Source organism: Pyrus communis, chromosome 11 (assembly GCF_963583255.1).
Source record: "Pyrus communis chromosome 11, drPyrComm1.1, whole genome shotgun sequence".
Taxonomy (NCBI): Eukaryota; Viridiplantae; Streptophyta; class Magnoliopsida; order Rosales; family Rosaceae; genus Pyrus; species Pyrus communis.
The window spans coordinates 26,254,056-26,372,975 of NC_084813.1; the positions used below are offsets into that span (position 1 = coordinate 26,254,056).

General features: G+C 38.0%; 18 protein-coding genes, 2 non-coding genes and 2 pseudogenes across 22 annotated transcripts; 16 read left to right on the forward strand and 6 right to left on the reverse strand.

Moving 5' to 3' along the window:
* The first annotated feature begins 928 nt into the window (after nt 1–928).
* On the forward strand, nt 929–4,044 carry LOC137749247 (uncharacterized protein At3g27210-like). The gene is made up of 3 exons (XM_068489350.1): nt 929–1,242; nt 3,028–3,108; nt 3,313–4,044. Exons 1-3 carry the CDS (start codon nt 1,029–1,031, stop codon nt 3,732–3,734), a joined length of 717 nt encoding a protein of 238 aa, XP_068345451.1. The 5' UTR covers nt 929–1,028; the 3' UTR covers nt 3,735–4,044.
* Nucleotides 4,045–7,568: 3,524 nt separating this feature from the next.
* Nucleotides 7,569–13,208, forward strand: LOC137708721 (triacylglycerol lipase 2-like). Its single transcript, XM_068447854.1, has 9 exons — nt 7,569–7,790; nt 7,879–7,995; nt 10,618–10,758; nt 10,852–10,962; nt 11,491–11,634; nt 11,746–11,786; nt 12,264–12,343; nt 12,457–12,552; nt 12,782–13,208. Exons 1-9 carry the CDS (start codon nt 7,602–7,604, stop codon nt 13,102–13,104), a joined length of 1,242 nt encoding a protein of 413 aa, XP_068303955.1. The 5' UTR covers nt 7,569–7,601; the 3' UTR covers nt 13,105–13,208.
* A 1,311-nt stretch (nt 13,209–14,519) lies between these two features.
* LOC137749480 (mavicyanin-like) lies at nt 14,520–15,590 on the forward strand. The gene is made up of 2 exons (XM_068489576.1): nt 14,520–14,685; nt 15,223–15,590. Exons 1-2 carry the CDS (start codon nt 14,520–14,522, stop codon nt 15,588–15,590), a joined length of 534 nt encoding a protein of 177 aa, XP_068345677.1.
* Nucleotides 15,591–17,234: 1,644 nt separating this feature from the next.
* LOC137707868 (uridine/cytidine kinase UKL1, chloroplastic) lies at nt 17,235–21,932 on the forward strand. The gene is made up of 14 exons (XM_068446799.1): nt 17,235–17,551; nt 17,669–17,760; nt 17,886–17,955; nt 18,155–18,273; nt 18,515–18,611; nt 18,919–18,998; nt 19,169–19,363; nt 19,798–19,881; nt 19,968–20,028; nt 20,299–20,359; nt 20,453–20,546; nt 20,646–20,718; nt 21,393–21,475; nt 21,571–21,932. The coding sequence occupies exons 1-14, from the start codon at nt 17,380–17,382 to the stop codon at nt 21,715–21,717; spliced, it is 1,428 nt and encodes a 475-aa protein (XP_068302900.1). The 5' UTR covers nt 17,235–17,379; the 3' UTR covers nt 21,718–21,932.
* Nucleotides 21,933–25,078: 3,146 nt separating this feature from the next.
* Nucleotides 25,079–28,149, forward strand: LOC137709479 (receptor-like protein EIX2). The gene has a single exon (XM_068448574.1). It carries the CDS (start codon nt 25,097–25,099, stop codon nt 28,067–28,069), a length of 2,973 nt encoding a protein of 990 aa, XP_068304675.1. The 5' UTR covers nt 25,079–25,096; the 3' UTR covers nt 28,070–28,149.
* A 527-nt stretch (nt 28,150–28,676) lies between these two features.
* LOC137709306 (receptor-like protein EIX2) lies at nt 28,677–33,767 on the forward strand. The gene is made up of 4 exons (XM_068448391.1): nt 28,677–28,870; nt 28,947–29,062; nt 29,312–29,410; nt 30,649–33,767. Exons 1-4 carry the CDS (start codon nt 28,677–28,679, stop codon nt 33,669–33,671), a joined length of 3,432 nt encoding a protein of 1,143 aa, XP_068304492.1. The 3' UTR covers nt 33,672–33,767.
* Nucleotides 33,768–34,943: 1,176 nt separating this feature from the next.
* LOC137708511 (chloride channel protein CLC-b-like) lies at nt 34,944–38,868 on the reverse strand. The gene is made up of 6 exons (XM_068447606.1): nt 38,561–38,868; nt 38,257–38,457; nt 37,950–38,127; nt 37,307–37,839; nt 36,071–37,220; nt 34,944–35,895 (listed from the first exon to the last, which is right to left on the reverse strand). Exons 1-6 carry the CDS (start codon nt 38,749–38,751, stop codon nt 35,788–35,790), a joined length of 2,361 nt encoding a protein of 786 aa, XP_068303707.1. The 5' UTR covers nt 38,752–38,868; the 3' UTR covers nt 34,944–35,787.
* A 1,463-nt stretch (nt 38,869–40,331) lies between these two features.
* On the forward strand, nt 40,332–40,403 carry TRNAH-GUG (transfer RNA histidin (anticodon GUG)). The gene has a single exon. It is a non-coding gene; the product is annotated as a tRNA-His (tRNA).
* A 4,165-nt stretch (nt 40,404–44,568) lies between these two features.
* Nucleotides 44,569–45,444, forward strand: LOC137709307 (uncharacterized protein At4g15970). The gene is made up of 2 exons (XM_068448392.1): nt 44,569–44,877; nt 44,965–45,444. The coding sequence occupies exons 1-2, from the start codon at nt 44,569–44,571 to the stop codon at nt 45,442–45,444; spliced, it is 789 nt and encodes a 262-aa protein (XP_068304493.1).
* Nucleotides 45,445–45,866: 422 nt separating this feature from the next.
* LOC137707835 (small ribosomal subunit protein bS21c-like) lies at nt 45,867–47,429 on the reverse strand. Its single transcript, XM_068446759.1, has 2 exons — nt 46,993–47,429; nt 45,867–46,195 (listed from the first exon to the last, which is right to left on the reverse strand). Exons 1-2 carry the CDS (start codon nt 47,397–47,399, stop codon nt 46,084–46,086), a joined length of 519 nt encoding a protein of 172 aa, XP_068302860.1. The 5' UTR covers nt 47,400–47,429; the 3' UTR covers nt 45,867–46,083.
* Nucleotides 47,430–52,254: 4,825 nt separating this feature from the next.
* Nucleotides 52,255–55,582, forward strand: LOC137707465 (F-box/kelch-repeat protein At3g27150-like). Its single transcript, XM_068446341.1, has 2 exons — nt 52,255–52,451; nt 53,089–55,582. The coding sequence occupies exon 2, from the start codon at nt 53,140–53,142 to the stop codon at nt 54,430–54,432; it is 1,293 nt and encodes a 430-aa protein (XP_068302442.1). The 5' UTR covers nt 52,255–52,451; nt 53,089–53,139; the 3' UTR covers nt 54,433–55,582.
* On the reverse strand, nt 55,306–57,516 carry LOC137707466 (large ribosomal subunit protein uL22y-like). The gene is made up of 7 exons (XM_068446342.1): nt 57,434–57,516; nt 57,307–57,343; nt 57,156–57,196; nt 56,726–56,956; nt 56,525–56,627; nt 56,331–56,398; nt 55,306–55,653 (listed from the first exon to the last, which is right to left on the reverse strand). The coding sequence occupies exons 1-7, from the start codon at nt 57,434–57,436 to the stop codon at nt 55,585–55,587; spliced, it is 552 nt and encodes a 183-aa protein (XP_068302443.1). The 5' UTR covers nt 57,437–57,516; the 3' UTR covers nt 55,306–55,584.
* Nucleotides 57,517–57,637: 121 nt separating this feature from the next.
* On the forward strand, nt 57,638–60,584 carry LOC137707448 (SWI/SNF complex component SNF12 homolog). Of its 2 annotated transcripts, XM_068446320.1 has the most exons (3): nt 57,638–57,775; nt 57,999–59,849; nt 60,154–60,584. In XM_068446320.1, exons 2-3 carry the CDS (start codon nt 58,291–58,293, stop codon nt 60,227–60,229), a joined length of 1,635 nt encoding a protein of 544 aa, XP_068302421.1. In that variant the 5' UTR covers nt 57,638–57,775; nt 57,999–58,290; the 3' UTR covers nt 60,230–60,584. The 2 variants fall into 2 exon arrangements, with proteins under 2 accessions (XP_068302421.1, XP_068302422.1); XM_068446321.1 differs by having other exon boundaries at nt 57,648–59,849.
* A 1,018-nt stretch (nt 60,585–61,602) lies between these two features.
* LOC137749198 (ATPase family AAA domain-containing protein FIGL1-like) lies at nt 61,603–65,768 on the forward strand. The gene is made up of 13 exons (XM_068489312.1): nt 61,603–61,904; nt 62,248–62,389; nt 62,486–62,872; nt 63,070–63,314; nt 63,391–63,518; nt 63,615–63,733; nt 63,848–63,940; nt 64,177–64,278; nt 64,472–64,574; nt 64,729–64,812; nt 64,894–64,989; nt 65,076–65,203; nt 65,489–65,768. Exons 1-13 carry the CDS (start codon nt 61,609–61,611, stop codon nt 65,588–65,590), a joined length of 2,025 nt encoding a protein of 674 aa, XP_068345413.1. The 5' UTR covers nt 61,603–61,608; the 3' UTR covers nt 65,591–65,768.
* A 1,872-nt stretch (nt 65,769–67,640) lies between these two features.
* LOC137749212 (cytochrome P450 94B3-like) lies at nt 67,641–69,304 on the reverse strand. The gene has a single exon (XM_068489324.1). It carries the CDS (start codon nt 69,297–69,299, stop codon nt 67,770–67,772), a length of 1,530 nt encoding a protein of 509 aa, XP_068345425.1. The 5' UTR covers nt 69,300–69,304; the 3' UTR covers nt 67,641–67,769.
* An 11,483-nt stretch (nt 69,305–80,787) lies between these two features.
* LOC137707831 (transcription and mRNA export factor ENY2-like) lies at nt 80,788–89,038 on the forward strand. The gene is made up of 5 exons (XM_068446755.1): nt 80,788–80,900; nt 81,122–81,209; nt 81,344–81,438; nt 82,142–82,218; nt 88,631–89,038. Coding segments are annotated over exons 1-5 (336 nt in total). The 5' UTR covers nt 80,788–80,898; the 3' UTR covers nt 88,705–89,038.
* Nucleotides 89,039–89,571: 533 nt separating this feature from the next.
* On the reverse strand, nt 89,572–92,717 carry LOC137707829 (B2 protein-like). Of its 2 annotated transcripts, none has more exons than XM_068446753.1 (6): nt 92,678–92,717; nt 90,983–91,549; nt 90,462–90,562; nt 90,232–90,315; nt 90,020–90,130; nt 89,572–89,917 (listed from the first exon to the last, which is right to left on the reverse strand). In XM_068446753.1, the coding sequence occupies exons 2-6, from the start codon at nt 91,518–91,520 to the stop codon at nt 89,870–89,872; spliced, it is 882 nt and encodes a 293-aa protein (XP_068302854.1). In that variant the 5' UTR covers nt 91,521–91,549; nt 92,678–92,717; the 3' UTR covers nt 89,572–89,869. The 2 variants fall into 2 exon arrangements, with proteins under 2 accessions (XP_068302854.1, XP_068302855.1); XM_068446754.1 differs by lacking the exon at nt 92,678–92,717 and adding an exon at nt 92,541–92,640.
* Nucleotides 92,718–95,358: 2,641 nt separating this feature from the next.
* LOC137749295 (mitochondrial import receptor subunit TOM20-like) lies at nt 95,359–98,864 on the forward strand (annotated as a pseudogene).
* A 6,272-nt stretch (nt 98,865–105,136) lies between these two features.
* Nucleotides 105,137–106,433, forward strand: LOC137708727 (ribonucleoside-diphosphate reductase small chain-like). Its single transcript, XM_068447871.1, has one exon. The coding sequence runs from the start codon at nt 105,308–105,310 to the stop codon at nt 106,295–106,297; it is 990 nt and encodes a 329-aa protein (XP_068303972.1). The 5' UTR covers nt 105,137–105,307; the 3' UTR covers nt 106,298–106,433.
* A 1,774-nt stretch (nt 106,434–108,207) lies between these two features.
* TRNAQ-CUG (transfer RNA glutamine (anticodon CUG)) lies at nt 108,208–108,279 on the reverse strand. Its single transcript has one exon. It is a non-coding gene; the product is annotated as a tRNA-Gln (tRNA).
* Nucleotides 108,280–111,666: 3,387 nt separating this feature from the next.
* Nucleotides 111,667–113,529, forward strand: LOC137749411 (desmethyl-deoxy-podophyllotoxin synthase-like). Its single transcript, XM_068489506.1, has 2 exons — nt 111,667–112,653; nt 112,885–113,529. The coding sequence occupies exons 1-2, from the start codon at nt 111,667–111,669 to the stop codon at nt 113,527–113,529; spliced, it is 1,632 nt and encodes a 543-aa protein (XP_068345607.1).
* Nucleotides 113,530–118,366: 4,837 nt separating this feature from the next.
* Nucleotides 118,367–118,920, forward strand: part of LOC137749214 (desmethyl-deoxy-podophyllotoxin synthase-like) — an 11,998-nt pseudogene continuing 11,444 nt past the window's right edge.

Sequence of the window (118,920 nt, forward strand, 5' to 3'; positions counted from 1 at the left end):
CGATTGACAGTGTTTTTACTATCCTTGCCTTGAGATGAGTTTGGTATGCATGTATATTTATTTGTATTTGCACATACAATAATTAATTTAAACGTGATTATTGTAGTAATCACATTTAATTGTGCATTTTCATGCTCGTAGTTGAAGTCAGGTTTTGACCAGTGGCCTGCCTTATTAAGCTTCATTTTTACTATGGCAATTAAAGTCCTTTTTCAATCAACAATTTTATAAGAACATTGACTTTATAATAAAAAGAAAGAAGAGTGACACAAAAGTTAAGAAAAATTAAAGCACGATTCAAGGACTTAATAGTGATTTTATGCCCTCAAATTTCTGTTCAGGATTTTAAATAAAAAATAATTTAATCACTTTCAACATTTCATCTTCATTTAAAAAAAAAACCGATGTAACAGCGATTTTCATCACACGTATATACAATTTTCTGAAAAATTAGCACTATCACATACCATAACCAAACACTATCTCATATTAGTAAATTAATCAAATGACAGTGCGATGGATTTTAAGTTAACTACAATAGCGTCTCAGTTAGAGGTAAGTTTTTCGATATTAAAAAAGTTTTCAACCCTAGAACAAGAGTTCAGAGACTCCCCAGTCAGCTTTGAGTTTTAGAGAATCAGCAGGAGCCACAAATTTCCCCCAATAGAAAAGAGAGGAAAAGCTCAACAGCCCCAGTGGGGCACGACAACCCTATAAACCCACATTTCCACACAAACAGTAGAAAACTAACACCATCTCGTAGCGTTACCTTTCAATTCCTTCCTCTCTCTCATCTCTATGTGCGCGAGAAAGGCATTTGGGCACTCAGTAGTCCCAAGCATAACGCCAAAAAACGCCCTCTCTCCTCTGCCTCTTCCTCCTTATACTTTACTCTCTCTCCTCTCCTCTCCTCTCTCTCTCCCCAAAAAAGCGTGGTGTTGGGAGTGGCACTGAGAAAATTATTGGGTTTCTAGAGAAATATATAGAAACAGAGATACATATATATACATATATATAAATATAGGCAGATGGGTTCATGTGTTTCGGTTCATAAGGACGCAGATTCCGTCTTGAAGCTCCGACTTTCATTCGGGTCCAAAACCGACAACAAGCTCGTCATCTCACCATTCCCAGTCAAGGATGATAAACTCTCTTCCAATGGTGACTGTCCAATCGCCGATCTTCCTCTTAAATCTCAATGGTCGCCCTCTCTCGCCACCGCCACCACCTTCCGGGATTGCGGTAAAAAACCACACTTTTTACAAAAAGACTTCGTTTTTTGGTCTTCTCTGGTCAAACTAATCAAATGTGCCTTTTGTATTTCTCATATTTTCACGCTAACTTAGGTAAAACTTATTGAAAATATCAAAACATGTGCTTATGCTTGGTTTTTGATCTTTTGGATTCTAAGATGTTAAAGGGTTTATGCATTGAGTGGGAAGTGATTTTCGCACGCACTCTCTCTGCGTATACATGAGAATCAAATGACAGAAATAATCAAAGATGCGTGCAACTAGAAAAAGGATATTTGAATATCATTTTACTTTTAGCTTATCATTTTGTTGTTAACTACTTTTTATTTAACTTTTTTGGGTTTAAGTCAGTGTAAATTTGGGTTTCTCCTCGTTACTTGTAGAAGCTGTTAGAAATTGCTTTCACGTTTATAACACCGTCTATTTAGTTGCCTTTTTAAGTATGATGCTATTGCTTTCAAGAAGGGAAGGCAATAGCCCTTACATTCCTGTAGGTGGATGTGGATTTAATTGGTGATGTGATTTCTTTAAAGATTTCTATTTTTGACGAATGTCACAATTTAATCCGTCACGAATTCGGATGCCAGAATAAATGAGAGAGCTTTTTAATCCGTCACGTATTTTTACAAATTCGACTAGAAGTATGCCTAAACTTTTCGATCATGCCCTTGTGTTTTGCAGGGGAAAAAAAAAACCAAGCTTGAATTTCAATTTTTTTGTGTCACTTCCTGGATGTAGAAAAATGTGAACTTTTAGGACCCTTGGTTTGCCCAGATTACACAAGAGATTGGTAGAAGTCAATGTCTTCCAATGAGACGTTCAGTAGGTGTGCGTTTGTTGCTACAACTAGGGTTAGGTTGTTTTTAGAGAAATTCTAAGCGGATTCTCTTAAAAGTGGAACTTTTTATGGATTCTTTGTCACCTCATGTTTTTTACTTAATATTTTTTTAATCTTAGCACAAAAATTAAAATTAAACTGTGAATAGCAGACAATCCATGAAAAGTCTAGACAGACTCCTTAAAATTTCTCTTTTGGAGAATGATAGATAACTTATTGAGATTGTGGTCCCTCTGCATTCCCTTCATTTCAAAGGGATGAATATCGATGAAATTATTGACTAGGACCAGTTTTAGCGTGAAGTATCTTGTGAATCTCTAAGCGATGGATGGACCGTGTGTGGGAATGTGTAGTGTTTAGAGACCAACTAGCGTCTGGTATAGTGGTAGGTGAAATGTCCGCACACTTCTCCTTTTTACTACATGCTCATGTTTATTGGCGACCCTTGTTTCTTCCTTCATTTATTTAATTTAAAGGGGGTAAATAATAATGGTGTGTCGACGATGTAAATGGGTATGCGGATCACTTCCCCGATGGTAGTTGACTCTACTTGGTTGGAGCATATCTCTAATTTGACTCATGCGGAAATGAAGATTATGTATATTTGTGATGAGTTTGAATTGTTTAATACCTAGACGTCGCTAGTGCATTGAGATGGTGTAACTTTGCGTCTTTCGTATCTCATTGAGTCATCCATGGTTTTGAATCGACTCATGTTGTTACTAAAAGTAGTGAAAGTCGCATGGTGTACCTAATTGCTTCTGTTCCAACTTAGTTGTATCTAATTAACTTGTGTTTGGTTTTCTATTTGTTTGCTGGTGTTGGTCAGATGGATGTTTTAGGCAAAGCATTTGGAAGCTTGTTAATAAATGGCTATAGCAGTACCCTAATTTTGTTTCAGCCTAGAATTTTGAAGTTCCCTTTGTTCTTGAGCAGGTAGTAGAGAGGATTCCTATTTTGATACCCGGCCGTGGTTGGACTCGGATTGTGAAGATGATTTTTACAGTGTGAATGGGGGTAAGAATTTAGTCGAATGCTTCGAGCCATTTTTTCTTGCCACATTACGATTTTCTTTACGTTTTTTCGCTTCGATGAGCTGAAAGTAAAAGTTCATGAGAAAATGGATAGTTGGTTTTGCTTGTGCCACAAGAAACATAAAATGCAGGATTGTTGTTCGCTTTCGTTTTGAACTTTTTGCGACTTTGATGGCCTCCCGTGCAGATTTTACTCCATCTCGCGGCAACACTCCTGTCCATCAGAACTTACCCGCTGGTTCCTCTCTAATCGACAAAACTCCTTTTGAGAACAGAATTCCTGTTTCCATTCCTGGTCCAACTCCAACACCAACAGAAAAGAAGAAGAAACTACATGAACTTTTTTTTCAGGAGAGCTTCAAAGATGATGAAGACGCGGACAATGAAGTAAAACCGCCAACTGCAGTCAAGCTCCCTCCAAAGTTTGTCAAAGGAACGGATTCCGTGTGTAGTAGCGAGAGGACAATAAGTGGAGACGTTCTAACTGAGATTGAGACGAAGAAGCCATTTAGGACCTCGCAGTGCTGCCTTCCGAGCTTAGTTTCTTGCCGCAGCTCGAGTCAGAAGAAGAAGACGAGCCTTACCATTGCTGTAGGTGATAAAGCTTGATACTTTTTCCTGAAATCGTAATAGTGTAAATTTGAGAAGTTAAGAACCCGCTCGAGTTGCTAAACTACGAACCTCAATATCTTGTAAAGTACTAGAGATCCTTGCTGCTGCTGTTGAAATTAAGAATTTTGAGGATGGAGGGCATGTAAAGAGTAAGGATGAAAATGTCCTATGCTGTGAGTATTTAACAACACCACTGAAATCTTAGCAGGAAGGTTGTTACTGCATATTTAATTAAAGAGAAAGAGAAAGCCACGTTTATTTTGTCCGTTCATTTTATTTTGAATTTTCAATCTACAATAAAAAAATAATTAAGGTTTTCGAGAATCACTTTCCTGTAGTAAACTAGCCAGAGAAGCGTACATAAGGACGATTTTTCCAAACGTTTAATTTCGGGCCTTGGGGCTTTACTTGAAAATCAAGGGAGATGACTGAGTACTCATTCTGGACTGAGTACATTTTAGGTTGAATTGTTTCGTTAAGCCTTCCGGTGTCTGTTTTGGTTCATTTCATTTTTCTAGATGCAACAAACAAGAAAAACTTACACGGAGCAACTTCATTACATGCAAGCCCTTTCGCTCGTAGATGTCAAGTGGTGAGGGAAATCGAGAAAAAGATTACATGAACATGTGATAGACAAAGCTTTTCTAGATGCAATTACCGAGAAAAACTTACACGAACCAATTATATTTTATGTAAGCCTTTTATTTTCGTAAATATCAATTAAGATCGAGAGATGGATTTACGTGAACGTGTGATAGACAAGTTTTTGGTTTTCAAGCCAGTGTGAAAAGTTATATTCTGATTCCTTGGTGGGAGTCTTGAAGATATTTTTGCCCCTCGACAAAAAGAAAGTGGAACCTGAAGAAAGTGGTTTAATTACCGGCGTTGATTCTTCTTCACCAATATTGTCAATGTGAAAGCAAGAATTGTGTACCAAAAAAAGCCAACACTCCACAATGATGAAGGCACTAGCTCATTCCTTTTTGCTCATAATTCGCAACTGTCTGCAATTATTCAATTCTTTTTTCAGATGATAGGTTTGTGTTGCTGTTGGAGTTTTGCTGAGGCAATGAGGCATGGGCTCATCGAGGGTGGGGTGTTGGAATGCTCACTGCTCAACATGGTACATTCAACGATGAAAAATATTTATATGACACGTTACACGAATATAATGTTATTATTACTTGACGTCTTATTGGGCAATGTAAGTTACTATTTTCAATTAAAGAGAAAGTCTTGGATTAGACTGCCTCATGCAGCAACTCACTCACAAAGATGTGGGATATATGGGGTAGCTACTAGTATCAAAATTTGTTATTAAGATGCATGTGAGATTTATATTCATTAGCAACTACTGGATCCTCAACAATAAAAATGAGTTCACAAATGATATAATTGTGAGTTAAACAAGATAATATTTGAGCTTGAGATATTAGTCCGCAGTCAAGTTGGGTGCTACTCTCTCTCTCTCTTGCCCAAAGCAAAAAATAAATCAATAAATAAATAAAAATAAAAAAATAAAAAAACCTAACACCCCCTTGTCGCGGACTCCTACTTTTGAGTGGGGTGGGTGGCAACGCCTCTTACTTGCCAAACCCAGCTACTTCTTTCTCATCTCCTTTGCCTCCCTGCATTTCTATTTCATTTTGGCCCTTAATTTCTAGTATTCTTTGAGCTTTTGTCTCCACCTTCCTGAGTTTGTCTCAAATCTAACTTTTATGCCTCTCTCTTCCTTAGATGTTCCTTCCCGTTGGCAGTCTCTACCACCAACCTCTGCTACTTGGTCCATCAGGTGTCTCTTTTCGGTCGCGTACTTTGGTGTTGGGTGGTTGTTAAATGCTATTAGCTTTATTTGGTAGAATTATGACAACACTTTTGCATTGGTGGATTGCTCACCCTCATTTTATTTATCTAGTTTGTTCATGGGTTCTTCTTTTTGGTGGTGGTGGTGGCGGACTTGGAATGGTGGCACATTTGATGTGATAGAGCATGGAGGCAATAGTCTTCTAAATCTAGTGTTTTATTGTTGTGGGTTTACTCTTATTTTTTTTTAGCTATGCTTGTATTCAAATTGTTTTTGAGTTAATCTTATACTAATTTTTTTAATTAATAAAAGTTATCTAGTTTAAAAAAAAAAAAAAAATCAGAACGAAGATAATATTTGATTGCAATTATTGTGATCAAATTATCTTGTTCTATTTTTTTTTTTTTTTAAAAAGAAATCCTTGCTAATAAGATATAGTATAGAGAATGTATAGCCAACAGCCTTACCCCATGGAATGTGCTGAAAACATATAAAATGTTACACAACCTAGACAGCAACAAACAGCTTGGTGCTTCGGGGAATCTCCCATTTCTTTGACATACGATAACCTAATTAACCTAAGTTGGTCAACTCCAATGCGAACTCGTACTTAATCTTGGATTGGAGTCGATTCTAAAGTTGCCCAAGCCACATGCACTCACATGAATTCCACGATGAGAACTTTGGTTTGAGTTGCATAACGACAACTCAAATGTATAAATTAGACAATACGTTGGTACTTATCATGTTTCAAGACGCACGATTTGATTGGACCTCCTTGAGATTACAGACAAATTAATCTTCCGGACAATTGCCATCAGCGTCGGCTTCGTCTTGGGAAAATTTTGATAGGATAGAGGCCGTATGACAACTCTCACAAATAAATAAGACTATTTACATGATGAGAGATTTTTTTAGTTTATTTATAATAAAAATACATGTCATACATCATTATACAAATAAAATAATTACTCCATTTGATCTCATGTTTGTCCTATACTTTTGAGAGATGGCGGTTATACATGATGTAGTTATTAGACTTCACTTGATTTTAACCAAAAGACCGAGAAACATAAATGTAAGTCTTAGACTTCCCTAGCATGATCAACCGACATATTGTGAAATTGTGAAGGTAAGTATAATCAGTGTTACCTCTTTTATCCATTTATGTTGGAGAAAATTATCAGTAGAGTAGCCTAATCATGTCATATGTACGTCAGCTTTACTTAACTCTATAGTTTCATGCAACTCTATATCATCTTGCATTTTACGACTTAAGAAAACGACGATACAGATGACGTGACCAAGTTGTCCCACCAAAGACTTTCCTTTAGTCTTAAAATTTGCAGTTTTGGATGGGTCTAGTTAGGTACTCACATGGTCGTAAAGTGGAGCCCACATACTGTGTTTTCCAAAGAAAAAAAAGAAGAAATTAATGAAAATGATTTGAAAACTTTGACTTTTAACGATAAGGGCAAAATAAATAGTATCATGATTAATTTTTTTAGTGTAAAAATATGATTTTTCGTTAAAGTGAATAATATCAAGATCTTTTCGTTAAAGTTCCAAGAAAAAAAAATCCTCCATCCTAATCTCCAGTTCAGAGCTCTCAGGTCTTGAAATAGCAACTGCGACATTCCAGCTAAAAATTCTTTATTTGCTTGCAGGGGTGGCCAATCTCAAATGTTATCTCTAAAGCTCAAGATCAAGTTATCTGAACCTTTGAAATTTGATTCAACGATTAAAAACAGAGAAGTTAGTAAAAACTTTTAAAAATTATAATAATATTTTACCGTTGGATTAAATTTCAAAAGCCTGAATCAGTTGATGTATAGGTTTTCGAGAGAGATTCGGGGAGAGGATATCTTTTCCGAAAAAGTCAGGTCGAGAAGGGATCCACAATGCCACATCACTGAAAAGATCGTGAAAAGCCCCTCACTTCAAGCCAACAAAATATCTCACTCGTTTTCCCACTCGGTTCTGCATCCCTTTTTCTTCAGCCATATAATGCCCTGAAAGCAGGCAACCAGAGGTGAAACGAAAGCGGTTTTATTTGAATTATGGCAGCAGTCTGGGCGAGCTTTTGCCTCCCAATATTGCTTGCAGCACTTGCACTTTCACCTCATCGAGCGTACGGCTCCGCTTGGGATTCACTATTTGGCCGCAAACAAGATGCTGCGGCCGCCCCTACCGTTGGTATATGCGCGTCGTCGGTGGTTGTGTACGGCTACCCATGCCAGGAGTTTAAAGTAAGACTTGAACTAATTAATTAAGCCAATATTGCAGATAATTAGTGACTTAACTTTAGTTAAATAAAATGGCTGCATTTTTGTTCAGGTGACAACTGAAGATGGCTACATACTGAGTCTGCAAAGGATTCCGGAAGGTCGTGGGAATGGCAGCGGCGGCGGGATTAAGAAGCCACCGGTCTTAATTCAGCATGGTGTCCTTGTGGTAAGTTTTCTCAATACATCCTCATTAATTACACATGATTTTGTCCGGTTTATGGGGATTTTATTTGCTTTAGTTTATGCCAAGAAAGTTTTATTTCAGCCTCAAACGTTTTATTGTTTTTATTCTGCTTATTTCACGTTAAGCCAGCCTAGTTTAATAAACTAGTCAAGTCAAAAATAATTTAATACAACAAACACATTCTTACGGTACAATCTCTGGCTAATATCTTTTGCCATCACGTATTTACGACCCAAATTTTGCTCCTGTTTACGTTTGTCTATGCTCTCTGCGTCTTTGATAAAGAATCATTATGGCTTAAAGTTCGCCTCTTCGTTCCACCTTCACAATTTCACATTATGAGAAATGGAATTGGATCCCATCCGGATCTTAAGATCCTCACTTCTTAATTATTTATCGTGTATCGCACAGTTAAAAATTATTTGATGTTTTTTATTTAAAATTAAACATGAATAGCATTCGATGAAAATTAACCATACGATATACGATGAATGATTATGATATGAAATCTTTAAGCTTCTTACAAAATGGATCCGGAAAGGATTCGTTTCCATGCGAAATGTACCAAAAGTTACTTTAGATCGCTTACGGCCAAAAGTCAAAAAGGGCAATTAAGGGAAAATGAAAGAGTGGTTAAGGTGTCATGTTATACAGGTAGACTTAGGGAAATTGGAAATTTTTTTATTGTGATGGAAATTTGGATGATACATCACGTGTTTTAATGTAAGTGATAAAAAATTTTACCTTTTAAGTTGTTAACGTTTTAACACATAAATTTCATCATTTATATAGTAATATGTAATGTACAACCTTATGTGACGATCACATTGAAATTTTTTTCGTAGACTTGACTTAAGTCAGATGGTTAGAAATTTCTGCCAGTCCTTTACTTACGTTTCCGATAGTTCTTTTTGTCAAACATTTTTGATAATTTAAAGTCGTTTAAAATATTGTTTTATCATAAGAAAAAAACATGTGCGATGTATTGGCACGGTATGTACATGTCGCTTATTAACTAGGACGTTTTGGTTGAATGAAGCCCTAAGTTATGCTAAATCTCCGGCTAAAAAAAAAGCCAACAAGGCATTCTCACAAAGGTAGATAGTAGCAGAATGCTAGATTTACGCTCCTGGAAATGGCTCTTTCGTAACCAGTCTTAATTACTATCTTTAAGTACGTTTTTAATTAAAAAATAACAATTAACAATAATATAAATATATTAATCTTTCAACAAACACTAAGATAATTAATCACTTGCTAATACGTTCTTTAAAAGAGTGGATGAGATTATTTTCAGTTTTCTGCTTACGAACTTGAAAATTCAGACCATTTAATTCAAAATTTTCTATTCTCGGTAACTTATTTCACTGGTCGCTTTAAACGCAAACTTACGCCTCTTCTCTTTCAGTTGAATGGTCTAGATAATCGGATCGCTCTGCTCTGAAAGCAGAGATGGATCTCATTCCAAAACAGTGAAAGCAGAGCAGACTAGAGTGGGTTAAAAGGAAAAGGATCCTTGCCGGATCCTTTTACTGAGGATCCTAGGGATCTTGTGATTGTGATCGTTTGTCGTACATAGTGCGATCAGTTTTCGTTAAGTATTATTTATATTTAATTTTATTGTACATCGTACGGTTAGTTTTCGTTGAAACTATGGCGATACACTCATCGTCAATGGAGTGAGTCAATGACCATAAAATCAAATTTAAACTTAAGAAGGCTCTGAATTCTGATTATCAGATTCTTGACGAGAGAAGAGGATCCTCTCTGGATTCATTTTGTGGAGATTTTAAAGATTTCCACATCTTAGTCGTTTATCATACATTATACAGTTAATTTTTACATTTTAGTCGTTTATCATACATCATGCAGTTAGTTTTCATCAGATATTATTTTTATTTAATTTTAAATAAAAAAAATTAAATTATTTTTAACTATACAATACACGATGAATGGTTAAGATATGAAAATTTTTAAAATCCCCACAAAATAAATCTAGATGGGATCCTATTCCCTTATCAAGAGGCACAAGGGACCATCATCAGAAGAGAAGCTGTACAAAAAATCATGCACCGCCTCACGCATAATTCCAATGGTGCATATTTCAAGATTCAATCATTGTTTCTCTCAATATTGACCCTCAACGTCGAGGTTAGGGTGTATCGTATGCACACGTAAAGTTAGACCGATTTTTATTGAACAGTAATTATGCGAGTTTTAGTACTATAAAAATGTTGTTCTTTTAACGGATACGAGTTGTAAAAACAGCTTATTTGTAAAACAAAGATAAAGCCGTGTACAATGGTCTTTTTCTTTTTTTTCTTCTTCCGATACTCGCAAGACGGGAAACCTTATTGATTTAGAGTCATCTGTTTGAATTAACTCAAAAACTGTTTGGTATTATACTAAGATCTTTTGAGATAAAATATCAATATTTATTGTCCTAAGTTGAGATAAAAAATCAATGGCAGATTCCGATCTGGAGAATTCAGGAGCCAGGTGACTCCATCCTAAGATCTTCTAAGATAGTTTACAATACAATATCGTCTTTATAAAATATAGATTTCTTATTGGTAGGTTTCTATATCGTGTATGTGAATGTAGGATGGAGTCACCTGGCTCCTGAATTCTCCAGACAGGAATCTGCCATTGATTCTGGCAGACAACGGTTTCGACGTGTGGATTGCTAACACAAGAGGGACCAGGTTCAGCCGGCGACATACTTCCATGGATCCCGGCGATCCGGTTCGATCTTATATGCACTTTCTTTTTGAATTCAGGATGAAATATCAAGTTTTTTCTGGATTTTAATGAATTTGTGATTTGTGACAATGGCAGAAATTTTGGAATTGGTCTTGGGATGAATTGGTGGCTTTTGACCTACCAGCAGTGTTTGATTTCGTGTATGGCAAGGCAGGACAGAAGATCAATTATGTTGGCCATTCCCAGGTGAGAATCAATATATTTGTTCTGTATATGCACTTTTGGAGGGCGAACCTTAGAACAGCAAAAATGTTGCTCTTTTATGATCGAAAGATCATGAGTTCGAGTCCTAAAAATAGCCTCTTTATTATGTAGATCATTCCTCAACCCTCACAAAATAAGAAGCCTTGTTAGCTTAAGGTCGCCCATATATATGCACCTTTGAGCCAAAAAAAAAAAAAAAACTTTTGTAAAGACTACTATAACAGTATTTCAAGTTGATCACTCATCATCCATGAGTATGTTGGACCTCATGATAATGTGTGATTGAATGATATTTTCGTCCCAATGGCATCCTAATAAGTTTGAATTGATTTTCGCAAACTCATCTTCTACCGGTGCACATTTCTGCTTATTTTTTGATATTAAATAGTTTAATACAAAATTGAATGTGCAGAAATCACTTTCTTTCCATAAATTTACTCATCTTTTTATTTTCAAGACATTCCAACATTTTTTTATAAGAAGAAAAGCTTATGTTCATTTATTTGGCAGGGAACTTTAATTGTATTGGCATCGCTATCAGAAGGGAAACTGGTGGACCAGATGAAATCAGCAGCCTTGCTAAGCCCCATTGCTTATTTGAGCCACATGAACACTGCACTTGGTGTGGCTGCTGCCAAATCCTTTGTTGGTGAGGTACTTCAGTCGTTAATAATTGAGTCAATGATTTCCCATATTAATTCGCTAATACAATGTTTATGTCTAAATACATGTCACTAATTACTTAACTCTTGATTTCCCCAACAGATCACTACGCTTTTCGGTCTTGCGGAGTTCGATCCGAAAGGGTAAGAATGAGAAATTAACCATTCATTTACGTGTTACATTATGGGCGTATGTATTATTCTATACCTTAAGTGCATGGCCGTCATTCATTTATATTAAGCTTTTTAGCCTAAAAGATTCATGAGATTATCATAATTTCTCATTTTAGTCTCTGACATTAAAAATTGATAAAAATTCACGTTCAATTGTCACGTGAATAGTTGACCAACTTTTAAGAGTAATTTTTGTTAAACCAACCCCTTCACTTAACGAGGATATTGATATGTGTTTTACGGAATGACCAAAGTGATTTATGGTGGACAAATTCAAGGATCACTTCTATCGATTTTCATTATTAGGAACAAAGCGAGAAATAAGGCTAAACTTAAGAATTATTTTAGCTAAAAGACCTTTATATTATACTCGTTAACTGATTGTATCAAGTGACGGTATTCGAGTACTATTGATTTGATATAATTTGAGGTTTGTCCTAATTGCAGGGACCCAGTGGCTCAATTTCTGCAAGTTCTGTGTGCTGATCCAGGGGTTGACTGCTATGACTTATTGCAAGCAGTTACTGGTATAATTAGTCTTTTCTCATTATCTCTATAATTATTATTGTTCCAACCTTTGCTGCTAGCAGAACTATAACACAATTATGCTAATCACCATCCTAAATTGATCTGATTTAAGGCAAAAACTGCTGTCTCAATTCTTCCACCGTCGATCTCTTCTTGGAGAATGAGCCTCAGTCAACATCCACCAAGAACATGGTGCACTTGGCTCAAAGTAAGTTGTTTTACCCATCAAAAACTACTGTCTCAATTCTCAAGCGTCACAAGTTGTGTAGATACATGATTGTATACAATCGACGATAAAACATTCTAAATAGTTAAGATTTGTGACATAAATTAAGCGAGATTTTCTAACATCATAAGTTGTGTAGATATGTAATTGTATCCAATCGACAATAAGATATTTTAAGTAGTTATGACTTGTGACGTAAATTAACTTGCAGCTGTACGAGATGGAAAGTTGGCGAAGTACAACTACGGGATACCAGACTACAACTTGATGCATTATGGCGAATTTAACCCTCCAGTTTACAACCTCTCCAACATCCCCCATGACCTTCCTCTATTCCTCAGCTACGGCGGCCAAGACGCGCTCTCTGATCCTCGCGACGTGGCGCGCTTGCTGGATAGTCTGAAACTTCATGATGTGGGGAAGCTCACTGTACAGTACATAGAGAATTATGCACATGCAGATTTCATCATGGGGTTGAATGCCAAGGACATTGTGTATAATCAAGTCACTGCGTTTTTCAATCAGCAACATTGATATTTCCACTATGATTGAGGCCCAAAGGTTAACCAATGTACGTGGGTCATGAGCTTAAGTAAAACGTATCCAGAAATTTTGAATAAATTTAGTGCATATTTAGCGGAATTTACCTTGACAACCGTTAATATTAGTAAGAAACACTTATAGAATCAAACTAAAAACAAATTCTCGCCAAACAATTGTTAATGCCAAAGGCAAAAATAATTAGGTGAGATAGCAGTTGAGTTCATGAGTTTTGTTTCTTCTGAACGGTGCCGCAAGTGAGTTTGAATATTTGTCCAATATTGCTTCTAGAGAGGCTAAAATTGTTCTCTGATAGATGCGTTTGGTGTCATAGAAACGTTCTATAGATAGATCCTGTCAATTAACTCGATTCGGCAACTATTCAGGGTCCAGCACCGACATCAGTAGCATTACCATGAGTTGACTAAGCAAACGTTGTACTAGTAAACCAGATTGCCGCTCCTTAAAAAAAAAAAGGTGAATTAATTATGGTTGGCAAGGAATCCAGGATGAGAGGTTAAAAGCGGAAAGACAGTATAGAAATCACATGTTACTTGGTCTTCTTGAAGCACTTCCAAATGTTTTCTCAAGAAACGATTGGATTTTTAATAAAAAATTTGACGCATTTCCAATAAAAACGCTTACAAACGAAAGTGGTTTTAATAGAAACCATTTCAAACGAGCCAGGTCATTACTCATGATGACCGTCACAAGCTAGGGAATAGACTTTCTTTCATTTTGTATCTGTCAGCTTTTGACATTTGCGTATAAAAATTTGAGTTCTGACGGTCATGCCTTCTAGTGAATATGATCACCAACATATCTTTGTTTCAACTCCAAGCTTCCTCTATATCGACCGACTAGTTTTGCTTTGCGGACAAACCAAACTCTCTGAACTTGTTTCAGCCCTTTTATGTCTGCAGAATTACACGAATACCTTATCTAGATTGCAGAACTACCTCCTGATTCCTGAGGCAATTTGGTAAATTGCTCTGCCCTCAATCAAATGTCCATCTTATGAAACTCATTAAACGTTACAAATAAACCACAATAGAGAGGTTAAGTGGTTAGGGACGAATTCCAGACTCATTCTACACGACACGTCTTGGGTTTGATTCATAGCATTTGTGAATCACACGATGGTGGTCAGAGAAGGCTAAAATGCCATTGTGAGTCGTTCAGAATTCCGAAGGGGTGGACGTGGCCAAACCACCAGGTGATCCTCTTTTTTAAGAGAGGAAAAAAAAAAAAATCAAACGTTACAAATAAATATTGGTTTATAACATATATTAAATAATTAATAATAAACAAATTTTTTCATTGAGTGTATATATAGTTCCTTAGGCATCGGAAAGCTCAGATGTGGAAGGAGCTAAGAGCAAATTAAGACTACAAAACATTGGAAGAGGATGGGGCGTACGAACACGGTTTTGTTGGCGTTGGTTTTTGCAGCTTTGCTCACAAAGGAAACCTTGGCATCACAACATGTTGTTGGGGACAGCCAAGGCTGGGAGCAATCCACAGACTTGAACTCATGGGCGTCCGGCCAGAAATTCAAGGTCGGTGACCAACTTGGTAAGTTACTTGTTACTTCGTCTTTAGACAAGACATCTGTTATATCGTAATAATAAATTCTCAATAAAGTATGGTCAAGTCATCGATATCATTTGTCGATTAATAATATTGTCAACCGTACGTATCGACGTGTTATCGATACAAAATCCGCTCTTTAACAACAGACAAACGTCATGCACAAAGTGTTAATATGTTTCTTATAGTACCTCTTCGTCTAACACTGCTTCTATTACAAATACTTTTGCTCATAAACACTTTTATTATAGAAGTACTTTTTTTATAAAAAAAAATCACGTTGAAATATCATGAGAAATCCAAGTGCTTTTTTAACAAGAGATATTTGGAAGTGCTAACGGATACATGTAAAGTGTTTCTCGAAAAAAACACTTATATAACCCAAAAGCACTTTCACCTAAGCATAGAAAAACTCTTTTGGTCGTTAGAAAATGCTTTTTTAATCCTTCCAACATGAAATTCTAATTACATTATGCTCAGTGTTATACTGTGATAACCAATATAATTGATCTTTCCTGGCAGTTTTTAAGTACACCTCGGGGCTGCACAGTGTGGTGGAGCTACCAAACGAGAGCGCCTACAAGAGCTGCGACGCCGGCAGTGCCCTGGACACCAAGTCTAGCGGCAATGATGTGGTGAAACTGACCAAGGCCGGCACACGATATTTTGCTTGCGGTACTTCAGGCCACTGCGACCAAGGCATGAAGATGAAGATCACTACTGTCGACGGAAACGCACCTTCTTCACCGTCATCACCATCGTCATCGTCTTCCGACGCTTCTCCTCCTGCTTCGGCTTCTGCAGCAGCTTCTTCTTCTTTCCTGCATTCTGCCCCTTCATTGTTCGTGATTGCTGCATTATCTGCCACCCTTCTGCTTTCCGTGTTTTAAAACTTTGTTTCGGAGTATCTTGGTCCTATTGGGCCTGCTTATTACTACGATGGACGTATGATTTCATCTTGCATTTTGGAGATAAATTACGGTCAGTGACGGATTTGTTTGTAATTACAGCAAATATTTTATGGTTTTATTTTTCGGTTGATTGAAATTTTAAAGAAGAGCATAATAAAGTGGCTGCGATGGGTTTTATTTTTGGAATCCATATGTACGTAGACATATTTAACCTTCAACTCTACTACAATTTACAACAAGGTTAGTCACAATTAGATATCGAACTTGTCGTTCATGCAAGTTAAATTCAAGTCAATCTCTAATAAATAAAAATAAATACCACTAAACAAAAGACTAATTGCTAGTTTTAAGTTTTCACTTTCAAGTTTTCGTCATGTTTTAGTTTTTACAAATGATACGCATTCAATTATATCTAACAAAATAAACTAAAAAAAAAAATTTATAACAGATTTCAAACGTGCCCTTAATCTATAGTTTGTGACAAAAAATACAAAAAGAAATGAAAAACCAATACCTCCCTTCACCTATATTAAAGAATGTAGCTGTTACCAATATTAGTTAAAGAAATCCTAGCAACCTTTGCATTTAAATTTTCATGATACGTGTCATTTTAATATATAAAAAATAAGACCTTTTAAGTCCTTTTAAATTATCAACGTCTAATAGGTCTTCAGGTTAATTTAAAAATGCTTGGAGTGTAAGTAAGGTTAGAGTTCAATAATTGCTTTTGTCGAACCCTAAGTCTAATATTCGGGTACTTAGGGAGTAAGGGCTCTTTATATATATATATATATATATATATATATATATATATATATATATATTTTTTTTTACCAAACGATAGATTTTATTAAATTAATCATTGATATAATTCAAATATATACAATCATGCACGAGTTTAACTATTTTTTACCATTGTAGTGAAATGTCACTTACAATTCTTTATATTTTTTTTTAGGTGTGAGATTTGGTGGATCAAAATTAATGGCTGACAAAAACTCTAACGACGTCACGGTGGAAAGATTCACTAGGGTCAAGACTATATAAATAAACGGCCAGGATCCCTGCTCACACAACGCAAAACTTCAGATGAACGCTTCAAACGAGGGGCCAATGCCATAAGACTTTTGACTACTTAGGGATGTCTACAAAAGCTTGATAATTTAAACTTGATACCTAATTTGTCGGAGAAAAGGAATTTTATCCCCAATAAAAGGGCAACCACGTGCCTATCCAAGACCAGAAAAATAAAAATAATAATTTTCGCAATATCAGAAAAATTAAATAATATTTTCATTTAATTACAGGAATTGATTCAATGGTAAATTCAGACTACGGCTATCCAATAAACAAAAATACAAGAGATCCCTTAAGCTGGTGCGGCTCTTGAATAAACAAAAAATGTGAGAGAGATCCCATGAGTTGGTGAGTCTTCTTAACTGTGGCCATAGATATGATGAAATTTCCTCATAGATTTTTCGGGTTTGAAAAAGATTCATAAATGTAGCTTGCCATCGGTTGTCTTTTTTTTTTTTAAATATAAAAAACAATATTTTCATTTATAAAAAATAATCATAAAAATGAAAATGAAAGCGCGAATCTTGTGCGCCCGGACAAATCGTGACGAAACGGCAGTCTCCTCTATCCAGCTGAAACTCTAAACATAATTTTTAACTTAAACTGCAGTGTCGTGTCGTGTCGTTCTTTACCAAAATTCACTCCGAAACCCGAAACCAGAGATCGAGAGCGAGAGAGGGAGTGGAAAACCATGCCGGAGGACGCGACGGCGATTGACTATGTGATGGAGAAAGCCTCTGGTCCCCACTTCTCGGGGCTCCGGCTCGACGGCATCCTCTCCTCTCCGTCGCCTTCCTCGTCTCCGGCCGCCGCCTCCAACCTCGCAGCCGACCCCAACGCCCCCAAGCAGCCATTCGTCATCGGTACTCTTACCCCCTCGCTCTTCGTTTTAATTTCAATTTGCATTTCGTTGATCCGCTGCGATTCAGTCTCCGCTGCAACTGCATTTCAATTTCGTTGGCGTTACGGTGATTGATTAGGTGTTTCGGGAGGTACGGCTTCCGGTAAGACGACGGTGTGCGACATGATCATCCAGCAGCTTCACGATCATCGTGTCGTACTTGTGAATCAGGTTAGGGCTTGGTGAAGCTCCTTCTCTTTGCTTACTTTCTCTGCATACACGATTTTCTGTTGTTAGTTGATTAAGCTATATAATTAGTATAATTCTTTGATTAGTTTGATTTGGACATTTTGTAGGATTCATTTTATCGAGGTTTGACACCCGAGGAATCGGAACGAGTGCATGAGTATAATTTTGATCACCCTGGTAATCAATTTACTGTTGAAATTCAAATTCACTTTCGTGTTGTTGATTTTAGCTAAGGAACTAGGTTGTGTGCTATGCTATACTGTGCATATCTGACAGTTATGTGGAGACAGATCATGTTTTGTTTGGGTTCTTTTCTATATCTATAGGAACATTACACACATAGTTTACTGATTATCTATTGGTTTTGTTTTTTCAGACGCTTTTGACACCGAACAACTCTTGGATTGCGTTCAAAAGCTAAAGAACGGGCAATCTGTCCAAGTTCCGATTTATGATTTTAAGATACATAGACGAAGTTCTGATAGTTTCCGGCAGGTACTGAAATCATTTAGGTGTTTTCCTGCCTTTTCTTCCTTACGAGTATATGGCTATTTTTGCATGTAATAGCTTACTTGATTACGCTATACTATTTATTGTTTATTATTAATATTCTTCTTCTTATGTTACTTCTATTAGGGTTTTTATTGCTACTGTTATTGCTCTTCTCAAGGACAATTTTGATTCGTAATTGTCGTTTCTCTTCCCTTTTTGGGCATTTGGTTTACTGTTTTGTCAGGTGAATGCTTCTGATGTAATAATCCTGGAAGGAATTCTGGTGTTCCATGACCAACGTGTCCGCAATCTAATGAACATTAAGATTTTTGTCGATACAGGTCTGATCTCTTTTGTGTAATTCTTGTCGTTTTCATATTATTTATTGTCCAATAACGGTTCTTTATGGTCATCACATCTTTTAGATTTCCTTAGTTTTGTTTTGCATGGCATGTTAGTTTGAGTGTTACTTGCGGACTTGATTTGGAAATTTGAGCGTTTCTTGCGGTCTTGATATGGAGTTTTCCTCTTATTGGCCAGTCTCTGTATGTGTGTGAGGAGGAGGTCTTAACCTTTTTTTGGTTATGCTGTCTCTCTCTCTCTCTCTCTCTTTCAATATTTATCGTACTTTTTACCATATGTTAATAGATGCTGATGTGAGGCTTGCTCGTAGAATAAGACGAGACACAGTTGAGAGGGGCAGAGACATTAACTCTGTTCTTGAAATGGTAAGACCCAATTTGAGCTTGGCTTATTTTTCTTTTCACAGGACTTGGGATAATTTTTTTGTAGAGCTGGGTAAGACGAGAGTGGCTTTTTTATAGTTTCTTTAGTAACTCTGCTGAGATTGTATCATTTCCATTCCTAAAATCACACTGAAGCATTATGTATTGTGCAGTATGCCAAGTTCGTCAAACCTGCTTTTGATGATTTTATTCACCCATCAAAGAAGTATGCTGATGTGATCATTCCCCGTGGGGGTGATAATCATGTTGCCATTGATTTGATTGTGCAACATATTCGCACAAAGCTTGGTCAGCATGATCTCTGCAAAATATATCCTAATGTGTACGTTATTCAGTCAACATTTCAGGTATGCAATATGTGTTCGTGTGAATTTGTTTTCATATGGACATATTGTTTGCCTTCTGTCTTTTGCGGGAATTAGGAATTTGGCATTTGGCTTTGATTGTTGATTCCACAACTCATCAGTACAAATGATTTGCCAAATTCAGTTATGTGACTCTTGTTTTTAGTTTAGTTGAGTATGGGTCTTGTTTTTATAACTCAGAAACTTTCTAAACCGCATTTTCTGAGCACGTTCTGTGTTCTTCTTAAGTATTTTAATTTTCAGCTCTGAAAAGCATTACAAATCAGATTTCTTGGTTGACTGACCCAAGTAGTTTGAGCATACAATTTGCATTATGATGGATTTGTAACCTTAAAGCTTTTCCCAACAGTCAGCACTTAGATGACTATTTGCTCACTTTCTTCTCTTTAGTCTTTAATCTAGTTCTCATTTTTCAGATTAGAGGTATGCATACACTGATTCGAGACCGAGAAATATCGAAGCATGATTTTGTGTTTTATTCAGATCGGCTAATACGTCTGGTAATTTATATTCCATGCCTAATTTAAATTTCATATATCTACAAGAGTTGTGCTTATATTTTCTTATACGCTGATGTGGCCTCCAGGTTGTGGAGCATGGCCTTGGCCATTTGCCATTCACAGAGAAGCAAGTAGTAACTCCAACAGGTGTGCTGATTACACGTCTACAATTTTATCTTTCCTTACCCATACTCGTTTCATAACTTGATTGTGACATGTTCAGTTCGGCATGGGGATAATATTGGATTTCCTTTAGGGGGTAGGGTGCATTTTGAATTTTTTATATATGCTATTTTGAGTAAATGGATAAATCTCGCACAAACATGGATTCATATTTAATTTGCATCATCGGAACTATAGCCTGAAAATGAGGAATATTTTGCATGTCTTTGAAATTTTGCTTTTATTATATACCAGCATCAGTATATACCGGGGTGGATTTCTGCAAGAAACTGTGTGGGGTTTCAATTGTTCGAAGGTGAGCTTTAAATCAGGTATTGAATTTTAGAAGTTATATTTATCTGGCAGTCCTTTGTCTATGCCGACAACCTTTCCTTGTATATTATGTCAGTGGTGAGAGCATGGAAAATGCATTACGCGCATGCTGCAAAGGAATAAAGATTGGAAAGATTCTGATTCACCGTGATGGAGACAATGGAAAGCAGGTACCTTGTTTTTAAAGGAGAAAATTTGACCAATAGCTATCTCCTTCCTCTCAAACCTTATAAAAGTTGTGTATAACCGAGCTATTCCAACTTAAACAGCTTATTTACGAGAAACTTCCAACGGATATTTCAGAACGTCATGTCCTGCTTCTAGATCCAGTCCTTGCTACAGGTAATCCCATTTATCTCTCATAAGCTTGGTTGTCCTTCTTTGGTACCTGCATATACGCAGGAAATGCAGTTGGTAGTGTTGCAAGAAAAATTTCGTGTCTAGTTTTTTATTCTCATTGTTGTACACAGCAGTGGTAGAAAGATATCATTTGTGTATGTCTAATGCCATTCCCATTGAAAGAGCATGTTGTGAGACTGTTCTGTCTGAATATTCAGTTGGTGTGGCATGTTAGCTTCTGCTAGCTTAAAACTGTAGTCGGGTTTTTGTTTATTTTTTAATTTTTGGGGCATGGGAGTCTTTGTTATGTGGTACGCTGAAGAATGTGTGTATATAATGAGGCTCAATCAGTCTATTGCTCTTGAAAGTATGGTCAAATCTCACATTGCTCCCGAAGTCATGACGCCCCACTTTTCCCCTTGTCCGATGGTTTGTGTCTCACTTTGACACAGAACAATAGTGACAGGAGCAAGGCAGTTTATTGTGACTTCTGGGGCCCAATGCGGGATTTGCCCATACTTTTAGGGGCCACTACTCTAAACATTTCAAATTACAAGCAACAGTAAATAGGCATCCATAATTTATCAAATTTATGAGCCATTCTGCTAGAGGGCATTCTTCAAATTTTTGAACGTGCTGGTGACTGAGTAGTAACGATCAACCTTAATGGCTTGTAGGTAACTCTGCCAACCAGGCGATTGAACTACTCATACAGAAAGGAGTTCCTGAAGCCCATATTATTTTCTTAAACCTTATCTCTGTGAGTTTTTTCTTGATGCTGGTTGATTACGCGTATTTGTGTACAAATAACAACACACATTGACTTAAATACCCTACTATTTTCATCTGTCTTAGGCCCCTGAAGGAATCCATTGTGTTTCCAAACGGTTTCCATCTTTGAAGATTGTGACTTCGGAGATTGATGTTGCGCTGAATGAAGAGTTCCGTGTCATACCAGGACTGGGTGAATTTGGTGATCGATACTTTGGCACCGATGATTAAGTGCATACTTATAGATTGCGATCGTATAATATTGGGCTGCGGCCTTGGAATAGATCGTTGTTTCCGAATTTGTTTCCATTTGGAAACCTGCAGGTGTGTATTGGCGTTGTGTCCAAATTCTATAAATGGTTGAATTGTTTCAACTTTCAACCCATGAGCTAACTGATGGTGGAATTTATAAAAATTACTGTGTGATGTTAGTTTCTTGGTCCTCATGCTATTTGTCAATTTTGGAAGCTTATTAAGAAATACAGGAGCTTTTTCTTGCATTTGATCGCGTCTAATAGGTTCTTTGAACGAAGGGACCTATTAATTTTTTTTTTTTTGGTTTAATTTGATCGCGTCTAATTGTTTCTTTGAACGAAGGGACCTATTAATCTTTTTTTCTTAAAATTGTTAAAAATTATCAACTAATAACTTCGTCATTGCAATCTACTCTTTCGGGAACTAAAAAGACTCACAGAGGCATTTCAGTTTTTTCAGGTCACCATCGTGTGACTCATCAATATTGGGAATCAATTCAAGATGTGTCGTATGGAAAAATGACCTATTAATTGATAATTTGGGTATTGTCTGAGATCGTTTGGATATTTCTTTGAACAAAGGGACCTATTAATCTTTTGTTCTTAAAACTGTTAAAAATTATCAACTAATGACTTCGCCATGACAATCTACTCTTTCGGAAACTAAAAAGACTCACAGAGGCATTTCAGTTTTTTCAGGTCACCATCGTGTGACTCATCAATATTGGGAATCAATTCAAGATGTGTCGTATGGAAAAATGACCTATTAATTGATAATTTGGGTATTGTCTGATATCGTTTGGATATTTCTTTGAACAAAGGGACCTATTAATCTTTTGTTCTTAAAACTGTTAAAAATTATCAACTAATGACTTCGCCACGACAATCTACTCTTTTGGAAACTAAAAAGACTCACAGAGGCATTTCAGTTTTTTCAGGTCACCATCGTGTGACTCATCAATATTGGGAATCAATTCAAGATGTGTCGTGTGGAAAAATGACCTATTAATTGATAATTTGGGTATTGTCTGATATTGTTTGGATATTTCTTTTGGGGGACTGGGAATGCAGTTGTAATAGTATCTCAAGTCAAGTACACACTAACATACTTTTTAATTTTGTTCATATGACAGTGCTTGATTGATTTCAGATATCATCACATTGGCAATCCCGTTGTAGGGATTGCCCTTATTGAGAGAAATTACCTTATTACCAGTTACAAGAATCTCTCATTAATATCGTCTTGATTGAAATTGCCAATTCCAACTTATAAGTCATTGTCATTGACCCCGCAAAACTTAAATTCCACAGTGGGAAATCAAAACTTCCAACGCTTCAGAACCATTGACTTGGAAGTCTCTGCACAATTCTACTATTCGTATAAGAAGGGAGAAAGGATAGCTAGACAAGTACGATTGTGACCCCATTTGAACCCTGAAGTGTTACTTGCAAACTGACCCTTATGCGAGCATGTAATGACCATTTATATGTTTTTTGTAGAAAGCATTTCACGTGCTTTTTCTAGAATTTTCATTTGCATATTTACTAAGAATTGGTTCTAAAAATATTTTCACTAAAAACACTTTCCATCATTTTAAAATCACTTCCCAACGAGCCCTTATATGATACCTATGTACTATTGTCGTTGCATCCGGTGTCAATAAAACAAGCAACGTGAACAAAACTTGCCCATGTTTTTATGTATTTGCCACGAAACGAAACAATAACAGCATACCCATGTAATGCAAATACTTCTAGACACACTAAGGGTCGGGACCACTGAGTTGGAAGTCTAGCGACTGTGAAGGGCCAACCACAGACAATCGGTCGGCCGCCCATTTTCCATGAACACTCATTCTCCTTAAAAAAAAATGACATTGTTATAGTTTTTCACACTTTAAATATTGCAGACATCTTGAGACCTGCAAAGCATATCTCATTGCATGCTCACATAAGAAGTATGCTTAGACTGAAGACTGAATTTTTATTACTTTGAAACTGAATTTTTATTACGTAAGTTATCACACGTAAAAGATAACATCATCAACAATTTTTACTACCTTTGTTTTTTTTTTTTTTTCTGTCTTCATTCTCTTGTTTATGTCACTTAATATTTATTACTTTATTGAATGCAAACGCAAATGTTGGGAAAAAAAACTTAGAGTACACAACTCTAGCACAAGTGTTGGAGAGACAACACAAGTAAACAAATTACTTGTATTACACAAACAAAATATTACAACACTCTCAAAGGACACTCTTAAGAAGCTATGACACTCACTCACTTTCTAGAGACAAAATCTAGAGCACTCACACTCTTACAAGACTACTTACAAGGCTTCCCACTCTCTTACTTAGCTCTTCTTAATTGATTGGTTGCTTGTTGATTTGTTGATACAAATGGTGTGGATGCCTTCTCCTTTTATACGCATGGATGGAACCTTGGAGAAGCATGGACACACTATGCTAGAGATATCTAGATAATTCCACTAACATCCTAAGTTAGAATTATCTACACTAAACTTGCATGTTGGTGGAAACCTCACCATTCTTCTAGACTCTTCCACCAACTTAAGAAACAACATTCTAGTCATTTCTACAAAGTACTACTTTAACTTGGATAATCTAGCTAACCAACCTTAGTGAATGTTCTATAATTCTTTATTCTAGATTTGTGCAGGTCCTTTAATGAGATGGGGTTGATTTCTTTAACAGCAAATGCAAATGCTAGAAAAAAAATAAAAGATTGAAAGGTAGAAAATGACATTGTGAATATTATTTCCCATATATTAGAGAAAAACAATTTGAAGATTGGGAGGTCCCAAAGCTACAAATTAGTATATAAGTTTCTTACATTGGTTTTAGTGTTACCGGTTACAACCGATTCGGTGGAGAGAGCGTTTTCGTCCCTTTGTCCGACAATTCCTGACTTTCGCTACTGCCAACAAGCCTTTATTTGATACGTATGTACCATTATCGTTGCATCCGATATCAATAAAACAAGTTATGTGAACAAAACTTACACATGTTTTCATGTATTTGCCACGAAACGAAACATTAACAGCATACCCATGTAATACAAATACTTTTGAACACATTAATGGTTGGGACCACTGTCTTGGAAGTCCAGCGACTGTGAAAGGCCAGCCACAGACCATCGCCCGGCTGCCCATTTTCCATGAAGACTCATTCTCCTTAGAAAAAATGACATTGTTATACTTTTTCACACTTTAAATATTGCAGATATCTTGACACCTGCAAAGCATATCTCATTTGTTATACTTTTTCACACTTTAAATATTGCAGATATCTTGAGACCTGCAAAGCATATCTCATTGCATGCTCACATAAGAAGTATGGTTCCCAGAAGTGCTTCCATCCAACTTTTTTCACTTATTATACTGTCAGGTTTCCTCTTCTTTGAAACCACTAAACTTGGTTTCTGCAGTGCTAATCGTAACGTAGGATGCAAGGAAACTGAGAGGAAAGCCCTTCTCGGGCTCAAAGCCGGTCTCACAGATCCTTCAGGCCGGCTTTCGTCTTGGGTGGGAGAAGATTGCTACAATTGGAGCGGTGTAGGCTGCAACAACGTAACTGGACGCGTGACCACACTCAATCTCCGCAACGAATTTTCAGATGGCGAGGATGGAACATTGCTTGCATTTGGCGGTGAGATCAACCCTTCTTTGCTTGTTTTGAAAGATTTGATCCACTTGGATTTGAGCATGAATAACTTTGAAGGTGTTCGAATTCCAAACATCATCGGATCACTAGAGAAATTGGAATACCTCAATCTCTCTAGTGCATCTTTCGGTGGAGTCATTCCCCGAAGTTTTGGAAACCTTTCGAGATTGCTTTCTCTAGACCTTAGCTATTATCTTTTTGAACCCATAGCGAATGATCTTCGATGGCTTCCAACTCTTTTTTCCTTAAAGTACCTAAACCTCGGAGGAGTAAACCTTAGCAAGGCTAAATCACGTTGGCTTCCCACTGTCAATATGCTACCTTTGCTCGTTGAATTGCATTTGCCCTCTTGTGGACTTTCCATCCTTCCTCTCACCCTTCATTCCATGAATTTCGCATCCCTTTCAGTTCTCGATCTTTCAAACAACAATTTCAACTCCACATTACCTCCCTGGTTGTTCAATCTGACTAACCTAGTCACCCTTGAAATGCACTCAACCAATCTCCACGGAGCACTTCCAGAAACATTTGGTAGTTTGACATCTCTTCGGACGCTTGATTTGTCGGAAAACTTAAACATTGAAGGACCTTTGCCAAGAAGCTTGGGAATGCTGTGCAACTTGCAGACGGTGAATCTTCCCATCAACAAATTTACTGGCGACATTACTGATTTCGTTGATAGGTTGTCTGCATGCATAAACAACAGCTTAGAGAGGCTGGATTTGGGATATAACAGCCTGACAGGAAGACTGCCGGATTCTTTGGGAAATCTTAAAACCTTAAGATTCCTCAAATTGTGGTTTAATTCATTTGAAGGCTCAATCCCAAAATCTATTGGCAAGCTGAAATCTTTGGAGGAGTTCTACATTTCAAATAATCAAATGAGTGGGAGCATCCCTGAAGGTCTTGGGCAGCTCTCGTCGCTGACTGCACTAGATATCTCGGAAAACACATGGGAATGTTCGATTACAGAAGCTCATTTCATGAAACTTGGAAGCCTTATAGATGTTTCAATATATAACAATAACCCAAACATTTCCTTAGTTTTCGACATTAGTTCCGATTGGATACCTCCCTTTAAGCTGAGATACTTGAACATTAGGTCATGCCAACTAGGTCCTAAATTTCCTACATGGCTCAGAAATCAGACTGAGCTGGTCACTTTGGTACTCAACAATGCTAGGATTTCAGATACCATACCGGAGTGGTTTTGGCAGTTGGATTTCCAATTAGATAAACTTGATGTCGCTTATAATCAGCTAAGCGGCAGGGTGCCTAACTCATTACGATTTATCAGTCATGGCATCGTTGATTTGAGTACAAACCGCTTCGAGGGCCCCATCCCACTCTGGTCATCAAACATTACCATGTTGTATCTTAGAGATAATCTGTTTTCTGGGCCAATTCCTCGTGACATTAGTGAAGTAATGCCATCTCTGACGGATCTAGACATTTCTCAGAACTCTTTGAATGGAAGCATTCCCCTGTCCATGGGTAATCTAAGCCAATTAACAACCATGGTTATCTCAAATAACCTGTTGTCTGGTGAGATTCCTAACTTTTGGGACAATATACCATCATTGTACATCCTAGATGTGTCGAATAACAGTCTTTCAGGTTCAATCCCACCATCCTTAACTTCTCTAACTTTACTGAGATTCTTGATACTCTCTAGCAACCATCTTTCGGGCAAACTTCCTTCCATGAAAAACTTCACTGACATGAGGAGTCTTGATCTTGGTGAGAACAATTTCTCTGGAGCTATTCCAGCTTCCATAGGAGAAAGCATGCCCTCTTTGTTGATTTTGCGTCTGAGGCTCAACTGGTTTAGCGGAAGCATCCCTTCGCAGTTATGTGGTCTTTCCAATCTCCACATATTGGACCTCTCAAACAACAATATCTCCGGAAATGTTCCCTGTTGCATAGGTAACTTAACTGGCTTCAGATCCAATCTCACAAATAAGGATACAGAAGATTATCTTTACCAGGGAAGATTGAAGGTAGTGGCAAAAGGAAGGATCCTCGAATATAGCTCCATCCTTTACCTTGTCAATAGTGTTGATCTCTCGAACAACAACTTGTCAGGAGAGATGCATGTGGGGCTAACAAGCCTTACAAGGTTAGGCACCTTGAATCTGTCCATGAATCATTTGACAGGAATTATCCCAGCAAAGATCGGAGAGTTGAAGTGGATAGAAACTCTGGACCTATCGAGCAACAAATTTTCGGGTCTAATTCCACAAAGCATGGTTTCTTTAACATTTTTGAATTATCTCAACTTGTCATACAACAACTTGTCTGGGAACATCCCAACAGGCAATCAGTTTGAAACCTTCATTGATCCATCCATTTATGAAGGCAATGTCGGTCTCTGTGGGCATCCATTACCAACCGATTGCCATGGCGACAAGGAAACACCTCAGGTTCCAGGTGCAGAAGGGGAAGATGATGATAGTAAGTCTGATAGGCTATGGTTCATCATCAGCGTGGTGATAGGTTTCTGTTTCGGGTTCTGGGGAGTTTTCGGGACTTTGGCTGTCAAGAAGTCTTGGAGATGTGCCTACTTTTGCTTCGTTGACAAGGTGAAGTATGCTGTGCTTGATTTTTTCTCAGCCATTGCTACTTATCTGCAGAAAAGATCATAGATTTTAGAAGAAGCTGTCAACTGTGAAAGCTTATTTAAGCAAATAAAGATGTTTAATATTTTCCTTTTCCTTTATGAATTTGTAAGCGTGGTTTCAATGTCCTTTATGTTTTGCTTGTAAGTCAAGACACATATTCTACAATATTACTCTACAAATCTCTATTTGTATCTTAAATTATTACGGTGCTTCCACTTGGATTTTCAATTTTAATTTATTTAAAAGTTACTTTCATTACAAAAGTTGACGAGATAACACGTGATCACTTTCTAAAAGATATTTCGATAGCTCATGTACTTGATAAAAATGCCCTTAATATATTAGAATTTGACCACTTTTGTCTAAGAGTAGGCCTTTATGCTAGAAAACGAACAAAATTAACCAAACCCAAATTTGGTTGATTCAAAGAACGAATCTACACGTTATGGACTAATTTGCTACAAAAAAACGTTTGACGACCAAAATTGAACAACCACTAAAACTCCGGAAAAATTTTGTAATTAGCGGCTTTTCCCGTTTTATTACCGTTGAGATCTTCCTACCAAAATCCCTCATCTACATTTGCTTTTTGACTATTATCCGTCCCGCCACGGAGCAGCGGCGGAACAACATGCCTCTCAGCTTCCTCTCCGTCCGTCCTCCTCCCCCTCGTCTCATCGCCTGCCACGTGTCTCCAGTAGCAGTGCTCCCTTGGCCGTCTGCTTCAGCACCACAAGTACCAGCAGCACTACCTTCTCTCTCACTAAGCGCTAGCTCAACTCCGCCGCCGCTAACCTGCGCCCTCCACTGCCCTCACTTCGAATCGTAACTCTCAGCTCAAATCCCTTATAATTTATTTTCTCATATTGTTTGATTTAATTTGAATTTAATGTATAATCAGGTGCTCCGGGTGTACGCACGAGTCCAATCTCCTCCGTCCGGTCATCGTCGACGAGGCGACGGAGTTCTTCAAGACAGTTGGAGTCTCAGATTTCACTTTTGACAGTTGCAAAATTGGTATTACTTTACTACTTTCGTCCCATAAATTCGTAAAGTTTAGGCCCTTTTTTTTAATTTTTAAATTTAAGTAAAAAGAATGATCTTTCTGGTATTAATTAGGGTTTTGATCCTGCTATTATTTGGGTTTGTTGTTAGTGGGGATGGCGGTCCCAATCCTAATGACTTTATATTTGATCTTTTAATCCTTGGATTAATGTTAAATTTATATTTTTAGTTTAATTTGAATTTTCTTTTCTGTTTTTGCAGCTCATCATCCAAAGAGGTATGAAGTTATTGCTATGGTATTTTTTGAATCAGATTATTACGGAATTTCAAAATTATGGGAGTTATATGACTTCATCTGCTGTTCAGCCTGTTCTCCATTAAGATAAAAAAAAAAAATGTCATCTCCGTGGCTCTCTCTACACAATATTTTCAAAATTACACTGAGAATGAGACGCTGCCCCTCTGCAGCTGCTGCTTTTGTGCGTGAAGAGCACCAGGAAAGAATCAGAAAACCACAAATTCTGAGGAGTAGGAATTCAAAGCCCTGAAAACGACGACTTACAGAGGAGATTTGGTTTCCTATCTTCTCCGATTAGGAGGAAAACCAGAAGATGAGGGCATTAATATTGCAAGGGAAAACACGATCGTCTTTTGCTTTTGATTTTTTTGCCAAAATTAGTAATTTATTTGTTGTGGTATATCAAAACTGCCATTGGACCTAATGAGCCCGGCCCATTAGGTACTACACCCTAATGCTCAATCATGAAAAATGATCCCGACCAAAGATTTGATGATGGCCTTTTATGGGAAAATCATTTTCCCAGTTGCTTCTTACCTTGGAGATGTCACTTTTATGTTTCATTGTACATATTCTTTTGGGTCAACAATCCAAAGGCAATTGGCCCTCTCATCACGTATGATTATCATATTAACTAGTTATAATACATAAAAGATAACATCATCAACAATTTTTACCTTTGTTTATGTCTTTGTGTCTTCATTCTCTTGTTTATGTCTTTGTGTCTTCGTTCTCTTGTTTATGTCACTTAATTTTTATTACTTTATTGAATGCAAATGCAAATGCTAAAAAAAGACAAAAGATTGAAAGGTAGAAAATGACATTGTGAATATTATTTCCCATATATTAGAGAAAAACAATTTGAAGATTGGGAGGTCCCAAAGCTACAAATTAGTATATAAGCTACTTACATTGGTTTTAGTGTTACCGGTTACAACCGATTCGGTGGAGAAAGCGTTTTCACCCATTTGTCCGACAATTCCTGACTTCGCCACTGCCAATGAGCTCTTATTTGATACGTATGTACCATTATCGTTGCATCCGATGTCAATAAAACAAGTTATGTGAACAAAACTTACACATGTTTTTATGTATTTGCCACGAAACGAAACAATAACAGCATACCCCAGGTAATACAAATACTCCTAGACACACTAAGGGTCGAGACCATTGACTTGGAAGTCCAGCGACTGTGAAAGGCCAGCCACAGACAATCGGCCGGCTGCCCATTTTCCACGAAGACTCATTCTCCTTAGAAAAAATGACATTGTTATACTTTTTCACACTTTAAATATTGCAGATATCTTGAGAACTGCAAAGCATATCTCATTGCATGCTCACATAAGAAGTATGGTTCCCATAAGTGCTTCCATCCAACTTTTTTCACTTATTATACTGTCAGGTTTCCTCTTCTTTGAAACCACTAAACTTGGTTCCTGCAGTGCTGATCGTAACGTGGGATGCAAGGAAACTGAGAGGAAAGCCCTTCTTGAGCTCAAAGCCGGTCTCACAGATCCTTCAGGCCGGCTTTCGTCTTGGGTGGGAGAAGATTGCTGCAATTGGAGCGGTGTAGGCTGCAACAACGTAACTGGACGTGTGACCATGCTCAATCTACGCAACGAATTTTCAGACGGCGAGGATGGGACATTGCTTGCATTTGGCGGTGAGATCAACCATTCTTTGCTTGTTTTGAAAGATTTGATTCACTTGGATTTGAGCATGAATAACTTTGAAGGTGTTCGAATTCCAAACTTCATCGGATCACTAGAGAAATTGGAATACCTCAATCTCTCTAGTGCATCTTTTGGCGAAGTCATTCCCCAAAGTTTTGGAAACCTTTCGAGATTGCTTTCTCTAGACCTCAGCTATTATCTTTTTGAACCGATAGCGAATGATCTTCGATGGCTTCCAACTCTTTATTCCTTAAAGTACCTAAACCTCGGAGGAGTAGACCTTAGCAAGGCTAAACCACGTTGGCTTCCCACTGTCAATATGCTACCTTCGCTCGTTGAATTGCATATGTCCTCTTGCAGACTTTCCGTTCTTCCTCTCACCCTTCCTTCCATGAATTTCGCATCCCTTTTGATTCTCGATCTCTCAAACAATGATTTCAACTCCACATTACCTCCCTGGTTGTTCAATCTGACTAAACTAGTCACCCTTGAAATGCACTCAACCAATCTCCACGGAGCACTTCCAGAAACATTTGGTAGTTTGACATCTCTTCGGACGCTTGATTTGTCGGACAACTCAAACATTGTAGGACCGTTGCCAAGAAGCTTGGGAATGCTATGCAACTTGCAGACGGTGAATCTTCCCACCAACAAATTTACTGGCGAGATTACTGATTTCGTTGATAGTTTGTCTACATGCAGAAACAGCAGCTTAGAGAGGCTGGATTTAGGATATAACTACCTGACAGGAAATCTGCCGGATTCTTTGGGAAATCTTAAAACCTTAAGAATCCTCAAATTGTGGTTTAATTCATTTCAGGGCTCAATCCCAAAATCTATTGGCAAGCTGAAATCTTTGGAGGAGTTCTACATTTCAAATAATCAAATGAGTGGGAGCATCCCTGAAGGTCTTGGGCAGCTCTCGTCGCTGACTGCACTAGATATCTCGGAAAACACATGGGAAGGTTCGATTACCGAAGCTCATTTCATGAAACTTGGAAGCCTTACAGATGTTTCAATATATAACAATAACCCAAACATTTCCTTAGTTTTCGACATTAGTTCCGATTGGATACCTCCCTTTAAGCTGAGATACTTGAACATTAGGTCATGCCAACTAGGTCCTAAATTTCCTACATGGCTCAGAAATCAGACTGAGTTGGTCACTCTGGTACTCAACAATGCTAGGATTTCGGATACCATACCGGAGTGGTTTTGGCAGTTGGATTTCCAATTAGATAAACTAGATGTCGCTTATAATCAGCTAAGCGGCAGGGTGCCTAACTCATTACGATTTATCAGTCCTGGCACCGTTGATTTGAGTACAAACCGCTTTGAGGGCCCCCTCCCACTCTGGTCATCAAACATTACCATGTTGTATCTTAGAGATAATCTGTTTTCTGGGCCAATTCCTCGTGACATTAGTGAAGTAATGCCCTCTCTAACGGATCTAGACATTTCTCAGAACTCTTTGAATGGAAGCATTCCCCTGTCCATGGGTAATCTAAGCCAATTATCAACCATGGTTATCTCAAATAACCTGTTGTCTGGTGAGATTCCTAACTTTTGGGACAGTATACCATCATTGTACATCCTAGATGTGTCGAATAACAGTCTTTCAGGTTCAATCCCACCATCCTTAACTTCTCTAACTATACTGAGATTCTTGATACTCTCTAGCAACCACCTTTCAGGCAAACTTCCTTCCATGAAAAACTTCACTGACATGAGGAGTCTTGATCTTGGTGAGAACAATTTCTCTGGAGCTATTCCAGCTTCCATTGGAGAAAGCATGCCCTCTTTGTTGATTTTGCGTCTGAGGCTCAACTGGTTTAGCGGAAGCATCCCTTCGCAGTTATGTGGTCTTTCCAATCTCCACATATTGGACCTCTCACACAACAATATCTCCGGAAATGTTCCCCGCTGCATAGGTAACTTAACTGGCTTCAGATCCATTCTCACAAATAAGGATACAGAAGATTATCTTTACCAGGGAAAATTAAAGGTATTGGCAAAAGGAAAGTTCCTCGAATATAACTCCATCCTTTACCTTTTCAATAGTGTTGATCTCTCGGACAACAACTTGTCAGGAGAGATGCCTGTGGGGCTAACAAGCCTTACAAGGTTAGGCACCTTGAATCTGTCCATGAATCATTTGACAGGAAATATCCCAGCGAAGATCGAAGACTTGAAGCAGATAGAAACTCTGGACCTATCGAGCAACAAACTTTCGGGTCCAATTCCACAGAGCATGGTTTTTTTAACATTTTTGAATCATCTCAACTTGTCATACAACAACTTGTCCGGGAAAATCCCAACAAGCAACCAGTTTGGAACCTTCATTGATCTATCCATTTATGAAGGCAATGCCGGTCTTTGCGGACATCCATTACCAACCGATTGCCAAGGCGACAAGGAAACACCTCCGGTTCCAAGTGCAGATGGGGAGGATGATGACAGTAAGTCTGATAGGCTATGGTTCATCTTCATCGTGGTGATAGGTTTCTGTTTCGGGTTCTGGGGAGTTTTCGGGACTTTGGCCGTCAAGAAGTCTTGGAGATATGCCTACTTTTGCTTCGTTGACAAGGTGAAGTATGCTGTGCTTGATTTTTTCTCAGCCATTGCTACTTATCTGCAGAAAAGATCATAGATTTTAGAAGAAGCTGTCAACTGTGAAAGCTTATTTAAGCAAATAAAGATGTTTAATATTTTCCTTTTCCTTTATGAATTTGTAAGCGTGGTTTCAATGTCCTTTATGTTTTGCTTGTAAGTCAAGACACATATTCTACAATATTACTCTACAAATCTCTATTTGTATCTTAAATTATTGCGGTGCTTCCACTTTGATCCTTCAATTTTAATTTATTTTAAAGTGACTTTCGTTACAAAAATTAACAGAATAACACGTGATCACTTTCTAAAAGATATTTTGATAGCTTGTGTACTTGATAAAAATGCCCTTAATATGTTAGAATTTGACCACTTTTGTCTAAGAGTAGGCCTTTATGCTAGAAAACGAACAAAATTAACCAAACCCAGATTTGGTTGATTCAAAGAACGAATCCACACGTTATGGACTAATTTGCTACAAAAAAACGTTTGACGACCAATATTGAACAACCACTAAAACTCCGGGAAAATTTTGTAATTAGCGGCTTTTCCAGTTTTGTTACCGTTGAGATCTTCCTACCAAAATCCTTCATCAACATTGCTTTGTCTATTATCTGTTACCGCCACAGAGCAGCGGCGGAACAACTTGCCCCTCTACTTCCTCTCCGTCCGTCCTCCTCGCCCTCGTCTCATCACCTGCAACGCGTCCCCAGTCGCAGTGCGCCCTTAGCCTTAGCCGTCTGCTTCAGCACCGCCACAAGTACCAGCTGCACTACCTTCTCTCTCTCACTAAGCGCTAGATCAACTCCGCCGCCACTAACCTGCACCTTCCACTGCCCTCACTTCGAATCGTAACTCTCAGCTGAAATCCCTTTTAATTTATTTTCTCGTATTATTGTTCGATTTAATTTGAATTTAATTTTCTGCTGGGTGTATAATCAGGTGCTCCGGGTGTACGCACGAGTCCAATCTCCACCGTCCTGTTATCGTCGATGAGGCGACGGAGTTCTTCAAGACAGTTGGAGTCTCAGATTTCACTTTTGACAGTCGCAAAATTGGTATTACTTTACTACTTTTCCCCCAATAAATTCGTAAAGTTTAGGCCTTTTTAAAAAAAAAACTTAAGTAAAAAGAATTATCTTTCTGGTATTAATTAGGGTTTTGATCCTGATATTATTTGGGTTTGGTGTTAATGGGGATGGCGGTCCCAATCCTAATGACTTTATATTTGATCTTTTAATCCTTGGATTAGTGTTAAATTTTATATTTTTAGTTTAATTTAAATTTTCTTTTCTGTTTTTGCAGCTCATCATCCAAAGAGGTATGTAGTTATTGCTATGATATTTTATGAATCAGATTAATTATTCTCTGCTCTCTGATCGTTCCATCCCGTCTTGCTTTACTTTGATTGTTACCATGTCTTCCCCTACCTAATTAGGGATTAATGTTTCAACAGGATTGCAAGGATTTGTTGTCTAGCAAGGCATGGCACTTGGAAAAAGCCCTTGGCTATAATTTAATTCCTGGAACCCTGAGGTGTTTTTCAGTTTCTTTTCTTTTGACTCCCGTCTTGTTACGTTAATTGGATTGAAATTCAGGATTGTTTATTTTTTTGATATATTATCAAGATTCCTTCAAACACTACCTTCGTTCTGGTTCTTATCCAGGCATGCTTCTAAAAATATCCAAGCTGTTTGATTCATAGTATATATTATACTTTAAATTTGGTGTTTGTTCATTTCCCATGATTGCGGCATTGAGGTTTTAGCCGTGTAAGAAAAATAGAACGGGAAGAAAGAAGAAGAAACGCTTGTAAACAATTCTGAAACTAGGATTTTGCAGTGACTTTCAGTGATGACCGCTTGAAATTTTTTTGGGGTTATTAGAAGAAGACGAGTGGGAGAATCTAGTAGAGAGACTGTAACAAAACCAATTCTTCTGTGTTGTCTGCCCTTTTGTAGAAAGGGATTTTGTTCACCGTCGGCTGAAACATGTGTAAAATGAATAGCTACAAATGAATGAAATTGCACTCTGTTGTATATCTACCTAGCTCCTTTTGAATTGGATGAAAAGAATAAATAATTGAATAGGAAACTTCAAAAGATAAGAGTGCATTGTCTTCCATCAGGAAAGCGTTGGTTGAGGCGAAGACATTTTCAGTTCCCCTTCTCTCTGCCTGCAGATTTTGCGAGATGTGGAAAGGCATTCAAAATGTTGTAGGCTATTAAATCCTGCCTGGTTAAGATCCCAACCACTGGAGGCACCTACAAATGGAGCAAACGTCGAGGTTAGTGATTTGGCCTTTACAAAAACTATAGTGTACCATATTGAATAACTATGCTCAATGGACAGAATAAATATGCTTGTGCGGAAGTAGACTGTAACTCTCGTTAACAAGTGCATGGTGTTTTGTAAAATGAGAATGGTTGATAAACTCACCCGAGATGCTTCATAATTTGGCACAACGAGCAAATGGCGAAGTCCCACTTGCCTGAAAAGCACCATAGCTTTTGCCACTGACATGCCTTCCATCACTGTGTATGGTGTTCTATTGGTGAGTGGATGCAGATCTACATACATCTCCATTTCATCACTTTTCACAGCCACCTCCTCGATCTTCCCTTCCCTCTCGGCCAACTCAACCGAGGTAAATTTCTCTCTAACTTCCCACTCCTCTGTTCTTTTCTCTCTTAGGAACCATTTCTTTTTCAGCACCTGAAGAAGGTGAGCTCGAAGAATTAGTCCATGTACTTCTGTTGCCCCAACAGCCAATCCCATTGGTGGCACCACTCCTTCATCTACAACAGGGAAACCATTGTGTGTGGTGTTTCTCAGGACCTCCACAATACGATCCACCTTTTCAATTCCACGGAGTGTTACTACTGGTGGCTTGGCGTCAGCGAGCTCACCTACAGTCAGATTTCTCATCCATGGTTCTGGATGTGCCTCCAAGAAAGGCAAACCCTTTAAGTGCAGTATAATCTCATAGATGCTCGGATTGAAACTGTCTCCAACTGTTTTGGCAATTAGAAGGACAAGCATTGTTATGGGTAGTAAGAGGAGGTTGTTGGTGAGCTCAAGAAATATGACACATAACGAAACAGTCATCCTCATTGACCCTGCCATTAGGGAAGCTGCACCAAGAACAGCAAAAAGCCCTTGGTCAATGCTCGTATATGATTGCATGGCAATTCCAAGCAGACGGCCATAAGCTGAGCCCATAAGGATGATGGGGAGGAACAGTCCAGACGGCACAGCAATTCCAAAGGTAAACAATCCTAAGATGCAATATAATACGAAGAAGATAAGGAGGGATAAAGGATGATACTCAGCAGAAGTGTTTGTCGAAAAGATGTTTCGAACTGCATCATCATTAGTGGCAAGGAGAAGAGTAGCTAGGTCATTGTAGTGGCCATCTGGGCAGTTGAACTTTTTGTAGTTTCCAGATCCTTCATTGGTGGGACAGGCAGACTCCGAAAGAGAGGAGTCACAGGGTGTGCATTCGACAAGGAAAGGGAGACCGTATAGGCATCCAGAAGTAAAGAGTGATACAGTGAGACTGAGGAGGAGCTTGTGAACTTTCCCCTTCCTGCCAGAAGAGTAAATCAAGAAGTAATTAGTATCGAATTGACATCGTGTTGTGTCAGTTTTCGCATTTGGTTTAGGGTTGCTTACTGATTTATGAGGTTGTATAGTCTGAGAATCTTGTGGAGAAGATAGTTGTACAGGCTTCCCAAAACTCCACCAATAATGCCAATTAAAGCTACGGGGATGATATCCCACGCATTGTACGTCACAGTAACAGTGCTTACGTCGAACATGATAAGCCCTCCTTTCCCGAAAAGCCCACATTCCCCAGAATTGCATATTTCGATAAAAGCCCTAAGCACCACCACCACAATAGCTGTGCTGAAGAAAGTTCTCCAGAGAAGAGCACTCCTCCACCATGTCGCCACCTCTTCAAGGGAAAACAGTACACCACCCACAGGAGCTCGGAAAGCTGCACATACCCCAGAGGCAGCGCCACAGGTAATGAGATCTCGGTGGTCACGGTCATTATTGAAGTAGCGGAGCCAACGCCATTTAATACGGTAATTGTCAGGTCCCCCTTGACCTAATAACGAAGCAATGCAGCTTCCAATGTGCACAAGAGGTCCTTCTTTTCCAAGATCTAGGCCTGCAGAAACAGCCCCAATGCTTCCGAATATCTGCAGGATGAAAGTTTTTCGTGCCACTTAGCTTAATAAATTATGACATACTTTCCTAAGAGTAATCTGATAGAGAAGAAACAATGTTCGATTTGCAAAAGAAAATCCACCTTGACAATCATTGTTGTCGCACCAAACATATTCGGTGTGTCAACTCCGTTGAGATACGCTTTGATTTCAGGTATACCGGGTCCAGCTGCAGTCGGAGCAAAACACACGCAGAGAACAGAAGCAATTGCGGTCAGTAGAAGATTGGCCCCAGCTATAAAGATGAACCCCATCAGGTACCTACACCACACAATTCCCATATTGTTTATGCAATCACAGGCATTTCAATGGACTATATATGATATCTGGATTGTAGTAGCTGAATACAACATTGAAAGTTCGGGAGAAATACAGAGGAATACAACAAACCTCTCTTTCTCTATGAAACTAACGGCGGCAAGAAGCTTGTAGCCGGCAATATTCTCAACAGCGAGGTTAATGAGGGTGGCAATTATACCAGTTAGGAGTCCAACAAGGCAGGCAAGGATCCATTTCAAAAATATATACTGCAAGACTTGGACTTTGGATCTGCTTCTCCAATCATGCTTGAACAGATCGTTCTCGTTGATCCTGCATCAAACCAACTTCAATTCAATGTGATGAAGATCAACACAATAAGGATTCAGGTGTTTCTTTTCGATGAAACTAGAAATGGATCGTTTAAAGTCGTTACTCGTAGTCCAAGCTCTCGATATGGGAGACTTTGGCTCCGACCATAGCCAGTGGAGTGGAAGAAAGTGTTCGGCTTCTCTTGAGGAGTGGTTGCTGGAGAGAAATGCTCTCTGGATCTCTTTCTTCCGCACCGGTTTCTTGCATGGTTTGCGGAATCGCAGCTTCTGCATGGTGGTTCGAGTGTTCCGCCATCGAGCTCGTGGAAGCTGCAGAGTGAGAGAAACAGAAACAGAAAGCTCACAATCTCTCTGTCTGAAGTGGTACAGCTACTCTTATTGGCTACGAATGTTATGTTGGCCAGAAGCTGAGAACGACCGGTATCAGGCCATCTGTATTATCTTAGGAAAACTAATTAAAAATGTTTCAAAACTGTGATTCTAACGAAAATAACAAAATAAAGGGTAAAGTGAATAGTATCAGGATTGACTTTTTAATGTAAAAATACGATTTTTTGTTAAAGTATACAGTACCGAGAGTTTTTCGTTAAAGTTCTCAATAATTAAATATACAAGACATTTGTTCGATTTTTGTACGTACATGCCAACATTGGCAATGTGGGATTGGACGTTTGGAAATGAATGATTTGAGACAATCTCATAATTTTCTATCAATTGTGTTGTCAATGATAATCCATATGATCATCATCCTCTTGCATGTTGGTTAATGATGAACACGTATTGCATATTGGCTTCGTAATAGTTTTAGGGTGGAACTTTAACTTAACTTTTAGTATCAGAGCAAGTTGTTTACGTATAAATTTTAACGGCCACATATGCTCTACGTCACTCAATTTGTGTTGTTTATGTGTTTAGTTTGAAAACTCCTCTCATGTGAGGCGCGTGCTAAGAATGAATTGCACGTTGATGGAGATGAGACCTTATATATGCTTATGAGATATTAATAATTTTTCGGGTTGATATCGACCCTATTAATTTTAAATACATGATAGCTACGCATTACACATGACTTATCTTCTAGGTGAAGTATGATAATTAATTTACATATGTATCATCCATATCCTGATCTGAAACTGCTCGAATCTGCATCCAGTAAGATCGACAAAAAATGTGTGATCCCCATGGGCAGTTTACACGTGTCAAAATATGACCCCCCAGATCGCACAGATAAACGGTAGATTTCAAATGTGACCTTTGGGGTGTTTGAAAAGGCAGTTTATACGTTTCAATTATTAGTTTTCCTATTAAAATATGGGATTTGGATTTTGTAGAGTTGGTTGTCGAACCGCATTCGAATTTGGAATTTGGTTTTCTTCATGTTTGAATTCGATGAAAATGGACCGGCAGCAATGTTGCGGGGATACGCAAGTTGACACGCGTAGTAATCCAACTTTATTCGTCTTCATGAAAAGAAGACGGATAAAGTTATGACCAACATTGTATCTTAATTCAATAATTTAAGGTTATGAGGTCGTAAACATATATTTTGAACTATGATGCAATGTTGGCGTCAATATAAAAGTTCTATAGTACATTGCTTTTTTAGATGCTAGATATTCCGCACAATTTCATATATTGGATTTAGCTACAATACTTATACATAATTAATAGAATCAATATCTAGTCGGTTAGATAGTGATTTCATTAAATACATTTATTTATATGAATTATATCTATATATATAATGATTGTATTAAATATATAAGTATTGTATTTATATCAAATGACCAATTAAGATCCACAATGGCTCGTGGACGGAGGCCCAATTAGGATTTTGTTAATATAGTGTAATTGCGGTCAAAAATTCAACAACCTGTGGCTGTAGTTTAGTGGTAAGAATTCCACGTTGTGGCCGTGGAGACCTGGGCTCGAATCCCAGCAGCCACACAACTAAGTTTTCATTTTTTGTATATAAAATAGTTCAGCCACACCACTAAGTTTTTATTTTTTGTATATAAAATAGTTCAAGTATAAACTCTTCAAGTACGATAGAGAAGTCCACTCAAACCCTAACTTATAATACTCAAGGTTATCCACTTTGCAAGAATCAGGAAAAAAACGTCTATTGTACACAAGCTGTGTATTATAATACATAATTACACATACATATATATACATATATATATATATATATGTGTGTGTGTGTAAAATTCCATACGAAGTTCAACATTCTGCTTTTAATAATTGAAGAATGGCAAACCGAATCATCAAGCCCCTTAATCTCCCAAATGTTGGAGAAGGAAAAACAAAAACTTTTAGCCCATTTATTTTTATGTAATGAGCATCATAATATATATGCACACACACACACACACACACACACACATATATTATACGATGCTGATCACATAATGGTGCATTGGGTATCCAGATCATAAAACGGGTGGACCTGCATTGGCGGAGGAGGCTGCGGAAATCTAATCGCTGGCACAGTTGCCCGTGTATAGTAGTAATTAGGGTAGTGCTGAGGATGATGATGGTAGGGAATCGTTGTTTCATAGCTTCCATTGTGCCCATAATATCCGTAATCATGATTATTATGGTAATAAGCCCCATAATCTTGTCCATTTGTGTAATTAGCAACAGGTTTAGCTTCGTAGAACTGATGCTTATATCCTGAATCAACTCTGAGCAGCTCTGCATGCTTCCCTGATTTTCCTAATAACTTGAGAAGCATGTTCGGTTCAATTGTACCCGAAACATATGCAATTCCAGCTTGTGCGTCGATGGTGTAAGACACTCCTTAATTATGATCAAATCAAAAGTAATTAATTAATTAAACTATAGAGAATTCAAGAACAATGAGATTAACAATAATAATTCATAAGAACTATAGGATATATACATATATATATTTTTGTACGTACCCTTGATTTTGTTCAAAACTTTGGTCATGGTCTTATGCCATCCGGGGGTACCGGTATCCAGTTTCAACTCACATCTCTGCAAAATCATAATCATAATCCAAAGTTGAAATATAATCGCCTCATTTGGGCAAAATTAATATAGAAAATGAAATCACATGGAAAATAAACCTAGGGAGATAGCTAGCTAGGGTTTGCTAAACGTCACTAACCATGAAACCAGAATCGGTCGTTTCAACCATGATCAGAAAAGGCACAGATTGACAGGTCTCTGCATAAGAGTACTTGAAAGATTGTGCTGTGTTGTGTCTCGGATCTGCTTCTCGATCGAAAATGGGTTAACCGTAAACTGTATGTTACTTGGTACTCAAGGAAGTTCTTGGAAGTTTTTGCTTCACTTACAACACAAAAGCAATAGTACTGTTGGGTGGTTTATATAGAGGTGGTTTGTTTGGTATTTTTGTAAACAATTAAATGGGTTACTAATAACCAATCAAACAGATTTCAACCGTAATCAAATTATTAAGGTAATTAAGGTTTTACGGTATATATTCTTTCTTCTTATCTTATACTTCACGCCATTCAAGCAGAGGATCTCTCAGAGGACAATATTCCATTTCGAGGACCCTTTTTTCATGAAGAGTGAAAAATCTTTAGGAGATTTCATGGCCAAAAATTCTGTGGACCAAACCATTTTGCTCATGAAAATTAACGTAGTGTTCATATACCTTATCCATAATTTTGAAATTACTTAACGAAAGTAACTTTAAAACTAAAATGAAATTAATTGAAAAAAAATATATTTATTTTAGTTCCTTACCCAAAAAACTTATTTTAGTTATTTTAAAATTATATTGAACTGTTATATAGCTTATTATGGTGTTTATAATCTTTTATCAGTTCAATGAAAAAATAATTTATTAGATTATATTAAGGTTAATAGCTTATAAATGGATTAGATTTTAGTAGTAAAGTGAATTATTATTTAGTTAACTAATATATAGCAATATGAATAATAAATAATATGTGGTTGAAATGTTTTTTTGCCCCTTTAATTTAAGACATAATTTTAAGGGTCCATACCAGATTCTATGCATCATTTTTTTCTAATTGAAATTATATGTATCTTAAATATTTTAGATTCTTGTAATGGAAAAATTCGAAAAGGGTCTCTTTTTCAAATTTGAATTTCAGTCCGTTGATCATTGAGAAATATGAAAGGCTTGAGGTTAATAATAACGCTTGTATACCAAAATTTAATTATATTATGTAGACATTACATAACAATATTTTTTTTTTTAACAAACGATATTATCTACATGCTAACAATAATATAGTTATTACAAGACTTTGATCCTGATCATAGAGTCTCTGTATTGGTTAGACTCAGACCCATAACCAGAACCAGAACTGCCATCTCCAAGTTTGTATTGATTGTCAACAGGCCGTGGAGATGTTTTCACACCTGATCACATTACCAGTACTACTATTACCGGCGGAGTTGGAGAAGTGGTGACGACGGTGTCCCGAATCAGAATGCACCCTGAGCAGCTGTGCATGTTTACTGCATACATACATTCATGGATTTTCAGCCAGCGTCTCCACCGCATATGCCATTCCAGCTTCTGCATACATACATTCATTCATTCAAGTCATAAAAAAAATAAACAATATTAGTAAAATTAATTAGATAACAAGCAAGTTTCTTACTATTATCAAGGTTTTAAAAGGGCAGCGGCTAGGCTAGGCTTAGGTGGACTAATCGGATTTAAATAAATTTATTTATATTATATAAATAAATGTCTGCTTATGCTAAAAAAAATACATAATTTCATTGGGATAGGTAAATAATGACTGACTTTCCGGAAAATGAGACGAAACCTGCTTTATCAATATGAGAAACATGCACTAAAAAATACCTTCTAAACCCCCTGCCAAGTGATCGAGTAACTACAAATAGAATGACATATAAATTGTAAAGTATTAGAACGTAATGAAAACATAGAAAAAGTATACAATGTGTATTCCTCTAAGCATTCAACAAATTTTTTACAATTTATTGAAAAAATAAAATGTAAAATGAAAATTATCTATTTTCTGTCTGAGTGGAAATTGCAGCCCAGGTGGGTACCAAGGTGGGTCTAGGCAGGCGCCTAAGCAAGTTTAGGCGTCATTTCTTAATTTTCAAATACCTAGGCATTAATCGGGATGGTGGCCAACCGCCTAACCCTAGGCGGGAATTTTTAGAATAGTCCTATTTATTGAGTTAATAGTTTGACTAAAGTCCATTGGATCAAAAATTTGACTAAACCAAATAACACTTCGTTTGACACCAAAAAACGAGAAAAGAAAATATAAGGTTAGAATATCACATCCTAGTTAATTTGGCTAAAATATTTTTTTTTTTTCTTTCTAAAATTAGCGTTCGAACCTTCCTTATCATAATTTAAGTTGTATTACAAATATTAAAAAACAAAATACCACTTTGCATAGAAAAAAAAAAATAAAGATAGAAAGTGAAAATTTTGTGTGTTGAACAATGAACCTAAAATGTAGGGATCGATTTTCCATTCAAGGTCGATATATTAATTATTATGCCCATCTATTCTTAGACCAAGATTTGCAATGGATTCTACGTAATCTTCCCATCACTATCATGATTTACCCTAAACCATCTAATTATTCTCTGATAATTCAAATCACAAATTCGAAAAATCGAGTCATATCATCGAGAGAGAGAGAGAGAGAGAGAGATGAAAAAATTTCTAATAGCTTTTTCACTGGTTCTCCTCCTATGGCTGCTTTTGCATAATTCTTCTAAACCAATTGGAAACACCTACCAAGTATCGCTTCTCAAATCTCAACAGGTATATTTGTTTTCTTATCAATTAATTTTCTGTCTCATCAATCCGCATTTACATCCAAAAGGACGATCTCAAGCCAACAAGACTACCCGTTTTACATTCAAATTAAAATATATATATATATATATATATATATATATATATATTTGTTCTTTGCAACGGTCTCGTAGCTGAAGTGATTTCCCCTTCCCAATATTGTTTGTACATAATCCGTGTTTTCCTTTTAGTTTCGAGTGTTTTATTTTTGAAACCGTAAATTTAACGAGTATGTACTACTGGAACTAGGAAAGCAATGAGCTGGTGGAAGTTCTGAGGAGAGCATCGATGCCAGATAGAACAATCATACTGACGATTATTGAGGAAGCATGGACTGGTTCTGGCTCCGTCCTCGATCTCTTCCTCGAGAGCTTTCAGGTTGGCCAAGGGACGAAAGGGCTCTTGAATCACTTGCTCATTGCCACTGTTGGTAAGGGAGCTTTTGAGTACTGCAAGTCCGTTCATCCCCATTGCTTCAAGCTTGCGCCACTACGATTGTCGAAACCTGCTGCTGGAAAGCAACTTCTCGGTCACGGTCGGGAGGGAATCGACCTGCTACATAGAGTAATTCAATTGGGATACAATCTGATATTCACAGTAAGCTTTCTTGTTCCTTGTGTGGTGGTGATGGGTTGAAAATAACTGTATCAGGCAGATTTTAACTGAAATCTGACTTTGCTGCAGGAGGCAGATGTTATGTGGTTCAGAAATCCGGTTACAGAATTTGACTCTCAAAAGGAAGTCACAATTCCTTGTGACCTCGATTCGGAAAACGCAGGCAACGAACAGGATAGGGGAATCTTTTTTCTGAAATCAGATGTTATATCACTCGAATTCTTCGAGTACTTGAACTTGGTCGGGATTCTGTACCCGAGTATTCCTCTTGGATCTCCCTGTGAGATTGTAACACGAGAGGAGATTACCAAAATGCTTGGAATGCGAGTGCAGATTATCGACACAGCTTATTTTGGTGGGTTTTGTCAGCCACTTAAGGACTACAGTGAGGTTTATACAATGCAAGCAAACTGCTGTGAAAGTATCGAAAGTAAAGTCCACGATCTCAAGCTTGTCCTAGATGATTGGCGCAGTATCACAGGTCGTTCAGCAAATAATAGTTCGGGGAAATCGCCTTCATGGAGAGCCCCAAACAGATGCATTCAATAAGAATTTGCAAATACCTGCTTTGCTGCGTTCAGTTTACTTAACAGAGAATTATCGACGATCAAAATTCTGAACTCTTTTCGCAATAACAATAGTAAAAGGGGAAGCAGGGAACAATCATTACCTAGTATTTCACCTAATGATCAATGTCTTTGTACTGAAACTTTGCCGTAACAAAATCAGAGAAGCCTTATGTGCACCTAAAGCAGCCCTAGAAATATAAATACGAAAGAAGGCTAGCATTGAACTTTTTGAAACATTCGAGTGCTCCATAAATGCCTTCATATCGCATACCAAGCACTTCGGAAATATTTTATCCAAGTGTTGTATTCAAAGTACATATGCTTATGTTGTTCATCAAGCTTTCAATAGTTTTAATATTGCAAATTGGACATAGCAGGAGTAAAGAGGGCAACAAAATTAGGTAGACAAAAGCATTGGAAGTTTCACATTAAGTATCCTTATACAGAAGCAAGAATGAAAGTTTTTTACTTGATAAAATTAAGATATAGGATCGGTTTAGATTGGAATCAATCGAAGAACAACTGAACTGAATGCAACTCTTATACAACTTACATGGACCATAGCCTCTCTAAATCAAGCGTAGATATTCCTACAAATCAAAGGCCGGGTAGAATGTGGTCAGTAGGGTATGTCTCCTTGAGGAAGATCCCAGTTATCTCCGTCATCATCGCTCTTCTTGGCTTCAGGGACTTCTGGCTTCTGCTGAAAGGGCCTCGAGAAGGGTCGCCGGCTGATAAAAAACAATAAAAATTGAATTCAATAATCGGATCCAACGGGAAGTACTACCAAAAGAATTCATTCAAGTCCGTGATTTTCAAGTCATAGTTTTACAGATAGAACAACTAGTTCATAGGCATTAGGAATCCCACTCTAATGATGCACTCTAATTACAAAACGAATTTCACATTTTTTTTCTTTTTGGCAAGGTGATACTCTAAACTAGTCTAATCTACGGGAAGAGGAATTCAAACTCGGGTGAATTGGCAGCCACACTGCCTTTGACAACAGCCGAACAATTACAAAAGTATATGCTTTATTTTAATTCACATTCAAGCATTTGGTCTCATCCACAAGACTAAAAAGGGTGACCCCTATCCAACAAAGCTCCCTGCTTTGTGAGGGTCGAGGGGGAACGTCTATCTTACGCAGCCATAAGACTACATTGCATAAAGTTCAAATCTTTATCTTTCTCGATTTCAAAGGTTGAACATTCCTTCTTAATTCACATACAATTATGCAACTCAACAACAACGCATAAAGTTGAAATCTTTCCCTTCTGAATTCCAAAGGCTGTTCAATTATTCAACTGAACTACAAATTACAATGCATAAACTTCAAATCTTTCTGTGTCTCAATTTCAAATGTCGAACATTTCTATCTTAATTCGCATTCAATTACTTAACCACGCAACCGAAAAATCACAAAACATAAAAATAAACAACTTTACTAATTACTTTGTTTCTCCTAAATCCTCAATTTCTGAAGCAACCAACCAAAGAAACGAAAAGCAACAATTAGGACACGCACCTTCTCTTGTTTCGCTTCGCGGCGTCACGGGTCCGGCGCTTCTTCTCATCCTGCTTGTTCTCAAAGTACCTCCTCCTCTTAACCTCCTGAATAACGCCGGCCTTCATGACCTCCCGCCGAAACCTGCCGAGCAGCCGCTCCTCGGGCTCGTTGTCGTCGACAATCACCTGCACATTGTACGCCGACTTGAAGAATAGGACGTTGGCGTAAGCCAGAGAAGGGCAAATCACAGACTCTATCGACGAAGAAGAAGCAGAGTGGACCCCTTGGGCAGCCAGTGGAACCAGCCGGTCTCTGGGCTTCTGGGTCTGTAAAATGGAGAGCTGGGTCGGTGGGAGTTTGGGTTGCGGTGCCTTTGAGGGGCTGAGGAGGGAGAACAAGTTGCAGAGTGCGGATGAGGCAGCCATGGATGGTGACTTTGGTGATTGGTGTGAAGAGACTTCTCGACCTTTCTGATTTTTGCTATTTATCCCTATCTCCTTTTTCCGGGAGGGAAGATAGGATTGGGCCCACTCAGATACAATGTGTTTGATGGACTTCAAATTTGGGCCGTTGGATATAGTCGATCACTTCGGAGTCAGTAAAGAGGCCCAGCTAAATTTTTTTTTTTTTTTTTTTTGAGTACATCGATATTTTTACACTAGAAGGAGGGAATTTCGGTCAAGTCACACAATGAACAACCTAATTTGGTATTGAATTCGTCATCCACGAGATTCGAACATAAGACCTCTCACCTCCAAGTAAAGAGGAATATCACCAGACCGTAGTACTAAGTGATTAAATAGGATGAGTTTTAGGGGTTTATTATTGTTAAGAAGATTCAATTATTTTCTTTGGAAATATATTTGCTGGTCAAATTTGAGTTGTAAGTGAGAGACCTTAGGTTCGAATCTCGTGGATAGCGAATTCGATACCAAATTAGGCTACCCGTTGTGTAGCTTAGCCAAACTCCCTATCTCCCCTTAGTGTAAAATATATTGTTGTGATGAAAAAAAAAAAAAAATTGAATTTATAGCTTGAGATTTGCAAACTAATTATAATACAACAGAAATGCTAGTGGAACCATTACATAGTGTGTTTTAACTTTTCAAGTTTCCGAAGTTAAATCATTAACATTCTTAAACATCCGCATCGTAAGTTACTTGACAAATATATCAACAGAATATCGCCGTATATATGCAAGTGAAGTATTGATAGTATCACTGGTATAAGAATACATCGATAATTAATAACATGTTGATATACTAATCAATATTAATTAAGTTGATCGAATCAGTCATATGATCCTACGGTCTGACCAAAATTTATAATGAAGAAATACTTATAGAGGCAAGTTGATATTGATGCTTAGCTTGTCATTTTCTAGTGATTGGCGTGCATGGAGGGATTGTGGAGGCCACGTTAGTAAGTAATTGTGCTCATTCTCACAAAGCACCAGAGTCTGACGGGGTTGCAATTCAAAAAGGCATCCTCAATGTATATATGAGTGGTGCTATTTACTCAATGTTTTTTTTACCTTTTATGCACTTTCTGTTTAATTTCTTTCATTTAATCTTTTTTAATTCATTTTATTTGACGGTTGTAATTAAAAAATATATGAAAGGTCAAAAAGAGGTGTGTGAATAACATCACCCTATATATGTTATATATGTATATATGCTGCTGAGCTCAATGTGTTTTGTGATGCAACAAAGCAAGATGCACCAATGATCAAATATCAACTCAAATCCAAGCCAAAGCATTCCCAATTTATCTTTCTATTTACTTTTCAGGGTTTGTGACTTTTATGTAGATTGTGAGAGATGTCTTGGTGTGATTGTCATATTTTACTATAGTCTTAACTATCCATTTTATAGATATGTTTACTTACTAAGAATACATATGCAATGTATAAGTATCATTCACGTTTAATAACACGCAAAAAATAAAATACTAGAAAAATTCCACATTGAGATTATGCATGACATACTTGAAAATCCAAGTATAAGATCACTAAACTAGTGTTGTCTATTGTATGCTTGAACAATTTTATGACTTATTTCATTCTTAAAAAGTAAATATGTTCAAAATATTATCCATATCATTCTTTTATACTATAAAACGTAAATTAATAACACATCATAATATTATTGTCACATTCGATGCTTTTGTGTTGTATTTGAAGCAAATTCATGCCACGTCCATCCCCAATTTTTGGAGAGATTTTTTAATGTGACCGGAACACGGGGCGGTACACCACGTGTCGCTAAATAAATGGTGGGATATGTGTGCTAAAAAGTTAATGACTTAAAAAATAAAATTTTCAACCACTTATATAAAAACACGTAGTGTACCACCTGTGTTTCGGTCACAGTGAAAATTTTATCCAATTCTTGGTAAATACAATACTCTTTTTATTGTTTCACTTTATTAATGTCTTGTGCAGTAGAAGATACATGTTTGCTAAATATATAAAATAATATTTGGTTCTCAAGGATGAGTAGGAGTTTCTACTCAAAATTGTTCATTGCAAATTCATAGAATTTCGTGTTTATAATCCAAATTATTCATATTATAAATCACTCTATATAAAGATCGTCTCTGCAAAACACCAACTAAAACTAAGGTCGTTTAGTCATCATACGGATAAAAACAAATGAATGGAATTTGTAAAAGTATTATGAACCGTCTAAACGACCTTAATTTTAATTCTTTTTTTTTTTTTTTTGAATTAGATGGTCTTTACAAAGTGATTCATAATATAAATGGTTATGATCATAAGTACAAAGCTCTGTGGTTCGAACACGAAGAATTTTGAGTAAGAATTTCTGCTCATCTTGAAATCTACTTAAAAGATGAATTAGTGTGCGTTAATCAAAACTGGTTTGCTTTTTCGTACTAAATCAAGGGGCTGAAACCTGGTTAAGTGAGAGAGGATTCTCATCGGATCCTCTTTGTGAGGAGCTCGGAGATCCTTCAATCACATCTGTTCATTGTATATTGTGCGGCCAGTTTTTGTCAGGTATTGTTTATATTTAATTTTAAATAAAAAAAATTTACAATGATTTTTAACCATCGTAATGATTTTTAACCATCTGATATACGATGAACGAATGTGATTGGAGGATCATCACAAAGAGGATCCTCCTGGTGGTTAAGCTCTTCTCTGCCGCAGCCAATGCCATGCTTTGCTTTTTCTCATAGTTAATTTGGAACTTTAAATGTTAGGAAACCTATGCGATCATGACTCTGAAACTTGATTAGAATACTAATTAGAAAATTATATTAGGGACGATAGGCAAATCCATGACTGACAGACGGGCACTAACCTTAATTTGAATAAAGAGTGGATTAGCAGAAAGAAAATAACGCTTAAGAGAGAAAACATTAATAATTAGTTAAGAGTAATGCTAGAGAGATTAAATTTCTAGATAAAATGTTGAAAACTAAAAGATATAGAAGTTGATGATTGATTTCATTTTACTTCTTACACACCCCTTGATAATTTACTAAAAGACATAGAAGTTGATGATTGATTTCATTTTACTTCTTACACACTCCTTGATAATTTATGTCTGTTGATCTTCTTCAATTCATCCGATCCGACGGCTGAAAATTAAAAAAGTGTGTGAGAAGTAAAATGGGATGTGTGGATATCATATCCCTTGATTTATTACTTACACGTTGATAAACATACTTATTCTTATTAGTGACACATCATTTAGTTTGCAAATTTAGTCTATAAATTTGGTCTCCCTATCATTACCCATTAGATAATATCCAAGTGGACATGCACTTTTACATAGTCCTTTACTTATAAGAGATTTGTCAGTATGCCAGGAATACGGCTCAATACATTAACTGTTATAATGTAGGTTATTGGATACTTTACAAAAAAAATTCCAACTACTTGTTTTATAAAACTTTATGTACCGAACTGTATTCCCGACACGTTTAAAATTTATCTTTACCTATGAGGCCTGGAATCTGCTCACCAACTGGTGGCCATTAAACTAATCAGATGGGAAATTGGTAATTAGTTTTATCGATGCGATATTCTTGATCGGTACAATCCGACTAGGAAGATGTAATGGTCCTAGAAATAGCTATACTAATTCCAATGTTCTTCATCTGTTGGCTAATTGCAAATCTTAATTATTAATATTTGGTTTTTGAAGTTGTTCATTGATCTCAACCAACTTCTAAGTGGAGTGGTAATTGTCGCTATTTGATTTGAGAAAGTAGTTCAAATTCACATGAATGCGAGAGCTATAGAAACATTTATACATATATATATATATGGAAAATTGTTATTAACACGTCAAAAATCTTATTTGGCACTTTAAATTTTTTATAATTAGAAAGAAAAATACATTTGTGAGGAGTGTAAAATGAGTTTTTTTAGTGCTAATAACAGTTCCTCCCTATAATTGAGATTCTATGAATACCATTGATCTGATATAGACAAAAAAGGCGACTGCTTAGAACTCCACATTGAAGAAGTGAGCATAAAATTAGAGATCTCATGCTTAAACCGCATATTTTGATCAAATCTCCACAATATATTCGAATTAAAATCCCTTTTTTGTCTGATAGAATAAGTATTTAAATATATGAACTTTTGGAATCAAATTTTTTCCTCAAGTAACTACTTCGTATTGGATTGATTAATAAGCGTATCACATACACCACATCAACAACTCACAATTGAAAATGTGGAACAGTTACATAAATATTACTTTTGTCCAAATACGAGAATGAGCATTTTTTGTTCTCATCATCCCCCCCACAAACGAACATTGGAGTTACAATTTCGTGATCGAGCGTCTTCCCATGCTAGCTATGATGAAATTCTATCTGAGACATACACCACATCAACAACTCACAATTGAAAATGTGGAACAGTTACATAAATATTACTTTTGTCCAAATACGAGAATGAGCATTTTTTGTTCTCATCATCCCCCCCACAAACGAACATTGGAGTTACAATTTCGTGATCGAGCGTCTTCCCATGCTAGCTATGATGAAATTCTCTCTTATATAGAGTTCAAAATTCAAGGCAATCCTTGAAGGTAAGATTAACTTTTTCAATATGATTGTCACAACGCTCTGTCGGATGATACTAATTCACATATTATAACACGCTGATTAATAATACGCATAGGAATGCATGCTCTTAACATAATAGTATATTCCCAATCTTGAAAAAGAGAAACGACTCCGGCTGGCATTCCTACTCACCCAGTATAGAAAAGCACCATCAACAAATGTCTCTCTCTCTCTCTCTCTCTAAGAAATATGCTTCTTCAACTCTTGTTCCACTGATCTCACCATCCATATTCTTCTCTGTGCCTTATGGCCTCCCTCCTTCCATTCTTTCTCTCTCCTCTGATTCTTCTCTCTCCTCCCTTGCTGCTTCAATCTCCTGGTTTTCTTCTACCCCTCACAAAGTTTGAGCCTTAGAGACTCATTCATTGGTACCACTCCTTCCCTACTATTTTATTCTATTTAAATTTTCATTGGCTATCACCTCTCTGCAGTTATATCTTCTGTTTTTATGCATCCCAATTTTATTAAGAAGCTTCTTTTTTTTTTTGGATATATGTTACTATTTATTTGTTGCTTTCTGTTTATTAATTGGATATTGATCAAAATATTCATCTGGGTTATATATTTGAAATATTATTTGAGGATGGCCAGTTATCTTCTTAGTTTGTCATATTAATTACCTCTGCACAAGTAGTGTTTGATCTATTTTTGATGTGGGTAAACAAACCTTCGGGAAGTGATGTTTCCACTCTCGTTTCCTTGTTATGTACTCTTTCATTTATTTTTCTGGTCGTATGATTGAATATATCATAAGAGAATAAGAGTGAGAAAATCACGAGGAGTAATTTACTTGTTCGTAAGTCAGCTTTGTTTCAAGTAAATTCTTCAGCTTTTTGGCCTCAGAGAATCAGATTCTCCTTAAGAAAATTACTATCAAGACAATTGTTTCTGCTGATCATTTCTTCTGAGTTCTATTGCTTTCTTATTTATTTATGTGTTGATGATGTGATTAGTGCATATGGAAAACTAATTTCTGATGATAATTTTCCGGAATTTGTTCTTCAGTTTTCCGAAATCGCCGAGTATTCAAAGATTTGAAGGTAGGGTTTCTGATCAATGTCCAGAGATATATTAATGGAGGGTGCTGAAGAAGATGAAGAAAGCGGGAAGTTATTTAGGGATGAATGTAATAATAATCTTTGTAAGAAGTGGGTGTTTGCTAGTAAGGCTGGAAAAAAGGTTGGAAATCGAGGCCTGAGCCGCCGTGGATTTAAATATTCACGGCAGCTTAGGCTCGAAGTTGATGGTTCTGGTTCCTTAGGAACTGTGCCATGTAAACCGCAGGATGCAGATTATACAATTCCTCCCCTCATTGACGAGGTGGAGGCTTTGATTTTAGCCAGGGTGCCGAGATCAGAGTACCGGAAGTTTTGTACCATAAACAAGCGCTTTTTCGCACTGTTGAAGAGTGGCGAGCTCTACAAGATCAGGGCCGAACTCAGGATCAAAGAGCCTTCTGTGTTTGTGTCGCAATACGGTGAGAATACATGGCGGGAATTTGACAGGCAGTTCAGGTTTTGCAGGAAGCTCCCAATCCTACCGTCTGATTCGTGCTTCATGTCAAGCGATAGGGAGTCTCTTTGCACTGGGACTCATCTGCTGGTATCCGGCAGAGAGATAGAGGGTGTTGTCATTTGGAGGTATGACATGGAAGCAAACCAATGGGGCAAGGGTCCCGGCATGATCAGTCCAAGGTGTATGTTTGCTTCTGCAACATGTGGTTCCTACGGATATGTGGCCGGCGGAATGGGATTAGCAAGTGATTGGAAAGCCATGGATTCTGCTGAGAGATTCAATCCCAGGACGAAATCATGGGAGCCCCTTCCGAATATGAAGCGAGAAAGGATGAGTTGCTCCGGCTGTTTCTTGGACGACAAGTTTTATGTGATTGGAGGGAAAGATTGGCATGGAAGAGATATTTTCTGTGCTGAAGCCTTTGATGTTGAGAAACACACATGGGAACTCATCCCGGACATGCTAGAAGCTGACTGGACAGCTCTAAGCAACCCGTCTCCGCCTCTTATTGCAGTGGTGGCCAACCAGCTGTACTCTCTTGAAACTTCCACAAATGAGCTCAAGGTGTATCTGAAGCAAAGAAAGGCATGGAAGAAGTTGGGAGTTGTTCCGGTGAGAGCTGATGCTACTTCTGGATGGGGCGTGGCATTTAAGGCGCTCGGGGACGAGCTACTTGTCATCCAATCTTCATCAGATGCAAATGCAGGAGGCCCTGCCCTCATATACACTTGCTGCCCCGATCCATCTGCTGAAGAATTGCAGTGGCAAGCTCTTGAGCACGGCCACAGCCGCCCTACCCGCTTCATTGTTAATTGTTCCGTCATGGCTGCTTGAATATGGTTAACTTACACCCTAAAAGGTGTGACTTCCATATAGCTAGCCTCTTGGTGTGGTGTATAAAAATAAAAACATTGGATCGAACTCTTCTTTGGTGTTATGGACCTAAGGTAATAGCTATGAATAGTTATCTGACTCTGAAAAAAGGACTACGATTTGACCGGGTTATTCTATTCCACCTCTTAGAAGGCTTGCCGCGAGTACAAGCTAGTATGTTTGATTTTCCACTTGCTTTTCCAGTGTGTTTGTTGTATTAGTATTAACGTGCGTGAGCCTCCCAAGTCCAAACCTTGAGACATAAAACTTGGGGTTATCAATGGAGCTTTCTGAGTTTTTCGTTTCTTCTATCTCCTGTATAACATGTACATGGGCGTGCCTAGCCACCAAGGACGAGTTCAGGATGACTATTTTGTAGTGTCAGTAACACTTTCCATACTGCAAATAGGACGATGAACTAATATAAGCCCAGTATTTGCCATTTAACAATTGACAAAGGTTCAAAGATAATCCAACAACATTCCTACACCTACCATACAAGAATGGTCACCAATTTGTCCGTTCACGGACAAATTGGCGACCACAAAAGTAGCACTAAGGCATCAGTATCACAAAAAAGAACATAGCATCCTATAATGTTTAATTTGCAGCAGAATCCGAGAGTGATGAAAAGCATATTGACTTCGAAGCACAAACAACGAATTAAAACAAGAACCAGAATAAGCTTTTAAAAGGATGATAGAAAGACGTGACAAAACACGAAAGCAAACTCTAGAAACCTTCACCTTAGCATTAGCGTAGAGGCAACGGAGAGGCTTTAGAGATAAAGTGAGTTTAAAAATCACAAGATAGAGTGACAGAGAACTAACGTCATCGAGCTTAACTTGCGTAAAACATAAAACCAAACTATTAGCTTCAAAATATGGAATCACCACAAATTTCCACTTGAAATTAGTTATGCTTGAAAGCAAAAAGGCTTAAAGTCTCGTCCAGACACTGAAAAGCACAACTGCTGAACAAAAATTCGGTGATAGATTTCTCAACTACAAATAAAAGATATCTGAAAACAGAGATATTCTGGGAAAGATATAGAGTGGATGATCTACGACACAAATGACGACCATAAACTCTTTAAACTACAGATAACAGATCTCAAGAGGAAGCACCGCTCTGCAGTGCTTGACCTTTCCTCGACTTCCTGGGAGCCAACTGAGTATCAGGCTGCAAAAATGGCGCAATGAGCAGAAAATTCATATTTGACAAACAATTCAGTAGCATCATCCAACAACTATGATGGGAAAGTCGATATTGACACTCAATTCCTAGGAAACGATACCAAATGGTGATTCTTTTCAATCTGAATAAGACTTCAGTCAATCAGCTCAAAGTTTGCAGCATCAGCTGCATGCCTTGTTAGTTATTACCAGCACAGATGCATGTCCCAAAAAAAATTTTGGGGTCCTGTTCATTTGTCTATCGTTGACTAACAGAAGGCTTTATTGTTGATGCATAACGGTAAAGACTCAGTCAGCTTTGATATATTTGAAATGTGGAAAGGTTTCAACCAATGACCTACTGTTTCCTTTCAGAGTTAGGGTGTCCATATCTTGTGCCACCAATATATGAGTTCAAATTCAGTATACTAAGAAGCATGACAAGATTTCATTCACAAACGCATTATTGCAGCACGTCAAAATGATAAGATGATAGAAAAAAACCTCAGCTTAAATACTTTTCGAAAAAATTCACCTTCAAGAAACTGACTGCACAACGCACATATCTAGATGATGCCACACAATGCATATGTTCGATTTATAGGCTGGACTGCACTAATCTCAAATTCTGTTTTCCTTTTAAAATTGACACTTAAGTAATTGGAGAATGAAGCTTTAGATTACCTCTTTCTTTACTGCCTCTTCTTTCTCTGACAAAATCAACTCGATATGGCAGGGAGATGACATATAAGCTGTAAAAAGATATTATTAAAACAATGACCAAATAAAATTTAAGTTCAACCACACAAAAAATGTAATCCCTTCCCACCATCAAAATGGAATAAAAAAAGAGTAGAGAGATAGAAAAGCAAACTCACGATTTATTCTCCCATGAGCACGATATGTGCGGCGTCTCTGTTTCTGAGCCTGGTTGACCTGGATGTGAGAGACGTACAGCGAATCCACATCAAGCCCCTTCACCTACATAACACGAAAACACCTCAGTTTGAACTCAATGCTAAAATATAAAACATCAAGCAAAGAGGCAAAAGCGAGGCCAACAAAGGAGAAGCATTTACCTCAGCATTGCTCTCAGCATTCTTGAGCAAATCAAGAATGAAATTAGCAGACTTAACGGGCCAACGCCCCTGACCATTGGACTGGCGGTTCTTCGCCTGCGCAGTTCGGCCAACACCGCGGCAAAAGCGGCGGAAGGGAATGGCTTGCTTGTGGGCTAAAACATCTTCCAAGTACCTTTTGGCCTTTGCCAAATGCATCTTCCTGATGGCATGGGCAGTCTCTCTCGTGTTCTAAAACATATTAACAAATCCAAATTACAGCAATCGAATCGAACCCGTCTACGCATAACACAAGCAAATTTCACCGCTACTCGTAAGCGAAAATTAATCTCAAATACCAACAAAAAATCCCAGATAAACAGATTTTTTAACCATAAATTCTAAAAACACAGCAAATTTGGAAACCAAAATAAAAAATAAAAAAAAGTACCTTGAAATGAACTCTTAGACCCTCACCCTGGGCCTTGCAGGCTGAGGTAAAATGCATCAAATAATTATTAATAAACCAAAAATTAATACGAATGCGAATAAAATCCGATTTAGAACATACAATTGAGTAAATTAAAAAAAATATTGCTTACACTTGGTGGGATTATTGGGCTCCCTCGAGTACTTCACCTACATAATACAAGTTTGAAAATTTATCAAAATTAATTAATAAAGTCGCAATTTTTACAACAAAAACGAGTACTTTAGAGAGAGATCTACCATTGCAGTTGATCGGCGGCGGAAGGAGGAGTCTGGGCGGTCAGATGTGAATTGGAGCGAAGAAGGAAGAATTCTTAGGGTTTAACAATATAAAGCGCGGACTTGTTAAAACGCCTGGGCTGGGCTTTTGGGGATGTTGGGCTAGGCCCATTTATGTCTATTCGATCGCCGTCTGTTCAACTTGAGAAGAAAGAGTAGGAGAAGGAAAAAGAGAACGAAACAAAAGAGCACAGCGTCAATGTTGCTGCAGCTCACACTCGTCCGGCGTCATCGTTGTCGGGTGGAGGAAAGCAAACCAGCTTTTGCTCTACTCTAAAAGCTCCGGACTGCTTCTGCTTCTATGTAAGTGCTTCTCAATCTCTTCGTTCCCTTAGGTCTCTCTTGATCTCCTTATGAATTTCTCAGTATTCTCGACTGCCAAGTCTCGTTCAGAGTTTCAAAATCGCTGTAGTTTTGATTTGTTTGTGTCAAATTCTGTATCTTTTGATTGGTATTTTGCTCCTTTGGTTATGGATTTCGTTACTGTATGCCAACATTTGGGTCTCATTGCCGTTTCTTGAATTAGGGTTTTGTTAAACCAAAAGTTTGCCTCCTGCGAAATTTGTGCATTTCGTGGATTTGGGTCATCTTCCTTTTGGTGTGTTGCTCGGAAATGGTTCTTAGAGGTTTGAATTTGAGCGGGTTTCGGTTTCGGTTTCGCGCATGTTCTTTTGCTGGGTTTTAAGATCTTGTGGAAATGGCTTATGGATGTATGGTAATTTTTGTGGGTTTTTGATGTTGGGACGGATTTTTGAGGTTATGCGTGTGGAGAAGTAATATTTTGCTGGTTTTGGATATTTATCTAGTTAGAGTCAGCTATGTCTATGAACAATAATAATCCACCTAAGAGTCTCGGAGCCTCTTCATCGCCGTTTGGCAATATCGGTATGGGAGGTCAGTCTATGTCTGCAAACCCCGCATTTCAACAATCACAAGCCCAAACACAGATTGGGGCTGGTTACCAAGGTCAGTTTCAGTTCTCCCAAGCACAGGCTCTTGCCCAGGCTCAGTCAAAAGCCCATGCACATGCCCAAGCTCAAGTGGCTAACGCCCAATTCCAAGCTCAGTTGCAAGCTCAGGCGATGGCCCTTAACCAGAACCAAGCAGTTGGCATTGCGAATTTGGGGTCGTCTTCACCCTCCTTTTCCACACCTGGGAATGGCAGTGCCAAGCGCTACCCCCAAAAACCACCAGTACGCCCTTCTGGTGTTTCTCCCACACACATGATGTCACCTATGAGAACCATGGAACTCAACCCTGCTGCTCGTAAAAAGAAGCAGAAGCTTCCCGATAAACTGCTACAAGACAAAATAGCCACCATTCTGCCTGAATCTGCTCTCTACACCCAGCTTCTCGAGTTTGAGGCTCGTGTTGATGCTGCCCTTGCAAGAAAGAAAGTCGACATCCAAGAGGCCCTTAAAAGCCCGCCTTGCATTCAGAAAACGATGCGGATTTATGTTTTTAACACTTTTGCTAATCAGGTTCGCTCGATTCCACAGAAGCCAAATGCTGATCCCCCTACTTGGACACTTAAAATAGTTGGGAGGATCTTGGAAGATGGGGTTGATCCTGACCAGCCTGGAATGGTCCAGAAATCAAATCCCTTTTATCCAAAGTTCTCATCTTTCTTCAAGAGAGTAACAATTTCTTTGGATCAGAGACTATATCCTGAGAATCATATCATTTTGTGGGAAAATGCTAGATCGCCTGCAATTCATGAGGGCTTCGAGGTGAAGAGAAAAGGTGACAAAGAATTTACTGTGAACATACGGTTGGAAATGAATTATGCGCCTGAGAAGTATAAGCTTTCTCAACCGTTGATGGAAGTTCTTGGTATTGAGGTTGAAACCCGACCTAGGATTATAGCTTCAATCTGGCACTACGTGAAGGCTAGGAAATTGCAGAACCAGCATGACCCTTCTTTCTTTAACTGTGATCCACCACTTCAGAAAGTATTTGGGGAAGAAAGGATGAAATTCACCATGGTATCGCAGAAGATATCTCAGCATTTGTTCTCCCCGCAACCTATACATTTGGAGCATAAGATAAAGCTTTCAGGAAATAGTCCAGCTGGAACTGCATGTTATGATGTGTTGGTTGACGTTCCTTTTCCAATTCAAAGGGAACTGTCTGCTCTTTTGGCCAACTCCGAGAAGAACAAAGAGATTGATACCTGTGATGAAGCAATATGTGCAGCTATAAGAAAAATCCATGAGCATCGTCGCAGGCGAGCTTTTTTCCTTGGGTTTAGTCAATCTCCTGTAGAATTTATCAATGCACTGATTGAATCTCAAAACAAAGATTTAAAGCTTGTAGCTGGAGTAGCAAGCCGTAGTGCTGAAAAAGAGAGGCGATCAGATTTCTTCCACCAACCATGGTAAACACATCACTTTTTAGCTTAATTGATTTTTCCACTTTTACCTGCATTTCAAGGCTTTACCATCGCTACTTTTATGAAAGTCTGCCGATCATGATTTACTTGATGGCAGCCAAATTATTTGTTTACTTTCATATCCCCTTCTCTTGCTGGTTATGTTTCAATTGCTGTGCTTGATTGTTCCGGATGGAATTCCATTTATTTTGTTGGATGATGCATTAGTTGATTTGCTTTGACATTCAGTTACATATATGGTTTAGGGCGACGACCTACTTATTAAATCTTGTGTTGGTGATTGTAACAGGGTCGAAGATGCTGTTATCCGGTATCTGAATCGTAAGCCAGGTGCAGGAGGTGATGCTGCTCCTGGAGGCATATGATGTGAGGGGACTGTTGAGCTCTTGCCGGGGGTGTGTGCCACTGCCAGCCCCCTTTGTATTCTTATTTGTTAAGCAAATGTAGGAGGATATAGGATTGCCATTTCTAGTGTAGGACGAGGAGGGAGGACAGACGCTGACGCTGCTCGCAGATTGTTGAACCATGGCAGAAAATAGAGCTTGTTCTGTTTGTTGTAACCATTAAATTTTGCCATGTACTTGCTGTGCAGTTGAACTGCTGATTTAGGGTTAATGTACAAACATGTTGACACAGTTTTATTTATCATCTATGCTCTCAATTTGTAACGTACAAATGATGTTTTGTCCTTTGGAATCCTCCCCTTCTTCTTTTTCTTGAGGCTCTATGTTCTTGCAAGCTTTCGTTTATTGGATATTTCTTTTGGAAAATTCTTTCTCAAGCATGCATAAGTCTGCGTGATCATTTCAATCCGCTCGCTCAGACACACCTAGATGACCGCCATGCCTATCACCACCACCACCACCAACTCAGCCCCAATCCTTGGCTTCCACATCAAACCTGTCTCGACAGCCGGCCGGTGAAAAATAATAGCTTCTACATGTTAAAAATAGGTCTAGAATACGTTAATTTTATGTGCATTATTGAAAATATATTTGAAAATAACGTGTATTAAACATGAAAAGTACTTTCATACATGTATAATACGTGTATTGTATTTAGAGTTTCGAAAAATATGTAAATTAACGAATCATGAAAACATGTAAAGATAGTGAAAATTTATATACAACATGTATTATACTTGCAAGTTACAAAAGTTCAAAGCGGTAATTTGCGAGGAAATTAGCCAAATATAAAAGTTCATGGCCTAATTGACTAAAATGAAAGCTTATGAAGAAAATTAACAATGCTTACAAGTTTGGAAAAAAAATCAATAAATACCTTATAAATGTAAAACACAAATTATCCATAAATTTCTGATCATGCTTACAAGTTACAAGAAATACGCCATTCATAAACTCTAACCCGATTGGCAAACGTGTTTCACACGCGACGACGTAGTCGGGGAAAATTTGCGAGGAAAAGGATCCTCGCCAGATCATTTTCTTTAGGATTTGGAAATCCCGTGATCATAACCGTTCATCGTATATCGTACGATTATAAATCATTTTAAATTTTAAATTAAATTTAAATAATACCTAATGAAACGCACAATATACGATGAACCGTAACAATCACGGACTATATCCTTTTCCAATTTGCGAATACAGAGAATAAAAAGTCAATTGACAAAATAAGTAAGGGCATCTTTGACCTTTCAGGCTCGTTCGATTCCTGCTCTAAATTGTCACTCACAGTCACAGTCACAGACTGACAGTTGACCAAAGTAAGAGGAAAAGGGAAAATGGCGGGAAAGGAGGAAGCGAAGGGGCGGCAAGGAGCGACCGGCGGCGAACAGGTGTGCTGGAGAAAGCAAGTGGACGATAACCTAAACAGGCTCCATTCTCTTTCCTTCGGAGCCGAGCTCGCCCTCGAGAGGCACGACTTCTCCTCCGCTCAGATCCTCGGCCTTCGTCTCCTCGGCTTCCTCGACTCCCAATCTCACTCTCCGCTCGACCACGCCTTCATCCGCCCCATCCGCCGCGAAACCGTCGCCAAACTCCACGCTGCCCGCCGCGCCCTCATTCCTCTTTCCGATCGGTGCGCCTCTCTTTCTCTGTCTGAGCTTGATTTTCATTTGAACCGAAGCTTCGAGCACACTAGAACTTCGCATTTCTTGTGTGCGTTTTAATTTACCTGTTATTGTATTGTTCATTGGTTGAGACGCTGTGAAATTGCTAGAGGTTAAACATTATGTGAATTTCTTGAAGATTTTTGGAGAAGTTAAATTTTGAATTGTGACTCAAATGATCGTGTAATTTTTGCTAAATGCCAATTAGGTTTTGAATTGATCAATCCTACATTGGAATTTGATCAGAAGTAGATTAGTAACTGTAATTTTTCTACACAAGTAGATTCAGATTTTTTACCGTATGCTGTACAGCAAAGTCTTTGAGCAAGCAAAGAAGGCGCCCGGCCATGTTTTCAGCACAAATGGCGATATTGACATTGAGAAGATTAAGCAGTCAAAGTACTTTCAGGCTCTTCTTCAGCAGTCTAATAACGGAAGGCCTGCAAATGATATGGTATCGTTTGCCTTTGATCTCACTTGTTGAAAACATTCCTTAACTTTGTGATTTATTACAATTGGGCTTGGTAACCAACAGTTCTGTCTGCCCCAGGGAGATCGATTGGAGAGGCAGGACAAGTTGACTAGCAAGTTATCGAAACCTATGGCACAAACAAAGTTGACATCGTTGTACAAACACAACTCGATAGTGGAAAGTAATGGCAATTCCAAGGATTCTTGGGCCTGTAGAAGTAACAGTTCCGAGGACTGCATTGTTGTAGAAAAGCTTCACACTTACAAAAACCATAATGGCAGTCTTAGCGCCTCATCTTTTCAAAATGTTGAAGAGGAAGGAACTTATGGGAATACCTTTAGGGCTAAACGTGCACACAAGGAATTTGCTAGCCCCATCATTGATACAGCAAAGTCACCATCAGCCAACGAAGATGCTAAAGCTGATGGTTCTGGAAATAGCTTTGTTACTGCTAAAGCCAAATTGGTATCTATCTTATTTCTGACAACCCTTCCTCTTATTACTGTTGTTTACAATAAGGTTTTGTAACCTTTAGTAAATCATTTTGTAGTTAACCTGATCTTACTGGAGGTCCTTTTGCCGTTCTTTGAAGATTTTCCTCCTTTTGTTTACACATTTTGGACATGTGGAAATTTTGATGGGTTTGTTTCTTTGTTGGCTAGGAAATGGATGTGAGGCAAAGAAGAGGATTAGCGCCAGCGGGATCACCAAATTCTTGTATCTCCCCTCAAAGCGATAACAATGCTGCTAATAGGGGTTATGGTATGAGATCATATGGCTATTTACGTCGCGGTGCCCGTGGTAATTTTGTTCCCCCTATTAAATCTAATGAGGGAAATGTTGGGAATGTGACTTCACGAGTCGCTGGAAAGTCAGATGATGCATTAGGTGACTCAACTAAGAGATGGTGGGTGGTACAACTTTGATATTGATTGTGTGAAATATGTATGCGTATCCCAATGTCTTTAATGTTTTCGTTTAAGTTTGGAATTGCTCTGTGGTCCTGATGGAGAGCTCCCAGAAAAATTAAGGAACTTGGAACCTCGTCTTCTTGAACATGTTAGTAATGAGATTATGGACAAGGATCCGAATGTTCGATGGAATGATATTGGTAATGTGTGATGCTTTAAACTTTCTCTACATTTACAATTTTTCACACACGTATCTGATTCTGTTCTGATTTTCTCTGTTGTATGGCAATGTTTAGCTGGTTTGGAGCATGCTAAGAAATGTGTAACCGAGATGGTCATATGGCCTCTACTACGTCCTGACATTTTTAAAGGTTGCCGTTCCCCTGGGAAAGGCCTTCTTCTCTTTGGTCCACCAGTAAGTGTTGAATGGTTTTTTTTTTTTTTTTTGGTGGGGTGGGGTGGGGAAGGGGGTGGTGGGGTTTGTTGGGGGTCTGATCAATGAGCTATCTTAACCCTTGACCTGGTTTAGGGAACTGGAAAAACAATGATCGGGAAAGCCATAGCTGGAGAAGCAAAAGCAACCTTTTTCTACATCTCTGCCAGTTCATTAACAAGCAAATGGGTATGCGGTATTTGTATTTGCTTTTTGTTCTGTGATGGTTCACTGGCATATGTTTTCTGATTTCTTTGTTCTTCTTTCTTCTTTCTTTTCTAACATGTCTTAACTAATTTTTGGAAACTTTTTGGATATATGACAAAAGATAATTATAATCATTATACTTGGTAATGTTGATTTTACCCATGATTATAGATGCTTGAAATGCTGTTATATTTGAACTATTTAACTGTTGACTGCAGATTGGCGAGGGCGAAAAGCTAGTGCGAGCACTGTTTGGAGTTGCAAGTTGTCGTCAGCCTGCTGTAATTTTTGTTGATGAAATTGATTCACTTCTCTCACAGGTAAGGTTTGCTCTAGCTCTTAACTAAACTTCGAATGAAATAAGCTGTTTTTATGCATGCAATACACTTCTCTCAGGGTGTTGCACTTTGTTTCACTGAATGACCATTTCTATCTCTTATCATATCAATCAAGTTGCCTTCTTTCTGGATGTATTTAGCTGATACTAATTCTACTAATTCTGTATGACTGCAGCGTAAGTCAGAAGGTGAGCATGAATCAAGTAGACGACTCAAAACACAGTTCCTTATTGAGATGGAAGGCTTTGACAGTGGCAGTGAGCAAATTCTTCTTATAGGTGATCGTTGAACCCCCAATCCCTCGTCTCAATCATCTCTAGCTAGAATGCTGTTGAAGAATTTTATCATGTTGAATTTAGAGTTCATTCTTAGTTTCACAAGTTAAATGGGGAAAATTCACTGCATTTTCACAAAATGGATACAATCTTCTAGGAGCAACGAATCGACCCCAAGAACTTGATGAAGCAGCGAGGAGGCGACTTACCAAGAGGCTTTACATTCCCCTGCCTTCATCAGGTACCAAGTTACAACTTGCAACATGTTTAATTTAACTAAAAATGCTCAATTAACGGCTACCCAACTATTACTGTATTGAAGAAGCAAGATCTTGGATCATACGGAATCTCTTAGAAAAAGATGGGCTGTTCAAACTTTCAAGGCAGGCAATTGATAGCATATGCAATTTGACCGAAGGTAACCAATGCATACATTTGAGACCCAAATCCATCGTCTTCTCTATCGTACTTCCACTGTCTGTAGCTTCTCGTTTTCTTTCGCAGGGTACTCAGGATCAGACATGAAAAACTTGGTGAAGGATGCCTCAATGGGTCCACTAAGAGAAGCTCTGAAACAAGGCATCGAAATAACAAAGCTGAAAAAAGAGGATATGCGTCCGGTAACTGTTCAGGTTAGAATTTCAAACTCCTCGCAGATCAGTATATTTGTTGTTTACCTTTACATTTTTCACCTGCATAGTAGTTTAAAACATGAGGGCGAGCCTTGGCCAACGGAAATGTTGCTCTTTTGTGACCAAAAGGTCATGGGTTCAAGTCGTGAAAACAGCCTCTTTGCAAAGTAAGGGTAGGGCTGTGCACGATAGACGTTCCCCCAGACCCTTGCAAAAAGAGAGCCTTGTTGGCTTGGGGTTGCCAATTTAGTAGTTAAGAACATGTTTTTGTTTTGTTTGATGCAGGACTTTGAGAGTGCATTGCAAGAAGTGAGGCCTTCTGTTTCGGTGAACGAGCTTGGCACGTATGAGGAATGGAACAAACAATTTGGAAGCTTGTCACTGTAAGAATCTGTCAGTATATTTTCTGAAACAAATTCTAATTAGGTTAAGTAGAAATATGTTGCTACCAACTGAATGAGATTCTCACTTTCCTTAAAAAATAAGAAGTATAAAAATAGAAAGATGAGTATACTATTATGTCGATGAAACGAGCACGGTGCTTGGTGCTTGCTGATTGTTTTTATGCTAACTGCTTGATCGACTATTGTTTAAAGAGGAGCACGTTTGTTCTCTTCCTTTGTGCAAAAGATCTTGACCTGTGAATTTCCATCCTAATTTTTTTTTTGATTCAATTTTTTTTTTTTTACAAACGATAACATTAGTGGTTTAAATTGTTAAACGTTAGAAGAGAGGGACATCGGTAGGGATCAAACTCGCACCAAGTACGTAGCTAGGCATTATTGATTTCTATTACTGCGGTAAAGCGTCATCTATTTTTTAAATCTTTCCTCAAAGATCATATCTACCAATAATCATCCACTTTGAACCGTATGACCCTTGGCTTATAGGTTTAGGGTTTCTTTATAAAATCATATCCGTCTATTTTCTTCACTCCAAATGAATGTCTTAGTGGTTTTCGATTTGTCTACTTTTTTGCAATGATAATCTATGAACGATGTTCTAAAAGATAAACAATTCAAATTGTTAAAATACATTACGGAGAGGTTCCATATAAATGCGTGTCAAAAATTTTGTAAAAAAAATGGTCACATATCCAACCCACTATATATTTTAAACTCTTATTGTCTATTTGAGTGGCACATGATTTTTGCACTTAGCAATTTCCAAAGCTTATTCGCGTTGTCGTTTTTGTTCTTGTGGATTTTTATTGCATTTTTGTTTCTATAGTTTCTTTCCTCCGTCAACTCAGTTGATGTTTTCATCCACATTTGTGAGCATATCTGAAAGAGTAAATTGTAGCAATAATTCCTCAACTTTAATCAAATTGGAGCAATGATCCTTCAACTAAAAATCTATTACTATTGGTCTCTCAACTCATCAAAATATGTAGCTATGGTTCTTTTCGTCAACTTCGTTAGAATTTTGTCAAAATGAGTTATGTTGGAATGACTATTGCTATAAATGGGTTAAAGTTGATGGATCATTTCTCCAGTTGGATTAAAGTTGAGGGACCAATGGTACTGAATTTTTAGTTAAGAGACCATAGTTGCACGTTTTGATGAGTTAAGAAATCAATATTAATGGATTTTTAGTCAACGAACCATTACTTCAATTGAGTTAAAGTTGAGACCATTACTACAATTTAGTCTTTAAAATTCGACTTGGAAGGAATTTTGTGTACTAAAATAATGAATTGATGGCAAAAATGCAAGAAAATGAATTGAGTGCTACTAGACCCATCCCATTGTCTTATTTTCCCACCCACCTTATAATTTGACATACTATAAAAAGTTAAAAAAATTAAAATGTTATTTCTTCACCCACTGTTATTCTTAAAATATCCTCTAATTTATATCAAATCTCATTCTATTTTAATTTATCAAAATGTCATCACCCTAGCTGCACCACCCCCTCAAAAACGTCACCCACCCTCATCAGCAACCAAAACCTTTAACACCGATTTGGTGGCATCTCCTTTGGGAAGAGAGAAACGGGAGAAGGAAGTAGAGAGAGAAACGGGAAGGGAGGAAGAGAGAGAAGCACGGGAGAGAGAAAGGACGAAGACCCCCTTTCTTTGTCAGCGATGGTTGAATTGCAATTTTGATGGAAGATAGGGGGACATCAGTGGGGTGGGGGCTGGGTTATAGAGTGGTGGTGGGTGATCAGGAGTTTTCCCAGTTTCAGAGAGAGATAGAGAGACAGTGGTGGGGAGAGAGAGAAACGGAATGAGGACAGGAAATGGGACAATGGGATGGATTTATCACCGCTCAACGAATTATATTAACGAAAGTGAAAATGGGTAAATCTATCGGGACAATAGGTGAAATTATGTCCAACGTCTGATGATCGTGATTTACAAACCAAAACGAGACACGTGCAGTAGAGTTTTTATATTTATTTATGGAACGTGCAGTAGAGTTTACTATATGCATTATGTACATAAATAAATAAACAACATCCTTTTGACAAAAAATAAACAACATCCTTGTGTTACATTTGAGGCATAACCGCATGTTACACGGTCCAATAAATCTTAAATACTCAGAACCATTGACTCCTAATTTTAATATTGTCGGTCCCCTCTCTTGCGGATTAGAACTTTCAACCCGCCGGCCATGTGAGCCGTCAGTCGCGGCACGAAAACCGGCTCGCCGGAACCAACCGGCTTGATCTCAAACCGTCTGAGAATCGAAGCCACCACATATTTCATCTGAATAAAAGCCATATCCTTCCCCAGACAAACCCTCGGACCTGCCTGGAAAATAGGCAATTTGTAAGGACATACTTTTTTCAGAGCTGATCTCTCCTTGTCCGGTTCAAGAAACCACCGGTCCGGCTTGAATTCCAACCGGTCCTTCCCCCACAGCGCTTCCATTCTTCCCATCCCGTAGGGAAAATAGGTCACTCTGTCGCCGGCCTGGACGTGGGTCCCGTCGGGCAACAAGTCATCAACTACGGCATGCTTCGAGTCCCAAGCAACCGGTGGATAAAGCCTCATGGTCTCGTAAAGGCATGCCTTCAACAAGCTCAACTCCAACGACTCGAAATCCGACATCTTTTCTCCGGCCGATTCGATCTCTTTCACCACATCTTCCTCCACACCCGGTTGGCGGGAAAGCAACCAGAAGAGCCATGTCATTGCCGCTGAAGTTGTGTCCCTCCCCGCCATGATAAAGCTTATCACCATGTCCCTCGTCACCTCCTCCTCGTGCCCCGCCGTTATTAGCCGAGTTAGAAGGTCTTCGTGAGCTCCGCTATCCCTCTCAGCTTCTTCAATCTCCTTCTTCCTCCTCTCGATTATGTCCTTAAAGTAGGCATGAACTTCTTCAATCGCGACTCTTAGTTTTTGCTCCGAACCAACTCCAAGCCACCTCTTTATCTTCCAAATTATGGACACGGGAGCTGCTCCGCGCCTTGCGCAAATCTCCGACGCCGTGTCAAAAGCCCCTGCGAGCGGCGGATTGGCCAGAGAGGGATCCAAGCAGCACCGCTCACCACCCAAAAACACCTTACAAATCACATTGAAAGCAAATCTCCTTAGCAACTCCTGCAAGTCCACCACTTGGGCCGCCGTCGCCAGCGACTCCATCAGCGGCAGTAGACCCTTTTCCACTTCTTCCTCCAACGTTTTCACCATGTATTCACGCAGAGACTTGGTGCTGAACTCATGACTAGCTAACTTGCGCTGGGTGCGCCAAAGCTCGCCGTCCACATTGAATATACCATATCCCAGAAAATCCCCAAGAATTTCAGTGAAGGGTTTTCCTTTTGGAAAGTTGTTGAAGTTGGTCTTGAGCATGTACTCCACATTATCCGGGTTGGCCGTGACTACTGTCCGCCGTGCGCCGAGGCGGTGGACGACAATGGTGTTGGTGGTTGATTCTGCAAGGAGGTCAGTGTACCAACCCAAGAGGCGGCTGCGGTTGTTGTAGAAGGAAATGAAGCACCCGATGACGGGATAGCTCGCCGGACCTTGGCACGAAAACTCATAGACTCGCCGGAATCTCGAAAGAAAGACGTGCAAAACATAGAGAATCATTGCTAAGAAAACAAAGAATGTAGGATGTGTGAAGAGCGACATGGGTATTCCCATCTCAAACGTGAACTCAATGAACTCGGACTAAGCAAAAACTAGCTTCCAGCAACCGCATGTTTATAAGGGTTTGAATTCGTTAATTTATTTTTATTTTGTTTAATTTTGTTTTCTTCGGTCACAGTGTGAAACGCACATGTTTATATTCAATAATTTTTATGCATGTTAATAATAAAGTGCACAGTCGTCGGTGCAATGCTTGTACTACCAATGATGAAGGAATTATATTATTCCAATTTCTATGTTATTTTACTAAACAAACAATTCTTCAACTAATCATTTGTTCACGGTTTATAACTTTCGAACCAAAAAAATAAATAAATAAAATCCTCTCCCTCATACGGATAATACTTGATGAGGCTCATTGATAAGCGAAAATGATCATCGTCGGATTCTTTTTTTTGAGGATCTTAGAGATTTTGTGATTGTAACTGTTCATCGTATATCGTGCGGTCAATCATTTTAGATTTAAAATTTAAAATTAAATATAAATAGTACTTAACTAAAACTGACCGTACGATATAGGATGAATGATCATGGTCAAATAATCCCTAAGAAAAGGATCCTCACCGGATCCCTTTTCACTGATATGTACTCGCCTTATTTATTTTGTCCAATCCTATTTTAACACATGTTTTATTGGTCTAAAAAATAATGGACATGCTATTAATTTTGGATGGTGCTATCACACATTTATTTTTACTTCCAACACACCTTTTGTTAATTTTTATCATTTGCTCTTCTTCAATTCAATCGATCCAACAGTCGAAAATTAAAAAGAGTGTGCAGGAAGTAAAAAGGGGTGCATGAATAGCACACCCCTTAATTTTTCTTGAGCTTCAAAAAGTAAAGAACATGTGTAATTTTTTTATTGGACCAAATAAAAAAGTGAGTACCTATATAGGTAATGCCAAGAAACTAAATTCGGTAGTGCTACGCTTACCACCTATGGAACCATCTCTCTAATAAAGGTAGGGTTCGCCATCTCATGTGAGTCTCATCTCTATTAGAAAGCTAATACAATTATGTGGCAAGATTAGCATTTTTTAACTAAATTTGTTAAACTAAATGATGTGAAAGTTAATGATTTAATTATGGGTAATGCTAAGGAGACCAAAATTCTAAACCAAACGATGTGAATGTTGATATTGATGATTAGATTATTACTTAAGTGTTGATTAATGTGTTTATTTCATATTGGTGACACATCATTTAGTTTGTAAATTTGGTTTAACACTTTAGTCTCCCTAGCATTATCCTTGAATTATTACTTAAGTGTTGATAGTGTTGACGTATTTGCTTCTTATTAGTGATACTTATATAGTTTGCAAATTTAATCTAAAATTTTAACTCCCTAACATTACTGAACATATATGCTCACTAGCAAGTACACTTTATAACTAAGATAAGCGTTTGATGTATTTTGTTTGGCGTCCAAACTCACAGATGCAAGATTAACAAACTTGTATTTAATTTGTGTCATAAGATTTTGCATAAGCCTTCCGTTTTTGTAATCAGATACTAGCACCGAAGACACTTCACACTTAATCCTACTCAAATCAAATCACTAGCTAGTGCTCGATTTACCTCCACTAAGGCCATTATTGAGCCGAATGTGACGTGTTTCTCCACATCCAACAGAGTCAAGGTGCCCGTATTTGTTGAGAATAGTTATTCACACATTTTTGTTAATTTTTTACTATTTATCTCTTCAATTTATTCGATCTAACAGTCAAAAATTAAGAAGAACATGTAAACAATAGCGTATGAGTAACAATTTATGCACTCTTAAGAAGAAATGTTCCAAACTAATAACAAAGTACTACATAGAATTCAAACATATGATAGCATAATATCATTTTAAAAAGACAATAGTGTCTCCATAAGCATATGTAAGTTATTTTCCTGGGAAATGAATTATCTCCGAATCTCTTTCTCCTAATTCATCAAATCAGGAAATCCGTGTCATTGAAATTTGATCCAACAGTTACAAACAGAGATCCATTTTAAAAGTTATAATAACTTTAAACGTTGGATTAAATTTCACCGATACGAATTACTTGATTTAATGGATTAGGATCCCCTTCCATTTCCCTGTTAGGGGAATTCGGAGAACAAATTACAATGCATATATGTTTTGATTACATCAGACGGCAGATCACCAAAACCGTGTGCACGTTTTTGTGCATTGAAAAAGCAGATTAGCTGCGTAATTGTACATATAAAAACAGCGAAACCAGTTGCATGTCTGCGTCCTGCAGTCAAATCTACATCTGCCTCTCCCCAATAAGACGTGTGTTACTGTCCGGGTCTAAACAGATTCAGACACGTGTCTTTAGATATGGACGGTTCAGATTATATGCTCTCATCCTCCACACATTCGGAATAATCCTTTTGTTTGTTTCCCTTGTAGCCGACAAGACTTTTGAGAGCTCTGGCTGGGTCTCCCTGCTTTCATTCGCTTAGACACTTGTAGTAAAGCTATCGCCTATACGGCCTCTGGTCCATGGATGGAAAGCCACTCGTCTAAGATAACGTCACTTGACGATGAATACATTTTATATAAGTTTTTTTGAATAAAATCTGGAGTGTAATTATGATCCGTCCGCTCACTTGTATAGTATGGTATAGTTTGTGACTTACGGCCGAGTAAATTTGGGGTGTAACCAGGAAATACACTCTCTCATCATGTGACAAAACGGAATAAAAGAAATACTAATGAAGGGGTACACCTCAGGTTATATCTGTTGAATGGTCTCACATTAATAAGAAGAGAGATCTTGCATGAAGTTCTAAATAAGTTTGGACTATCCATATTGCCAATTGTTTTATGGTGAAACCTCAACTTCCTTAATGGTATCAGAACATGTTGTCTCACGTGTAAAGTCAAATGGTCACACGTGCTCCACGTTACTCCGATGTGTTGTCCACGTGTTAGACTTGAAAAAAACTTGTTAGGCTTGAAAATTCTCAACACGCCTGCCCTGGCGTGTTGAGAATGAATCTCATATTGATGAGAGGAGGAAACTTGCATGGGCTTATTATATTTCCCATATTGACAATTGATTTTATGGTGGAATCTCAACTTCTTCATATCCAAGAAGAGCTCTAAGTCTATGTCCATCTATTTAGAGGAGAGCTACTCGCATCATACAACTCTTATTAGCACCAAGAAGAGCTCTAAGTCTATGTCCATCTATTTAGAGGAGAGCAACTCACATCATACACATCTTATTAGCACTAATAAGCACCAATAAGAGCTCTATATCTATGTCCATCTATTTAAAGGAGAGCAACTCACATCATACACGTCTTATTAGCACCAATAAGAGCTCTAAATCTATGTCCCTCTATTTAAAGGAGAGCAACTCACATCACACACGTTCTATTAGCACACGTGGTTGCAGTATCCATTGAAGTCCAAGATAGCTCATGTGTGACATCCCACATCGCCCAGGGGAGTGATCCTTAAATATATATTCCCATCCTTACCTAGCACGAGGCCTTTTGGGAGCTCACTGGCTTCGGATTCCGTAGGAACTCCGAAGTTAAGCGAGAAGGGGGCTAAAACAATCCCATGATGGGTGACCCGCTGGGAAGTTGGTCGTGAGTTCCCAAAAACAAAACCGTGAGGGAATGGTAAGCCCAAAGCGGACAATATCGTGCTACGGTGGTGGAGCGGGCCCGGGAAGTGATCCGCCCCGAGCCGGGATGTGACATCATGCAATTTATATAATAATTGGTTCATTTCAGAGCATCTACAATTTTACAGGTTATTAATGGAGTATGATTATCTCTCCTTCAAATCTCTTTTCTCCCTCCCATCCTCTCTCAACTTCCTCATTTTATTTCTATCTTTATAAAAAAAAAAACAAAAAGGACAACACAAAATGTTAAAATGTCTTAATCGTAATCTTTCAAATAAAAGAGAATCATGAGAGAAATTTGCACCGTTGATTAATACGGCAGACAGACCCCGGTGCCATATAGGAAAGTAAATGACCAAAAGCAGAATGCTGATGTGAGGAAAGAGGACAGGCTTGACAACTGAAAGTGAAGCTGATGGAAATTTGGAATTGATGGTTTGATGGAGAAATGAGCTATTAGTACTAGGATTAGTGCTAGGGGAATGATTAGTGATTGATTAATCAAAAGGATTAGTGATAAACTCATGATATCATCCTTTGAGCTTTAATAATTAACACCGACTCTATGCTTGTCATGTCGCTGTTCTCGTCCCTTTTTGCCGCTAAGTACATGTAGTTATGTTAAGTAATATTTTAATTAATCAAAGATAATCACACAAACCCCGTAAAGTCTAAACATCAAAAGCTTGCTAAACACATTTTATTACTTCACACGTTGAAAGCCCCAAATCGAGGCAAACCCCGATTCAGTCAGTTAGTTAGTTTCTTCAGTTTGTTGTACCTGGCCTATAAACTTTGAGTGACCAACTCGAACAGTCCGACCAATGATCAAGCCCGTATCGTTGAAATGACATAAATGAATTAAAGGGCAAACATATTTTGGTCTCGACATTTATAACTCTATCACCTGGACTAAACTAGTTTATTTCTCGATAGAGTTATAAACAACGAGACAAAACTTTTACAAACGCAACCTTTTAATCCATTTATGTCATCTTCTGGTATGGGCTATTTCAGACGGTATGCATCCTTTTACAGAAAATGATTTTCAGGACTAGAGATCAATGGTGCATATGAGCTCCCTAGTTGAGAAAATATTATCATGGTAGAGGTGAGTACAACGGGGTGACTAGATATCAATGGTGCATATGAGCTCACTTGCGCATTCTTCTTCGACGCCAGTGACTGAGATGACACATACCTTCTCCAAATATGAGCAGAACGGGGTTTGAAAACTAAACCTTCCCTCTTCAGCATAAAACGAGATGGTGCAATGCAATACGTGTTGTGAGTTAGATATTAGTTAAAGTATAAATAGTAGTTTGTTGTTCCACATTGATGAAGTGCATATGTGATACCAATTGTAACTCATATATATGCTCCACTTTGGAGATTAATGAATATATAAGAAATTCACAAATATTGTCATATATATTTTTGGTATTTACCATGTTTAGTTTAATATGGCAACAGAGCAGCTTGCTCTTGGTGACCTGTGTGCTTTAATTTTGTGCCCACCTTTGTCGTGATTTCTTTAAAAAAAAAAAAAAAATATATATATATATATATATACACAAATTAAAAAAAAAAAAAAAGTGAATAGTGTCGTGCTACAGTACAATGCTTGCACAGTGCCGCGAACAGTGATCTGCTACAGTATTGTGAACAGTGATCTGCTACATTGCCGTGAATAGTGTTCTAATAAATTGTTTTCATTCCGCTACGTATCTTTTGTGCCTTTATTGTTCGTGATTTAACTCAATGGCTTAATATAATCATAGTGTTGTTATGCATCTTGGTGGAACAAATATATGGATAATTAACACTGGGGCCACTGATCATGTGACTAGTGACTCTAGAGTGTTTGATGAGTTATGTGATTATGTTCGTGATCTATATATTACTATTACAAATGGAGCACCTTCCCCTGTGAATGGTGAAGGCACTATCTTTCTTACTCCGACCTTATCACTGGTCCATGCTTTACTTGTTCTTAATGTTAAGTGCAATCTTTTGTCGGTGGGAAAACTACTTGATATCTTATATTGTTCTGCTCACTTCTACCCTACGTATTGTTATTTTCGAGACATTCAAACTCAGAAGATAATTGGTCGTGGTAAAAGAATAGTGGGTTTGTACATCTTGACTATGGAGGATACTGTTGTTTCCGGTTCAAATAATAATCAAGTTTTAAGTGCTAAAGTGGATGACAAACATCAAATTTGGTTGTGGCATTGATGATTGAGACATCCATCATTCAGTTAAATGATTCTAAAGCTACTTTGCCATTTGATTTAATACATTCTAATGTGTGGGGTTCGGTGAAGGTTACTCCTAATGGATTTCGTTGGTTTATTACTATTATTGATGATTGTATTCGATTAACTTAGGTGTTCTTGATGAAAAATAAGAGTAATGTTCCTTTGTTTCTTCAAGAATTTTGTGCAATGATGTCTATTCAGTTTCATACCAAAGTTAAGGTCTTCAGGTCTGATAACGAAGGAGAATATGTGAATCACACTTTGACATGCTTTTTTCGTGATTAGGGTATTATTCACTAGACGACTACTCTGATTACACCCCCAACAATATGGTGTGTTCAAACAGAAGAATCGTCAAATAATGGAGGTTGCTCGCTCTTTGAAGTTGGATAAATGTGTTCTTAATCATTTATGAGGTCATGCTGTTTTGGCTGTTGTGTATTTGATAAATCGTGTTCCAAGTAGGGTTCTTGATTTTCAGACACTGCTTAGTGTGCTACAAAAACATGTTTCTCTTGTTTCTGTATCAAAACTTCCTCCAAAGGTGTTTAGGTGTATTGCGTATGTGCATGTTTATCTCATCAGTGGAGTAAGCTTGATGCATGTGCTATTCGATGTGTATTTATTGGGTATGCTAACAATCAAAAAGGTTGTAAGTGTTATCATCCTCCGACTCAGAAAACTTATATTACTATGGATGTCACCTTTCACGAGAAAGTTTCGTATTTTGTGAAGTCCTCTTCTAACTCTCTATTTCATGAGGAGAATGGGAGTTAAATGCAGATTTGAAGAGATGGTATGGATGATGTGTTATAGGCATAGTTGGGGGCAAAATCTATTATATTGCGTGATACTGATTAGTCGACTATAGATAGTGATCGGTTACCTGTCATTCCTGAAACTATTTCTACTGACGACATATCAAATGTGCCCAACGAGTTGCCTGTTAGTATGTCTAATGAATTACATTCAGATGATCGGTTGCCTGCTACTTGTATGTCTAACAAGTTGCCTAATAATGGTTCGTCCAATAATGATTCTTCTAATAGTTTGGTACAAGATGGTGACATACATGAGGTAAATTCTGACGATTGTTTTACTTATCAGTTGCCTCCATGAGCTAATCGTGGAAAACCTAAAGTATAATATGAGTCTGATCTGCATGCAAAGGCCAAATATCCTATTAATAATTATATGTCTACTCATTGTTTGTCCAAACCATATGCATCTTACATATGTCAGCTATCTAGTGTATTAATTCCAACAAAATTGCACAATGCTTTGTCTGACCCTAAGTGGCATTCATGAATGCCATGAGAGTTGAGATGGAAACTTTGGAAAAGAATTCTACTTAGGATTTGGTAGAAAGTTGTTGGATGTAGATGAGTGTTCACTATTAAGCACAAAGTAGATGGTTTCTATTGACCGGTATAAAGCCAAATTAGTTGCTAAGGGTTATACTCAAACCTATATGGTGGACTATTAGGAGACTTTTGCTCCTATTGCCAAACTTAATAATGTGTGTGTTCTTCTGTCCTTAGCAGCAAACCAGGATTGGCCTTTGTTGTAGTTTGATGTTAAGAATGATTTCCTTCATGGTGATCTCAAGAAGGAAGTTTATATAGATCTCCCACCTAGTATCGGAACATCTCTTGGAAAAGGTGTTGTATGCAAGTTGCGAAAGGCTTTGTATGGTTTGAAACAATCTCCTAGAGCGTGATTTGGGAGGTTTACAAGTTCAATGAAGAAGTTTGGGTATGTCCTGAGTCATTCATGTCATACTTTGTTTCTAAAACTACAAAATGGTAAGCTAACTGCATTGATTATTTATGTTGATGACATGATAGTGACTGGTGATTATCATAATGAGATACACACCTTCAAAAGTACCTAGCTATTGAATTTGAGATGAAAGAATTGGGTGAATTGAAGTATTTTCTTGGAATCGAGGTTGCACGATCCAAGCATAGTATTTTTCTGGTCTCAACGGAAGTATGTTCTTGATTTGTTAGCTGAAATAGGTATGTTAGATTGCAAACTTGTTGATACTCCAACTGAGCAGAATCATCATCTGGGCTTATTTTTGGATCAAGTTCCTACTCATAAGGAACGGTATCAAAGGCTTGTGGGGAGATTAATTTATTTGTCTCATGCTCGCCTTAACATTGCTTATGCAGTTAGCGTGGTAAGTCAGTTTATGCACTCACCTAGTGAAGCTCATATGGATGCAGTAATCTGTATTTTGAGGTACTTGAAGATGGCTCTTGGCAAAGGCTTGGTTTTCTCCAAGAATGGTCATTTGAATGTCAAAGGGTATACAAATGCAGATTAGACAGGTTTTATCACTGATCGGCGATCTACATCTGGATACTTTGTGTTTGTGGGTGGTAATCTATTTACTTGGAGAAGCAAGAAACAAAAAGTGGTGGCTCAGTCAAGTGCTAAAGCTGAGTTTCGTGGTATGTCTCATGGTATATGTGAGTTGTTGTGGTTGAAAAAATTATTGAGAGATCTTGGATTTAAACCCAAGGGTGCTATGAAACTCCATTGTGATAACAAGGCTGCTATTGAGATTGCTCATAATCTAGTGCAACATGATCGAACAAAACATGTGGAGATTGATTGACATTTCATCAAGGAAAAATTGGATGCTAGAATTATTATATTTCCGTTTATGGGATCTGAAGATCAACTCGCTGATGTACTTACTAAGGATGTGTCTAATAGTGTGTTTTCCAACTCGTTTGACAAGTTGGGCATGCGCGACATCTTTGCTCTAACTTGAGAGGAAGTGTTGCAAGTTAGATATTAGTTAAAATGTAAATAGTAGTTTGTTGTCCCACATTGATGAAGTGCATATGTAATATCAATCGTAACTCATATATATACTCCACTTTGAAGATTAATGAATATATAAAAAATTCACAAATATTATCATATATATTTTTGGTATTTACCATGTTTAGTTTAATTATATGAATGCCTACTGGGTGCGCCAAAGCTCACCGAGCACAATTAATGAATATACCCAAAAAATCCTCAAGAATTTCAGTGAAGGATTTGCCTTTTTGAAAGTTGTTGAAGGTGGTCTTGAGCATGTACTCCACATCTTCCGGGTAGACTGTGACTACGTTCCGCGGTGTGCCGAAGCGGGCCACGACGATGGCGTTGGTGGTTGATTCTGCAAGGAGGTCAGTGTACCAATCCAAGATGCGGTTGCGGTTGCTGTTGTTGTGGAAGGAAATGAAGCACCCGATGACGGGATAGCTCGGTGGACCTTGGCACGAAAACTCATAGACTCGCAGGAATCTCGAAAAAAGCACATGCAAAACATAGAGAATCATTGCAAAGAAAACAAAAAAATGTAGGATGCGTGAAGAGTGATATGAATATTCCCCATCTTAGACATGAATTCAATGAACTCAGACTAAGCAAAAAGTAGCTTCCGGCAACCGCAATGTTTTACAAGGGTTTGAATTGGTTAATTATTTATTAATTTATATAGTTTAATTTTGTTTTCTTCGGTCATGGTGTGAAATGCGCATATGTATATTCAATTATTTTACGCATCTTAATAATAAAGTGCACAAAATCCTCTCCCTCATTCGCCCTCTATAATTAAGACCAAGTGTTTGATGTACTTTTGTCCAGTGTATGAACTTATGCAAATACAAACAGATACGACATATGAACCAATATAACATATGAACAGAATTGATAGTTCATTAGCTAGTGCCAGATTTACCTCTGCTAAGGCGATATTCAATGTGACGTGTTTCTGCACATTAAAAAGAATCAACCGTCCTAGTAGAGTCTTGAGAAGAAACATTTTAGATCAATAATACAATGTTATTTAGAATTTAAAGGAATTGTTATTGGCATTCCAAAAATCTCATTCTACACTTCAAACTTTCTATATTTGGAAAGAAAAATACACTTGTGAGGAAGGTGGAATGAGATTTTTGAAGTGCCAATAACACTTCCCGAATTTAAACACATAATATTATAATATCATTTTAAAACGATAATAGCGTTTCAAGAGGCATATGCAAGCCATTTCCCTTGTGTAGAAGTTAGGAGCACAAAATATAATTTCTATATGTTTTGATTACATTGGATGGACAGATCACCAAAAGTGTTCACGTTTTGGTGCATTGAAAAATCTGATTAGCCACGTAATTAAAGGTGTCGACAAAGTGCGCACATATATTTATGTACAGCGAAAATCAGCCATGCAGGATTTATGTACAGCGAAACCAGCTGCATGCCTGCATGGCTGCATCTTGTAACCAAAACGACACCTGCCTCTCCCCAATAAGACGTGTGTTAATGTGCTCTCTCATCCTCCATGCATTAGGAATAGAAATCCTGTTTCTCTTGTAGCTGACAAAATTTTTTAAGAGCGTTGGTCTATGGATGGAGAGCCACTAAGACTATAGTGTTTTGGTTCAATATTGTATTGTTACGTTTAAATACGCACATGATAATGCGTTATTATACATAGACTTTATGTGATAGTAACATGTTTCATGTACGTCTTTTGAGCAAAATTTTGGAGTGTAACTATTAATATATCCCCTTATTAGTATGAGACTTGTTATTAGCACTTCAAAAATCTCATTCAGCACTTCAAACTTTCTATAATTAGAAAGAAAAATACACTTATGAAGAGTGTAGAATGAGATTTTTGGAGTGCTAATAACAGTTCCGATTAGTATTTATTTCATCTTTTGGAGTTAACTATTAAAATTTTGGAGTGTAACGTTAATTTTGTGTTGTAACGTGATGACTTATAGTATTGTATAGCTTACGTTTTATGACCGAGTAAAATTTGGGGTGTAACCAGGATATACTCTCCCATGACAAGACAAAACGGAATGGTGATGAGGGGTTACAACTCATGATACATCCAAGAAGAGCTCTAAGTTCATCTATTTTGAGAAGAGCAACTCGCATTACACACATGTCGGATTATTAACACATGTAGTCACAATAACAACGTACCAAATCATATAGGTTCTTCTTTTAGAGACCCTATCCATTAAAGTCCAAGATAGGTCGGGCAATTTATATGGGGCAGTGTTATTCGTATACCCCCTTTACCTCCTACATGCCTTTATTACTTTCCATCCATTGATCTTTTTATATTCATTCGATTCAATGATTGAAAATTGAGTGGGTTTGTGAGAGGTAAAAATGTGTGCAGGTAGCACCACCCTTTATATATTAATTGTTCATTTTAGAGCGAAAAAATTGTAGCAATGATCCCTTAACTCTAATCTCATTAGAGTAATGGTCCCTCAACTAAAAATTCATGACCATTGATCCCTTAACTCATCAAAATGTATAACTAGGGTCATTTTCATCAACTCTATCAGCATTTTATCAAAGTGACTTATGTTGGAATGACCAAACACAAAGATTCGGAGAAGACATAGATTCAACTTTTTTTTTTTTTTTTTTTTTTTTAATCCAGACATAGATTCAACTTAACCAATCTTGGTTTAGGTGGTAATACTCTGAAATATACCAATATGGGCATGGCGATGTGTATGATTGGGCCTAGCCCAATAGTTCGTTCACCATCATCAATTATCCTGATCAATCAATCAATCAATCAATCTACTTTCCTCCTTCAAGTCACAGAGTGTTCGACGGTGGAGATCTTCTCCGTCTCCGTTTGCCAAAACCATGTCAGTCCCCTACCCTGACCTTAGCTAGGGTTTTCCTTACATTCATGGGGGGGAAAAAAATCCCGGGAAAGAAAAATTAATGAATGAAAATTTTTAGCAAGCTCAGTTGGGTTTGTATAAGATTTATTTCTTTTGGGGGTTTTTTAAATTTGTGTTTTGCAGAGTGTTAAAAAGATTGGATTTTTAATTTGTACTTGTGCATATTTTGTTGGAAAATTAAGGTGGAAATCTGTGAATCGTCCGCCGACGCCGGATGCTGCAGAAAATCAAGAAAAAGAACCGACCCTTCAAGAGCTTATCAACATCGAGGTGTAGTGTTTTAATTTAATTTAATTTAATTTATTGTTACTGTTTTTTTTTTTTGGAACTGTGGGGTTGATTTTACTGAGCTGACTTAAGATTTTTCCGGTTTCTGGTTCGAATTTGCTGCCTGATTTTTACAGTTGATTGAGAGCGGTGAAAAGGAGAGGTTGATGGAGCTTCTGAGGGAAAGGCTGATAGAGTGTGGATGGAAGGATGAAATGAAAGCTCTTTGCAGGTATTTATGGGATCAATTCATCAGTTACACTGTATGGAGTCAGTAAACAGTAAAGTTTGATTATTTGATGAGTAATTTCGAGGTTGATGCGGGTTAGGAGAGTTGACCTCGCCAGTCTTCCCGCCCTCTTGCATCCAAGTTCGAATTCAATTCACCCTCCCTTTAGACTAGAGTAGTATAGAATATATAATCGTCTTGTCATAGTAACCTGATGGTGTGGGACGATTGGAAATCTTTTAAAATGCGCCCTTACTGGATTTGTGATGCCTCAAAAGTATGACCGTTGTTAAAAATTCAACGAACCAAGTTACGATGTTGATCAATTTAGGCAACACTTGGGAGAAGATTGATTTGAGGTCATGGTGGTATCTAGTCTACAAGACAACTGGTTTTTGCTGATTTCCACATCTTCCTCTTGGAGGTTGCGGCATGGTCCTAGGGCGATGGTTGTGTAAGCTGAATCTTGTCTTTGGGATCACAGCAACCTCGATTGTATGGGAACTGTGGGAACTAAATGGCTGACTAAGATGGCTTCGGTCATGAACTATTTGATAACGTGTACATTGAATCATCCATTACGTTTCTTTATTTCAATATCGTTCTGTGTATTTAACATAATGTTTTCGTACAGCCGACCAAGTGTTCACATATCAAGGTTGCTAATTGAGCATGTTTTAACCCATGTATATCTTTTTCATGTTAGGGCGTTTATAAAGAAAAAGGGGAGGAACAATGTTACAGTTGATGACCTTGTACATGTAATCACCCCAAAGGGCAGAGGTAACTCTTTATGTCGTTCATCATATTCTTTTGATTGTTTTAGACTCTCAATGTTGTATGAAAGGCCTTGTTTTTCTGTGGATAACTTGCACATCTAAGTTTACCAATTTTCGTATGGCATACTGTGTTTGGTGTGCGTAATGCAAAGGTAGTATTGAGAGTACAATAGTTGATGGTGTCTTTGTGGGAGCCGGTAGCATGATGGATGGTGTGGGAGGAGTTGGACGTCTCTGTAAAAATGTGCTGGTGGTGTCCGTGAGGGATTAAGGATTGTTTAGATGACGGTGTCTTTGAGCATACGTAATGAAGTCGGGTGGGCATGTGGGTCGGACTGATAGTCTTGTATTAAGTAGAATAGGTGGTTTAGGAAGCTACCAGAGCCAGGGAAGGTGGTTTTCCAGCCCTTGCGGTCATGGTGTATCTGTTTTCTTGTGGTGCTGATCATTATGGTCATCAATACCCCTTCACTCTAGGTCGAGCGAGGTATTTTTTTTGGTGTTACTAATACTACACTTATCCTCTGTAGTAAACTTGATTGATTCCTTCACAATCTTATCCTCTGTAAGTGAGACTGAGATTTACTCGGAAAAATGAAATGAAACTGAGCGTACGTATATTTACAATCAAGAAAAGTAGTCTTAGAATTAAAAGAGATTCAAGTTACCTTGATCTCGATTGACCTTGACATACTTTCATCCAATTTCATGTTAACGAGATGTTGATCCCCCGTTTGCCAGTTAGTACTGATGCAGAATGCATCTCCTAATTCTACTTGGATTAGCTTTCCTTTTATTAGTTTTCCTATTTTAGTTAAGAATTCTCCGTTGTTAAAGGATTTCTTATTAGTTAAATTGCTTTCCTAATTTTTCAAAGTTTGTCTATATAAATAGAGCAGATTGTAATCTTTTACTTTAACTTTTAATGAATGAAAATCTCCTTACTAGAACTCCCTGATTTCCTCCCCTTTCCTTTCGTCTCCTCGACCCCTAATTCGTCTCCTCGATCTTTTACTTCTTCTCGGTCCCGTCACACCCTTGTTCACCCTAATACTACCGCAGTTCTACATCAATTTGGTAATCAGAGCCTACAATTCCTTTCGTTGGCGTTTGATCCCTGCCATGGCACCCCAAACCGTGGCCAACCTTGCAGAACAATGTCATACGTTCCAAAACAAAGTCACGGACGATATCGCGGGCATAGAAACCCAACTCGCTAAACTCAGCACTGACCTCAAAGAAGAGTTGGTACAGGCTCACGCCCATCGTTCAACGACGGACCTTGCCATCACTAAACTTCAAAACTCCGTTCAGTTACTTATCAACCACTTTCGGGTTGAAAACGCTGCAACTTCGTCTTCCTCCACAGTGATCCCAAGCTCGTCTACGCCACCACCAACAAGTGGCCTTTTGCCCACTCCACCGATGGATCCTAAATTAAAGGCAGTGTCCTACGGAAGGCCGCTTAGCTCCACTGGGTCTTTGCCGCCACTCCATTATACTCAACACACAATAGGTCCTCCTCTAGTGACTCCTCAGGCTCTAAACCTCCCACCCGCTCCACATGATCAGTACCCTCCTCCCCCTCGACAGTTTGACAACGAGATCATCCGCCACATCAAACCTATCGCTCCTACTTTTGATGGTCGTGGGGATCCTACGATGTTTCTTGATTGGATCCAAGCCCTGGAAGATTATTTTGCTTGGTATGATTTGACGGATGCTTATAAACTACGCATTGGAAAGATGACATTACAGGGAGCCGCTAGACAATATTGGAATTCCGTGGAGGAGCAACTATACCAACTGGGACAACAGCCTGTGACTCTTTGGGACGAGATGAAATTGAAGCTTCGCGAACAATATCTTCCTACATTTTATCGCCATCAATTGTATGATCAGTTATGGACCCTTTCACAAGGAAGTTATACCGTTACAGAATTCCACGCTCGTTTTATTGAACACAAAATACGTGCGGGGCTTCGTGAAGAACCCGACATCACCATGTCTCGTTTTATTCATGGTCTTCGTGACGATATCAAGCGTGAAGTCCGTCGGTTCCGTCCGTATACTTTGGAAGATGCATATTGCCATGCATTGGAAGCTGAAACCTTTTTGCGGCCACAACGTAGGTACACCGGGACTCCCGGGTATCCTTCCACTTCTGCTCCAAACCGCAGCAATCCAAGCTCCAAATATGGCATCACTGGTCCACCTGCTCCCACGGTACCTACCACAGAGAAGGGACCAGCCCTATCCACGGCTACTCACCTTGAATGCTATCGTTGCCATGCTAAGGGCCACATCGCCTCCCGTTGCCCCCACAGAACTTTAAATATTGGCTCCAACACTGAGGACCCTCGTGTGGACGAATATGTGGAGCCCCTTGAACCTATTTATGATCCCGACCTTGATAATTGTTGTGAGGAAGAAGCATTGCAACAACTGAGTGTTATGCGTTGTATTTATTCAGCATCTACACCTCCACCTCCTGATTCATGGAAACGCACAAGTATCTTCCAGACTTATGTCCCTTGCGGTACCACTCGATGCCAACTAGTTATTGATGGGGGAAGTACGCTGAATGTTATTTCTAAAGCTGCCGTCGATCGTCTTCACCTTCAGGCCGAACCACATCCCCATCCTTTTCAAGTCGGCTGGGTAGATAAAACTAGGTTACCTGTTACTGAAAGATGTCTTGTTCCTCTTCAATTGGGTCCCTGTCACGAGAAACTTTATTGTGATATCCTACCTATGAGTGTTGCACATGTGCTACTAGGTCGGCCTTGGCTTTATGATCGTAACGTCAAAAGTTGCGGCCGAGAGAACACCTATACTTTCCAACATGAAGGGAAAAACATAACACTCAAGCCTTCCAACCCAGCCATCAAACCAATTAAGGAGGTTCAACCGACACTGCCCTTAAACGGGAAGGCTTCGGAGCCTCGTTTAAGTATCTTATCACCGGTAGATTTTACACATGAACTACAAGACACGGGTGTGGTCTTTGCTCTCTTGCTTAAACCGGTCTCTAAATGTACCCCCACTCCAGTTGCCGAACCCATACGGCAGCTACTCACGGAATTCTCTGATGTTATACCTGAGGACTTACCAGATGAACTACCTCCAGCACGAGAGATTCAGCATGCCATCGACCTTGTTCCTGGTTCACAACTTCCTAACCTTCCCCATTATCGTATGAACCCACCTGAGCGAGCGGAATTAAATCGACAAATCCAGGGGTTGCTGGCTAAGGGTTTTATTCGTCATAGTTTAAGTCCTTGTGCTGTTCCAGTTCTCCTTACACCAAAAAAAGATGGCTCCTGGCGAATGTGTGTGGATAGTCGCGCCATAAATAAAATTACAGTTAAGTATCGTTTCCCAATACCGCGACTTGAGGATATGTTGGATGATTTGGCTGGTTCCCAATGGTTTTCTAAGATAGATCTTCGCAGTGGTTACCATCAAATCCGAATTCGTGAAGGAGATGAGTGGAAAACCGCGTTTAAAACCCCTGATGGTTTATATGAGTGGCTTGTTATGCCCTTTGGCATGTCCAATGCACCTAGCACGTTTATGAGGGTGATGACTCATGTGTTACGGCCCTATATTGGCAAATTTCTGGTGGTTTATTTTGATGACATCCTTGTATACAGCCACTCTCGAGAAGAACATCTCACACATCTTCACTCGCTATTCTTTACATTACGAGCGGAAAAACTGTATGCTAACTTACCCAAATGTTCGTTTCTTCAACCGCAAGTTCTATTTTTGGGGTTCAATATTTCTGCAGCTGGGGTTAGCACCGATCCCACTAAAGTGGAGGCTATTACTCGTTGGCCAACACCTACGACATTAACAGAGGCACGCAGCTTTCATGGTCTCGCCTCTTTTTATCGCCGATTTATTCCCGGGTTCAGTACTATTATGGCACCAATAACTAATTGCATGAAACAAGGAGCGTTTCTTTGGACCCCTGCAGCTGCCACGGCCTTTACAATTTTGAAGCAAAAGATGAGTCAAGCACCTGTTCTTCGACATCCTGATTTGACTAAAGTCTTTGAAGTGGCATGCGACGCTTCCGGAGTCGGAATTGGTGGCGTGCTTAGCCAAGAAGGACATCCAGTAGCCTACTTTAGTGAGAAACTTAATGCAGCAAAGCAACGTTATTCTACTTATGACAAGGAGTTTTATGCTGTGGTACAGGCCCTTCGGTATTGGCAATATTACCTATTGCCAAACGAATTTGTGCTATATTCCGATCATCAAGCTTTGAAATATCTCCACTCTCAACGCACCATCAGCAGTCGACATGTCAAGTGGTCCGAATATCTACAGATCTTTACGTTTGTTTTGCGACACCGTCCCGGCATTGACAATAAGGCAGCTGATGCCCTTAGTCGCGTGGCTACTATTTTGCACATAATGACAGTTGAGGTCACTGGGTTTGATCGTATTAAGACCGAGTATTCGTCGTGTCCAGATTTTGGAATTATTTTCCATGAAGTTTCCAACGGTAACCGTCGTGAGTATGTGGACTTTATTACAAGGGATGGGTTCTTGTTTCGGAAAACCCAATTATGCATTCCTCGTACTTCTCTTCGTGAATTCCTTATTTGGGAACTACATGGTGGTGGTTTGGCTGGCCATTTTGGTAAAGATAAAACCATTGCCTTGATGGAAGATCGTTTCTATTGGCCGTCGTTAAAACGTGATGTTGCTCGGCTCCTCTCCCAATGCCGCACATGCCAGCTAGCTAAAGCTCGCAAACGTAACACAGGTCTGTATACTCCTCTACCAATCCCTCATGCTCCTTGGAAGGATATTAGTATGGATTTTGTGCTTGGTTTACCTAAGACTAGTCGCGGCCATGACTCTATCTTTGTCGTAGTTGATCGCTTTTCTAAAATGGCGCATTTTCTACCTTGTGCCAAAAATACCGATGCTTCTCATGTGGCCAAAATATTTTTTAAGGAAGTAGTTCGTTTGCATGGCCTCCCTGTCACTATTGTTTCTGATCGTGATGTCAAATTTGTTAGTTATTTTTGGAAAACCTTGTGGAAGCTTTTCGGGACTACTTTGAAGTTTTCCTCCGCTTTCCATCCCCAAACGGATGGACAAACGGAGGTGGTTAATCGCAGTCTTGGAAATTTACTTCGCTGTTTAGTTGGGGATAAGCCTGGTACTTGGGATCTCTTGTTGCCTGTGGCTGAGTTTGCTTATAACAACTCAGTTAATCGAAGCACCGGTAAAAGTCCTTTTGAGGTTGTTCACGGGTTTTCTCCCCGATCACCTGTGGATTTAGTTGCTCTTCCTATGGCTGCCCGCGCCTCCGACTCTGCTACGTCGTTTGCTGAACATATTAGTCAACTGCATGATGACGTCCGTCGGCAAATAGCCATGCACACCGACAGTTATCAACTGGCCGCCAATGCTCATCGTCGTCACCAGGAGTTTCAGCACGGGGATTTTGTTATGGTGCGGATCTGTCCTAAGCGTTTTCCTAAGCAATCTTTTAAAAAGCTTCATGCTCGTTCGATGGGTCCTTATCGTGTCCTTAGGAAGCTTGGGTCCAATGCTTATTTGATTGAGTTACCTGCCACGATGCAGATCAGTCCCATTTTTAATGTCTCTGATTTATCTCCTTATCGGGGATCCTTTTCTCCACCTCTGTCGATGGATGTTGCTCAGAGTTCCATTCCTCCTATGGCACCACGACTTCCGTCCACTATTTCTGCCCCTACAGAGCAGATTGCTGACGTTTTGGATCATGAAGTTGTGACTTCGTCTACTGGAGGATCGACCCGTTATCTGGTTCGTTGGATGGGAAAGCCTGCTACTAAGGATACTTGGATTACAGAAGCTGAATTTCGCGAGTTGGATTCCAGTCTTTTGCACCATTATCAGGATGCTCTTCAGGATCTTGATTTGGCAGCATCCCGTCCTCCTATCATCCATACTTACAAACGTCGTCGTTGTCCTTAATGTTGGCTTACTCGCCTGTGTCGAGTTCTTTTCAGTAGGGGAGAATGATGCAGAATGCATCTCCTAATTCTACTTGGATTAGCTTTCCTTTTATTAGTTTTCCTATTTTAGTTAAGAATTCTCCGTTGTTAAAGGATTTCTTATTAGTTAAATTGCTTTCCTAATTTTTCAAAGTTTGTCTCTATAAATAGAGCAGATTGTAATCTTTTACTTTAACTTTTAATGAATGAAAATCTCCTTACTAGAACTCCCTGATTTCCTCCCCTTTCCTTTCGTCTCCTCGACCCCTAATTCGTCTCCTCGATCTTTTACTTCTTCTCGGTCCCGTCACACCCTTGTTCACCCTAATACTACCGCAGTTCTACATCAAGTACTCACTTCTTTGTGTCTTCGAATTAGTTGATCTCACTGTTTAAATTTGCTATACGCAGCCTCCGTCCCCGATTCTGTGAAGGCGGAACTTTTGCAGAGAATTCGGACATTTCTCATGTCAGCAGCTATTTGATGCACCGTGTGGTTCCTGGTTGTGACAATATGATGATGATGATGATGATGATGATGTTGTTCTTGTTCTTGTTCTTGTTCTTGTTGATGATGATGATGATGATGACGATGATGGTGATGATGATGATGATGGTGATGATGATGATGTTGTTGGTGATGATGAAGCAGCTTTTGCTGAATGAAACTCCACTAGTGAACAGCTTGGAGGGTGGAGGGAGGCAACTGTTTTTTTTTAATTTTTAATGGGATTAAAGCGAACGCATGAGAATTGTATCATTTCTGTAAAGATTCTGCAATCTTTTATGTCAGTGATGGAGGAGAGAATGATCCGGATGTGTGGCGCGCTGCAAGTAGCTTTATGGATACTAAATAAATGCTTTGGTACCGGAAATGGGAACGCTTATTAGCAATTTAAAAATCTTATTTTACACTGTAATTTTCTTCCTAATTATAGAAAGTTTGAAGTTTGAAATGAAATTTTTGGAGTGTCAATAACAATTTCTTCAAAAATTAGTTAGTATACATTTTGCATTTGTGCATGTGGAAAGACTAATTTAGTATCAAATTTTTTAGTTCATGTATTTGAAATTAGGATTTGGAATGATTTTTCTTCATCACGTACCCTTTCATGGTAGTAAAGAACCCAAAAAACACCTTATGTTTGATGAATTTCAGCCAGAATAAAATTAATAGCACATCCACTTCGTACTGCGATCTAGTGATATTTTTTTTCATTTGTAAGTGAGAGGTTTTAAGATTCGATTATCGTAAAAGTAATTTGAATTATATTATTATTAGTCCATTATGAGACCAAACTTACCCCACCCTTAAGAGTAGTTAATACAGCGACAACGTCACAGCAGAGTCGTTTCGCTTTTACATCGACCTGACTTTGTGTTTTTCATCATTATCAAAGCTTTCAAATGTTGTACAACTTAAAACAAGCAGCTTCACGAGACACGTTCGCTTATTCAGCAGCGCTCACTCACAGTAACACTGTATAACTGTTACCATACAACTCCAGACGATAAAGAAAAAAGGAAAGAAAAATGAAAAACCAGATTTAACCCCTAAGCTTGCGCTCCATGGAAAATCTGTTGAAAGCACACAAGCTGGAATGCACCATAAAAACCTACTACATCAGCATATTGCTGCCAACATTTAGCTTATGCTGCAGAGCCCGCTTGTTCGCATAGGTCCAATAGATTCAGGGTCTGCAAAATAATCAAAACTCATCAAATGGGTTTACATGAAATCACTACAATTAAACCGAACGGAGTAGAAAATGCAACCAATGGCTTAGCTGCCATGCATACCTCAGGAACTGACAGCTCAAGACGGAACTTGGGACCATCATAGTGGTGCAAGACAGGCCTGAAGGAATCTTCTTCCAAAGCCTTGCAGATTTTTCTCACACGGATCCTTACCTAATAATCGAGTATAACAGAAGGAGAGTCTCCATCAAAAAATTGGATACGTGCAAAATATTGAAAGACCAGAACTTTCAACTTTATCATTTCAAATTTACCTGAGCAGGAAACCTAGATTCGCCTTTACACTTCTTGTCTTCCCAAGCAGTTGGATCAATGTTTGAACCACCAAAGCTCGCTGCCTGCACAAAACCAATTGAAAGAGGAAACAATAAGCTAATATCATAATGACCTATCGTAGTCCACGTCTGTATACTTCCTATACAGCAAAGAATATTGCAGTCAAGTCAAAACATATGAATATAATATGCTTAGTTTGAGAACAAACCTCGAAAATGCCATGCAGCTGGTGTGTTGTATAATTGTAGAGAAACAATGGCAACCCTGGTGTTATTGCCCGAACAGAATCTCTATACCTTGGAGGTAAACCTACCATATAGATATAATGATTGATACACATGAGAATCACTTGGAGTGTCAAAAAAAGGAATAAAAAAATATATAATTCAAAAGCATAATCTGCATTTGTTAACTCAGGAATTAAGTTGCACGGCTAGAGGTATACATACTAAAATCACAACACTATTCCGTCCAATGTATCATACTCCTACTTATAATTTTTATGAGTGCAGATCCCTATGGATATTCGTACTCATAATAAGCACCGGTCCAAACTCAAGGACCCTTTATATGAACTAGTATCTCAGTAAAGATGCATCATGCAGGGAATGCCAGGTAAATGTCAGCCATTTAAACCCGGACCTTCACTTGTAGACAGCAATTTAAGCTTAAAAAAGTGTAAAACGCTAAAACAGACTTTGAAGGGAGCTGAGAATTAGTCAAACTTACCAAATAGTTGTCGCTTCAAATCTTCCTGCATTGTGTCATTGTTACATACAAAGATGTAACCTCCAAGCACCTCATTTCTTGGGAGTGTCTCAGTAGCCGGCAAGGTCTTGAACCTTTTCTCAACTGTATTTGCAGATTCGTTGTTGTTATTGTTGCTGTTGTTGATTTCTTTGTTGTTATACTTGTTACCAGTCATGTTTCCCGCAATGCTTGCATTGTTCTTCTGGTAAACTGCATTCATGTTGTACATACCATTCCTGAAGGAACTTTTGCACATATTCTCATTTACTTTAGAATCCAAGCTCAGCATGTTAAAGTATTGGCTTTCAAACTTGTTATCTTCCTGGAATCCAAATTTATCCCTCGCCCTTTGTTCAACTGGGCCCTTTGAAAGATCAAGGTTATTCATACGCTCGCCCTTTACCCTTGTCTGCTCAGCCAATTTTGAAGCGGCCATTAACCATTTGTTATCTTCTGCAACTTTTGACTGCCCTCGAAGCTCATCACCCAACTGCCAAAAGCTGCTCAAGCTCTCCATCTTGCAAACTCTACCCAGATCGACAGGTCCTGTAAAACAGACGAGAAAAAGATATTAATTGAGAAACTGGAAAGCTAAAAGATCGGGTTGAGAACAGAAAACCGGTTAAACTCAAAACGTTAAAACATATAGAAATACGTATAATAAGGAAATGCTTATCTAAACAAATTGCACAAAGGCAGTAATAACCATCCAAATGCCAAAAGGAACTTTGGTTAAACACCATTGATGGCTGATTCCACAAATTAAGCAAGGATAAGTACACAAAGTTCACAATTGGGTCGCAGCCATATACAGAATATAACCCTATACAAGTCTCTGAATCTGAATCTGCATAACCACAGAATTGGAAAGACTGCACACATTTAACACCACATCGACCCGAAGTTCAGTTTTCTCCAATGAAAATAATTTTATGAAAGAACATTTATTCATGCCTTGTATATTAGGAAAATAAAGTCTTTCCAACAGCTAAGTTCAGAATTTACCCGAATCAGGATAGTTTTAAAAATGGAATGCATTAAAATATTAAATCCTAAAATCACATAAAATTTGGTTTCCTATGTATTACTCATTGGGTTTGCACAAACACAGATCCACTACAATATGGGATGGGAATCCATTTCTCAGCATTTTTTCCAAAATTGAAACACAATTCTTCTCAAAATTTGAAGAAAAATAAACAAAAAGCTCGAAAATGAAGCTTTTCGAATTTTGCTCTACAGACATCCACGAGAAAAAATTAAGCTATAATAAGAACCCAGAAAACTGAGGTAGTTAAACTATTTTCCAGCTAAAAAGTCAACCAAATTACAGAAAAATAAATAAAATTATTCCAAAGCGTGAAAAAACTGAACTAATCAGCTAACAAAACACAAAAATTCCTAAAATCAACCTATAAACACCAAAATCAAAATCAAAGATCCAGACGCGCATTTGAGATTAAAAGCAAGAAAAATAGCAAAACAAAAGAAATTGAGGAGTACCAGATGCAATTAGCCAAATGTAGCAAGTAATTACCAATTAAACAGAGAGATTAAGCAAATAAAATCTTCCATTATTAGGTTTAAAGAGGAAATGGAGGCTGGCTGGATTGAGAGTGATTTTTCAACTGGTTAGAAGAACCCTAGATTTGGGGATCAGAGGGAAGGCCTTACCTTTTTATCTTTGCCCTGTGAAGCAGGAAACGCGACAGAGGAGGAAGGCAGCTAGATTTTTACCGTTATATATATGTTTCAGGTTACCGAAAGTGCCCTTGGGTGTTTTCTTAATTACATTTCTTGCCAATTGGGATTTTGAATCTACACGAGTCGTGAGCGTCACGATTCATGGGATGTATCGGTTACGTGGAAAGGTTCACATGATTTTTCAAGCTAAAATTACATTTGCATAACATGAAAAAAATGTTAGTATCAATTACTTTATTAAAAATATAACAAAAAAATCAACCGGTTATTTTATCACAACAGTCTACTCTTCTAGAGGTCGGAAAAATTCATATAGGTTTTCAAATTTTCAACCTCACCATCATGTTATTCAGCGCACGAAACGAAACGCAAATACTTATTCACTAAATGGAGAAATAATAGCTTGTAGATACTTGAAGTACAATTATAAGATAGTTAACATATGTGATAAGAGATACATGGATGATGAATTACGACTCTAATATGTGAGTTTAACTCTATAATGTTAAAAAACTAGATGGTTAGAGTATAAAAGGCGCAGTAGTGAATAATGTGACAATCATGTCTAAACGAATTGCAACATGTACTGGCAACACTACATTATTAGGATAAAATGTTACTTAAATTTGATCGATTGTAAAGTTTTTATTCAATATGTGAATTTGCGGAGCTTTTTGAAGTTTTTGGTTCACGTTTTCGGTCAAATTATCAACTAGCTTTTCTCGTAACGATATTTCTCATCCTAAGATCGATAGTAATATAAAGTTCAAAACTCGTATGCTCAAAATATCATCAAACTGTTAACCTAGTGGTACTTCTCGCGCATATATATATGAAAGAGGTTGGAAATTAAAATCAGTAACCCTTAAAATGAGTGAAGCACACAAGTCGGCCGGTATGCTGGACAAATGGCATGTGATGAGTCCAATGAGGCAAAAAAGTGACAAAAGCAGGCGGGGTCAGTGCAGGGCCGTCGTCCTTTGTCGGCACCTCCCTGCTTCCACTTTCACGTCTTTTAAGTACTTAAAAGGAAACATGCTCGTCCAATTTCGAAATTAGATTTCTTCTTTTTGTAGATTGTGGAATTCTTTAATTATATTTGTTCATTATATATTGTATAATTCGAAATTATTGTAATTTTTTTATTATTTAAAATTGAAAATAAATAATATTTTATAAAAACTGACCATACGATGTATAATAAACGAATGTGATTAGAGAATCTCCGGAATCCTCACAAAGAAGATCCGGCGAGAATCCTCTCTCATTTAGATTCTACCACTTTTTGCAATATTCTGGTTCTATGTGTCGGCAAATACCCATGTCACGTTCTACGACTATAATTATGAATCTGTCCCTTAAATAGTTAAGTGTGTTTGTTATCACATACCAAGTTTTATGTTTAAATCTCTCGCCTTTGATACTGCTTGTACCCAGACAAAAAAAAAAAAAAATTAACCACGTGCTCGTAGACCTTAACCATGAACAATCCCCCGTTGTCTGTTGAGCTGCAGACCAAGCTTGCTTAAATATCATAAACTTGTAAGTTGTAACAATCTTTTATATAATGTCTCATAGTTGGTGGGGTTGGTTGCCATGTAACGCGTGAGTATTGTCAAATATTAAGAGTATTTGTCATTGCACATGCTATTTGTGCTACCATCGCTCCTCAATATTGCTTGTAAAAAATAAAAATAATGAAAAAGGCTTAAAAACTTTAAGTTTTAACGATAAGGATAAAATAAAAGGTAAAGTAAATAGTACCATGATTGACTTTTTAGTATAAAAATGTGGTTTTTCGTTAAAGTAAACAGTACCGAAAGTTTTTCGTTAAAATTCTCTAGAAAAAAAAAAAACCGAAATCAACATTAGATATTATTAAGTCATGCTCACCCAAATCTCTCATGTTTTGGGCCTTTTCTTGGTTCACGAGCGTTGTAAGGGACCGGCCCATCAAATGGTTGATTTTGGGCTGAAGTTCATAATGAACTTGGATTCTGATTGCCCTTTTTGCACTGACGTCAAGAGACGGGAATGCAAATAGAAAACATTGCCTGGGAAAGCCTCACGGTCTGGCGGTCGTTGAAACTTAAAGCTTGTTTAGAAATGCTTTTAAAATGTTTGAAATTGTTTTTGATAAAAATAGGTCGGAACCCATCCTTAATAAAAATACAAGAAAATTTTAAAGACAAGAACCCTATCGTTGCCTATGTTCATATATATCTCCATCCTTCTAATTTATCAAGGGAATTATTATTATCACTCCAAAAATCTTATTCTACACTCCTAATAAGTGTATTTTTCTTTCTAATTATAGAAAGTTTAGAGTACTAAATGAGATTTGTGAAGTGTTAATAACAATTCTCTTTATCAATCCCCTTAATAAAATTGCAAGTAAAAATATATATATATATATATATATATAAATAAATAAATAAAAACATATTGTAGTCATAACTTTTAACACGTGGAGCTAAAAAAATATAAAAAAAATGTAAAGAGGTTCAAACCTTTCCGACCGGGCCGTGACACGCAGTCCGGTCCGATTCTCCCTCGCTCAAAAAAGGAGTGGACTCACTTCACTCTACTCCTCTCCTTAAACCCTACTCTCCGTACGGAACACGCAAAAACCCTAGCAAATTTCCATTGCCATGGATTTGCAGCACAGCGACTTTGATCGCATCCTCTTCTTCAAACACGCCGCAAGATCTCTGAAGCCACCTACACTAAGAATCCTATCGATGCCGATGTTCGTATATATCTCCACCTAATTTATCACTCGCCTTCTTCATTTTCCCATCTTTTTTTTAAGCTGATCAATTTGGTGGATTTCGAGTTTTTTTTTTTTTTTTAAGAAAAGAAGTTAAATTTTGATCTGGGTTTTTTCTATTAATTGCAGAACTTGAAGAAGTGGGCTGGTGATCTGCTAGAGCTTTCCCAGTTTCAGAATGTTTTGGAATCAAAGAAGATGACTCAAGGTGCCAACTTTTTTTTGGATTAATTATTTTAGATGTTGGAATTCTCCATGCAGTAATTTGAAATTTGGAACTGTTTTTTCATTTAGTAATTTGAGAGTTTCGAGTTTGCGAATGCGGGTTTGTGTTTGTTAACTTTGTTTGCCCAGATGCTATTTCGAAGCAGGAGGAGGCATTGTTGATTAATCCTAGGAAACATGATGCTCTCTTTGTGTCTGGGAAATGCTCAAACTGCTCGCGCATTTTCTGCTCCGGACCAGAATGAAGCAAGGGTTTATTTCGAAAAGGCATCTCAGTGCTTCCAGAAAGCACTAAATGAGGTACTTCCCCTGAAAAATTTCAAAGAGACTGGTATTGTTTTTCAAGTTTTGATGTGTAGTGAGTATTCTATGTTCTTTTTGCAGGAGTCGGGAAATGATCTGTATCGCAAGTCTTTCGAAGTGGCTGCTAAGATGCACTGCTCTCTAACTTGGTCTCCTTGCTTGGTTTTGTTTCTGAAATTCTGTGTTGGCATCCATTTTGTGGTAGCAAGACGTGCATAGAAATTTCTGTTGGATAATGGCCAAATGTTTCCTTGTTTTGTGGCTTGTTTTGTGGCTTAAATTGCTCCATGTTTTGTGGCTTTTTCAAAGCCATGTTTTGTGGTTTTTTCAAAGCCATGTTTTGTGGCTTTTTCAAAGCCATGTTTTGTGGGAGAAAGCTTGGATTAAGAAAAGCATAAAAAGAGAGCATTTGGCAAAACAAGGATACGGATGAGAGAAGGAAAGCATCCAAAAGAGATGGTGTGAGCATTTGGCTCTACCATGGGCATGGGTGAGAGAAATCAAGAGAGCTAGAGTGAAAGATCTCTTGTGAAAGAACTCTTGGGGTAGAGTGAGGTTCTTGGGAAAATTCTGTGAGTGGGTGTACAAGGGTTATGGGATTGGGTTATGTCGATTTAACTCATGTGTAACTTGTACTGTTTTTCTCATAGTGAAGAGTAATATCTCTCTGAGGACGTAGGCAGGTTTTTGCCGAACCTCGTAAATTTCTCGATGTCTTTATTTCTTGTATTTTATTTTGTTCAACTGTGTGTGATTTTGGTGAGGTTGTAATCTGAATCTCGGTTCCGCACTAACGAACGGGCCAAGGCACAACAATTGGTATCAGAGCATCGTTGGGGGCTTTGGTTCGTTGGAGGTCCAGATTTGTTGTTCACCATGGAATTTTCAGTTGAGCAGTTTAAAGGGAGAGACGGTTTTGCTCTTGGTAAAGGAGAGTAATGGAAGCCTGAAGAAATGGAAGCCGTGTTTAGGGGTGCTTGGATCAACTGCTAAAGTTGATGTTGAGGAAGAAGACAAAGGCCTCTTTCTTCTTACCTCACTTTCAGATTGGTACGAGAACCTTGTGAAACTTTACTGCAAGGAAAGAAACAGTGAGTTTAGAGCAGGTGCAAGCTTCTTTGGTGTGGAATGATACACACAAGAGACCATGGATGATGGTGGGCACAAGACTGCTTAAGCTATTCAAGGTTGAAATCGTGGAAGAAAATTGGAAAGAGGATCTGAGAGAGACAGCATGTTCGGATCCGGTTCCGGAGGCAAGGGACCACAGTGCTACGGGTGCAAGGCCGGGTTAGCAAGTTTGTGGTGGAAGACTTTGAGTATGCCCTCTAGGTACTCGAAGCAACACTTCTCCTGGTGATGTTTAGTCTCAAGTGTTGCAGGGGTTTTGCAGCAGGTGGAGCTATGGGATTCACAGGTGATGAGAAGGTCCTGAGGTAGGAGGAAGTGTGGGAATTTTGTCTGGCTCGATGGGTTGTTGCTGGAAATAGGCGCGCTGACGAGTTTCCAGGTTGCAGACAATGAAGAGGAGGAAAACCTGCTGGAGGAGACGAGGATGTGTTGAGATCCTGTCTGAAGCTAAATGGTGATTTTTTAGCTTGCAGCAGCTGCACATGCATTGGCAGTAACTGAATCGGAACAGGACCAACGAGGTTGATTCAGAGTGTGCATGCTGGTACGTAAGGCCAATGGACTTTGGTACAATTTGGCCAAGGTGGAGATTGTTGGATAATGGCCAAATGTTTCCTTGTTTTGTGGCTTGTTTTGTGGCTTAAATTGCTCCATGTTTTGTGGTTTTTTCAAAGCCATGTTTTGTGGTTTTTTCAAAGCCATGTTTTGTGGCTTTTTCAAAGCCATGTTTTGTGGGAGAAGGCTTGGATTAAGAAAAGCATAAAAAGAGAGCATTTGGCAAAACAAGGATACGGATGAGAGAAGGAAAGCATCCAAAAGAGATGGTGTGAGCATTTGGCTCTACCATGGGCATGGGTGAGAGAAATCAAGAGAGCTAGAGTGAAAGATCTCTTGTGAAAGAACTCTTGGGGTAGAGTGAGGCTCTTGGGAAAATTCTGTGAGTGGGTGTACAAGGGTTATGGGATTGGGTTATGTCGATTTAACTCATGTGTAACTTGTACTGTTTTTCTCATAGTGAAGAGCAATATCTCTCCGAGGACGTAGGCAGGTTTTTGCCGAACCTCGTAAATTTCTTGGTGTCTTTATTTCTTGTATTTTATTTTGTTCAACTGTGTGTGATTTTGGTGAGGTTGTAATCTGAATCTCGGTTCCGCACTAACGAACGGGCCAAGGCATAACAATTTCAATTGTTGGTTTCTTGAGAAGTCGGTTGCTCTTGATTATAATATTTCTAGAACTGAAACTGTTTTATCTGTTCTATCAGCTTATGAATGTTAGACTTAAATCACAAAGTTACTAATTACTGTGTTTATAGGGGCCGCAACTGTACTCGGATTTGCGCAACCATGGTTTAGGTCAATTGGGGATGGAGGCTGCTGCTGGAGCCGGACCTTCTACTTCAACTGGTGGGAAGGTCATTTTTCAGTCTCATGGTTCTCTTTTCTGATACCTTTGTTCTTTTATGTTCGTGTTTTATTTACTAAAAGATATTAAGCTTTGCCAACGATTTACAGCAGGGTCCTTGTATCATTTGTTTTTTTATTTATACTTTATCTGTTGACGGATTGTTACTTTGTCTCCCTCTCCCTTGCTCTGCAGACTACAAAGAAAAACAAGAACAGCGATCTCAAGTATGACGTATGTGGTCGGATAATCCTTGCTGTCGGAATTTTTGCTTGGCTCAGATAAGCGAAATCCCATGCGCCTCCTCCTCCGCTTCCGCAATGAGCATAGCAGGAACTGGTCATAACTTTTGGTACTTTAGAAGATAGTTTGGAGATCAATCAAATCATTAATCAGAAGGTGGAGCTAAACCATCCATAACCGTAGCGATGACAGTGTGACTAATAAAATAGTTTAACGATATTGAACATTTATCGAGGGAAATATAGTTGACGATTTCACGGCTAGTTTTTGTGGATGCCGGGTTTGTGTTTGCAGATTCAATTCCTTGGTTTCAAATGCCGATCATGACTACGATTATCTTATGTTGGATCAGTAGACAATTAGCAGAAAGAACTAACATATTCGAAACGTGAAATTCTGCAGATTCAACAGAAAGTGGTTTCTTCATTACAACAAATCAAGTTCATCAATCTAACAAGTACATTAAAACAAGTTCATGAATCTAACATTTACATCTAAACAAGTTCATGAATCTAACATTTACATCTAAACGAGTTCATGAATCTAACAATTACATAAAAAAGGTTGTAACTTTAAGATGAAAACATACATCAGGGAAGGAATTTAACAGTGGTTTCTTCACATGAGGTGAAAACTGTTGGAGAACAATTCAGAAATAAACAAAAATAACAGAAATAAACAGAACTTGAAATTCTAATATTTTATTTACCAAATATACTTAATGTGCAGAATGAAATTATACAATAAATACACAAACTAATATAAAAATATCAATGATACTAACTTGATCACAGAAGGTAGAGGCTAGCGTAAAAGCTATGTCCTTCGAACAGTATTTTCGTCTCACTCTTGTGCTTGTGGTTCTACAACGTCTGCTCGACCAGGATACAACTACCAAATTCTACAACCCGCACTGGATTATAGAACTCTAGCAAATTGCTTTGTGTGTTTACTCTCTGGAAATTTTGTACAGAAGGTAAGGAGGAAGGAAAGATTCTTTTCACTTGGATAATGTGATTGCAAATATATAGGTTGTTTCACACCCTTTCAAATACCTGTTTAGTGTATTTGAAAGCACACAACTATTTCTAATAGCTGTATCTTTTAATCAAAAAGTACAACTCTTTCTAATAGTTGTGTCTTTTAATCAAAACGTTTTTAATTAATAAATTAATTAAAAAACTTAATCCGAAAATTAAAATTAATGAATCTGATTAATTTTAAATTCCAAGGCCCCAAGGCCCTTGTCTTGATTACTTAATATTAATTGTATTTAGGCTATATTATATTGAAGCCTAATCCACACAACCATAAGGCCCAAGCCTTCAATCCATTTCCAAATGGTCCAAGTTCTAATTACTAAGAAAAGGGAATAAGCCTATATAAAGGCTTGTGAAAAAATACTATTGACCAATGTGGGACAAGAGGGTCTCAAACTCCAACAAAAACTATTTACCCAATTCTTAAAGTGATTGCTCCAAGAAAACCTGCTTCAATGGTAGTCACCATAAGCATGAGGCATGCTCTGAGCAACATTGGAAACATACCCATCAGTGAAAACATCTTCAACCGGCTCTTGCTTCGCCCACGCCCACGCCCACCACCAGAACTTCATTAAGCGCAGGAATGTCTCCAAACTTGACCACATTGATCATAAACCCTTCTTCAAAAGTGGGCAACATTGTTCCATTGGGCATCCCCACCAAATCTTGCCACATAAGCAACCTTGGAAGAACATGCTGCCGGAAAATCAGTGAGTATTCGATGCTGTTCCTCTGGTAAACATCGATCACCTCGTCAATCGGAGCGAAAATTGTGACCCGGGTCTTCCGATTAAACCCCACCGGCTGCGCATCAATGTGGCAAAGATTGTGTTTGCACCTAAAATGTGCACATTTGGGCCGTTCGGGCTAAATATGGCATTTGGAGGATTATTGTGCAAGAAGGCTAACTTGGAAGACATTTGGCTGCATCAAGTAGGATGGTTTGATATTAAAATAATGTTTTTCCCTCCCTTTTGTTTGTGTGGTGGAGGTGTGCCAAGAACTTTATTTAATCAAGACAATTGCATGTTTTCTCATTACAAGTGGATTGGAAGACACACAAACATTCTAGCAGACAATACATGGTGAAAAATGCCAACTTGCTTCTTTTAATTATTAGTTTATTGCAAGTGGTGGAGATATGTGATGAAAATGCAAGTTGTCCTTTTTAATATTATTTCACATGCAAGCTGGCAGAGGAGTTTCTTTCGGACAAGTTCATTGTTCTTTGAAAATGGGTTTTCTCAAATCTCTATATAAAGAAGTAGAGGCACAAGGATTATGGACACTCAAACAATCAAACAAACAAACATACAACTTGCCTCTCAATCAAGCAAATACCCAGAAAGCTGCGCTTTGTCTAGACTCTGCACCCTTTTAGCCATAGATTCCCCATAGAAAGACAACTCTTGTCAAGTTTAGAAGCTCTACTACTTTCCCGTAGTTTGGTAGTATCAATTCCCTTTAGGAAACCAACCTTGCTTATATTTCCAGCTTATATTTCCATTTCCTAGTACGCATAAATCTTGCAAACATACAGAGAATGCAAGAGGTTAAATCTTGCTCGACTTCCTTGTGTTTGTACATACATTTTGTAGATCTATTGTTTAATGCATGTTCTATCATGTTTTAACTCACTTTCAACTGTTTTTTTGCTTTAATACTCATTTATGATCAAATCTGGCTAAGTTAGGAAATTTGAACTCTTGAAGTGTTTAACTGTAACAAATCAAGTGGTCAAAAGGGCTTTGGACTCCCTTCATCTAAACATATAAAATCACAAGTAAAAGTCATTGGTCACAAGGCAAGAAAAAGAACTTAACACAGACTTAGCCTATCTACGACAATCCTTTGTTAAACAAAAAGTTTAAGTAACTTGAGGCGCAAGTAACCACTCAAAACATACTTGTTCTACGTCTGCTATATTGAGATAACAGTGGCACGCCTAACTCTTTGTTAGTTTTGATTGCGAGCCTTAATGCCTACATTAAAGGCCCTACAAAGGCACCTTTCAAACTAACTATTGACTTATCTTGAAGCACACCAAGCAGCAAGAACTCACCAACACATTCACCCAAAGTGCCAACCTTCTAGGGTGCTGTGTGAGGGGGTCATCCACCTTTTGGCTCAAACAGATTAAGTATCCTTTGGACCTTAGCAAATCGATGACGAAACCAAAAGATTCAGAACCAGCTAAAGCAATTCAATCTCCGTGTTGTAATTCATAGCCGTACTCGGAACAGGGCTTGGTGATTGAACACACGAAACAGAGATTGTCAATGGCAGATCTGCTGTGGGTTTATGAGGGGCGTCACTGGCCATGAAGGACGAATTGAAAAACTCATCGATTGCGTAAACGATCACCAACTCATTGTCCAGAATAGCGTTAGGATTGATACCCACATCGTTGATCGACAAATAACCATGGAAATTTGGGGATGCGGTGACTGTGGGGGATTAATTGGTGAGTAAAGTCGGGATCTTTGTATTGAGTGAAAGATACTTGAGGGTGTTGACAAATATTCTTTGTGGGGGAGATGTGGTAGAGGAGAAGGGGAAAAGAAGGTTGGCCCAAGCGCATAAAGGCGGTGTCCGGCGAAGCGAAGATGGTGGCAGTAGGGGACTCAAATTCGATGGAGTTGGAGACGAGTTGGAGGGTGAGGGACATGGAGAGGAAGCTGGAGTTCGAGATAACATTGGGGGTGTTCAAGAGGGTCACAGAGGTTGCGAGGGCGAAGGAAGTAAAGAGGGAAATGAGGGCAAGGAAGATCAAGAGAGCGACAGAGGTTGCCATCGGAGAGTATCAAAGCAAAAAGCTTTGGGTTTTGGAATCTTGAGTATTCAGAAAGAGTCTATTTGTTGGAATTTTGAGCAAAAAGGAGATGATGAGAGTGTTGAAGGAGTCAATTAAAAACGGTAGGAAATCAATAATGGAGGTGGATAGTTTGTTTAGGTAGCTAGAGTGACTAAACGCACCGTTTTGGAGTGTTTGCTAAATCTGAAATTAAGCCCAACAACATCTTTGTCACATGAGTTAAAAACCCTAAATTGAACTTGACAGAAAAGTCTAGTTTAGGTCCAGACATAGACATAGATTCTAAGCCCAATCCTTTGGCCTTTGTTTACTATTTTTCATTGGCATTTCAGAAGAGTTCGCAAATAAGTTTCTCAAAACTCCATTTATACTTAAAGCGCCGCTTTGAAGAAAAGATTTGGATACAACTGTTATTTCACTAAAGTTTGATTATTGAAATGTTTCTAACTAAAATTTATAGTTATGAAGAAGATTACACTAGTTAAGTATTTTATTTTCTCTTGTTTGGCCTGCGTATTCCACGTCGAGAATGTGCTATGATAATGAAATCGAGACATTCCAAACTATTATAGTTTTCAAGGAGGAGAATCTGAACTCCTATTCAAGGAGGCAGGTGCATAACCCTACAAACTATCTTATACACAAATATATGCATATAATATATTCGAAAATATAGAATACAACATATTTGAGGGTGGTTTCGGTTTCTCCATACTCATCTTCATATCCAAACCTCTCCAAACGTGTGGGTCTCTGTATGTACATGTTCCTGCGGCTCGGATGAGTATTCTTGTTTGTATTGCTACGCTTATAAACACTTTGTTTTTCCTATTAACAAAACATCCCCTTTTTCTTTGCTTTTGTGGTATTGGTACAAAAATTGGTGCTATTTTTACATTGTTTACCGTAGTTGCTTAGGGGTTTCGTAAAGTACTTTCAGTGTTTACTAGAAAGCCTTCTTACACCTTATTACCGAGAGTTTTTACTGATAGTAGTACCTCTGAGGAAGGCTTTAACAGTACTTCTGCTTAGAGAAAATGGGCCTAGTAACGAAAACAAAAAGCCTACAAGATTGACTCATAACAGAAAGGATTACCCCCTATCGTGCTAATAAGAAAAAAATAGGGCCTTATTAGTTATTCAAGTAATCAAGGTTAGTAAAGCGGGAAGAAATTAACCAAGCAAAAGATACTTAAATCGATGAAGCAAAGAAGGTCTACCTGAAGAGCGACATCTGTTTTTCACATCACAGTGTCGAGAGACCCATTCTTGATAGAGGAGAGTAGCACAGAAAACATGACCATACAAGATATTGAAAGGCTAGAATGGATAGGTAAGAGGCAGACTGATTGCACCTACCAGGCACATGACTTATTGGCTTAAGAAGCAAGCCAAAAAAAAGGGATTTTCTTATAGAAGTACTATCAATATTAGTAATGGGTATATATCTATTTGAAGGAAGGTATTCGTGTACATGAATCAAAGTGATTAGAAAAAAATTGAGCTTTCCAGCGAGCACGGCTTAATTCAATACATTTTTTTTTTCTCACTCTCTTGAGTTTTTTTTGGCTTATTTATGGATCTCCCTATGCCCAATGTCAACCTAGGCCCTGGGATAGTTGAGGACATGGGGACTGTGAAAGACTTGGTGGATGAGCAAGAGGAGCCCAATTCAAAACGTCTTTGATATGAACTACAATAGTACACCGAAGCGAGCTGGGAATGCCCATGCCTTGATGTAGATTCACTTGAGGAAGTCGAGAATCTCGTGGGCGAGATCGTTTTCGAATTAAGGACCTGCGTGGAAGGAATATTACAACTGTATAATTGTGCGCTTCGCACATAATACCGCAAGGGCATACTGAAGCGTGCATGCAGATTACATATATAGTTGTTCAAGTGTGCATTTACACATTTGATTACGTGTTATTATCGAGTCACGTAAGATTTACCATGACTGTGTCAATTATCAACCAGTTTATATAAGAAATGTAAATTATAGCTCAAATCACACAACCATCCCTAATAGTCTAATATTGTAAACAGTAAATTTAATACAAAGTTAATTGGTAATGACTTCACATTTTGTATTATTTGGGGGACCATGTTACTCGATAAGAACCAAACATGGTAAAATATTTTGGAAGCAATCAATAAATTTCATTTAATTTGTATAGATTTAGGAGCCAAATGCTTTTTTTTAAGCGCTCCATTTCCAAATCCCAAAACTAGCGCCAAAAAAGATTCCCGCTACAATATTAAAACTTTGAAAAAAAATCCAGCCAAGGCTTCCCTGGCAAGCTTCTTTCCCTTAAGCTCGCTTCTCAAATGACCGTTGTGCCCCTCTCCACGCCACTCCTCAATGTCCTTATCCAGTAGCCGCTAATGCAAAACACAGAAACCGTTGAATTTCCCAAAGTACCGCTTGAATTTCCCAAAGTACCCTCGTTTTCGGTTCATTCTCCCGCAAGCTTCTCGTAAATTTGAAATCTCCCGCTCCCGAAACCCCCAATTTAAAATATTCATAAACCTCCGCCCTCTCTATATATATTCGGTCCAATCCCACCGAATTAATTCAACCCCAAGACGCAGAATTTGAAAATCCCCCAAAATTCTCCGTTCGAATTTCATCTCTGAAGTTCCCAATTCGAATTTCATCACAAAAGATGCCTGCCTTCCCAGAAGAGCCGCTGCTAGCTCCGAACCCGGACCGCTTCTGTATGTTTCCGATCCAGTACCCGGAAATATGGGAAATGTACAAGAAGGCCGAGGCATCCTTCTGGACCGCCGAGGAGGTCGACCTAGGCCAGGACATCCGCCACTGGGAAGCCCTATCCGACGGCGAGAGGCACTTCGTCTCGCACATTCTCGCCTTCTTCGCTGCCTCCGACGGCATCGTCCTTGAAAATCTCGCTGGGAGGTTTATGAAGGAGGTCCAGGTCGCCGAGGCCCGCGCCTTCTACGGGTTCCAGATCGCCATTGAGAACATCCACTCCGAGATGTACAGCCTCCTTCTCGAGACGTACATCAAGGACTCCGACGAGAAGCACCGCCTCTTCCACGCGATCGACACCATCCCCTGCGTCGCGAAGAAGGCCCAGTGGGCCCTGAGATGGATTGACGGCTCCGAGTCTTTCGCGGAGCGAATCGTGGCTTTTGCCTGCGTGGAGGGGATTTTCTTCTCGGGGAGTTTCTGCTCGATATTTTGGCTTAAAAAGCGCGGTTTAATGCCGGGACTGACTTTCTCCAACGAGCTGATCTCGCGAGACGAGGGCTTGCACTGCGACTTCGCGTGTTTGCTGTATTCACTGCTGAGGAAGAAACTGAGCGAGGATCGGGTTAAGTCGATCGTACGGAACGCGGTGGAGATCGAGACGGAGTTCCTGTGCGACGCACTGCCGTGTGCGCTGGTGGGGATGAACGGCGATCTGATGGGCACGTACATCGAGTTCGTGGCGGATCGGCTGCTGGGCTCGTTGGGATACGGCAAGATGTACAATGTCCAGAACCCGTTCGATTGGATGGAGCTGATCAGCCTGCAGGGGAAGACCAACTTCTTTGAGAAGCGCGTCGGCGAGTATCAGAAGGCGTCGGTGATGAACAGCATCAACGGCAACGGTGGCTCCCATGAGTTCAAGATGGACGAGGATTTCTGAATGTCCGATTGATTGATGAATGTCGCCTCCGTAATATCTTTGTGTTTTAGTACAATTTTAAAATTAGATAAGTTTGTTCGTTAATTTCCCGTTGTCATGTTTTCGAAAGAATAAATGGAAGATGAAGCCTTTCTTACCATAATCTCATTTAATTTTTGCCCTAATTTAATATTTGAATTGTGAACAAAACTTATTATTTTTTGAATTGTGTCTTTATATTGAGAAATTTTTTATTATGATGGGAATATAGATGATATGTTATGTGTTTTTATATAAGTGATGAGAAATTATATTTTTTAAATTATTAATTTTTTATCACACATATTCTAATGACAAGTAGCGTATCATTTTGTGTTCTAGTCGTATTGAAAAATCTTTTTTTTATATCAACCTCATTGTTTGCTCCAAATGGAGTGCAGCTACTCGTTTTTCGTTAACTATGGTAAATTTCTTGCCTTTTGTTCATCGTGACTACATATTGTTCTTAAGTAAATTTATGTGTCATTTTTTTAGGATGCGAACATAAAGTGCTGTTTTTATACTCGGGAACTTTTGTTATCGATGCGAAAATTGTGTAAGTTTAGCCGGTGAGGATTTAGTAAGTAGTAATTTAGTAAGTCTTGTGGTCGTATACGATGCGTTATTGAAGAAAGCCAAAATTCTACCATAAAACCAATTAAAAATATCGGAAGTAATTTAACTTATTTATAAGCACATACAAGATTCATTATCTCATAAATGTGGATTCATTCTCAACGGTTATCTAAGATATTGGGTTGAAAGCCCAAATCTTTCCTTTAAAATGTGGGTAAGTAAGCTTCTGGTATTTATGTAATATGTTGCTGTAAGTACTCATCTACAAAATGGCAGGGAGGAGATGGCCTGCGACAAAGCTGAGGTTGGAGCAGATGAATTTACTGAAAGGACGAGAACAATTACAGGAGCAGGTAATATCTATCCTAATATGACAACTATAATTAATGTTAAGGGTTTATGTTTCTAAAGCATCATAAGTAAATTTTATTTAGGAAAACTAATAAAAATGGTTTGAAAATTTTGAATTTTAACAATAAGGACAAAATAAATGATAAAGTGAATAGTAAAGTTTGACTTTTAATGTAAAAATATGGTTTTTTGTTAAAGTGAACAGTACTGCGGACTTTTCGTTAAAACTCCCATTTTATTTTTCAGCAACTTTTGACGCTAAAGTGCACACGCAAATTTCCCATAGATGATCAATCTGCAATCCTCGAGAAGGTATGTAACGTATGTTGGATCAAAAATTTGGAACCTAAATGATCGAATGGTTGGTTTTATCTAACCGGATTAGAGATTAGGATGGTGAATGCGAACGCCTTCTTGAAATTCTAATGTATGGTGTTTTGTTCTTATAGCTACATCAGCAGATGGAACATACCAATTTTGACGGTGCTGCATCGATCTGTTTTGTCATTAGAGCAAATTCAGGAGATTGTTCGAAGGTGGGCATCAACCTTTATTTAATGTTAGATAGAGTGGAATATGTATCAATGATGCAATGCAGTTGTTACTTTGTTTTTGTTTTTCAAACTGCTTGTTAATCACATATAGAATGCATATTATTGAGTAACTTTGTTTTTCTTTCACTCTCATCCCCTCTATTGTGAAAAAAAAAAACGTCTGGAAAGTAAGGTGGAACCGGCTAACAACATGGATGGTCAAGTCAACCTCATAAAAACACGAATCTCTGTATTTTAGTTTTATCCCACACGTATGAAAACCGTACTAAAGAGACGCCAAATTATAGATACTTAACTTTACCCTTGGAAACCAAATGTGAGTTATGCGCTGCGGCCTTGGAGAAAAAGAAGAAAAAAAAACAAAAAAAAAAAAAAAAAAAAAAAAACACAAGAGGAAATGAACCAAAACAAAGGTCCCACCGAGATTTGAACTCGGGTTACTGGATTCAGAGTCCAATGTCCTGACCACTAGACCATGGGACCAAGTTGGTAAAAGTTGGACTTATTAGTTATATAAACCTAACAAGTTAAGGGCCGTAGCCGTTCATTGGCCGTTCACTTGACAGGTATTTGAATATTAAAGGTAGGTTGAAATCTCAGGTCACACAGATAGCCGAGTTGGTCTAAGCGCCAGATTAAGGTTCTGGTCTGAAAGGGCGTGGTTCAAATCCCACTCTCCACATTTGGTATGTAAATAAGAACAAAAAAATGACAAAAATACTCTCAAGTTAATAAAATGGGCCAAAATGATGTGACAAGAGTAAGGGTATTTTTATTATTTTCACCTTATTTAATGGAGGTTTTTTACAGTATGACCAAAATGATTGATGGTGAACAAACTATGCGATCAATTCTACCGCTTTTAAATCTCAGGAACCAAATTGAATTGTCATGCCAATCTTGGGAAAGTCTTTCTGTTTTTGTGATTTGAATACTATATAGTTTCTAATAGACTAACCTTCATGCATGCGTTCACGCGTGTGCATGAGACATTTTTTGATTCACAGGGTGCCATGCGCGACTTATACATTTTAAATGTATTTATATGAGTGAATTGATAAAAAGGAAGTCAAATATTTGAAGTAAATGAATAATCTTAGATAATGCTATAAAAAAACCATTCACAAACCAATCAAAACAGCTGAATTCACATAATAAAATCCGTCTTTCAATTTCCATCTACATCCTATTGAATTTGCAGTAATAATAGAAAAAATAATATATAATAAATAACTGATTGAATCACATTATTGTTAGTCCATTGTAAGGCTAAGCCCACCCCTCCCCCTTAGTGTAGATAATATCATTTGTTCAAAAAAAAAAAAAAAAAAAGAAGCAATCATTTGACAACTAATTTAATCACATTATTATGCGTGTGCGAAAGACTTTTCTTATAACCGGCATTACACGCCTCTTAAGATGATTTGAAAGTGTTTAAAAATAGAGAAAATAATATTTAATGAATAATTAATTGAATCACATTATTGCTAACTTATTGAGACACTAATTTAAAAAAAAATAATGAATAAAAAAATTATACAAAAAGAATTAATTATTAAAAAAATACTGTTAAAATGAAGAAAATACTCATGCATTATTTTGGGTTGCTTTTAATTTTTTTTTGTTTTGGAAGTATTTTTGTCCAAATTTTTTTGATGAAGCTTGTGACCTCAAAATTGGTTGTTGGCTTTATGTAAAGATTATTCACAATTTCAAACCCAACCCTAAATATATATATTTTTTATTCCTACTAAATAATTATTAATAAAAAAAAGGTTAGACCTTATTACCAACTTGTGGTTATTGACAAATGGGTCTTATTAGGCTTAAAATGTCATAGTCTCATGTTTACAAACTAGTCAATTGTCTAATTTGAATACCAATCAATTGATCACATTAAAATTAATCAATTTTGGGTGACACTTGAATATGTGCAAGTTATATACTTAAAACATAAGTGGAGAACGACTTTATACTTGTACTTTAGATAAAATATTAATAAATAAAACATTTAATGTAATTGAGTAGAGCTAACAGCAGGTGCCCGTGTTACAACCTCACTAAAAAAATTTTGTTTATAAGTTAGGGAGGGCATCCAAGATTTTATTTTATTAGTTGGGGAGAGGGTTCCATGGGGACTCATTATCATGATAATATATTTTAAAGGGTAGGATTGTCTCTGAGATTTTGGAAACCTTGTGCAAAATTTATAAAAGGGCATCTCCTTAAGCTAGTATTAAAGAAAATAAAACAATGAATTGATGTTAGAAAACAATCACTTAAATCAAAATAAACTTTAGCATTCACTGATTGCAAGTTTACAAATGTCATTAATTTTAAATAAAAAAAGCTACAAACATAACCTTCACTAGATAATCAAAATCAATTCAATCTTAAACAACCAAACATGAAAAAAAAAACTTCAAAACTCTAACTTTAAAGTTCACTTGAATATATAACCTTATTATATAATAAAATTGGAAAAACTATCGTTTTTAGGTTGTTATTATTGACAATCAGAATATCTCATTGTACTAGAATTTTTTATATTGAGTGATGCTAGGAATACTAAATTTGTAGACAAAATTTTGTAAATTAAATGACATGTATGTTGATAATTGGATTATTACTTAAGCATTGATAAATGAGATCATTTCCTATTAGTGACTTATCATTTAGTTCACAAATTTAGTCTCCTTAGACCATCTCCAATGGTTGGGCTAAAAGCCAAATTTTTTAGCCCGGAAAATTTAACTTTTAGCACAGAAACAGCTTTTCTACTCGAACCATTATAGCCTAAAATTTTAGCCCGAGATTATTAAAGAATAAAATTAGGTTATTTTTTTTGTTAAATTAATTTTTTTAAAAAAAATAAATATGCAGACTATCGTAAATTAATTTTATGAACATTTTAATCTAAAAAAATTTAAATTCCGATAAATATTGGGTAGAGTCCTCTCCGATTTCTGGGCTAAATTTTGGGGGGAATTTGGCATTGGTTTAGCATTTAGCATTTAGCATTTAGCACAAAATTTCCCCTTGGGTTGGAGTGGGTTTGGGGGGAAATTTTGGAGGGTAATTTGGCTTTTAGCCCACTATTGGAGTTGGTCTTAGCATTACCCTTTCATATTTAGAAAGGAAAAAAAATTTACTCTATAAGAAATGCACAATGAGATTTTAAAGTACTAATAAAAATAATTTTTTAAATATATAACATTATCACATAACATTAGATGACAAAAATTTTGGGGGCCCCTTCAAATTTGGGGCCCTGTGCAACTACATATTTGGCTCCCCCTCAATGCCTCCTCTATTAAAGGGTGGTGCTCACACATCTCTTTTTTCTAATACACCCTTAATTTTCTGTCATTGAATTAAATGAATTGAAGAAGATCAAAGAACATAAATTAATGTGAGTGTGTGAGAGGTAAAAAATGGTGTGTGAATAACACTACCCTTGCGTTCACTAATACAAAATTGTACAACTAACTTAAGCATCCATCTACAACACATCTTGATTGAAAAATGTCCCCTGCATTATTATGTAATATTTTATGAACTTACTTTGCATATTGCACCTCCAACTGCATGTATTTTATTTTGTTGCATATTGCACCTCCAACTGCATGTATTTTATTTTGTTGTTCCACAGTTGCACTCTACATGATTTAATTTTTTTTTGTTGTCGTTCCAATCAAAACAAGTATTTAAGTCGACAAGACCTTAAGCACTCTCAACATATCAATCCAGAAGATTTTGTTTATTAGTTGTTGAGGGGGATCCATAAGTTGAGAAGACCGTAAGCACTTTTAACATATCAATCCAAATTCAAGTGCTTTGATTTGCAAAGCAAAAATACCACAAAGTCGTATGATGAAATTGATCACAGCTTCTCTGGATCAAATTATGTTTCTAATTGACGAAACGCCCTATTTTCCATTTTTCACTTCTCTCCTTGTCTGCATCCTGGTGATTTTTTGGAAGCGATCCAGAGCCGGAGGCCTAAAGTCACCCCCTGGGCCATGGAAGCTGCCGGTTATTGGAAACTTGCATCAGATGGTCGGTCCGTTGCCACACCACACACTGGGAGACTTAGCCAAGAAGCATGGACCCGTCATGTACCTTAAACTGGGTCAATTAGACGCCGTGATTATTTCATCTGCCAAAGCTGCCCGGGAGGTGTTGAAGACACATGAGCTTGCATTTGCGCAGAGGCCTATTGTTTTGGCGGCAGAGGTTATGTCTTTTGGTCAAGCAGGTATTTTCTTTGCTCGTTATGGAGATTTATGGAGATCGCTGAGAAAGATTTGTATGTTCGAGCTTCTGAGCGCCAAACGTGTGCAGTCGTTCGGATCCGTAAGAGAAGAAGAGGTATGGAACCTTGTTGAGACCATTGGCTTAATGTCTCACAAGGGACTTGCCATCAATTTTAGTGACAGGTGCTGCAGCTTCACAAATGACGTAGTGTCAAAGGCAGCATTTGGGAAAAAATGCAAAGACCAAAACGAGTTCCTTTCGCTACTAAACGAATCAATCAAACTCGCTAGTGGGTTTGATATTCCTGATTTGTTTCCTTCACTCAGTTTTCTTGGGTACGTTACTGGGTCGATCACTGCTATGAAAGACATGAAAAGAAAGATCGGTACGATTCTCGAAAATATCATTAACGATCATAAAATCAAAAGATCCAAAAAGGACTTGATGATCAGTAGTGCTAGTACCACTACAGCAGGCAATAACAAAGCAGAGGAGGAGGAGGAGGAGGAGGAAGATTTTGTTGACGTACTTCTTGAACTTAAAGGATCCAACAAGGTGGAGTATAATTTCACAACCAATCAGATCAAAGATATCATTATGGTGAGTAATGTAGGCTTGCTTTGTTATACTGCGGACATTTTATATTCGTCTACTCATCACCTTACAAAAATAAATGAAGGGGTTTTATCACAGATGGTTGCTTATGTTTTCGAAACTCATGATTTAGATCCCGCACATTGAAACTCAATTATTGTCATGCTGCACATTTTGCCCCACACATCAATGTCGTCCTTACGGTCTAACTCAGTAAAAAAAAATTGTTATGTGCAGGACATCTTCTCTGCAGGAAGCGAGACTTCAGCTACTACCTTAGAATGGGCAATGTCAGAGTTGATGAGAAACCCAAGAATCATGAAGAGGGCTCAAGCTGAAGTGAGACAGTCAGTCCTCCAATTGGAAGGAAAGAAAAGCAAAGTTATTGAAGAAAGAGATGTTCAAAAAATGGACTACTTGAAATCGGTGGTGAAAGAAACTCTGAGGTTACACTCTCCAGCCCCTTTGCTCCCAAGAGAAGCAAGGGACACGGTTCAAATTGGCGGATTCGAAGTACAAGTTAAATCAAAAGTAATTATTAATGAATGGGCAATAGGAAGAGACCCGGAGATATGGGGGGCAGATGCTGAGTGTTTTAAGCCAGAGAGGTTTCATGGCTCTTCTGTTGACTTTAAGGGTTTTGACTTTGAGTTCACTCCATTTGGGGCCGGCAGAAGAATGTGTCCAGGCATGTCATTTGGTGTTACCATGATTGAACTTGCTCTTGCTGAGTTGCTTTACCGCTTCGATTGGAAACTGGCGAATGGGATGAATCCAGACGAACTTGACATGACGGAGAGCTTTGGACTGACCTGTAGGAAAAAGGATGCGTTGTACCTAATTGCCACCCCACATTTGACTTTGCTCGGCAAGTCAGAGTGACTTAGCGTTTTGTTACCATGAACGGCCAACAAAACCAGCACCATTCTGGCCTGTCTGGTATCAACTGTTCATTCACTTTTGTATTCCGTCTTTTGTAGGCTAAAACACTTTTGCAGCCCCATCAGTCTTTACAATGTCCCACTTTCGTTCCCATATTTTCGAGTGCAATGATTTTCATCCCTGCAGTTTGCAGATTGTTTAAATCTAAGGCTTTAGTGCGCTCTTCCGGTCTTTTCATTTAGTACTTGCGTAATAAGGCATGATTAATGTATAATATGTATCCCTAAGATGTAGCATGGTTAATGTATAATATGTATCCCTAAGATGTAAACTTGTTATTCAGATCAATAATATATGTACTTGTGTGTGTTCCTTTGATGAACACTACTTAGTACGTTGATAATACATACAAATCCCTTGCTAATATATGCCAGTACTTGTCTTTGCAATATTCAAAATGTCTGAAGCTACAAAATGCCCCTCCCTATTACTACTCTACTGCTACTCTTCTTGCTCTTCTTCTTCTTCTTCTTCCAAAATTTGTTGTCCACAACGATTTCCTGAGACGATGAACAAGACATGACTTGCTTTGAGTACGATCGGGGTTGGCGCTGGGAACCAGAGGCTAAAGCCGGCTCGGCCTCAAGATTTTACACATTAACAATATTAAAGTTATTGGATCGCGATCGTACTCAATCGTAACTGAATTTGCTAATTATTCGGTGTGTTAGGCAGACAAATAGAAAATAATCACACTAAAGTTTAGTACTCCTTTAAAAATAATTTAAAGATTCTGTGTATCCTGTTAATAGATAATATATTTGAATTATTCAAAATACGTACTGAATTTGGACTAATTATTCATAATATATATGAATAAATATTCATCAATAAGTTTGGGATGATATTAATACTCTAGGGCGGCCGCCAGTCGAACGATTTGGATTGGTTTCACTCTCGAATCCCATCAAATCAATCAACTGTTAAACGGTTTAGTCTTGTTTGATTTTAGTTCATATGAGACATTATATTTATATCTCCACTTGTGTCATATGGAAATTTACGTTTTAATTTTTTTTAACTGAATTTGATATGAAAAAAAAATTTGGGTATGACAGATTAATCAAGTGAATGATTAGACACTTTTAAAAAGAACATGCTCAAGTTTACGGTGAGACTTCTCTACTCAAATTTACCTCCTTTATTAGAATGATTAATTAATAATTCAGTAATGCTAAGGAGACTATCTATTTAAATTATATTTTGCAAAATAGATGACGTAGTTGTTGATGATTGAATTATTACTTCAATGTTAATTAATATGATTATTTTCTATTAATGATCGTCATAAAATTTGCAAAATTGGTTATAAAATTGGTTAGCCTAGAATTGCTCTTAATTATTATCACTTGAAGAGTTATTAAAAAAAGAAAAAAAAGGGGTCTACAAATCAATTATTTAAATATAAACCCGGAAAAAGGAAACCCAATGGCCCAATAGACTAGTTCAGAAAACTCAAGGGAGGAAGCTAGAATTTCCCAATTCATACATAATTCTGTCGCCACAGACATTTTTCCTTGACGATTCGAATTGCCGCAAGAAAGGAGCTAGGAGCACTAGCAATATTCGTCGTCGAGATTTCCGGTCACCAGGTTGCCGAGGCTGACTTCAGATACAACAGCGTGGCACCAAGGTACGAGGTAACACACACCCACACACACACACACATTGTGTGTGTTTATATAAAGATGTGCGATTATATAAATTAAGAATTGCAAGTAGCTTTGGTGATGGTAAGGGGAGGGGAAGCCGGAAGAGTTCGAAACTATTATAATAATTTAGAGAAGTTGAGAGTTTCGAACCATGACGCAAGAGTGGAAATTCATTATCATATCGACTAGAATATTACACTCATCCATACATTGACATTTGACGCTCATAAACTAAATTTGGTAAGCAAAGAAATAGAAAAATGAGTAAGCTTAGCTAACTAATTTGTGCTACGTTCTAATCACATATTAAAGAATGGTTAATTTGATGCTAATTTCTGATCATGTATTAGTTAATGACCCAAAAAATGTGAGGGAATCACTCATCAATGCAACTTAACTTAAGCAATCAAGTGACCAGACCACCTCGATCCGAAAAGGTCATTGTGATGGTCTTACTCATATGTTTACACTGGAATTGGATCCCATCTTATCCAAATTGTGGAGATCCTAGAGATCCTCATATCTTAGTTATTCATCGTGTATCGTGTCGTGTATCGTGCAGACAAAAATTATTTGACTTTCTTTATTTAAAATTAAACACAAATAATACTTGATGAAAACTGGCCGCACGATATACGATAAACGGCTAAGACGTGGGGAATCCCTAGGATCCCCACAAAATGAATCCGGAGAGGATCCTCTTCCGTTTACACTAATAAGCTGAATTGTCTAATTCTGAGTGCCGATTGATTGCGGTGTCGGATAGCTTAAGGGTTTCAAGTAGCTTTGATGGTGTACTCCAGATATATATAGGCCAAGATTTGTAAGGAGCTTCGATGACAGTCTCATTCATCCATTCGCCCATAAACTGAATTTCCTAATTCAGAATCTGTGTTTGAATTAGTTGGGAATCGATAATACTATACTCTTAACAGTAACCAATTTTCTACTTGGTATGTTGAGAATCCTTTTAGATGTACTCTCTTGCAACTTGCATCCGGGAATTATGGTTTTGTTATCTGCAACACCTTTCTGTTGGCATTTCTTAGCTCACCCCACTCGTACTTGCAAGTCGGTTCTGCATCAGTTATATCACAAGCTTCTGCAAACTCCAACATCATAGTACATGGTGCTGTGCCAAAAGCAGCTATTGCCCAAATGTAGATTGTATGCCGACAGCAATTTATATCAGGTCTGGCAATGGTGGTCGCTATACCATTTAGCATTACAGCAGTCAGCAGGCAAGATGCAACCCAAAACCCATGGCACCTACCTACTCCTACTCCACTTGATTGGTAAGTGAAGCTTTGAATTTCCTTCTCCTTTTCCCCAACAACATATTCATCGATCATGATTCCAACCAATGTTGTTTCTAGTTCCTGTTTATGAATAGTCAGTTTATGTAGATAATAGATTTAGACTACATGTGACAACTAGACATTCGTGTGGAAGTGCTTCCTTGGTAACATATGAAAAAAATACTTGAAATGTTTTTGAAATTTTAAAATATTTTATCTAAAACCGATTTCAGTAATTTTAAAAGCGTTGCCACACAAGCTCTAGTTCAAAATTTATACCTCCACTTAATCAACATGAAAGCCCAATAAAAAAAGAAAGGAATCTTGTCGTCTTTTTTATATATATTTTATAACAGCACATGAATGCACGTGAAAGCGTTTTTTGGTCTTTTTCATTGAGGTTAAGTGCGGAGAATCTCTTCTACCAAGACTACTGGATGAAGTAATTCGAGTTTTTAAAATTTCATTAAACGACCTATTTGTTTTGATCTCTTAAAAACTATAATAATTTTTGACCGTTAGATGAAATTTCAAATATCCGGATCACTTGATTCGGTGATCTTGGTGAAAAAGATCTGGTCGTTAAGTGCGGAATAAACCAAATGGTAACTACTTGAAAGAAGTCATCAATAAAGAGGTGTGCAATCTATCCCTTTTTGTTGTTCGGTGCCATAACAGAATTGAAAGGGAAGGGCGACGCTGTGGGTTGATTGAATGGTTTCACAAACGATTGAAAAGATTTTTGCTAGAACCAGAGGGGAAAATAATATCAGATAAAACCCATTTTATACATTATTATTGACAAAGTAAAAACCAACTCTAAAAATATATATTTTCACTGTTACTGAATTATATTAACAAAAAATGTTAAGGCTTATTACCGAACTTGTGGTTATGGACAAACAAGTCAACCGTCCGATTTGAATACCAATCGACTGATGACATTAAAATTGATCAATTATTGGGTGACACTTGATATGTGCAAGTTATATATTTAATTTGTGTGTTACAATGTAAGTGGAGTCAGACTTCAGTCTTGTACTTTAGATAAAATATTCATGAATAAAACACTTCAAAATAATTGAGTAGAGTTAAAAACGAGTGGCAGTTTTACAACCTCACTCAAAAGATATTTTTATTTGTTGGGGAGGGGGTTTCATAATTTGTATCTCTTTCGACATTGGGAGTCAGTATCATGTTGATAATGTATTCTAAATGATGGTGTTATCCATACACCTATTTCTATGTCTCACAAACCTTCTTAATTTATGATTGTGAGATCGAATGAATTGAAGAAAAAAAAAAAAATTATCATAAACGTGTAGCAAGTAAAAAGGAATGCGCTGATATCTTATGAACTTGCTTCGCACATTTGCAAATAGAAAATTGTACAGTCTAACTTAAGCATCCAGTTAGAACACATGCATCTTGTTTGAAAAATGTATCCTGCATTATTGTGGAATATTTTATGAACTTGCTTTGCACGTTGCACTCCAAATGCATTTATTTTATGAGAGTTTTGACGTAAAATCTGAGGAATTGTTCACTTTAACGAAAAACCATATTTTTATATTAAAAAGTCAATCTTAGTATTATTCACTTTACCCTTTATTTTGTCGTTAAAACTCAAAGTTTTCAAAACTTTTTCATTAATTTTCCTTTATTTTATTTTGTTGTTCCACAGTTGCACTCCGCATGATTTTATTATTATTATTAATTTTTTTTTCCAATAAAAAACAAGTATTTAAGATGAGAAGATCTTAGCACTTTCATTATATCGATCCAAATTTAAGAGCTTTGATTTGCAAGTAAATACCCCAAAGTCTTATGATGAAAGTGATCACAGCTTATCTGGATCAAATAATGTTTCTAATTGTTGAAACGCCCTATTGTTATTTCAATTCTCTCCTTGTCTGGATCCTGGTGATTTTTTGGAAGCGATCCGAAGTCACCCCCCAGGGCCATGGAAGCTGCCGATTATTGGAAACTTGCATTAAATGGTCAGTCCACTGCCACACCACACATTGAGAGACTTGGCCAAGAAACATGGACCCATCATGCACCTTAAACTGGGTCAATTAGAGGCCGTGATTATTTCATCTGCCGAAGCTGCCCGGGAGGTGTTGAAGACACATGAGCTTGCATTGGCGCAGAGGCCCATTGTTTTGGCAGCAGAGGTTATGTCTTTTGATCAAGGAGTTATTATCTTTGCTCCTTATGGAGATTTATGGAGATCGCTGAGAAAGATTTGCATTTTCGAGCTACTAAGCGCCAAACGTGTGCAGTCTTTTGTTGAGAATCAATGTTAGGTATGGTTGAGTGAAAAAAATTAGGTGCAATTAATGGGTTTTGTGTGGTAGCAAATAATCTTAGTTTAATTA

Bases quoted from the DNA above. Each gene is read 5' to 3' on its own strand.
- LOC137709306 (XM_068448391.1), top strand. From the start codon at position 28,677: ATGCCTCTCAGCTTCCTCTCCGTCCGTCCTCCTCCCCCTCGTCTCATC. The intron at 28,871-28,946 runs GTAACTCTCAGC...ATGTATAATCAG, and splicing joins CACTGCCCTCACTTCGAATC to GTGCTCCGGGTGTACGCACG. The intron at 29,063-29,311 runs GTATTACTTTAC...CTGTTTTTGCAG, and splicing joins TTTTGACAGTTGCAAAATTG to CTCATCATCCAAAGAGGTAT.
- LOC137707868 (XM_068446799.1), top strand. From the start codon at position 17,380: ATGCCGGAGGACGCGACGGCGATTGACTATGTGATGGAGAAAGCCTCT. The intron at 18,999-19,168 runs GTAAGACCCAAT...TGTATTGTGCAG, and splicing joins TTAACTCTGTTCTTGAAATG to TATGCCAAGTTCGTCAAACC. The intron at 20,547-20,645 runs GTACCTTGTTTT...CAACTTAAACAG, and splicing joins ATGGAGACAATGGAAAGCAG to CTTATTTACGAGAAACTTCC.
- LOC137708727 (XM_068447871.1), top strand. From the start codon at position 105,308: ATGCCTGCCTTCCCAGAAGAGCCGCTGCTAGCTCCGAACCCGGACCGC.
- LOC137707835 (XM_068446759.1), bottom strand. From the start codon at position 47,399: ATGGCTGCCTCATCCGCACTCTGCAACTTGTTCTCCCTCCTCAGCCCC. The intron at 46,196-46,992 runs GTGCGTGTCCTA...GTTTTTTATCAG, and splicing joins GCGAAGCGAAACAAGAGAAG to CCGGCGACCCTTCTCGAGGC.
- LOC137707448 (XM_068446320.1), top strand. From the start codon at position 58,291: ATGTCTATGAACAATAATAATCCACCTAAGAGTCTCGGAGCCTCTTCA. The intron at 59,850-60,153 runs GTAAACACATCA...TGATTGTAACAG, and splicing joins GATTTCTTCCACCAACCATG to GGTCGAAGATGCTGTTATCC.
- LOC137749411 (XM_068489506.1), top strand. From the start codon at position 111,667: ATGATGAAATTGATCACAGCTTCTCTGGATCAAATTATGTTTCTAATT. The intron at 112,654-112,884 runs GTGAGTAATGTA...TGTTATGTGCAG, and splicing joins AGATCAAAGATATCATTATG to GACATCTTCTCTGCAGGAAG.
- LOC137749198 (XM_068489312.1), top strand. From the start codon at position 61,609: ATGGCGGGAAAGGAGGAAGCGAAGGGGCGGCAAGGAGCGACCGGCGGC. The intron at 62,873-63,069 runs GTATCTATCTTA...TTTGTTGGCTAG, and splicing joins TTACTGCTAAAGCCAAATTG to GAAATGGATGTGAGGCAAAG. The intron at 63,315-63,390 runs GTGGGTGGTACA...TTTTCGTTTAAG, and splicing joins GGTGACTCAACTAAGAGATG to TTTGGAATTGCTCTGTGGTC.
- LOC137749247 (XM_068489350.1), top strand. From the start codon at position 1,029: ATGGGTTCATGTGTTTCGGTTCATAAGGACGCAGATTCCGTCTTGAAG. The intron at 1,243-3,027 runs GTAAAAAACCAC...GTTCTTGAGCAG, and splicing joins CACCACCTTCCGGGATTGCG to GTAGTAGAGAGGATTCCTAT. The intron at 3,109-3,312 runs GTAAGAATTTAG...CCTCCCGTGCAG, and splicing joins TTTTTACAGTGTGAATGGGG to ATTTTACTCCATCTCGCGGC.
- LOC137708511 (XM_068447606.1), bottom strand. From the start codon at position 38,751: ATGGCGGAACACTCGAACCACCATGCAGAAGCTGCGATTCCGCAAACC. The intron at 38,458-38,560 runs GTAACGACTTTA...GGTTTGATGCAG, and splicing joins ATCGAGAGCTTGGACTACGA to GATCAACGAGAACGATCTGT. The intron at 37,840-37,949 runs GTGGATTTTCTT...TTCATCCTGCAG, and splicing joins CGACAACAATGATTGTCAAG to ATATTCGGAAGCATTGGGGC.
- LOC137707465 (XM_068446341.1), top strand. From the start codon at position 53,140: ATGTCCAGAGATATATTAATGGAGGGTGCTGAAGAAGATGAAGAAAGC.
- LOC137749212 (XM_068489324.1), bottom strand. From the start codon at position 69,299: ATGGGAATACCCATGTCGCTCTTCACACATCCTACATTCTTTGTTTTC.
- LOC137709479 (XM_068448574.1), top strand. From the start codon at position 25,097: ATGGTTCCCAGAAGTGCTTCCATCCAACTTTTTTCACTTATTATACTG.
- LOC137709307 (XM_068448392.1), top strand. From the start codon at position 44,569: ATGCCAGATAGAACAATCATACTGACGATTATTGAGGAAGCATGGACT. The intron at 44,878-44,964 runs GTAAGCTTTCTT...ACTTTGCTGCAG, and splicing joins GATACAATCTGATATTCACA to GAGGCAGATGTTATGTGGTT.
- LOC137707831 (XM_068446755.1), top strand. The intron at 81,210-81,343 runs GTGTAGTGTTTT...TGATTTTTACAG, and splicing joins AAGAGCTTATCAACATCGAG to TTGATTGAGAGCGGTGAAAA. The intron at 82,219-88,630 runs GTAACTCTTTAT...TGCTATACGCAG, and splicing joins AATCACCCCAAAGGGCAGAG to CCTCCGTCCCCGATTCTGTG.
- LOC137707829 (XM_068446753.1), bottom strand. From the start codon at position 91,520: ATGGAGAGCTTGAGCAGCTTTTGGCAGTTGGGTGATGAGCTTCGAGGG. The intron at 90,563-90,982 runs GTAAGTTTGACT...TCTATATGGTAG, and splicing joins TTTGAAGCGACAACTATTTG to GTTTACCTCCAAGGTATAGA. The intron at 90,316-90,461 runs GTTTGTTCTCAA...GGTTTTGTGCAG, and splicing joins AGCTGCATGGCATTTTCGAG to GCAGCGAGCTTTGGTGGTTC.
- LOC137749480 (XM_068489576.1), top strand. From the start codon at position 14,520: ATGGGGCGTACGAACACGGTTTTGTTGGCGTTGGTTTTTGCAGCTTTG. The intron at 14,686-15,222 runs GTAAGTTACTTG...CTTTCCTGGCAG, and splicing joins CAAGGTCGGTGACCAACTTG to TTTTTAAGTACACCTCGGGG.
- LOC137707466 (XM_068446342.1), bottom strand. The intron at 57,197-57,306 runs GTAAGCAATATT...ATTTTACCTCAG, and splicing joins GCCCAATAATCCCACCAAGT to CCTGCAAGGCCCAGGGTGAG. The intron at 55,654-56,330 runs GTAATCTAAAGC...CCATTTTTGCAG, and splicing joins AAGAGGCAGTAAAGAAAGAG to CCTGATACTCAGTTGGCTCC.
- LOC137708721 (XM_068447854.1), top strand. From the start codon at position 7,602: ATGGCAGCAGTCTGGGCGAGCTTTTGCCTCCCAATATTGCTTGCAGCA. The intron at 7,791-7,878 runs GTAAGACTTGAA...ATTTTTGTTCAG, and splicing joins ACCCATGCCAGGAGTTTAAA to GTGACAACTGAAGATGGCTA. The intron at 12,344-12,456 runs GTATAATTAGTC...ATCTGATTTAAG, and splicing joins CTTATTGCAAGCAGTTACTG to GCAAAAACTGCTGTCTCAAT.